Source organism: Saccostrea cucullata, unplaced genomic scaffold, assembly GCF_032062105.1.
Source record: "Saccostrea cucullata isolate Sc308-1 unplaced genomic scaffold, CSIRO_AGI_Scuc_v1 ctg1130, whole genome shotgun sequence".
In the NCBI taxonomy this organism is placed as follows: domain Eukaryota; kingdom Metazoa; phylum Mollusca; class Bivalvia; order Ostreida; family Ostreidae; genus Saccostrea; species Saccostrea cuccullata.
This window is the reverse complement of record NW_026937409.1, coordinates 383,347-527,525: the sequence shown is the minus strand read 5'-3', so window position 1 is coordinate 527,525 and position 144,179 is coordinate 383,347. Positions and strand designations below refer to the sequence as shown.

Here is a 144,179-nt window from a genome sequence, read left to right as displayed (position 1 = left end):
GCTCTGATTGGCTGCAACTAAAGTCTCAATATCTTTCTTGTTTTTTGACGAAATCCTTTGAAATTTTGAACATAGCCATGCATCAGGATATCCTACAACATGAAATAAAGCAATTATCATGAAAACACGTGCATGCACGTGCGCTGCAATCTGATTGGCTGAAACTTTAAACAGCTATAACTTCCTTGGTTTTCAACCAAACAGGATGGGATTTGGAACATAGATAGATATAATGGACTTCTACAAGTAGGTATGGTCATCATGCACATGCATACACGTGCGTGTACATGTGCTGCAATCTGATTGGCTGAAACTTTAAACGCTATAACTCCCTTAGTTTTCACCCAAACGGGGTGGAATTTAGAACATAGATAGATGTAATGGACTTCTACAAGAAGGTATGGTCACCATGCTCATGTATGCACGTGCGTGCACGTGAAATGAGAAAAATCAAACATACACTTGAATGAGCGAATTTTTTTTTATAATTTTGGATTAAATACTTTAATATTCAGTATATTAAAAATATAGATTGTGTAGACAAGATGATATGGTCATGACGCATATGCATTCACATGTGCACGCGTGCAATGCTAAAGTTTAAATGATTTTTGTACACTTCTTTGTTAATGTTGTTAAAATCTCAGATGCATAGAGGTTGTCTTATTTAATGAAACTTACAGGGAATACGGCACCAAAAGGGAGTTGGGGAGCGTTTGGGGAACATCTGTAACGGTCCCCGTTACAATTAGCACTAGTTTTTACTGTTTTCCCTGATAATACTCTTTCCTTTGAAAATCTATACTATAAAAAAAAGACTGACATTACATTTTTTATTCATGGCAACTAAAATTGATAAAAAACTTCAAATTGATACGATTGGTAAGGCTTATTTACATTTTAATTCTGCTTCTCTTTTGTATTTGGCTAGAACTTAATTAAATGCAAACAAATAATGGGCTTAATCATTTTATCAGTGAATCATATAATAAAACAATTATTGCTGTTTTTTCGGTCAATACAATGATTTAGCCATCTTCGAAGTACAATATTCACCTCGCCCTCCGGGCTCGGTGAATATTGTACTCCTCAGATCGCTAAATCATTGTATTGACCTCAAAAAACAGCAATAATTGTATAATATATGCATACTTACATATTACACTATGTTTACTATCACTATAAGTAAATTCATAAAAAAGAAGAAGAAAAAACAGACAAAGGTAAAAATTACATTGTCCTTTTATGAGTGTTATATAAAGCTGATCATTTTTCAAATAGATTGTCTAACACTTGCCATCTCTTTTTGAACTGGGTGTCTTCCATATTTAATGCAAACAAGTATTTTTCAAAATTATATACTGTAAAAGCACTAATATACGTGGGGGATTAAATTTCGTTTATTTCGTTGTTAACTATTATCAACGAAATTAAATCCCACACGAAATTTTATATGACTATATATTGAATAGGGTTGTTTTCAAAACAACGAAATTTTATCCCCACGAAACTACTTCTGATTACAAATCAACGAAATTTTATCCCCACGAAAATTTGTGCTTCTACGGTAGTATTTACATATTACATTTGTAACTTCGTTGAATATCAAAGGTTTACAATTTCTAGACTTTTGTTAAACATACTGTTTACAAGCAATATAATGACATTTAAAGATGTGTTTTCTTTGCCAGAAATACCTAATATAACAGAAATTGGGTCTAAGTTTATATTTTTTCAAGTTTTTTGTAAAATCCATTCTTCTAAACAATCCCATATTCCCTTAACAGGAAGACAGTAATAAAAAAGATGCTTCAAAGTTTCCTGCTCGAGATTACAGACAGAGCACTGTGGATTATCTTTAATTTTAGATAAAAACAACAATTTACAAGTTCCAAGAATTCTACATATGATCTCATAATTGAACCATTTGAGATTTGAATCTTTCAAGTTTGTAAAAAGATCTTTCCAGTTAAAGTCATTCTGCAAACCCAAATCTCTTGTCCATTTTGTCCAGGTTGGTTGTTTTACTAAAATATAAGGCATATTCTGATCCAAACTGTAAAAGTTTTGTAATGTTATGTACAGCCTGTAGATTCCATAAATATTCTAGATCAGGTAGAATCCGTATATATTAAGCTCCTGATCCAAGTGAGCTTAAGTGCCTTAATAAATGTTGGCAAATGTGGCATTCTAAAGCCGCCATCATCATAATCTAAAATCATTATATTTCGAGCTATTTTATCATTTTCATTGTTCCATACAAGCTTAAAAAAGATTTTTCAGGGTTTTTCATAGTTTCATCACATGGTTTTGGCAAAGTTAACAATAAATGTGTAATTTTTGAAAGAAAAAGAGATTTTATAACTGTAATTTTACCCAGAGGTGTTATATGTCTTTTTTCCCAGTGGCTCATTGCTTTGTTTATATCATTAATTAAAAAAAAATAAATAAAATTTATCTCTTCAATATTGTCAAGTCTGGCATTAAATGTAATTCCCAATATTGTAAAGTTCTCAGATGTCCACTCTTAATTATATTCATTGCACAAATTGTCATTACAATTAATTTTTGAACCAATCCAAACGGTTTTTGTCTTTGATAGATTAGGTTTTAAACCAGAAAAATTCGCAAACTGGAAAAGAAGATCTAGTACACTATTCAAGCTTTATTCAGACCCATCCAAAGTATAACAGTATCGTCTGCATATTGTGATAAGCAGACTGTTTTTTTTTTTACCAAATTTTATACCCTTTATATTTCTATTCTGTCTAATAAGGTGACCCATTATCTCAATACAAAGACTGAAAATATATGGTGAGACAGGGTCTCCTTGACGACACCCTCTACCTATGCAAATGAATCTGGAAAAATACCATTCTGGAAAATACATAATGTGGCATTTTCATATAAAACTGAAATCCATCTAATAAAATCACGACCAAAGTATTCAAAAGTCTTGTACATAAATCTCCAGGAAATAGTGTCAAAAGCTTTCTCGAAATCTATAAGTAACATCATCCCTGGAATTTGTTTTTCCTTTGTAATCTGTAAAATATCATAGATAAGTCGAGTATTTTCGCCTAAGAATCTTCCTTTCAAAAATCCCTTTTGGTTCTATTGTATTAAAAAATCTAAAACACTTTTAAGTCTATTTCCAATACATGCTGATATAATTTTGTATGTAATACTGAAAAGAGAGATAGGTCTCCAGTTTTTTAAATATTCCCTTGGCTTTTCACCTTCTGGTAATATAGATAAAATTCCTTGTTTCCGTGTATTAGATAATTCTCCTTTCAAAAAACCAAAGTTTATAGATCGAAGTATAACATCTCCAATATACTTCCAAAAAAATTTAAAGAAAACTTTTTTTGAAGCCATCACTGTCTGGACTTTTATCATTTTTTAAAATCATTTTTTATATTTTTCAATGCAAGTGATGTTTCTTTCTTGGTTATCAGACCCTCTAATTTGGAAGATCACTCCTCATTTAAAATGTGGATGTTGTCCTTAATTAATAAAGTGTTTAAAATTATAACTAGTAAAGTATTATCAAAGGATGGGTATAGATTAAGATAAAAAATTTCAATTTCTTTAAAAAATTCTTGTTGCGAGGTTATTGATAAACCGTTTTCATTAATTAGTTTTGTTACTGTTTTATTAATGTAATTTCTTTTTTCTAGACTAAAGAAGTATTTTGTAGGTTTCTCACCCTATTCTACCCATTTAGCTTTTGTTCTTACAAACAGACCATTTATATAATGCTTTCTAAGTTCTTCCAATTTATATTTTGCAGTAGAAAGTTTTTCATCAGTTTCGTAAGAAACGTTAAAATTTCTGATGATTTCCAATTCTTGTATTTCTTCTTCTAAAAGATTTACTACTCGGTCTCTTTCCTTTTTCTTTCTAGAACAATACTTTGTAGTGGTACCTCTTATCTCAAGTAGTAGCATTTCTAGGAATTATTGGTCATCAATTATAAAAATAATTTCTGTGTTTTTTTATGTCCTTAATCATTACACGATTATATGGGGTTACTGCATACTTAATATTATTTATTGTGTCTTTAACTATACTTATATAGTTTTTATCTTTTAATTGAGACTTATTATACTTCCAGAACCCTTTACCCATCTTAAACTCTGAATATAGAATATGAAGTTCAATAACTGAGTGATCAGTTCTGTACCCAGGCTTTATATCAACCTTATCTACAAAGGCCATTAATTCTTTTGATATCAGAAAGTAGTCAAGTATGGCCTTTTTTGTTGGATTGTTTTTAAACCAAGTGTATCTTCTAGTATTATTATATTTAGTCCTCCAGGGGTCACACAAACCTTGGGTTTCTTTTAACTGAAGCAGGGTCTCTCTAGCTTTGGGGTTATTGATGTTGCGATAATTATGGCAATCTAGAGTAAAGTCTTGAATTAAATTAAAATCTCGCATTAACACAAATTCACCCTGGAAATTCTCAATTTTATCTCTGATCAGACTATAAAAATCAGGCTGATCTGTATTAGGTCCATAAAAATTTATCAATAAAAAATCATATTTTTTTGTTAGCTTAACCTCTAAAATAACCAGATTACCTGTTTCATCTATATATTTATTTGTTACCTAATATTCAATATTATTGTTAAAGAGTATTGCCGTTCCTCTGGCATCTGATCTACCAGGACTGATATACACATCAAATCCTCATAACGATCTAACAAGGTTTAAGTCATTTTCAGTAACGTGGGTGTCTTGGAGAAAATATATAGAAAATTGTTTTTGTTTTAAATAATTGAGAACGTCTCTCCGTTTCTCTATTCCACCAAGCCCTCTACAATATTGAGGGACAATACACTCAGACTCATTGATCGATGATATTTACAAGTATGTCAATGAACGACTGTACAGTGACAGCCAGAACATGAAAAGAATATGTACGTATAAATAATGAAATTTGGTGATACTGATTTGATAGGTAATACTCTCACAACTTACACACATACTTACACACCAAAAGAAACAAACAAACAAGAGGCCCATGGGCCACATCGCTCAACTAAGTAATGAGGCTATGAAAAAGCAGATATCAGTTAAATATTGAAAAGTTTACATCCAACAGTGGTCCCAACCAATCCTTAAAAGGGAGAGGGTATGATTTGAACAAACTTAAATCTACACTACCTAAGGATGCTTGCATATTTCTTTGACTACCTGTGGCTTTCTTGCCCTTTACATTTGAATTTATATTGTGGCCTCGCCCTACCCCCAGGGGTCATGACTTGAACAAAATTGAATCTACCCTACCTAAGAATGCTTCCATATGAACAGGACTAATCATGGCTTTGCTACTCTTGAAAAAAAGATTTTTAAAGATTTTTTTCTATGTTTCTATGTAAAAATTGGATTCCATGTTGTGGCCCCGACCTACCCCGAGGGGTCATGATTTGAACAAATTTGAATGTCCACTACCTGAGGATGTTTCCATAAAAATATGATCATTCATGCTTTTGCTATTCTTGAGAAGAAGATTTTTAAAGAATTTTCCTATATATTTCTATGTAAAACTTTGATCGGCCATTGTGGCACCGCCCTATCCCCGGGGGTCATGATTTAAACAAACCTGAATCTACACTACCCGAGGATGCTTCTCTATAAGTTTCATCTTTCCTGGCACAGTGGTTCTTGAGAAGAGGGTTTTCAAAGAATTTTCCTATATATTTCTATGTAAAACTTTGATCGGCCATTGTGGTCCAGCCCTACCCCCAGGGGTCATAATTTGAACAAATCTGAATCTACACTACCTGAGTATGCTTCCCTTTAAGTTTCATCTTTCCTGGCACAGTAGTTCTTGAGAAGAAGATTTTTGAAATAAACCATCAAATTTTCATTATTTCTTAATATCTCCCCTTGAATAAGGGCGTGGCCCTTCATTTGAACATACTTGAATCCCCTTCACCCAAGGATACTTTATGCCAAGTTTGGTTGAAATTGACCCAGTGGTTCTTGAGAAGAAGTCGAAAATGTGAAAAGTTAACGACGACGACGACGACAGACAACGGACAAATTTTGATCAGAAAAGCTCACTTGAGCCTTCGGCTCAGGTGAGCTAAAAATGTCAAGTAAGTCCCGTTGCAAACTGCTGGACGTAAACAATGTTGTTCTTCGGAATATCGATCCCGAGATCTCGAAGCACTGAGCTCGATCCCAATGCATTTAGTGTCTTGAGTGCGGTACTTTCATGGAACCTTAAAAATCACGATCTGAGTTTTTTGTTGATATCATCAAAAATAACAAATGTGTGGCGTCTATTGTTTTTATCCAGGGCAAACACTTTACTATTAAAGTACCAGGCGGAATGCACTAGTTCGTGTTCCTTTAGTGTCTGTATGAGTTTGGCATTCAGTTGAGTGATATGATCCACCATTACGAATTCTTCTTTCATTGCCTTACGATGTTTGATAATGGCTGTTTTAGCCTCGGTACTGATCATCATCACATTGATCGGTCGCGATCCACCACTCCGATTTTAGGGGACTCGGTGCACTGCAAGGATGTCCTTAGGGTCCACATCAAGATCAACTTCTGCAAAAGTCCCTTTTAAGATTTTCCTTCTGCTGTTCACGCCAACCCAGTATTTTAATGTTGCATTTTTTAGAATATTGTTGGTTAAAGTTAGCCATTGATATTGCTTGTTGAGCGTTCCTTGACGCTACAGCGAGGTCATTGCTCAGTTTTTGCAACTCTCATTTTAGGTCACCTGAGTAAACTCAGGTGACCTATTACTATCCGTTTTCGTCCGTCGTCGTTCGTCATGCCTTAACATTTAAACATTTTCAGCTTCTTCTCTGAAACCGCTGAACCAATTTCAACTAATTTTGCATATAGCATCTATGGGTAAAAGGGAACAAATATTGTGAATTTCATGGATCCTGCCCCTTGGGGCCTGGGGTGGGGCCAAAACCACTAAAATTAGAGCAAACTTTAAAATCTTCTTTACTCCTGGACATCAAGCAGTCAAACTGTTTGCATGATTGTAATCAGCATTGAATCGTCTATCAAAATTGTGAAATTCATGGCCCAAGTGTCAGGGGTTCTAGTGCTAGGGTGGGGCTATATTGATTATATAGTGAAAATGCATTATTTCTTTGAAAATCTCCTTCACTGCTCCTGGGTATTAAATAAACTTAACTAGGTACATAGTTATGATGAGCAAGAGTGCCTCTACCAAAATTGTGAAATTTATGGCCCCAGGGTCAGGGGTTTTGGTGCAAGGGTGGGGCTATATTGATTATTAGTGAAAATGCATCAATTCTTTGAAAATCTTTTTCTCTGCTCCTGGGTATCAAATAAACTAAGTAAGTATATAGTTTTGATGAGCAAGAGTGCCTCTACCAAAATTGTGAATTTTATGGCCCCAGGGTCAGGGGTTCTGGTGTTAGGGTGGGGCTATATTGATTATATTGTGAAAATGCATTAATTCTTTGAAAATCTTTTTCTGTGCTCCTAGGTATTAAATAAACTACCTAAGTACATAGTTGTGATGAGCAAGAGTGTCTCTTCTAAAATTTTGAATTTTATGGCCCCAGGGTCAGGGGTTCTGGTGTTAGGGTGGGACTCTATTGATTATATAGTGAAAATGCATTAATTCTTTGAAAATCTTCTCTGCTCCTGGGTATTAAAAAAACTAACTAAGTACATACATGTAGTAATGATGAGCAAGAGTGCCTCTTCTAATATTGTGAATTTTTAGGGTCCCAGGATCAGGGGTTCTGGTGTAAGGACGAGGGTCTATTGATTATATAGTGAAATGCATTAATTCTTTGAAAATCTTCTTCTCTGCTCCTGGGTATTAAATAAAGTAACTGAGTACATAGTTATGATGAGCAAGAGTGCCTCTACCAAAATTGTGAATTTTATGGCCCCAGGATCAGGGGTTCTGGTGTTAGGGCGGGGCTGTATTGATTATATAGTGAAATCAAAGTACTCAGAAGTACAGAGAGCCGGGCTCATTTACAGAGTAAAATGAATTTCTTACATGAATCATATGTTTATATTGTATTAACAGATAAATAACAAGAATATCAGATTAAAAATTCTGATGAAAAAATTATTTTAAAACTAGCAATATAAATTATAAGACACTGACAGTGAGTTTTCGATCCAAATACCACGGTCCGATTTTGTCAGAATCAAAATTAATCTGGTACTACGGCTGAATGTAAACAAACAGGCCATCGTTTCGTTTTACATGTGTTCGATGATTAAATTTAAAATTACATTAAGTCAAAGTCCATTCCCTTTTGTGAGTGTGGTTCCCTCTCCTGTTTTTCCTCGTTAGTGTAGAGAACTACGATAACACTGATTATCAGAAATCCTTACGCTCATAAACTATGTTTTTTGACTTAAGACTGAAGTTTTCAAAGTCATTACTACTAATGTTTATTTATTTAGATAAAACTTCATCTTATTTATGTTGCTTTATTTAGCGTTTGTATTATCTCAGAAGCGGTTGAGAGTAAGAACTATATTTTTACACGTTAACTTTAAAATGGCGATTATGGGGGGACGGCGGGATCCCCCTCTCCCCACCGACACCAGTGCACGTATGAAATACGATTGTTTAACTTTTTAAAATGATTAAAGACTATAAAAAGCTGGACAATTGCTCTTTCAAAATAAAAAGAGCAATAAGCCCGGCTAAAAATGCATTAATTCCGGAAAATTTTTTCATGTTTAACATATATGCTCTTTGAGCAATAAGATAACTAAAAATGGCATAACATAACATAATAATGATTTGTCAAAAAGTAAGGGAAAATTGACATTTATGTAGCTTATGATGACATAATATAGTAAAGAATTCTTGTGAATTTTTTTCAATCTTTTTCTGAATGCTCCTAGGTATGCAAATATATAAAAACCAAAATTTGAACTAAGTACATGGTTATGATGTAAAGGAGGGTGCTTTACCAAATGATTATATAGTGAAAATACATGGCCCCAATTCAGGGGTTTCTCTGCAATTAATGGTGTATAAGGCAGTGAGGCTTGATAAATATATAGTTATTTAAGTTTTCAAAATTTGTTTATTTATTTAGATTTTCTTATTTATGTTGCCTCTCTTGGGTAATAAGCAGATTAACTACCTATATAGTTATGATGTGCAAGGGTCTACCAAAATTTGAATTTCATGGCCCCAGGGTCCAGAATTGTGAAAATTTCCAGGTCCCTGTGTCAGGGACACCGTGTCAGGGACACCATGGGGGGGGGTCTACTTATATACTGAAAATGAATTGTTTGAAATCTGCTCCATGGTATTAATCAAACATTTTTGATAAGCAAGTGTGCCTTTTCAAAAATTGTGCAATGTGTGGACCTAGTATCTGGGGTTCATGTGTGGTAGGGTTACTTCTGATTATGATTATTGCTAAGTATTAATGATTAATTGATATGCATTTTTTTTGTTCCCCTTACCCTGTCTATGGGTAATAAGGAGGCTTGGGGGTCAACAAATTAACAACCAGATATAACATATATCTTTAGCTGTCAACTATCATTTGACAAAGAAAAATTTCATATATATTAGCTTTAAAATTTGACTACTTTTGTATATCTTTATATGGAGCTCTTCTTCTTAAGGAGATCGAAATAGTCTAAAAATGGCCATGACCACCCAGCCCCTTTAACGACGTTCGATCCTGATATTTAAAGTCTTAAACTTTTTTTGCCATTTAGTATATTTTTAGTTTCTGCATACATAGCTTAATTAAAATTCAAATCAAAAAATGGGGGTCAATATGCTTCTTTTGGCGCTACAATACATTTAATATGACCTTTCTACACTGAAATTTGTGTCTTAATTGAAAATTACATTTTTGATGTTTTCCCTCCAATATTTTTATCCAATTAAAGCATGAAACAAAATGAACACTAAGTTTGATTAAAAAAAGACAATTAAAAATTGTGACTAAGAAAAAGTTTCAAATTGCTCAGCATAATCATTTATTTGACCTTTCTGCACTAATAAAATGTGATTTTTCTGGCATTGAAAATTTAATAAGTAAAAAATTATTTAAAAGTCTTAAACTTTTTCTGAAATTAAGCAAATAGGTCAAATTTATCTTGAATATTTAGAAAAGAACATTAAAAGTTGGGGTATATGATGTAAATTTTCAGATATTACTAAAAAAAAGTGTCAATTTTACGTTAAAATTGACTCAATTTTCACCCGGATTTTCAAAATATATTTACTATATTTTTCACACTTTGTTGATAGAATTCATAAGAAATAATTTAATAGATATTTCAGAACCAGTATAACATATTTCACTGCAAAAAACAGCTTTGTGTGCAACCAGGATGGGAAAATAGGAATCCAAAATTAACAGTACTGTTATAGTTCAAAATGGAAAAAAACTGATCATTTTCGTCTAAAAAAACCTTCCGCCACAAAATATAGTCCCTAGCTTAATTCTTTTTGAAGGGAATTTAATCACGGTTTTTTCATTGTATATAGTTAAATTTGCACTGTAGAATTCAGATTTAATGTTAGAACTTAAAAATGATGCAGAATTTTATAAATAAAGGACCTGACCAAAATATGCTCAAAATCTCAGGATCGAACGTCCTTAAGTAACAAAACGAAGCAATTGCTAAGTTCACAGTTACGATTAGCAATGGTGCCAGCCTCTTTCAAAATTGTGAATGCCATAGCATCTACCTCAAAACATGATCCAAATTCTATCATTTGAAAGTTGTTGCATGATTCTCAGGTGACCTATAAGGCCCATGGGCCTCTTGTTTATCAGACACTACAGTGTTTTTAACAGAAGTAGATGCTGATTTTATGTTCAGTTGAATGAATTTTTTTCTTTTTATTGTCTTTACCATTGTCTTTACCACTAGGTGGTGGTGTTGTCGAGGGGCTAGTGACATTACTGGCCATGCTTGCGTGAACACTACTTGGCTCACGGCGAAGTCAAAAAGAATACACTAGGAATTCTATATCAAATTGCAAAATAATTCTATATCAAATTGCAAAATAAGTCACTGACGACTCACCGTGCATTGTCCACTCCAACCACCAGCTTTTGTAAATAAACACTGATATATAACGATCTGCACTATACTAGTTCCACTCAGCAGTACTCGTAAAAATGCGTCCTACGCCATGTCTTGTCACTTGACCCCGCCAATTTTACCGATATATAGTATACTATAGAATGCAATGCCACCGTATATGCTCGTGTCCCCTAAATAAAAACGTCTGATGACCCCCTTGTTTGCTTGTCAAGGATTTTTGTTGTTAGGAGTGACCCCAACTGAAATTATATGGCTGTGCCCCCCCCCCCCCCCGAACTGAAATTGCTTCCTAGAGGCCCGACATAACAGAAAACAGTGATTTCATGTATATGTACTAAGCAATTTTAAAGTTTTCATAAATTCTGTAAATTGACCTCACCTCACCTGTCCTCTTCGTGCCCGCTGGCAAGTAAGGCTCCTGTGTAAATTAAGGTGTGTGTTTATTAAATTACTAGTAACCAATCTCCTTAAAATAATCACAAGACTACATACTGCATTGCAATCCTGCAGAAGTATGCATTAATCCAGGTCTGAGAGGAAGGCAACTTTACAGGCTGATATAAACGTTTGGCAGCAATTATTTTGTGAAATTTTCAGTTTTGGTGTATTTGATGCACAGATTCTTTGCGTATATGTAAAAGAATCATTAAATAAAAGCGTATGGTGAAAATAGAGTAAAAAATACGAACTTTTGATTTATGCATGCAACAGGCATTTGAATATTATATTCAAATATAACGCCAGAACCTGAGCCCAAACAAAAAATATTAAAGCTCTTCGACAGTATGATTTATAGGTAACGTCTCTAATATTATATGAGTAAAAAATTCTCGAAAGGGGCGTAAAACAACATACACTCAATCAATCAATCTTCCCGGTGACAAAATGTGGTTAAAAATTGTACATGGTATTAAAATACATCTTCCGAGAAAAATACTAAATATTTCACTTTTTTGTATCAAAAAAAGTTTAATACTATTGAGAATTTAATTTGATTTATTAAAAAAAAGTTCTCTTGTAAATTTCTTACAAACATATATATGATTCAGCTGAAATACTTGTACTAAACGTTGAACTCTATAATTTGTAAACGGATACTTACGCAACTAAGGAGAATTGCTTTTAACATATCAAATTTATTATACACTGTACATGTGCAACTATGTGCAGCGTGCGTATTTACACAGCTATTGTTCCGCTTTGATTGCATACAAATAAAATTAAATTTAGCAAATTAAACAGGAACTGATAAAAGTCAGTAACATTTTGATCAAACAATGTTAAACTATTGTACTTCTTCACACAGCTCGTAAAGGAATGGGAAAGTTTGTAGCGATTGGTATCGTTTTATTTGCTGTACTTGTGTATTTTATTTTCAAATACATCGAGAATGATAATCATCTGGTACGGGTATCTTTTAACGAATCCTACGACTTCGTTATAGGTAAGGATTTTTTTTTAAATTAAACCTTTGACGTCAGAGCGGTGCCTATGCCTATGAAAAACCCAAATTTGAAATTGTTGAAACGTCCATGATGTCAATGTTTTTTAGCAAAGACAGTTTAAGCGAATGGTTTTAATAGCATTGTTACAACCACTTTGAAAAATTACGCACTTTGAAAAATTTTTTCAAAGTGCGTTAAATTTTGGACCAAATCAACGCACTTTGAAAAAATAAAATTTCTTTTCAAAGAATTTGATATCGACTATTTTAACGCACTTTGAAGAAATTTGTATGGCTTGGTCAATATTCTTGCAAATCTTAGGTAGGATAAGTAATTGACCTGTTGGATAACTTTACGGTGGTGAGGTCACTTCAGGATGTGAAAATGAGCGATTTTGATTTTTCCATACATTGAAAATTCTTTCTCTCTTCAATGTTTAACTGTACTTAATTTTTTCCAGTTTGCATGCATTTAATGTAAACTTAACTTTATTGAAAGTTTTCAACGTCACACCAGTTATGCAAATACATAATATCTGGGTGTAGCATAGGCATCAGTACCGTGCGTGGGGGGGGGGGGTTAGTCACACAAATGTTTTGCGAAGATATACATAATATAGGAATTAAAAATTGGGGCTTACCTGTGGGTTTGCTACCTAAGTAAAACAGAGATGGTCTGAGAGGCCTTCTATAAACTCATCTTCTCCTTGTTCTCGATGAGGGTTAATCAATACATGTAAATTAAAACGTTTTTCGAAAGATATAATAATTACAAATTGATTCTCTCAATTACTAAAATCTAAGACTAGAATTTTTGTTTTATACATATTTTTTTCAAAGTGCGTTAAATGTCCACATGGTTAAAATGTTGATGTACACTCTTAACGCACTTTGAAAAATTTTTTCAAAGTGCGTTGAGTGTGTCACAAATTTAACGCGCTTTGACATTTTTTTTCAAAGTGTGTTAATTTTGTCCCAATTTTAACGCACTTTGAAAAAAAATTTTCAAAGTGCGTATTTTTTTTAAAGTTCGTTGCCACATAGCATATATATTTTGCTATATAAAGGAATTTGAGAATAAAATTTCTATGCATATTTTATACTGTAAGTTTTCAAAAGATACACCGAAAGACTAAATACTATTCATCTGAATTGAAGGATGTATATATAACTACAGATTTTTCCGTTATTTCCCGGTCATGGCTAAGAGCACACAGCGGGTGTGACCAGTCTGTAGGGGATACTCACTCCTCCATGCCACCTGATCCCACCTCTAATGTTTTTAAGGTCCATATTTCATCTGCTCCTATTTTGTATAAAATGTTTTCTGGACTTTTGAGCCTGAATACTGTTCGTTGTCTCCATACATTTCATGTATATTATATTTTCTAGTCTATTCAATGTATTTTTATTTTTAAAAAGCTTTCAATTTCAACCAAGTATTTACATATTTTTCTTAATTGTCCAAAGTCGGTGCTGGATCGGCAGGATGCGTGCTTGCCAACAGACTTTCGGAAGATCCCGAATCCACGGTACTCATCGTAGAAGCTGGGGGATCCGAAGATGATAACTCGATGATTCAGGTCCCAATTGCAGCTTTAGGTCTGCAAAATACGAAAGAAGATTGGGCCTTTAGGACCGTTCCTCAGAAGCATGCATGTTTAGGACTGAAAGACCAAGTATCAAATTTAATCTTCGGACTTAATTTAGTAAAGATTAAAAAGAATGCTTTATATTTAATCTTTTGATTTTTTTATTTTCATGATTCGATGGCTCATATATATTTAATCATTTGTGAGGGAAAAGGACAGAAAAGAGAGAGAGATATAAAATATGCAGAAGTATTTCTATTCATTCTAGAGAAGTGCTTGGCCAAGAGGAAAAGTTCTCGGGGGTTCGAGTTCCCTGAATATTATGCACTACATCCGGGGGAGTAAGCACGACTATGACAGCTGGGCCAGGGAAGGGTGTGAGGGCTGGGACTTTAAGGCTGTCCTGCCCTATTTCATAAAATCTGAGGATAACCAAATTCTCGCTCTGAATGATTCTGGTAAGCTGTGCTAATTTTAGTTTATTATTTTTTAATAGCTATGTTCCATATAATTTATTAATTAAATCATTATTGTTTACTTTAGAGTAGTTTTTATTACTTTTACATTTTGTTGCCGTTTACATTGAAGTATCATATAAAGGTATCTATGTGTATTATGCCAAAAATTTATTTTTACCACAGTTGGATTTTATTTTAATATCATTCCAAACCTTATTTCAAAATAATCATTGATATAGAATAGGGATTGTATTATTGCTTTTTAACTCAAAAAATAAAAGTATTGTAAATGTGGAAATTTGATGAGTACATGTACTTACAAAGTAACGCTTGTAACAGTCATAGTTTTTCAGTATTCTAAGAATTCCAATAAAAAGTAAACAAATCAATAATAAAATTCTTATTTTTACTTACTGTACATGTTGGACCGTGAAAGCTTAAGGTTTTGCCAAAGGTCAACATGTCCAAAAATTTATTTTTTACCACATTTCCAATTAAAACTATGTGGTTTATAAAGTTAAGACATTTTACAATTTATAAATATATCATTGATTAACAGATTGTAAGTATCACTTGATCAAATTTTGAAAACAATACATATCGAAAAAAATTCTTTTTAAAAATGCATATATATATATTTTAAATACACCTAATTAATTACGTACTTTAAGTGAAAGTCATCATTGCAGAAACAGTATGTACATGTATTATGCTTATCGATAAAGGGCAGGTTGCACTTCGATACAAATGTTAAGATAAAAAACTAAGAGTACATTGCAAATGGCAGATTTTATAAGGGTTCTGTTGCTATACTTTTGATGCTTTAAATAACAGCTTTTCAGAGACCATTCATTACCAACTTCCCATTTATTGATAAACATTATATTATTATTTCTGCAATGATGGTTTTCACTAAAAGTACAGTATAAAGCAGGTAGATTTTTACTATAAAATATGTAAATTTTTGCATATTACGCATATTTCTTAAATATTTTTTTCAAGTGATACTTTCTATCTGTTAATCAATGATATATTCATAAACTGTAAAAGTTTTAACTTTATACCTCACATTTTGGCGCTATTGTAAAAATGAAGTTTTGGACATCTTGACCTTTGGCAAAACATTAAGCTAGATTTAAAAATAACACCTTATGAACAAAGCATAAAGACTGCATATCTTTTATTAACGTTAAAGGTACTTGGACACAGATTTGAAGTTAATTTTCTCTGTATAATATCACGAATTATATATTTTTATAGCATTTCACACAAAAATTAATTGAAAATCTTATTTCATTTAAAAGTTATTAAAACTTTTAATTTTTTGGCGGGTTTGATTGACACATCCTTTCACTTTCACAAATTTTAACTTTATTCTTAGTCCTTAGGAAAAGTGGCAATCTTGTTGTGTATTAATGAGAAACATTAAAACTGAAATCCAGAAAAATAATTTTATTCAGAGTAGAAATGTTAGAAAGCAAAACTAGCAAATATTTCACAGAATACCATGGCAAAGAGGGTTACCTTACCGTGACTGACGGATCGACCACGCCCCTTGTTGACGTGTTCGAGAGAGCGATGAGAGAGTTGGGATATCCATTGACAGACTGCAATGGAAAATCACAGAGGGGTATCCGAAAATTACACGGAAATTTTATAAAAATCAATAGTTTTAAGTATTACAATAAGAGTATCATATGGTTTTGTCTGATTCACAGTTCTAAGGAAAAAGGCAATTTCATTAACCTTGAAAGTATTATTTTTTCATCTATATGTATGATTTACTTTTCCAAAGAAAAGTGATTTTTTGTTTAAACTTGAAAGTATTATTTTTATCCAGGATTTTATTACGGTCAGGAAACAGTCAGGAATGGTGAGAGATGGAGCACAGCTAAAGCGTTTCTCAGACCCGTCATGCATCGCTCTAACCTTCATGTCTCTATCAATTCACACGTCACAAAGGTAAATTTTAGATATTTATATCTCCGTTATTTCCCAATCATGACAAGGAGCACTCGGCGGGTTTGACCGGTCGGCAGGGGATATTCACTCCTCCATGGCACCTGATCCAAACTCTGATGTTTCGGAGGTCCGTGTTTGCTCTGCTCTTATTTTGTATTGTTTATTTGGCTTTGGGCTTGAATACTGTTCGTTATCTCCATATATTTCACATATGTGAACGAAATATTTGCAGTTATGATTCACTAGGCAGGAATTTTGGAGCCCGATGCTTCTGTATTTAATTAAAGTCAAAGACTGAAATTGAAATCTTTTTGTGTGGCAATTTTTGCTTGATGTACATGTACCATAATTTGATTCAAGGTTCTTTGAAATCAAAAAGTAAATATTTGCACACACAAAAAATAATTGTTTGCAAATAAATTAACTTACTTTAGATCACTTTATATTCGCGACACCTCGATATTCAAAATTCGATATAATCTTGTGATTTATAATCCATAAAAATATACCGGTATTGCATATTACTTGTAATTACAAGATCTTGCATATAGATTACAATGGTTTCATCCTTGAAGTTCATTAATCTATTTCAGATTTTAATGGAAGACAAGAAGGCAGTAGGTATTTCTTTATTAAGGGATAACATTAATCACGTGATCAGAGCAAGAAGAGAAGTGATTGTTTCTGCTGGTGCCATTAACTCTCCTCAGATTTTAATGTTATCTGGAATTGGTCCGAAAGAACATCTGGATTCTCTAGGGGTGAGGTTATTGAGAGAGAAAGAATGAGAGAGAGAGAGTGGGATGGATTACAACAAATGACGTTCATTTTAATACAAGTTTTATTTCAGAGGATTCTAGATTGAAAAGCATTGATTTTCAATACTAAGATTGGTTAACATGTAAACCTTTAACAAAATAATAGTGCACTGAAATTTTTAGATATCACTTTGCTCTTAATGGACAAAAAAAGGTTTCTTAAAAATTGAAATTATGTTAAAACTAGAATAACAGAAATAATATATTTATCGCTAAATTTAACCTTTTTTCACAGATTCCAGTTTTAAAGGACCTCCCAGTTGGCCAAAACCTGCAGGATCACATTTTCTCGATTCTTTACTTTTATGACAACTCAACGAAATCAACGGTTCTTCCCTTGTCTCTACTTCAAACCCTAAGATATGCAGTTTTCAAGTCAGGTCTGTATAAACTTCATCCTAAACCCCTTCCCGTCCTTCCACAAACTCACACACCAGGCACGGTTTCAGGATTTTTTTTCTGGTGGAGGGGGTGGTCCATTATATCAACACTAACGATTAACAAATGTCAGACAAGCAAAAAAAAAATACACCAGACAACTGGACTTCCAATCTGAAAAATATTTGATTGGGTAGGGGGTGTAAAATAAATGTAGACTTTTTAGTCAGGGTTACTCCTCAATTTCATATTTTTACATGCATATTTTGAGTAGAGTACGTGTTCTCTTAGGGATGGGTGTGTGGGGTGGAGGGGTTCCCAAGGTTATTTAACAAAGAAATCTAATGACTCGTCAATTTTCGGGGAGGAGGGTCTCGACCGCCCAATCCCCTTACATGCATTGCACACACTCAAACACACGCTTTAAGCTCAAGTTCCTAGTTTTTATAATCTTAAAGTAATGATTTCTCCAGGTTTCATCTTTTGTTTTGATTTACATTTTACTTCAAAACCTTTTGGCGTAAATACGAAATGACATACATCTAGGGCCTCTTAGCAAAACCCATTATGAGGCGGGAAGTTTCCTGGAAGACGACAGTGCTGTCCCTCCTGAGATACAATTATCACTTCATGGAATATCAACAACAGATATCTCTGGCATAGACGAGTTAATAAACACCTTTAATTTGGTTCCAGAGGTAAGATATGTAAAATTATTCCTACATGTAACTGGTTCTTCCTCAGCTGCGTCAAGAATTGCAGAGGCAAAGCATACCTTGCAGAACAAAACTTGACATAAATAGTCTGTTAGCTTCACAATTCAAAATGAAGACATAAAAATTTATTATTCCTGTGCGAGTTGTTTCCCTTATTTGAGTTTCAATAAACCTTTGTGAGTTATTAACCTTACCTGAGTAACAATGCACCGGGAATATGAAAAAAAATGATGATATGAAAGAAAAAGTGATGCCTAAAGTAAGTTACTTAAGGCCTCATACTAGTATTTGTAACTACCTGTATATGTAGTCTGGAATTATGCTTAGTTCACAAAGTAAAGTATTGACAAAAGTAATCTTCAAGATATAAGTTCAAGTTTAACGGATGATAACTCGTACAATCCTAAATATTCATAAACCCTTAGCTCACTCATATAATCTTATGATTTTCCTCGAGAAATGTATCTGATAGGTAAAATACAAACAATTATTGCATAGCTTGCTGGGCTAAACTGGACAAAATTTATACTTCAACTTGACTTTATAAAGGAATAATAGACATTTATGTCTTTAAGAGTTATGTCTTTTATCAGCATTTCGATGATCCTTAAGACAAACAGGTAATTTTGATGCAAAACGGATGTAAATAACTCTTAAAATTATTTTTTCGTGTTTTCCTCATTCTACTTTGCCTGAAAAGATAGAACTTTTTAAATCGTGCTGTTGGAAAATATAATATACACTGATATATATTTTATCAAAAGTTTCCTTTTTATTTAGATGAAACAAGGTATTGAACAGAGATTCATAAAACTCAACAGCAACAACCTACGGACATTCATGATAGGCAATTTTCTTCTCCATCCCAAAAGTAGAGGATTAATAAAACTGAAGAGCAGAGATGTGTTAGATCCGCCTCTTATTGACCCAAAATATTTAGATCATCCAGATGACATGGAAACAATATTAAAAGGCAAGTAAATATGTCTAATGCCATACATTTTTGCCCTAAGATTTTAACCTAAAAAATATATCGGAACCAAATTTGATCTGATCATTGTACGCAGTCCTTGATGTACTGCAAAATTAATACATTTGTAGAAACAGTACTTTTGATTCATGTTCTCCTTTGTAAGATTTAAAGCTCTTCGAGCATGCATAGTTCAGACATATTTACTTTCCAAAAGTATAGGAATCGTTCTATATATGTTATGAACGAGTTCACACTGAAATTGTTTTGTAGAGTAAAAGGATTAAGATATTTTGGGAACGTTACTCTGTGTGCCATTAATGTTGGAGTTACTGTAAAACTTAAATATGCACGACATTCTTTTCAAATAAATGTATTATCTATTATAGGAATAAAGGAAACCCTTAAATTGGTAAATACATCAGCATTTAGATCAATTGGTTCCTCTCCCAATGATCCATACGAGGAGTACCTGCCCCCGTGTAACGATCTACCCTACCCTTCGGATGAGTACTGGAGGTGCAGAATTAAACACTATACCTACTCAGGGTATCACCCCACCTCCACCTGTAGGATGGGAGCACCTGCTGACCCCACCGCAGTTGTGGATCCACAGCTAAGGTTTGCGGATTTAAATGATAATTATATCATATTGTTACATTTTATTTAACATATAATGTCACTGCAGCTTTTTTGACATAGTCATGTAGTGACCTGGTACGAGTCAACAGAACGAACGATCGTGAGCGCTCGCCAAAAATTCCTTATACATCATATAGAAATGTTCGCGAGCGCTCGCTGTTGAACAGGCCTCTGGATAGCAAATTTCAAATTTGGTGTCATAATTGTTGTGCTTTGCATATACTCTACCGGTATGCAAAAGTAGAAGTCACGGTCTGGCACAGTGTAACTATAATATATTTATAAAGAACACTGAAAAGGATTCCTTTTGCAAACTTTATCCAATCTCAACGTCTGTAAAATGTACTATAGAATCATAATCTTCATTAAAATTCATCAAATTTACAAATTTAATTTGTGATTACGAATTCAAAACAAAGAGACAGCGAAATTGATACCTTCGCAGACATTCATTAATCCATCATATATCTAAAGGCCCTAAATAGAATTCATTTAATAATTAAGTTTTTTTTAATTCTCAGAGTAATTGGCATACAGAATCTTAGAGTAGTCGATGCTTCCGTCATGCGCAACGTTCCCTCCGGAAATACAAACGCACCGACGATTATGATTGCAGAGAAAGCAGCAGACATGATCAGAGGAATAAACAGTTTGAAACAAATTAAGAAAGGCACAGACAAGTTATAAAAAAAACATCAATGGTAAAGAATTAATCAACTACTCCAAGAAAAAAATAGTCACTAAATCTATAGATTCAGCGCAAAAGAAAAAACTTATATGTTCTTAACAAGAAAATTTAATTTTTGCATTATCACATTTGTATGGCTTTTGTATCTTTATTTGAATTACAAATGGTTTATTATTCGTTTAAAAACGGTTCATTCTTAATGTTTTACAAGTATATACATGTTTGTGCCATTTTCTCAGATAAAAAATAAAAATATATTTTTAGTCTTGTTTTAAAATTCAAAATTTTAGGAAGTTGCCAATGCTGTACTGGATACCATATCACAGAAAATTGTCGATGCTACATGGGACAACATAACACAGACACTGTCAACGCCTTATTGGATAAAATATCATAGGAAACTGTCAACGCTATATGGGATAACATATCACAGGAAAAAAATGTATACCTTAATCAACATGTCACAGGAAAATCTTCACCCTTATTGGATAAAATATACAAAACTGTCAAGGCCACATGGTATAACATATCACAGAAAATGTATACCCTAATCAACATATCACAGGGTAATGTTAACATCGGACATTGGATAACATTGGATAGAAAATCATATAACATATTACACGAAACTGTGAACGCTTTGTTATTTACTCTCAATGGAAACTATCAATGTATACTGGGATAAAATATCACAGTAAACCGTCAACGATTCATAGTTCTAATACATATCACAGGGTAGTTTCAACGATTACTGGATACCATATCTCAGAAAATGTCATCTCACAAAAAATGTCTACACTTTATGGAGAATCATGTCAATGGACACTATCAACGCCTTTTTGGATAAAATATCACAAGAAATTGCAACGCCTAATGGAATAAAATATCAATTGAAGCTGTAAAGGGCTTACGACATTACAAATATCGCAGAAAATTGTAAACGCTTTATGGGATAACATATCACAGGAAACTTATGTAGATTTATTCGAAAGAAAAAAAAAATACTTCAAACTGTCAATCCCTAATGGGGTAATATATGACAGGAAACTGTCAACGCTCTGAAGCAAACCATATTACAGGAAACTGACATAGCTTTGTAGGATAACATATTGCAGGATAGTGTCGATGCTTTATTATGGAAAAACAAAAAATCGTAAAATTTCAAAGCTATTTAGGATTAAATATCGCAAGGAACTGTCACTAATTATCTTAAATTATTTAAAGCTCATATTTCCCGATCATAACAAGGAGCATACAACGAGTGTAACTGGTCTGCAGGGGATGCTCATTCCTCCATGGCACCTGATCCCAGATGTTTTTGAGGTCTACGTCTGCTCCTATTTTGTATTGTTTTACGGACATTTGTTCTTGAATACTGTTCGTTATCTCTATATTTTTCATAATAAATAGTCTCTCAATTTAATGTTCGCATCTTTAATAAACCTACATGTAATATCTATTGGTTTCACAATGTTATGCAAATATTTGAATACAAAAGTATGGGATACATATTCTCGCAGCAAAATATGGACGTACACTGCCACCGTAGAAACCCATTTTTGATTAAAATTTGATGATACCTATCTTTTACAGAATCTATATTACAGAATGTTATTGTGCACATTCTACTTTATATTTTGACGGGACAGATATTTTGACTTCCCAAGGGAAATTAAGATTTGCTACTATACACATTTTAAAAGGGAGGTGGATGTGTTTCAATATGTGATCCCGCAAACTCACAAAACCTATACTGCTCTCCACTATCTGTACTAAGGAACGTAAAGTTTGTTCATCAAAACAAATAGATGTAGTGAAAACATGTTTGCAATATCTTTCTTAACCCAGTGTTCTGTTGAATTAATATGTCATCTAACGATTTAAAATTAAATGATTGACCTTACATTAACGAATTGTGTAGGTGTAAACTGATGAATTGCTTACATAGAATTGTATATGACTCGAGAATATTTTTTTTTCTGACTCACAACAGGTTTTGAAGTGTCAAAGTATGAAAAATGCATTACCGATGTATTTTTCTGAAGGGTTTAATATCCAGAACAGTCACCTTATTTACAGTACAAATTTGAGTTCATATCTAAAAGTATCAGCAAATTTTAACTTGACACTTCAACAGGGAAGTCTTCTCGAAATGAGTACTACATCATCTTTTTAACTGTGAATGATTTTGATATCAAGTACGCAACTTATTAAAAGTAGGAAAGGAATTGAATTTGTCGTCGAAAACAGGTAAGAAATTAACTCCATTATAATTTTCATGCAGAATACAGATAAATTTGACTTATATTTCATTTTTTTTAAATTTTTTTTAATTATTCCAAAATAATACAAATTTTCGGTGTTATGAATACATGTAGTTGAATTGGAAGCTCTAAATACTTAACAGCCAGTAGGGGAGTATTTACGCGTGGCAATAATGAATTTTAATTAAGTTAAAGATGCAGTTTTGATTGTATCTTAATTATTTTATTGATATTTATGAACCGATTAGATGATAAGAAAAAGGATGTTATAAAAAGAAAGTTGTTGCAACCCTAATTAAAATGATAAACAAAACTAGCACCAGATCAATTTAATTTCACGAAACAAAATACATCTTATACCGTTACTTTTCCACTGAAAAACTTTCAAGTTCATATTTCCCTATCATGACAATAAGCACACAACGGTAGTTACTGGTCGACAAGGGAAGTTTATTCCTCCATGGCACCTGATCCCTCCTCTGATGTTTCGCTGGTCCGTGTTTGTTCTGCTCCTATTTTGTATTGTTTTATGGACTGTTGTTCTTGAATACTGTTCGTTATATCTATATTTTTCATAATAAATAGTGTGCCAATTTAATGCTCGCATCTTTAATAAACCTACATGTAATATCTATAGGTTTCACAATGTTATGCAAATATTTGAAAACAAAAACATGAGATATATATTTCAGGTTTCCCATAGAAAATATGGACGTACACTGTCTTTCTTTCTATGTTATCGAGGATACCCTTTTTGATTAAAATTTGATGATATACCTTTTTCTTTTACAGAATCTTTATTACAGAAATGTTATTTATGCACCTCCTACTTTATATTTTGATGGGACAGATATTTTGGCTTCCCAAGGGAAATTAAAATTTGCTACTATACACATTTCAGAGGAAGGGGAGGGTTTCAATATGTGATCTCGCAAACTCACAAAACCTATACTGCTCTCCACTATCTGTATTAATGATCATAAAGTTTGTTCATCAAAACAAATAGTAAAAACATATGTTTGTATTATCTTTCTTAACCCAGTGTTCTGTTGAATGAATATGATTGTCATCTTACGATTTAAAATTAAATGATTGGCCCTACATTAACGAATTGTGTAGGTGTAAACTGATGACTTGCTTACATAGAATTGTATATGACTCGAGAATATTTTTTTCTGACTCACAACAGGCTTTGAAGTGGCAAAGTGTGAAAAATGCATTACCGATGTGTGTGCGTCTGTATTTTAATTGAAGAGTTTAATATCCAGGACAATCACCTTATTTACAGTACAAATTTGAGTTCATATCTAAAGGTATCAGCAAATTAACCTGACTCTTCTACAAGAAGTCTTCTTGAAATGAGTACAAAATCATCTTTTAACTGAGAATGATTTTTATATCTAATAAGCAACTTATTTAAAACGGGAAAAGAATTGAATTTGTCGTACAACAGGTAAAAAACTACCATTATAAGTTTTATGCAAAATTAAGATAAGTTTGACTAATATTTTATCTGTTTTATTTTTGTTTTAATTATTCCAAAATAATACAAAATTTCGATGTTATGACTAGTTGCATTGGAAGCTCTACTTAACAGCTAGGAGTGGAGCAATTACGTGCGGCAATAATGAATTTCATTATAAGATGCAGTTTTGATTGTATCTTAATTATTTTATTGATATTTATGATACGATCAGATGATAAGAAAAAGGATGTTGTTAAAAGAAATTTGTTGCAACCTTATAAATATAGTGATAAACAAAACTAGCACCAGATCAATTTATAGTCATGACACAAAATAAATCTTATACCCTTACTTTTCCACTGAAATAATTTTAAGTTCATATTTTCCGATCATGACAAGGAGCACACAGTGGGTGTAACTGGTCGGCAGGGGATGTTCATTCGTCCATAGCACCTGATCCCACCTCTGATGTTTTGGAGGTCCGTGTTTGCTCTGCTCCTATTTTGTATTGTTTTATGGAATTTTGTTCTTGAAAACTGTTCGTTATTTCTATATTGTTCATAATAAAATGTTTACATTTGCAAATATCTTTCTTAGATGAATCTATTGAAGAGAAAATATGTTCAATTCCGTGTGAATGTTATTTGGGGGTCAGAGGTCATAGCGCGACCGAATCACAGAACGAGGTGATATTTTGTTCGTGTAATAAATGCAATTTAACTCGAAATGCATGTATTCGTCTTAAATGTAAATATAAATAATAAACAACAATGTTAAAAGTTCACTGGGAAATGAACTTTTAGTTGGTACGTGATCAAATCTACTGAAAAGCCCTTCGGACTTCACAGGGTGTGATCACGTGACCAACTAAAAGTTCATTTCCCAGGGAACTTTTTAACATTGTTGTTTATTTCTTAATAGTCTGCTAATTTAATGTTTGCATCTTTAGTAAATCTACATGTAATATCATGTTATAGGTTTCACGTTATGCAAATATTTGAAAACAAAAACATGGGATACATATTTCAGGTTCCTATTTCAAAATATGGACGTACACTTCCTTTCTTTCTATATTATCCTGGACACGCATTTTTTGATTTAAATTTGATTGATACTTTTCTTTTACAGAAACTTTTTACAGAATGTTATTGTGCACCTCCTACTTTATATTTTGATGGGACAGATATTTTGGCTTTCAAATGAAAATTAAGATTTGCTACTAAATACATTCTAGAAGGGAGGTGGACATGTCTCAATGTGTGATCTCACAAACTCACAAAATCTATACTGCTCTCCACTATCTGTATTTATGATCGTAAAGTTTGTTCATCAAAACAAATAGTAAAAACATATGTTTTCATAATCTTTCTTTACCCAGTGTTCTGTTAAATTAATATGTCATCCTAAGATTTAAATTAAATAATTGACCTTACATTAACGAATTGTGTAGGTGTTAACTGATGTTTACATAGAATTGCATATGACTCGAAAATATATTTTCCTGACTCACAACAGGTTTTGAAGTGTCAAAGTGTGAAAAATGTATTACCGGTGTGTGTGCGCTACGGTATATTTGTTTGAAGAGTTTAATATTCAGGACAGTCACCTTATTTACAGAACAAATTTGAGAGTTCATATCTAAAAGTGTCAGCAAATTTTAACTTGACTCGTCTATAGGGAAGTCTTTTCGAAATGAGTACAACATCATCTTTTAACTGTGAATCTTTTTGATATCTAGTACGCAACTTATTAAAAGTGGGAAAGGAATCGAATTTGTCGTCGAAGAGAGGTAACTCACTTACTGTAAACAAATTTACACCATAATAATTTTTATGCAAAATACAGATAAGTTTGACATATATTTTATCTATTTTTATTTTGCAAATTATCCCCCCCCAAAAAAAACAACAACAATTTTTCGATGTTATAACGAGTTGCTTTGGAAGCTCTACTTTACAGCTAAGATGGGAGCAATTATACGTGGGGCAATAATGAGTTTCAATTAAGTTAAAGATGCAGTTTTGATTGTATCTTAATTATTTTATTGATATCTATGAAACGATCAGATGATAAGAAAAAGGATGTTGTAAAAAGAAATTTGTTGCAACCTTATCAATATAATGATAAACAAAACTAGCACCAGATCATGCAATTTATAGTCATGAAACAAAATAAGTCTTATACCCTTACTTTTCCACTGAAATAATTTAAAGATCATATTTCCCGATCATGACAAGGAGCACACAGCGGGTGTAACTGGTCGGCAGGGGATCCTCATTCGTTCATGGCACCTGATCCCACCTCTGATGTTTTGGAGGTCCGTGTTTGCTCTGCTCCTATTTTGTATTTGTTTATTGACTTTTGTTCTTAAATACTGTTCGTTATTTCTATATTGTTCATAATAAGTAGTCTGCCAATTCAATATTTGTATCTTTAATAAATCTACATGCAATATCATGCTATAGGTTTCACGTTATGCAAATATTTGAAAAACAAAAACATGGAATATATATTTCAGGTTAATTTCCTATAGCAAAATTTCGGACGTACACTTCCTTTCTGTCTATATTATCGTGGACATCCATTTTATTTATTAAAATTTGATTATATATATATTTTGGCTTAAAAATGGAAATTAGATTCGCTACTTTTCACATTTTAGAGGGGTTGGGGAGGGGGGGTTAAATTGGTGATCTCGCAAACTCCTAAATCCTCTACTGCTCTCCACCATCTGCACTAATGATCGTAAAGTTTGTTCATCAAACAAATACTCTGTAGTAAAAACATGCTTGCATTATCTTTCTTTACCCAGTGTTCTGTTAAATTAATGTGTCATCCTAAGATTAAAATTAAAATGATTGGCCTTACATTAACGAATTGTGTAGGTGTAAACTGATGTTTACATAGAATTGCATATGACTCGAAAATATATTTTTCTGACTCACAACAGGTTTTGAAGTGTCAAAGTGTGAAAAATGCATTACCGATATGTGTGCGCTTTCGTATTTGTCTGAAGGGTTTAATATCCAGGACAGTCACCTTATTTGCAATACAATTTAAGAGCTCATATCTAAAAGTATCAGCAGATTTATTTTGACTCATCTACAGGGCAGTCTTCTTAAAATGAGTACATCATATCTTAACTGTGAATGATTTTGATATCTAAGTAAGCTACTTATTTAAAGTGGGAAAGGAATTGAATTTGTCGTCGAAAACAGGTAACAAATTAACTCCATTATAATTTTTATGCAAAATAGTGAAAATACACATTATATTATACTGATAAATTTGAGTAATGTTTTATATGTTTTTGTTTTAATTATTCCAAAATAAAACAAATTTTGGATGTTATGACTAGTTGCATTAGAAGTTCTACCTAACAGCGAGTAGGGGAGCATTTACGTATGGCAATAATGAATTTTGATTACGTTAAGGATGCAGTTTTGATTGTATCTAACATTTTTGAATGATATTTATGATACGATCAGATGAAAAGAAAAAAAAAAGATGTGGTAAAAAGGAATTCGTTGCAACCTTAATTATAAACAAAAGTAGCTACAGGTCCTTTTATAGTAATTAAACAAAAAAATCTAATACCGTTACTTTTCCACTGAAATAATATGCTGACGTTTTAAATGAGGGCTTTCATACTAACACCAACCTTGCTATTTGAACAAGATTTTAAGGGGGTAACATTTTAGGTCATATATGCACACTCTTGTTTGGACACTTAAAAACGTGCAGAGATTTATATATTATCAAGGTAAGCCATGAATAGGTCAATTATCTGGATGGATGATTAATTTTCCAAGAAAGGAATAGAAAAGATTCACAAAAAATCCTTACACTATGTGCCAAAACAAGTTTAAAGTAGTCATCTATCTGCAAAAATCCTCTTACCTGTAGATGTATATATACTAATATTGATTTTTTTATCTCTCATTTAACCTGACATTTTAACTACAACCTTAAACAGCAATTACCTCCCCTTATATATCTCCATTCACGGACACCAAATGTAAATGTAGTTTTGCATGTATATAGAGTAATACTAGTACACTTATTTACTGAATATTCGCACAATAGCAAGTTTATCGTCCCCCAAGTCCAGTAGTGTAGTATTTCAACTGAGCAATGAATCAATATTTTTTTGAAAGATAGTCTCCAGGCGCGGATCCAGGATTTGGAGTTAGGGGGGGGGCGCCACTGCGAAGGGTAAATGATCAAACAAATTTTCATAACACGCTATAACGCATTACTGAATTTGATTGCACACACCGCTGCAGTCTTAAAAAAAATGATTCATTGCTTAATTGAAATTTTTTTTAAACAGGTCTGGAGGATTTCCAAATATGGAAGTCGAGAAAGAATACTGAAAGTTGCTAAATATACATCATGTACACGTAATTATTTTTCTGTCCAATCAGACAACAGCATTTTGACACACTCCAAAACATATTTTGAAGGAACAAAAAAATAATGCGTGCTTTTATTTTTTTTTTCCTCAAAAAGATTTTTTTAACAGAAGTGTTTATCGTATGGACTACCTTTTAAAAAAAATATGGGTTTCATGAGTGCCGAATACTAAGCTATGCAGACTTTAAATGGGCACAAGGAAGGGCGTATGGAGAAAAAGAGATTATTATACATGAATGTGTTTGATCCCAATATCTTACCTCGCATGCCAGAAACTGCATGGGCGATTTTGCTGTAAAAAAATCAAGAAATAACGAAGACTGTTATCCATCCAATAAAATTTTTATATCAGGCTCTAAAAACTGAAAAATTCCGTATTTATATTAAATTCTTAACGTAATTTAAACTTTTGGGATTGCTACCTCCTAGTGACAGATTTTTGATCCTATCAAACGTATTCTAAGCTTTCAATTCGTGTTTGTTCACGGACGAATTGTCATAAATATTATATTATTCCTAAATGTGCATAAAGTTTACAAAGAGTTTGTTCAAAAAAAATCTTTAAAGCAAAAAAATGTAAAAACAATGTGTTTTATTTATTTTATGGGTTTTTCTGAATGCCGTTATCTGATTGGTCAGAAGGACTAGTACCTTATTGATAGCAATCCACGGTTATCGCTCTTGACTTCCTAATTTGGAAATCGTCCAGACCTGTCAAAAGCTCATTTCATTTTAAACTGTTTAGTTCAATTATTGTTCAATAAATTTTATCCTTTTTTTTCCAGATGTACAAAACTAGTATAATTATTCCTTTATCGTTCAGATGTACATGTATATAAAACTTTTTTTTTCTTTTATCTTTGACTTAGAATAAAAATGGATGTTGGCAAGATTATTATAACGGTGATGTTGGTTACAATTTCCATAGCCTTGGAAACAGAAATTAAAAATGCAGTGGAAGTTAAAACACCATCTGGCTGGGTCAGAGGTTATGAAGAAAACTTGGAAGATGGACAGGTCTACAGGTTTATCAAAATTCCATTCGCGCAACCTCCACTGGGAAAACTTCGCTTTCAGAAACCTCAGCCCATTGGAGAATGGGAGGGTGTTGAAGGAGTGTCAGAGAAAACTGGTATGTCTTGCCCACAGTGGAATTTTCCCATGCCTGGTTTCGACGACATGCAACTAGATGAAGATTGTCTGCATCTTAATATTTACGTTCCTGGAAAAGTATCGAAAGATAGGAATCTCTCTGTGATGGTTTGGATTCATGGAGGGGGCTTCATGTTTGGTGGAGCTAATCAGTACAAACCCCAAAAGTTAGTTTTGGGCGGTGACGTCATAGTGGTAACAACAAATTACAGAATGGGATTTCTAGGTTTCCTTACACTTCACGATCCCCTAATGGCGGGAAATTATGGTATTTGGGACCAAATCGAGGCTCTGCGTTGGGTTCAAAACAACATTGCAGCATTTGGAGGAAATCCAAACTCTGTCACTATATTTGGAGAGTCTGCTGGTGGAATGGCTGTCAGTCTTCTGACTTTAATTCCATCAAACAAGAGTCTGTTCCAACGAGCCATTTCACAGAGCGGAGTAACGAACTTCTTCACAATATCCAAAAAGGAACAGGAGGTACGAAATGCAGATTTACTCTTAGAGAGAGTTAACTGTAAAGATGAGAAAGACGTCTCTGATATCCTACGGTGCCTTCAAGATCTTCCGGTTGATAACATAACAAATGCTGTGACAATGATGGACCTGATGACTCCAATGAACACATCCTTTATAACCGGAGGATTCACTCCTAGTATTGACGGCGAGCTCATAAAGGAACATTTGGCTTACCCAAAATCTTCAGAGGCCTCCATTTACAGTTTCTTTCGCTCCGTGGATTTCATGTCTGGAACATTAAACGGGGAAGGAAATCTGGTATACATGGGCATATCACCCCAAATTCAAGAACAATTCGATTTCAACGTCACGGAAAAAATTCCACTGAGTTATCTTTGTGAAATAACTGCACCCACATTTGTGGAATTAGCTGTTGGCAATGTCCCAGATTTAACGAAGGAAATCTGCGACTTTTACGCTACCACGGAGAGCGTAGATGCTCAGAGTAATAAAGTTTGCGAATTCACCGGTGACTATGCGTTCATAGTACCAAGTAATATTATGCTATCTATTCATTCCAAAAATAACAAAGTGGCTAAATCGTTCCAATATCTGATAACAAAAACAAGTCCTATGCCTTTCGGGGGAGATCCACCAACTTGGTTTAAGGGCGCTGGACATGGAGATGAGCTGTATCTAATGTTTGATTTTGAAATATCGGCTCTTTCAGAGGAAAAGTTTAAGAAAATTAATATGGACGAGGTCAAGAAGTTGTCAGACTATGTTGTCAAATATTGGACCAATTTTGCAAAGTTTGGGTAAGCATATTATTACACAAAAAATGGTTTTCGTGTTGTTGCATTAGGAGTTTTATTTGGATAGTAAACATTTCGATTAAGTACATTAGGTCAACTTCGAGATATGTTGAATATATTCCATCTTAGAAGTAAAATGAAAATATTGCATCCTATAAGTAATTTTTTTTGTAAGATGTTGAACATTTGCAGTAACGTCAAGGAAACAGATCTTTTTGGATTTGATGTCATCGTAAAGCAGTTGTGCATATTATAATGATCTAATTAACAGTGAATGTAAAACTTATTTTTTAGAAATCCAAACGGTGAAAATGTTCCAGAGTGGCCAGCATATGACGTCAACACAAAACGATACGTCATAATCGACTCACCAATCACGACAAGCGAGAATTTGAAATCCGAGGCTACAGCGCTGCTGACCAAGATCATAGAGCTTGGTGGAAAACGGATCCATGACGAATTATAGCCACAGTAGACATTGTAGATCCTTATCACAATTAGTATTTCATAAAAAATTATTGCTGAAATTATCACCATCTGACTTTTAGATTAGTGATTCTTAAACTACCTGAGTTGTTTTATGTAGAAATAGCAAGCATCCTTGTACAGAGAAAATACACCCGTAATTTGGGGCTTTAATTATCACTTCATTCTTTTTTTTTTCTTTTGGGTGGTCTTTTTGGACTGTTCTTCAGGCAATTTTCTTTATATAAAAAAGTAGAAGATTTCAAATTATAACAGTTTTATAAATATCATATCATGAAATGTTTCCTGTATTTGTATCACTGTGTTTTATTCCAATTTGTATTATTTGTCTTATCCATCCCCAAAAAGAAAAACAGTCTGCGTTACCAAACAACTAAGTTGATGGATTATTCAAGCAAAGATCTTTGAAAATAGTTCTTCTATATTTTCACATAAACATGTACTGTTATTTGTTGTCAGAGCCTTACATTTAAATGATTTTTCTTCTTGTTCTTTGTGTGTTTGTTGTTTAATTTTTGTTTGTTTTTTTTTTTTGTGGATGACTGTGTGTAAGTATTTTTTCTGAAGTTTTTATACTTCTGTAGAGCACCATTGCTTCATGCTTTAAAAGTTTTTTTTTTATTTTAGTAAATTACATGTAGGCAAATATTTGTATATAAGAGAGACTTATGTTGACAAAAACTGATGGTATCGGTAAATTATTTAATAAAACTAGTTGACATCGATGGATTGATAATATTTTATATTTTTGAGAATAAAATAAATAGATTAATTTGTTTTCTTATTCATTTTCTCCGATCTAGAAGAGGCCTTTGCTTATTATTTTCCAGATGCCCTTGCAACGACTAGGTTTTCTTCTTTTAGTTCAGTGAGAATACAAAGTCCTTCAAAAATAAACTTAACTGAGTATGGAAATAAGACATTCAAGTGAGTTATCAAGGTAAAGTTGTAAGGGACATGAAATCAGAAAGCTTCACCTCAGATGAAATGATGACACCTCCCGCATCACAAAGGATTATAATGAAAGAAAAAATGATCAAAGGTTTGAAATTGAGATAACAGCAAACCTAAATGCCAATTTTATATACACTTCCTTATAGAACCTAGAGATGGGTTAATGGAATAGTAAATGGAAAATCAAAAATTGTAAAGTAATACTATAATATATACGATGTTTTCAATAAATATCGTAATTCCCATAATGGGCGCACTATTTTTCAGTAAATGTTTATTCATCCTATTGGCATAATGTTTTTGTATATATATCAAAAATAAAGATTTTATGTATATAAAAAAAAATACACTTATATTAGAGAAGTAAGAATTCCCGTGCCTTCAATACATAAGATTATGATGAAAATTATCCTAATTCCATTCCACAATTAATTCTGTCGTCTTTTTAAAAATTTCAAGGCATTTGGTTAATTTTTGATATATCCCTTTAAACGCAAAATAAAAGATACACGAAAAATGGCGACTTTTTATGACGTTACGACCATCATTCTGTTGTAAATTTTAAATGAAAAAATTATTTAATCTTTAGTATATAAATGAAATGAAAGTTTTCCTCAGGAAGCTTAATAATAGTACAATTAAAACATATGGACAGACTGCCATTTGTTATAGCAAAGGGTCACTGTCAGTAAACTTCTCTTTTAGGCAAAATTAATGTTTTCCTTGACATAAATATTCAGAAGATACATGTGCCTTTTGGTTTCTTATGGTTATAGATCTCACATATGTAAATCAATAAAATTTCTAAATTTAAGTTTATCCAGTTTTATTGAAAAGATGAAACTTGACGCTGTTTTAGTCACTTTGACGAATCATCTGTACAAATACAAAATGTTGAAAAATTATCGCTTTGATGTTATTGATTTTTGTAAAATAAAAAAAAATAAAAAATTGTAAAGTAATATCACTTCTAAAATACGTATATATACATGTATAGTGCTACTGAAGATTCTTCCCTCGCTGCTGTTGATATTTGAGTGAAGAATAAACTTTTAAGAAAGAGACTAAGCCTAGAACCAACCTGGAATAATTTCCACAGAAATATCTGAGAAATCAAATACTTGGAGACGATCGAAACAGTATTCAAGCTCAAAGGTCCATTAAACATTACACAATACATGTAGGAGCAGAGCAAACACGGACCTCCAAAAATCGGAAGTGGGATCAGGTGCCATGTAGGTGTGAACATTCGTGTTTCTTGTCATAATCGGGAAATAACGGATAATCGTCAACTCAGTGTGTATATTATATCCTAACAATTTGTATGAAAAAACGTAAGTCAGAATTTGATTTATTAATAAATTTTATGTACAAATGCCAATGCAAATTCATTTTGACATGATAACTAATTTGTAAAACTTATCGTTCATTAACGTTTTCGTGTACTGTCGTGAACCCAACTCACAGTTATTGTACTATCGCAGAATTTCCAGAAACCGCCTTCACTCTACATTCTCATAAACAACAAGACATTAAGGTATGTTGCACTTTGCCACTAATGTGACTTTAATTATAGAAAATACTTGTAATTATGTAATAATTGATCATGAAATCCATAAAATTATTAATAAACACCTTATTATCTGTATCAAAAATTAACAGAATGAAACCGAATTATGAATATAAGATTAATATGTAAACCCTGATTATGTAATATATGGCGTAATTGATTACATAATATATCAAACTCTTGTGGTCTGAAACCGAAAACGACGTAAAACACATTTAACACCAAGAAAAAAAGATATAGACAAAATTAGACGTCCTAAAAAAGGAAAAGGTGGCGGTGTGGAGGCGGCTTAAAATAATTTGAAGCTATCCAACACACATGTACTTTTCACGGCGTCCTAAAAGAAACTGAAAAGTGACGCTATCTGGACGACCGGGTTCAGATTTTTAACGCGCACGATTTTCATTGGGCGTTTACTGAATGTTTCCATTTCCACGAATCGCTTGCATGACATCTGCCTCTCCTAATTTGGACACGCAAAAGCTTTCCAAGGATAATGCAAGCGCGATAAATCTTAAACGTTCTAATTTACATAGAATATTTTAAGTAAAACTTAAAATTCATTTATTTGCCGACAAGGTAATTGTATTGACCATAGAACTTACAAAATGACGACACTATGACGCCATTTAAAAGATCGCGATTTCCAAAAATGTCGGCTGTTTTAAAAAAAGTGGCTTTAAGGTCACCAGTAAAGACAAGTCCAGCAGAACTGTAGTTGTAGGGGTAGGTCATGATGTTACAGCTTAATATTTACATTTGCAAATGTTTCCCCTTATATAACACTATTTGAACAAGGCATTTTTACATCTCTGTAAAACACGTTCGTCATGTGACCATAAATTGATTGTTTCGTCATAAGCGATCTACGGTACATGTAATTTGATAGTGACGTCATAAGCGATCGACGTTACCAACACATTCAATTTATGCCGTTGGTTTTTGAAAAAAAACTTTATGGATTTTAAACTTTACTTAAGGTCAAGATCTAGTAAATAACTTGTCAACTTTCTTTTTCCCGTACTTTACGGCTTTAGCAGGATTATGTAGAAAATAGGGTATTTTCATGTCATTCAATTTGAAATCATATGAAAAGTAAATCGGATACCTATATTAAACTTGATATTGATTGAAATAAGAGGCCATGAATATACTAATTACCGTTTTCTGAGAGACTGTAGGCAATTTGGATACATTTCCTTTGCCGAAATCGAAAAAAAACCTCCCATATTCACGACTGGTTTATTGAAAATGACAGTTAAAAATACAGTTTTTCATCTTGTTTATCGACAAATTATGCCCCGAAACACCTTATTTGACCTAGCTAAAGTTGTAAAGCATCAATAAAGGAATTTATTTCTCAAATTTGATAAATCTGTACGTAGGCACCTTTTATTCACTAGATCTTTACCTTAAGTACGTTACTATTTGTAATAAATCAGTCACAAATGTAACTAGTACTAATTGTAACGGGAACCGTTACAGATGTTCCCCAAACGCTCCCCAACTCCCTTTTGGTGCCATATTCCCTGTAAGCTTCATTAAATAAAACAAACTCTGTGCATTATGTTTTCCCAAAAGGATACCAATTATATTCAAATTTTAGCATTGCACCCAAGCGCATATGAATGCATGTGGGTTATGACCATATCATCATGTCTACACTATCTATATATTTTAATAACTATATATTAAAGCATTCAGTCCAAAAGTAATAAAAAAAATCACTCATTCAAGTGTATTTCAATTATACTCGTTCCAAATGCACGCATGTGCGTGCATGTGCATGATGACCATACCTTCTTATAGGGGTCCCTTACATCTATCTATGTTCTAAATCCCATCCGGTTTGGTTGAAAAACAAGGGAGTTATAGCCATTTCAAGTTTCAGCCAATCAGATTGCAGCACACGTGCATGCGCGTGATTTCATGCTTTTTTTCTACACCATATTGTAGGATACCCTAATGCATGGCAATATTTTAAATTTCAAAGAATTTCGTCAAAAAACAAAGGAGATATAGCCATTTAAAGTTTAAGCCAATCATATTGCAGCACGCGCACATGCGCATGCTTTCATGAAAATTCTTTTATATCATGCTGTAGACCTTCATAATGTAGGACTATGTTCAAAATTTCAAAGGATTATGACGAGAAACAAGAAAGATATTGAGACTTTAGTTTCAGCCAATCAGAGCAAAGCGCACGTGCATGCGCGTGAGATCTTGCTATTTTGACCATGCTATCTTGTCTATACTTCTAATGTATCCTTACATTATGAGTTTCAAACAAATTCATAAAAAAATAGAAAAGTTACGGCAATATCCATTATATTAGTCATTTCACGTGTTGCACGTGCACGCTCTTGCAAGCACGTGCGCGCAAAATGACCTTGATTCCGCAAATCTACATAACATGTCTACTGACCCTAAAAAGGTTTTACCTACATCGGACGAACAGTTTACAAGATCACTCCCGGACAAAAAAGTACCCAGGAAGAAGAAGAAGAAGAAGAAGAAGAAAAATAATAATAATAAGAAGAAACAGAGTAAAAACAATATGTTCCCCAACTTCGTTTGGGGAACATAAATATAAGTAATAAGGTATCATTTCTTGAGTTTTACTGGGATGTAAAACGGGTTGGCACATGATCAAATCTTCCATAAAGCCCTTCGGGCTTTATGAGATTTGATCACGTGACCAACCCGTTTTACATCCCAATAAAACTCAAAATGATACCTTATTTCTTAATAATTTCGTCATGAAAATTATAAATTTGTCATGAAAATGGTGATAAAGTCGTTATAGCATATAATTTTGTCATGAAAATGTGCAAGTCGTGACGTTATAGCTTATACACATGTATTTACATTTGCTGATGTATTTCCTTATATAACAATGCAAATAGAATTGAAATTCAGTTTACAATGACATGCATTTGGTCACATGATTAGACTTTCTTGCATATGGAAAGCAAACTGCACGAGCAATTCGGAAAGTCCCTAATGTGACGTCACACGACGTCGTAGTAACGTTACGTTGCATTTCAAAATCAAAGTCTAAATAATGCCTATATATATTTCTTTGTAACTTGAATGAAAAACGTAAAATATATATACATGTATAACAAAAATAATATCTATTTTTAGAATTCCATTGGGGTAAGATATGAAGTCGGTACGTGATCAAATCTACTATAACGCCCTTCGGACATTATGGACTTTGATCTCGTGACCGACTTCATGTCATACCCCAATGAAACTCTAAAAATGATATCTTTTTTCTTAAATAACTTGATCATGAAAATTTTAACGTAATGACGTTTTAGCTTGTATAATTTCGTCATGAAAATAATAATGACGTTTGCTTACAATTATAATAAATAATGCTTATAATTAAAAATGTTTAAGGCACGACGTTATGGCTCTTAATTTCGTGAAAGTATAGCTTATAAATTTGTTATGACTTTATCATGGTCAGGTAACACATCTTAACGATTGTATTACTAAAATATTTTAGAGCTTACAAATCTCTTAGTATTAATTGAAGTTATCCTTATTCCAGACATATTTACAGTCCTTACCTCTTGGATTGATTTTTACAATATATTATATAACGCCATTAATATTTTAGCAATATTTCGGCAATGTTTTCTGACTGGTTTTTTGAAAGTTTTTGGTTTCTATGTCGCCCACCAGTAAATTTGGAGAAACGATATTTTAAAAGCCAATGGAATTGAAAGGGGCACTTTTTATTCTTAAAAATATGATTATAGTCACATTTTCGATGTATACGTAGATGTACATCCTGCATATGATTTTTTAATGAATGTAGTAGTACCCTTATTTTAAGGCCAAAATCTAGTAAATGACTTAAGGTAAAGATCTAGTTAGTGAACGGTGTCTACAGATCTATCAAATTCAAGAAATAAGTTCCTTTAATGATGCTTTATAAGTATAGCTTGGTCAAATAAGGTGCTTCAGGGCATAAGTTGTAGGAAACAAGATGAAAAATCATATTTTAAACTGTCATTTCCAATAAAAAAAATTAAGAAAAGCAGTCATGAATATTGGAGGTTTTTTTTCCATATTAGACAAAAAAAATGTGTCCATATTGCCTACAGTCTATCAGAAAACGGTAATTTGTATGTTCACGGCCTTTCCTTTAAAATAATATCAAATTAAATTAAATATAGGTATCGGGATTACTTTTCATATGATTTCAAATCGAATGCCATGAAAATACCCTTACTATTTTCTACATAATTCTGATAAAGCCGTAAAGTACGAGAAAAAGAAAGTTGAAATTGATTATGACGTTTAAGGTCAAGATCTAGTAAATGACATTTAGACTGATTTTGTGGTGCTTGATCTTAAAAGGTATTTTCTTAGCATTCAATTTGAAAAAGTAATTCCAATACCTATGTTAAATTTGATATAATTTTAAAGAAGAGGCAATGCACATATATATAAATTACCGAGAGACTATAGGCAATCTAGATACATTTCCTTTGTCGAATATGAAAAAAAACTCCCATATTCATGACTGGTTTTCTTAATTATGCGCCCGATCCGGGGTGTATATTGTTTTTTTTCCTGTCTGTCTGTCTGTCTTTTTGTCTGTATGTCCGCAAACTTTTACCTTCGCCATAACTTTTGAACCATGAATGATAGAGACTTCAACTACGGTATGCATACTCCACTAATCATGCTCTTTCAAATGACACTAAGGCCAATGACCTTGTGACCTTGACTCTGACCTATATGCAAAAAACAGCTTTTTTGATCCTTCGCCATAACTTTTGAACCATGAAAGATAAGAGACTTCATATTTGATATGCATACTCCACTTATTAAGTTCTTTCAAATGACACCAAGGTCAATGACCTTGTGACCTTGACTGTGACCTACTAGGAGTATATGCTAAAAATAGTTTTTTCGTACCTTGCCATAACTCAAAAGTTATGGTTCAAAACCATAGAAGATAGAGACTGCATATTTGGTGTGCAAAATCCACTAATTAAGTTCTTTCAAATGGCACCAAGGTCAATGACCTTGTGACCTTGATGGTGACCTGTGTGCTAAAAATAGCTTTTTTGTACCTTTACCATAACTTTTGAACAGTAGGAGATAGAGACTTCATATTTGGTATGCATACTCCACTTATTAAGTTCTTTCAAATGACACCAAGGTCAATGACCTTGTGACTTTGACTGTGACCTATACGCTATAAATAGCTTTTTTTTTTCGAACTTTGTTGCCGCCAGGCGCATATTATTTCACAAACCCATCTTGCTTTTCATTGAAAATGACATTTTAAAATATGGTTTTTCATCTTGTTTACCTACAAATTATGACCTGAAACACCTTATTTGGCCAAGCTAAAGTTATAAAGCACCATTAAAGGAATTTATTTCTCAAATTTGATAAATCTGTAGGCATCTTTCATTTACCAGATCTTGACCTTAAAGTACCTTCATCAAAAAAAGTAAACAGAGTATTTTCAATCAGCCAAGTGATTTTATTTCTAATGAATGATGACACATTTTAAATGAAAATAAAAAAATCTACAAAATGAAATTTAAAAAAAAGACTCAGATTTGTGTTTCAGTGACAACAGATGCATGATACTCTAAAAAAAAAAATCATATTTGTCCTCACGAACTACAATCAAAACATTCTAACATTCCATTCCAATATACACCAAACTATTGTCGTTTCCTATTACATTATACTCAAAGCCAAAACATCACATTTTCAATTTTCTTTAGAATTTATAAGATTGGTCCCAACGAAACATCTTTAACAAATTTTACCTCAGTGCTTATTTCACTCTGTCTTGCTGGTCCTTATCTAGCTTACAGACATTATATTGCCTTGGCTTTGAGGATAAATCGGAAATTAAACACATTTAGCTCTTTGCTCAGCACTATGCCTTGAGTATCTCAACATGAATACTAATCTACTGACCCACAAACGTACAATACATCTCAGAATTTAAACATATTGGTGTAAATTATCCATTCCCTCCTTTTCTTTGCAAAAACTGCATATGGACTTATTTAAAAGCAATTGAAATGGTTGTTGCACATATACAGTCTTGTGCAAAAAATGGAAGACTGTTTTTGGACCGAGAAATTAAAAAAAATGATTGCTTACAGAACTTCTTTAGATCACAGTTAATAACACACGTGGACACACCGTTATGTAATTATGTTCACAAAAAACAGACTTTTTGTTGTAGTTATATTATCCTCCCTGAGAAAGGTGTTCCATTATATTTCTAATAATAAAGCAGTCTAATTCATAACACTAGAATTTCACTAAACTTAATCACTAGTTATATAACTCTAGCTTTTACTATAGTAGACTTCCAACTTGAATTGGACGACAAAGACTTTGATAATATCTCTCTAATAACATGTATAACAGATGTCCTCTTGCTTCGTTACTTTTTAAAAAAAAATCCTTTAAGCTATATAATCATGATAATTTAAATTGTTTCTACATTTTTGCTTAAAAAACATGCAACAAGAAGATAAAATTTGTAATGTTTATAAACATAGGTAAATTTTTGAAGAGTGATTAAATAATGTTATTGTTTAACAATGAACAATACATGTAAAAAAAAAAGTTAAAAATTTATTTGACTACATATGTGATTTCTAACAAAAAGTAAAAATTTTATTGCTACACATAAAATTCTACAAGGTTGTTGATGTAACAATCACAATGGCATTCAGTGTAATGCTTCATTCCTAGGCTTAAAACTTTTGAATGTGAAGCCATGATTCAATCAGCACATTCCAAGCAAACGATCAGACTTTCTATGAAATTCACGATAGTTTATCCACATGATTTCTACAAATCAATGCCTCTAGGAAGAAATACCCAGATACTCCTTCCTTGCAAAAAGAAATTTACAATATTCCAAAAATGAAAATGAAAACTAAAGCTAACCAACGATCATATACAAAGCTACAGCACTATATGCAAGAAATGCCATACATGAAACAAACTCTGAACTACTCTCCCATAATGCAACATACATAAATTTTGATCCATGTAAATTGGAAGGCCACCTAAAGATGCAGGAATTTACAGATATCGCTTTTTGATCAGACCTGTGTTTAATCATAATATGTAAAGCCCCTCTTGCTTTGATATAAAAAAATTTGCTGTAAACAAGTATATTTCCTCCTGTAAATTACAATATTTCTTCCTAGTTTAAATTACAAGTATATTTCTTCCTACTGTAAATTTTACATTTTCCCAGGAAATATACACATTATATGTTGGGTTATGTTTGTAATGCCCTATTTTCACTTTTGAAAAAAATTATTTTTTAAAATTATAAAAATAAATGGCTAACTAAACTATATAATTTTCAAAAGACAGACTGTACTTTCATAGTAACACAAATAACCCCAAAATCAAAAATTCCAAGCATGTTTTTAAATAACATTCCAGAGTTTGGAAGGAATAAGTTTAACCTACTGAACAAAGTGGCTTTGACAAATACATACATAAATATATACATGTATACTCTTGAAATTTAACTTTAAGGTGTATCATACCACATCGACATGTATTTATCTACCGACCAATATTACATAACTCCTACAATAGATCTGCAGCCATTCCAGCTTCTTATCTCATTTTTTCTTATCTATCCGAGTTCATTCTTGTATACAAACAAAACTATATTTAACATGATAAAAAAAAAAAAACAGAATGAAATTTTAAAAATCTGAATGATATAAAAAACACACTGTTTTGTAATTCATTAAACATCTTAAGGGCTAATGCCTTAGGTAAAAAAAATAATGACCAATAAAATTGTACATGTGTATATGCCAAGCAATTCATCACAAATGCAAAAAGCAACATAAGGTGTAAATGATGACATGATTTATCTAACTACCCTAATGGAAAATGAGAGTAGACATAATGAAAGTAGAGATGAATGACAAAGACAAACACATAGACAGGTTTTTTTAGGATGATGGAAATTCCAGAGCAGCAGAGTGGTACACATAGAAACAGAGTTCTAAAATCTTTGTACAAAAATTTTTTTTTTATAAATCAGCATTCACAGTGAGTTGCTATATTGTGTTATACCCAGTTTCACAAGTCTATTCACAAAGTCATTTCATTGAGTTAAGCATTATTATATTGCTTATAATCCATAACATGTAAGTTGATGAGCAATTTTAAAATACCTGATATAAAGGGCAAGTTATAATAATTTTAAAAAGAATTAATATATAATTTTCATTAAAATTTGTTGTCATTAATCATTCCTATTTTACTTAAAAATTGTTTTTAATATTAATTAATTGTTTTCAATTTTACCACAGAAAAACTACTACCTGAATGGACATACCACTTCTTAGATAATGATTTTAGTTTAAAAATTGGAGGAATTTAAAAAGAAAAACAAATAAAAATCACAATTACAGAAAATAACAAGTAAGATAATCTCATTAACGATTAATTGGAAACACTGAAACATTAATCAACAACTAATAAGCTATTGTCATTTAGCGATTGTTCTACCAACATTATTGTTTTGATTTGAACTGTTGAACTATATATATTACATGTCAATCACACAATTAACAAATGGCCGAGGTAGGAATAAAAGAATGTTAACTCTCAAACACAAATAAAGGGGCTTCATTTAACAGTATTTCTTATTGCATAACAGTCCTGTAAAACATGTAGTTCATGACCTTGCCCTAAGACAATGGGCATGGCAACTCTTTAACTCTTCAATATTTTTTTTTTGTATTTTTTTTTAACAACGAAGCAAAACTTTTGTCACAAAACATTTCCTACTTTGTCCGATGCAAAATAATCTTGTATATTATAGACATTATTTTGGTTACATGGAGGAGAAATGCTGCCATATCAAAAAACAAGAAAGATTATTTAAAGGAATTGTGTAATTGTGGAAAAAAAACAATTTTATCCACTTTCATTAAAATTATAGTAAACAAATGTCACAAATTGATGAAAATGTTATGCGTCCAGTGGAGGCCTGTTCAGCAGGGGGGATTGATGACTTTGGATACAAATATAGCACCGATCAGTTAATCCTCTCAGCCTAAGTAATAGGGCTAGTCTGGTGCATGTGGCCTTGACTTATGTGAAGCTGAAATAAAATCCAATTAACCATAATTAATTCAATCATATTTGAGCAAATAGAAGTACAATTTTACTTCAATAGCTCAATCTTGTCTATCTCTATTGCCATGGATATTTTGAAGAAAATTGGAAGTCACCATCAGTTTTTCTTTTCTATAAATCTACTTTGGATATAATTTTTCTTCTAAACTTAAGTGAGTTGCAAAGGCAGCTTGTAAGTTAGCCTGTAATTTTCACTGCTTGATAGTAAGCCCGTAATTTTTCTTCATTGACTTATTTTCATATGCAGCTTTAAGGTTAACCTGTTATCAATCTTACCTTGACTGAGTTGCATAGGCAGCTTGGAGGTTAGCCTGTAATTGTTCATCCCCACTGGCTTGGTCAGGCTGTAATCAAACAAAATAATAAATATCCAATTGTTTTAAATGATAAAAAAAAATATTCCACAATAGGTAATGAAAAATACAGTAAAATCTGTCCTTTCCAGACATCACTGATCCAAAGAAATTGAATTGATATGGCACCATTAAGACAACACCAAAATCAACTGCAATTGAATTTACTGCAAGGGACTTAAAGATATTACGTATACTGCATTAGACAAGATTTCAGATTACACAAGATCCAGAGTAGGCAAGTTTCACTGTATATAATTACTGGACTACATCACATTACAAAGTTTTTACAAAGGCTTTTTGGACTGGTGGATTTTCTTTTCAATTTTCCTTTTCAAACATTAAAAGTTATGTCCTATGCCTTTAATAGTGGCCTATCAAAACTTACATCAATCTGAAGGCCTTGTATCATGGCACCCCCTTGGTATGGAATCTGTGAGTAAGCTGACTGGGCTAGGGGGGAAGTGGCGAGGTACTGAAAGGGAAAAACCACAAACATTAGTGACATTTTCTACAGACGTACTTGAAGGGAAATTTACAAATATTAATGTTTTTGAAAACAATGCAAAAATGAAGTGAAATTTTTTCCAAGAAAAAAAAATTCTCCTGAATTTTTAAATTATCAAATCATACAGTGCTGAATGTTCATTTAATTTGGGCATATATAAGTGTTGTAATTAAAACTGGGTCTTAACATTTACTAACAATTTTTCTTCATGATTTACTGACATAACTGTTTTCTGAGTAACATTTCTAAGGTATATATAGATGTAAATCCACACTGATTAATATCTTTCTAATATACATTAATTAGTCAAGCTTCACATACAACTTTACAATAGATATGTCAAATCTAAGTCTCTATCACAACTACAATGTATGGTTCTAAATACATGTGAATATACTGATAATTATTATGCAGATTTTTACATGACTAATTATTTGAAAAGACTTTATTTTCTCTATTTGTAAAGAAAATGAAGTAATAAAGTACAAAGTTCCAACAAAATTCACCAGCCCTACACAAAAAAAATCTTGTCTGCCTGTGTTGCCATGGCAACAGAGTTACCATGGTAACAATGACATCAAGATCACCAAAGGAAGGATTGTGATATAGGTATAACAGTTGTGGACAGTTGTGATCATCAATTCTCAAACTGACCATCTAAAGCAGTTAATTCTGGAGTGTGAGTGTGAAATATATAAATCAAGCAGTTAAAAAACAGAAATTGATTACACAATTAATGTGATAGAGATTTGAGTATGGTACACGAGAATTGATGACATCACAATCTGTTATCATGTGAGGGCTTGACAGTGGATACACAATCTGTGCAATTGTTATAAGCATTAGTTATGCTAGAAAAGGCCTGCTAAGCAAAACTTGACTTCCCTATTTCTTTTAATAAAGACAAGGCAAAGTTTTCCATTAATTTAACAGTTTTTGAGTCAGTGAGTTTTCATTGGTCAAGTTCTGGTGAGAAAGCCACTCCCATTTGACATCCAGATATATATACAATAATTATATTGGCTGAATAGATTGTTCTGGCTTATATAAACCATACAACTATAAAACAAAACAAAACAAGCCTTTGTGTCAAGGGAGATAATCATTGTATGGTTCACAATAAAGGTCTGGTTTTATGTTCAGATACTTTACAAATGATCAGAGGATGGATTTCATTTTTAAAAAGTTTTAAACAAAACTTTACTGTTCATTTTCTAATTTGGTAAATTTCTTTTTTATTACACTTCAATTGGTCAGTAATAATTTATTTTTTTTTTTTAGGGTTTTCTTTAATTTACGTTAATCAATAAAGCATAAGTATATAAATTACAAACGAGAATTCTAGATTTACTTGCCATCCAATGATATTCCCAAAGCATCAAAACTCACAGGTTTAGAGTATATATATAATATATATATATAAGTGTGTAATCTACATATCATACAGTATACAGAAAATGAGTGTACAAATATTGATATATATGGAAATTAAACACTGGAGCAATGCAAAGAGAGGACTATAGTGTTCTAGTGGGAAAAGAAAACCGACTAAGTCATAAATTTAAAAAGTTAAAAGCACCCACTAGAAGCACCATGTACTCTCTTTTCAAGCATATATATTTCACAACATGCACAAAAATAACTGGAGAAATAAATAAAAAGAAAGTGTTACAGGAAATAAAGCCTAGATATCGTAAAATAAAAACCAACACCACACAATTACCGGGTGGCCATCTTGTTTCCCAGGAGTCCCTTTTCTCGATCCTTTTAATTTTTCTGTTTGCATGTGACAAAACCATCACTGACCCAAGATATTTTATTAATTTAATTCCTTTTTCATAATATGCATCCATTTTTTTAAAAAAACTTAAATAGTATTATTTCGCTTTTTTTCTCATCCATTAAATCCACATTAATCTGCCTATGTCTTGGATCTTCCAGAAGACATATGGAACTCCTTGGGCTTCTTCCAGCATCAGACATTGAAAAAACAGAACTCAGCTTTTATCGATAACAAATGACTTTTATTGCAAGATTCCAATAGTGTCCTTATATTAGTCATTTGTCACACAAAAAAATGAATAACCTTTTCTTGCAGTTTCTTACCCACAGTTAAAAAAAAAATTATATGCATAGTGCATAAAAAATCATTTACAAAAACAAACAAAGACCAGAGAAATGTATGGTTACTGCAAGTCAGTAACGACTGTGTAAAAACAAAAACAAAAAATGTCAAATATATCATGAAACATATCACTCTTCGTCTTTTAATTGCTAAAAAATAAAGGCTCTGAAATACAAACAATCACGCTCAACAAAGATATATTTTGAATGTTATTTTTTTTTGCTAACATACTCATGGTTAAAAATTTAATTTCATTATAAGGATTTTTTGGTTAAGCCAGAGGTAAAAAAAAAAAATATCATATCTACAGTAGAAACAAGATTACCATCACCCATTGAAAAAAAATGCATTGCAATTTTTTAATTATTATTTTTTTTTTTACAAAAGGACTAAACATCTAACATCTATGTACAAATGCAAAAAATTGCCTTCTAACCAAACATATTTAAACAGGAGGACATCCTATCAATGTGATGAAATGAATGGAATAGTTTACATGATAAATAATTTGGAACACCTTCTACAGAGGACAAACAATTGAACATCTATAATTTAAAAGCTTTTAACCCTATAGTTTTTTTTTCTTTTCTTCAAAGAAGATAAAAAGGTAGCAAAGACTGTATATCTATTTTAAGGTAGGCATATTCATGCAAGAATGAGTATATGACCACATTCTTTATCTTGGGTTATTTTTGACTTAAGGGAAGTAACTCTTCTTCTATAAAACTCTGTTACCTCCCTTTGCCTGTTTACATGTACGCCTCTCTCTATAGCACCAAGTTTAAATGCTCTGACTGCAATTTCATTCTCATATAAACATTAATGATTCTCCAAAGGATAATTATTCAAGAATATAACAATGTCTATATATATCTATATATTAAAAAATTATGATATTTAGTACAATTTGTTCTTTTTTCATTTTATACTGGCAAGTCCATTTAATGGATTCTGGGTATACTTTAAAATAAAAAAAAAGGTTACAAAAAAATTGAACATAAAAAAATTATAATTAGAATAAATAAAGTATTGTTCAGTATTTAGGACCTGATAAGTAATATCGAAACAGAGATTAAAAAATTGAAATGTAAGTGAAAGAAACTTAAAAAAAATACATATATATATAAAAGAATCATTTGCCTGAAATTTATTGTCATATCTGATAAACTTTGTTATGTTTGTTATTATGCATTGTAAGTTCTTTAGGTCTTTATACACTTATATATACATGGTGACTTTTTATCAGAAAAAAATGGGTAGTATATAATTATATATGTACTGATAGTGTCAACAAGATTTCTATCATAAGAGGTAGTAGCACTAATCTTTGTATGAAACTTCAATTCTACATATTTAACACCTTTTTTAAAAAAGTAAAAAATTAAAAAGTTGGCAACAATAGGCACGCGTTATATTTTTTTTCTATATATTAAATATTTTTCTCTCTTGGAATATAGAAGTTATCTATAGAGTATACTTAGAGGTACAAGACCAAGCGATTTAAAGCTACTTAATTGGAGTATAATATGGGCAACCACTAACAAAATCTCTCCCTTTTTTTTTGGTCAATGAAACGCAAATTCCAATTTGAATTTTGTCCCATTACTTTTTATCCCCATAATATTTATACTGTTATCAAACTCTGTATAATTCTTTTTACACAAACTACAAACATTAATTTTTATATAATTATATAACAAGGGTTTATGTTACGGTGCTATGCTTATATATATTTCGCAAGGTTATATTACTTATATAGATATATAGAAAATGAAATAGACACCACATACTCGAGTAACATCACAGATGCATAAAGAGGGGATTGCGTAATAGATTTGATGCTGCCCTGAGAAACAATATAAAGATTGTTTACATATGGTCCCACATACGATATCAAAACTCTGCTGTTTATAATCATTAAATCATATTTTTATAAACAGTGACTTAATTATTCTGTTGATACGTAAAGCAAAATTTGATTAAAACTTCATAACTAAATGGACCAGAAATTTTTTTTAAATTCAAAAAAAAAAAAAATTTACGTAGATAAAGCCAAATAAAAGTCCCTTAGTGCATGTGTACTTGCTTCTTATATGAGAAAAAAAGTGTAAGTTTGAAAAAGGAAGATGGATGAAACTGATTACATCTATGTACATATTTACATCACTTTGCATAGAATATCTTCAAATGCCTACTTTTTTCTTCTATCTATCGAAAAAATCCTTCTATTATTCTTTGCACCAGCCTATAATCCTCAAAATGGCGGCCATGTTTTCTTTATATACTTTCCTCTATCATACACTTACAATCTACACCTATATCAATGGTCCTACCCTATTGTATTGCCTCTTTACAGCTCTATGATGTAAACTGAAGAAACGGGTATGAGATGGTTATAATTGCAATAAAAAAGCCTGATGGTAAAAAGATGAGGATATAACCAAATGAAAGAATAGAAAAAAAAATCCATACCACTCATGTTTCAGATACTAGCAGCTATGCACTCCATCAAAAAAAAGTTCAAAACATTAAATGCAGGCATATAAAACAATACAAATTATACAGGGGGAAAAAAATGTAAAAACATTAATGTCACATAACTGATGGTTGTCAAGACGAAAACATGGTTACCATAACAACAGTCATGACAACGTAATGCCATTCACAACATAGTGAGTTGGGCCTATACAAGTCTGTACACATTCTTCACAGTGTTTATGTGGATTAAAAAATTATGAGTATTGGAGGTGAAAAAAGGTAAAGTTCGATTAACACGTTTACTTTGTAGAAGTATAATTTTGAAATCATGTTACACAGGTAATGGAATATATCCCGAGAGAGCCTTAAATATCATCCGGTTGTCTTCTACCAACCAGTCATATCCATGACAATCACATAATTTTTTCAATCTATAAGATATCTCATCCATCACTTTCTTATCTTAATGTTATGTGAGTATACAAGTCATGTGACTAAACAGCCCATCCAATCATATTTGAGAACTAAGATCATGTGACTTCTGAGAGTGTTTGAATAGCTCATTGCTGTTGCCAGAGGCCTACGGATCCATCAGAGAGAATGGTGGGGTACGCGGTGGTTATGGGGTTAAGTAGAGAGGTGGGGGCAGGCGAGGTGCTCTGGGGCAAGACGGGGGAGGTAGATAGCACCTGCAAGAAAAAATACAAGATATATATTAACTTGGGTCTTCTCTCTATATTTGAGTATTTAGGTTTATTTTCCCCCACCACCCTCTTGTTGCCTCATTTAAATCTATCAAGAAAAGTTTCTCAATCTTGAGTCACTTTTGTTTGGTAAACCTGAAGAAGATTTATTGATGGGTTAAGTTTGCTTAGTTTTCCTATGAGTGAGGTTTCCTTATAATTTCGAGAGGTACTGGGTTTAAATAGATATAACTTGAGGATTTCGCTTTTGGATTTACATCTTTCTGTGTTATGCACCAGATGTAAAAAAATACATGTTACGTTACAATACACCCTTTACTTGCGTTGTCATGTATAGTTTATATTATATAATTAAATGGCATAACTGTTTAACTTTGCTACATTTGCATTTTTTACAAATTATTTCAGACTGTTTACTTGGCACATTTGAAAGGTTTGGATGTTGTTGTGCATGCAACCATGTTATTCCTCACATATAGAATATTCTTGCTATCTAGAATCAATGAATTAATGTCCACTTGACATAAAAGCTCTCTCATCCTATGAGAACACAAAATATGACACATATCATCAAAAAGTTGTTATATGCTTGTACTCGTGTAGGACATAAGAATCTATCAATACTACAGTAAAAAAAAGATTTCATTGTGTAAAAAAAACAATAAAAGAAATATACAAGGAAAAATGTCACATGAAAAACCATAAAAAAAATTACAATGAAAAAAAAAAAAAACAATAAGTCAATCCTTACAAGTAGTCTAAAAAATGTCATTTTTTACAGATTAAAAAAAAAATTTAAAAAAAAAGATAAAGAGAGAAAATATATAGCCATGATTGATATATTTTCTCTTTCCTTTTGTTTTTTTTTTGCACATTTGTTTTTAATTTAGTAAGAGTTATGTCTCTTAGTTCTGGTCAACTAGACCAGACTGCCCGGGAAAGTAGGAATACGGACTCACATGGGCCATTGGTGGCTGCATGATGTATCCGGGGTGGACCCAGCCCTGAGCGGCAGCGGCGGCGGGGTTAGTCTGGGCCACCTGGTAGGTCTGGGGGGTGGTGGCTACCGTGTAGCGGGGCAGGGTCAGGCCAGCTGGGGTCATTAAGGCAGGAGTTCCAACTCTGTAATAAAAAAAATATATGGAGATAATGAACAGTATTCAAGATCAAAAGTCCATAAAACAATATACAGTCTGAGCAGAACAAACAAGGACCTCCAAAACACCAGGAGTGGGATCAGGTGCCATGGAGAGGTGAGCATCCCTTGCCAACTGGTCACACTGCCGTGTGCTGTGCATAAGAAATGCATGGTAATTTTTTAATTTGAATTTTAACTTTTGTGCAAAGGGGAAAATAAAAGAAATATATCAGTTAAAAATTCATGTTCATTTTTTTAAAATTGCGTTTATTGTTTTGTGCAAAGGGGGTTTAATACTGCATATGGTTCAAGTAGTTTTTGCACATAGATTTATTTTTGTATGCAGGCAGATTCCAAAAAGAAAGCATTAAACAATCACTTTAAAGTTTATATATTTCCTCCATTCTTCTTCTTTTTTTTTTCTCATTGAAAATATGGCACTTCTTAAATTTTTTTTCTAAATGCAAATTTATCCTTTAATTCCCTAGAAATCACCTTCTTTTTTAGGCTGAGAATAATTTTTTTAGAATGGCCTTGGCAACCACAAAAATCCTCACACAACTTTGAAATTTCTCTTAGACTTATTCTCCCTAGATTTTATTAATGTTATCGATTCCCAAATTGAGGTTATATAAATGCTTAGTATAAAAATACTGTAAAACATATTTTATTTATATAATAAACTGAAACCAATCCCAAAATGGAAATAATTTTTTGAAATCCTCTCCTGTACTGCCCTTAAGTTATTAACTCAAGAGCCCACATCCATTATCCTGGGATCTCACTATAAATATAGCCCTAAAAGACATCAATTCTGAAATGCCATAGAGAGCAAGAGAAAATGTCATTTGTTCAAATACCACCAGCTTAGCAAATGCTCCAAAGTATAATTAAACAGCCAAGAGTTTTGTGGTATGCTCTAGCTGTTTTTTTTTCTAAATGAAATATACATGTATGACAAAAACTTAGAGAGGCCCATGGGCTACATAGCTCACCTGAGTCACACTTCTCAACATTTGACTTGGTTCTAAAAAAACCTTGAAAAACTTTTCCCATTTCTGTTTATAATTAGTTTGTCAATTTGTAGTGTTGCTTATAATTAATAGAACTTCCAAATGTTTTCACAAATTGAATGATCGCGAGATAAAAATCTGAAGCCGATTTTGTGGTCCCACTAAAGTCCCACTGGTCTAGAAATTCCTCAAACCTATTTATTTAGAACCAAAATAACCCATGCCTTGGTTATCTAGCAAATCTATTTAAATAGATGTCATTATTTAATGTAAAAACACAAAATGTCATTCTTCTTAAATTAATTTTTTTGGATTATTTAACATACAATTAAGGTCAAGGCCATGAAAACTTTTAAGGTAGAATTACGAGAAATATTGAATGAAAATCATAAATACTGATTTTGTTCTATAACTAATTTAATGATTATAGTCTGCATGGGTATATATACTAAGCAACTTTCCTATTGAAAATAAACCCATTATGTCCATCTAATAGACTGCTTCGGTCTGAGAGATGGTAGCAATATAAAACAATGTCACATAGGAACACTGTAAGAAAACTATCAAAAAATACTTAATGAGACCACAAAAGTCGGGTTTCATATTGATTAGATGATAAAAAATCCATCCCAAATCGGTAATTTTTATAACTATTGCAACAGATGGTCGACAATAAAATCTGTCAACAAGAGCCAAGTAATTAATCAAAAAGTCACCAGGAGATTAACGATCATGTGACTTCCCCTGGTGGGGGTAATATGGCGCCTCGTTATAAAATGTCTTCTAAATTTACTTAATATGTAAATTACTCTAAAAACACTGGAACTGCCTTCCAAAATATGATGAAGGACAGTTGGTTGGTATATAATTTTTTATGCACCTCTTAAAATTATGAAAATTTCTAGAAATATTTAGGATCTATTTTTAAATTTTCCCACAGGAACTGGAATAACATGTGTGGCACACAATTAATCAATGACAGTCACTGCAAGCTTACTTTCTAATTATCTTTTCCCACTCTCTTATAAAAACATTAAAAGTGTTGCAATATTATATAAGGTGTTTTTTAAAAGTAAGTATTGCAACAAAAAATTCCTTTGAAACACAAGTCCCATTAATATCAAAACTTAAGATGTTTGAATACAGAAATGGTTTACAGATTACTTTTATAAATTAAGAGAGAGTTCTCTCCCCTTACATTGGTACAGCACTGCCTTAAAGAAGACAGTATTCCTTAAACTTACCCATTTGTTGCAAGGGCTTGATCAGCATAGGCAGCTAAGGCAAGGCTTGGCTGTAGAGAAAAAAAGAAAAGCCATCTACATTCTGTTTTACCAATCAATTACAATTATACATTCAAACAAATCATCTGCCAATTTTTCATGCAATCTATAATAGTATTCATCAAGTGTACTGCATAAATATAGTCAATGCTAAAAACTTTTTTATTGAATTTATTTTTAATTAGCATGCCTTTATTATTTGATTTTACTTTACTATAAGTTTCATGAAATTAACAATATGTGTTAATGCACTAGTTTGTTAGTCAACAAATTAGTATTTCAGAAATTTCCTTAACGAAAGGGTGAAGACTATAGTTGTTAATTACAATATATTAATTTAATGCTAAAACCCATGCCACCAACAGATGCACATGCATGCAGCTCAAACAAAAACAGGCAATGCCCTTCAAATGTATATGTTTTTTTCTGGACCTTATCTAAAATAGCAAAAACCTCAGAATTCAAGAGTTTACTCCCTTTTAACAAAGAAATGTATGAAACGATGTTCTAAAGCATGCCAAATATGAGCTGAATTCACATATAAACAAAGAGAGCAGGGGGAGCAAAAAAAAAAAAAAGAAGTACAAAAAACTGATAGGGAGCAAGAGAAAGAGCAAATTGAAAAATGTTTAATTACATCTCCCATTTGTTGGAAGTAGGCCTGTAGGGATCCGCTTTTGTCAAGGCCAACCAAACTCTGGGCCAACTAAAGGAAAAAAATCCGAAAAAACAAAGGTCAGTGTCAAGCCAGGAGAGAGAGAGACAAATAGAAATTGTACTGGTTCTCTTGGTTTTTTTTTTTTTTTGCTGGAGGAGAACCAGTTTACTGGACTGACTTCCTTAAGACTTCAGTTTCTGCATCTAATTTTCATTACTCTTTATTTTATTTGGCTAATATCTCTCAGTGAAATTTTTAGGTCAATGCATGCATAATTACTAACATTGTCACGAATCATATTTCTGTCAATTATGACAAAACCTTTTAAGATTTTTATCATGCTGAAAGTATTTATTTCTTTTGCCATGCATATAGTATGATTCGGGTCTAAATTACACAACAAGATGAAAAATGCTCCATAAATGTGCTATTTATAATCTCACTATGACTATGTAGCTATAAAGACCACAATTTTGTGCATTGCACTGCAATTCACTTGTAATTGTTATGATCATGCCATGTTTTTAATATGCTCAGTGGAAATCATATTTCTTCTTTTTTCCCCTCTTTAAGTCATTAATTCAAATGACTTTTGTTTTTTTTTTTTACGAAAAGCAGATGAAATCTCTCATCTTATATATATCTTGATGGATAATATAAATATGAGTAATAGATTACACTTTTTATCAAATTTAAAACTAAGAGAGAACTATTTCTAGCTATAAATGCAAATACGAAATGAAATCACTTTTCCAGATATACCAATATATTTCTAATATGAAATAAAAATTATGCTGGAAGAAACATTACTGGTGTATTATAAGGGTTAAATAAATTCAATTAAAAAAATTAGTCTTTATTTTAGCTGGGTGTCCCATAAAACTTGAAATCTGGCAAAAGCTAACACCCATGGCAACCATCACCATGGCAACTGGCTTACCTCATTCCTCATTTGTGGGATGGCTGTCTTCTTCTTGTTTCCTCCATCAGCAAACTTCACCAACAACGGCTCTGTGCAACCTTTAGAATAAAGAAAGAAATATTAAGATGCTATGAATTTATAAAGAACAAGAGGCCCCTGGGCCTTATAGGTCACCTGAGCATTATTCAACAACTTTCCAGTGACTGAATTTGATCCATGTTTTAAGCCAGATGCTATAGCATTTACAATCTGGTCATCATAACTATACACTTAGCAGTTCCTTAGTTTGGTTACTTTATACCCATAGGCAGGGTAGGGGAACAAAAAATGCATTTCAACTAATCAGTAATATTCAGCAATAATCAGTAGTGCCACTACCACACATGAACCCTTGACTCTAAGGCCTAGATCCACACATTGCACTATTTTTGGAAAGGCATACTTGCTTTTCAAAAATATTTGATTAATACCAAGGAGCACATTTCAAACAATTCATTCATTTTCAGTACATAAGTACAGCCCCCCCCCCCAACTATGGTACAACTGACCCTGGGGCCTTGAAATTTACAATTCTTGAAGATTAGGGATTGCTCATAACTATATAGGTAATTCATCTGCTTAAAACCTAGGAGCAAAGATGAAAATATTCAAAGATTTAATGTTTTTTCACTATACATGTATAATCAATACAGCCCCGCCCTAACACCAGAATCCCTGACCCTGGGGCCATAAAATTCACAATTTTGGCAGAGGCACTCTTGTTCATCATAACTATGTACTTAGTTAGTTTATTTAATACCCAGGAGTAAAGAAGAAGATTTTCAAAGAATTCATGTATTTCCTCTATATAATCAATAGAGCCCCACCCTGACACCAGAACCCCTGACCCTGGGGCCATAAAATTCACAATTTTGGTAGTGGCACTCTTGCTCATCATAACTATGTACTTAGTTAGTTTATATAAAACCTAGGAGCAGAGAAGAAGATTTTCAAAGAATTCATGTATTTTCACTATATAATCAATAGAGCCCCGCCCTAAAACCAGAACCCCTGACCCTGGGCCCAAAAAATTCACAATTCTGGTAGAGGCACTCTTGCTCATCATAACTATGTACTTAGTTAAATTATATAAAATCTAGGAGCAGAGAAGAAGATTTTCAAAGAATTCATGTATTTTCACTACATAATCAATAGAGCCCCGCCCTAACACCAGAACCCCTGACCCTGGGGCCATGAATTTCACAATTTTGGTAGAGGCACTCTTGCTCATCATAACTATATACTTAGTTAGTTTATTTAATACCCAGGAGTAAAGAAGAAGATTTTCAAAGAATTCATGTATTTCCTCTATACAATCAATAGAGCCCCGCCCTGACACCAGAACCCCTGACCCTGGGGCCATAAAATTCACAATTTTGGTAGTGGCACTCTTGCTCATCATAACTATGTACTTAGTTAGTTTATATAAAACCTAGGAGCAGAGAAGAAGATTTTCAAAGAATTCATGTATTTTCACTATATAATCAATAGAGCCCCGCCCTAAAACCAGAACCCCTGACCCTGGGGCCATAAAATTCACAATTTTGGTAGAGGCACTCTTGCTCATCATAACTATGTACTTAGTTAAATTATATAAAATCTAGGAGCAGAGAAGAAGATTTTCAAAGAATTCATGTATTTTCACTACATAATCAATAGAGCCCCGCCCTAACACCAGAACCCCTGACCTGGGGCCATAAAATTCACAATTTTGGTAGAGGCACTCTTGCTCATCATAACTATATACTTAGTTAGTTTATTTAATACCCAGGAGTAAAGAAGAAGATTTTCAAAGAATTCATGTATTTCCTCTATATAATCAATAGAGCCCCGCCCTGACACCAGAACCCCTGACCCTGGGGCCATAAAATTCACAATTTTGGTAGAGGCACTCTTGCTCATCATAACTATGTACTTAGTTAGTTTATTTAATACCCAGGAGCAGAGAAGAAGATTTTCAAAGAAATAATGCATTTTCACTATATACTTATTTAGCCCCGCCCTAGTACAAGAACCCCTGACCCCAGGGCCATGAATTTCACAATTTTGGTAAAGGACTCAATGCTGATTACAATCATGCAAACAGTTTGACTGCTTGATGTCCAGGAGTAAAGAAGAAGATTTTTGAAGATTGCATTAATTTTAGTGGTTTTGGCCCCACCCCCCAGGCCCCAGGGGGGCAGGGATCATGAAATTCACAATTTTTGTTCCCCTTCACCCATAGATGCTTTGTGCCAAATTTGGTTGAAATTGGTTCAGTGGTTGCAGAGAAGAAGCTGAAAATGTTCAAAAGTTTACGACCGATTGACGACGAACGACGTACGACGAACGACGTACGACGGACGACGACGGACAAAAACAGATAGCAATAGGTCACCTGAGTCACTCAGGTGACCTAAAAATATATATACATGTATTTTCTTCTTATTTCTTGAGAAGCAATTTTTTTTTATGTCAAATAAGCAAATGGCTGTTTATCCTAACATTTTTTCACGGATTTCTCTTGCATGTTGACTTGAATTTTCAGGGACAAGCACATTTAACTCAAATATGCTTTCTACCTGTGCTCTAAAACTTTGTATTAATATTAATTGTTCATTGCACCCTTTTTAAAAATCTTTTGTCAAAAAGTGCAAGTCTGAAGATGGCCTGGAAATTTTTTATTTTCTGAGCTCACAAAATACACTGAGGGGTATATAGTAGGAAACTACAAGGTATGCAAGCAAATAAAAAGGTTAAACCTATTACTGTCAGTCAAAATATGACCCTTGTACCGTCACTATCCGAAGGCCTACTAAATTGTAGGTCAAAAACATAAAACGACAGTGAATGCCCGATAGCGGAAAGCGGTCATCCTAGCAGAAAAACAAACTCTTTGACTTGATCTACAACAAAATCCACCTGCCATTATATTTTAGACACCCTAACAAAGTAAGGCTAGTGAATGTCTCAGTGACTCTGTAATATAGCGCCTAAGTTCAACAAAATACGAGAGTCTTCATGGTATGAGTCTTCATGGTATACGCATTGCATAAGAAAACCAAGTCATGGCATTCAACGCCTATGAATGACATTGTTTTACTTTGACGTTGTCTTTTATTAAAATCTAATTAACCAAATTTTCCTTTTGAAAAATCGCATAGGAATTTTTCTTCCAAATACAAAAGACCTTTTCTCTTACAAAGATAATGCAGCAAATTGACACAAGAGAGAGAGAGAGTGCTTACACATAAGGAGCACAATCAGTCATGCTGAGTTTGTAATTACTTGCAAATAACACGGTGTTCAAAATGATTTGACACACTGAAACCTGTGTCAGTCAATTCACTTCATTTAATACCGTTATAGGGCTCAAATATTGACTTTCTCGTTCCTAAGCAAACCAAGTGCAACAAAAGATTTTCTCCCTTCAAATGACATTTCCCTGCATTTTCCTCTCAACAAGGTCTCTGTATGAAAAGACCACATTCAATCTAGGACTTAAAAACTTGTATAAGGCTGTTGCACTTAGTACTATCAAATTTCAATTAAACCCATTTTTTATCAGATATGGTATAACCCCACAATCTGTCAATAATGCCAAATGCAATCTTTATTCAGGGAGTGTATATATTAGCTGGATTTGTTCATGCCAGATTTTTTTTAAAAGGTTTATAAAATTTGAACTAAATTGTATTTTTGATATTTTATCAAATATCTGCAACCAAAGTGCTTTAAATCTTAAATTGGGAAATATTTCTTAATCACACAATCATTTCTTTTCAGAAAATACATGTACTGAATCCAACTTAATTTTTTTTATACAGTAAGCGAAACTTATAAAAAATAATCAGCTACATGTATTTCATCCATTTTATGTGATAAATAAACCAGGACTTAAGGGGATTTTCATCATGGTTAATGTCTACGAAAGGCCCTAATTTTTCAAAATTTTAATATTCAAGCAATAAATTAAATTTTCTTTGGTTTCACAAAACCCAGATTTTGTTTGTACCTGGAAGGATTTTTCCGTTGAATTGATCAATGATCCTCTCGCATTTTTCTTTGGATTCCATTCGGCTAAACCCGACCCCTCGACTGATTCCGTCGGGCTTCCGTAAAATTCTTGTGGATATCACGGTACCGTAGTCCTTGAACATATTCTCTAGATTGGTCTCGGCAAAGTATATTGGAAGGTTGGCGATATATAGATTAGTAGGGTCCTGCTCTTGTTGCTGAAAAGAGAAAAAAGTAAAGTTATTTCTCTACATAAAGAATGACTTGTGTACCAAAAAAATTATTTTATATAAACACACATGTAGGCATATACATTGATTTCAAAGGAGAAAATGTTTGGCTGGAGCAGGAATTGAACCCAGGACCCCTACATCACTTAAGTCTGTGTGTGCCAATGAACTTTATGGTGTGTTTTTCATCCATCTATACCTCTCAATACTTTAATACCTAAATTATCTGTTTGTTGTGAGCTAGCTGTATACATAAAGGTTCTCAGCAATATATAATGTTTAAAATCTTTTCCATCCAATGTATAATGTTTTCTTTCTATGTATTATTTTTTTTCCCCTCTTCTCCAAATTGCTACATCATACCAAGAGGCTCAGGAGAGTTTTGTACAAATGTGTCTATGCTGGCTATCCCCCCCCCTTCCCCTGCCTAAACATGACTGAAGAACCAACAGAGATGGTAGAATATTTATCTGTCCCGAATTAACCAAGTGATCACAAGAAGCTTTTAAAAGCATACCCTGGAGCATGAAATCAACCAACAAAAATGCTAATTTTATTCATGAGATGCTTGTGCAAGATTCTACCCTCAACCGCCTCGTTTATTTCACACGATGATGCGGTAAGAAATTTCAGGTCAATGTTCACCGTAAAGAAGCAAGAAAATCGTTGACCCCTAGGTCAATATCTCTTGGCCCATGTACACATGCGGAAAAAATACTAGCTTTAATAAAACAGAAATTAGTCTAAAACAATTTGACTGTAAATACTTGAAAATTACTAAAAGTCATACTTGAATTGCATTCAACACTTTTTATTACTCAAATTATCTTTACTGTCCTTAAAAGGCATTATGACAGCTCAAATACACCTAGCATTTTTCTGAATCGACCACTAAATTGATAAAAGATCATTATATATGCATTCTGTTGGCTACAAAATGATTGATTTTTCAAATAAAGGGCTTTGAACCTCTTCTATTAATTGACACAAGAGCGATATTTTTTTTTGTAGTGTAAAAATGCCCCTCCCTCTTTTTGCAGTGTAAACAGATGACAAGAAACTAGGAATTTCTAATGTTAGTTTGACACCATGTATACACAAAGCTCATAAATATGTGGTGTTCATTCATGTGTGGGCTCGAACATTCAGGTATCTGTCAAAGGTAATGTATGGCTAAACACATATTTACTATTACACGTCACTTCATCCACATTTTGAAGCTACCGAACACATGCAGACAAAATTTGCTAAATCATCAATTTTATTTTTCCATTTCAATTTGAATTTTCCCTTAATTAATGAAAGAATCTGAATCATATTGTTTCAATGTGAAATCCAAACATTAAAAAGAAAGAATTTGTGGATTTTTTCACATCTGCAAAAACACTCTATATATATAGTCTTGGCATTCCTGATGTCCAGTGCAACAAACTCAGAAATAAATTGTCCCTTTGGTTGGGTCTGGCATTTTTACTGGAAAATGTCACATGAGTGTGATGAATTGTTCTATTTAAGTGTGATTCATCAGAAAAATTGGAATCCATTTGTTGCTATGGCAATATAAACAGGGAGAACAGAGGGTCAGAATAAGCGGTTAATTCAGAAAAAATTGTCAATAAATTGAACATTTTATTTTCATTGATAATTCTATGGCAGATTTTTCAGTTGTGTCAAAAAAAAAAATGCATCTGGTTTTTGCAACTGAGAGAATTAAAAAGATGAGATTTATAATTAAGTCAAGCTGTTTCCATCCGTTTTGCAATTTTGAGAAATACACATGTTTCTTATGGAAATATATATGATAAATCACAAATTTCAAGTAATATCTGCCCTAAATTTTCAGGTTTTAAAAAAAAAATTGAAAAAAATCTCACTAAATCAAAAATCCCGAGTGATTTGTGCCTGCCATGCTGCAGACAATTTGGAGATAAGTTGTGTAAATCTGTAGATTGCATGACTCTGGGAATGCTTGGCTTTGACAAATCGTTTGCTGTCATGGTATTCAGGCATATAGTAACAGATAGAAACGGGGGCAATGACAATCAATACACAGATAAATGGAGATAATCCCAAAACAAATGAGCCTTTCCATGCACACCCTTCATCAGTTACTTCTGAGAATAATTGCCCAGTCTGATCTCTGCCGTACTACCCAGGAAAAATAAAATAAATAAAACTCAAGAATCTGAGCAATTAATAGACTTCAAAATAAATCTAGCTTTTTTGGTTTTCTATGAAGAAATGAGCTACCCAGAAAAAAAAAAAAAACTTTCGATTCTGAGCAATATCAATAGACTTCAAAAATAATTCTTTTTTTTCTCCATATAGAAATGAAGCTGTTCTTTTAGATTTTAAAATCATTTTAGTCTGATCTCCACTGTACTAACAAAAAAAAAAAAAAAAATTCTTGATTCCGAGCAATTAATAGACTTCAAAATAAATCTTTTAATTTTGTTTTCATACAGAAATGAAATTGTTCTTTTAGATTTTAATTCATTTTTGCATTAAAAAAAAGCTTTAGTAATTTTTTTTTTAATATACTCCAAACAAGGGCACCCTAATCGCTTCTGTACAGATATGTTTCCTATGCCCATTGCAGATTAAAGCTACTTCCATTAGATAAATGGACTATGATATATTTTTTTTACAACCCCCAGATAGAAAATTGTTTTCAGCTCATGTTCCTGATTCTAATGGCATCATCAACTGAAAACATCCCAATCCCGCTACTCAATATCAACAAGACCTGAATCCCAAGGCAGCTGATATTACAGAATGATAGGAGCCGCTTTTCATCTCATTGTATGGGATTGCTGAAAAACAATCTTGCCAATCATACATTGTGCAACTAATTGCTGTAATTTTGTCTCAGCATCTTAAGGATGGAGGGTCCTAAATGACTAATGACTTGTTTCTTTATGGCTGCTGATAAAAAAAAGGGGGGTTTCTCTTTCTGTTTTCTGCAAGGTCTTATCAATGTTTCAGAGAATTGGTTTTGGATGTGAGGGGACTTATCTCCCTAAAAAAATGATCAATGTATATTGGCTGCCATTGAACTGCCTAGTCTTGTGTTATGTAAAAAAAAATATTACAGTAATATAAAAATTTTATAAACCAACTGGGAAAATGTACTACAAAAAATAACATGTAAAAACAAGACATAGACCAATTCATCACGGAAATCATAAAGCTAATAGTACCAATTTTTCCCATAATTTTTTATCAGTACAAAGTATCGTGAACAAATACGACAACGATATCAGAGGCGTCATCAAGTACTCATTGTTTGTGTACTGTCTCCTATGGAAAGATGTGAAAGGGTAAACAGTCACTTATTCTGCTATGTTCCCTTATCTTAGTATCACACTTGTATTATTTATGACACTATTCAATGACTGACAAAAGCTGCATAATTGGGATTTGCATATTGAGTGGTGAGTGCATTTTTCTGCTTCAGCCCCATTCACCTTCTGCACACAATGGATGGATATATTAAATGGTGGAAGGTGCTAGTATCAGGCTATGACAATGTGGTGCAAAAGCTAAATCAAGGTTCCATCTTAGTCACCGATGTGATTTTTTGACATGTTAAGACATAGAGCTGGAATGTCCACTTCACTTGGGGGTTAGTGTTTACAAGAGATATTTTAGTATTAAAGATTTAATAAAGGTTCTGTATGAAAATCACCCCTGGCCAGTGCATGCAGCCTAATAATAACTGTGCTGGTAAGAATCAACCTATGTGCTGGGGAAGGGGTGGGGTGGGGTGAAAGGGGTAGAGGAACTACGGACTACCCTAGGATTATGACTGTGCTGGGGGAAAATCAACCCCCTCCTAGCTACTTTTGACTATGCTGGGGGAATGTCAAGCCTCTCTAGTCTATAATTCTGCTGGGGAAATGTCAACCTTCTCAAGTCTTTAATTCTGCTGGGGGATTGCATGAGACTGTAAGGCTTGAACAGCAACAGCCTATGTATGTGTCGGGGGGAAAATCACCCCTTCTCAGCCTACGACTATGTTTTTGTTTGGGTAGGATGGGAGTGGGTCACTCCTGTCTTTTACAGGAGGGGGGGGGGAACACCCTGTTAAGCCTGGGGGGGAGGGGTCACTTCTGTCTATGACTTACTTTGGCCATCTGAGCCTGGATTCCCTGTGACTGTAAGGCTTGGACAGCAACCTCTGCTGCTGTGGGTGACTCAAAGTCCACAAATCCATATCCTACAAAATACAGAGCAACATAAAGAAAACATATAGAACACCACCATGCCAGAACAGTATAAAGAAAACATTTTAGAACACCAACAATACCCCTTATCATATAATTGGAAGGGCCCCATAGTTCACTCCTGATGTTAAAACATGCAATTTTACATAATACATGTACATATTCTGGCTAGACTATATTTTTTATACATTTCACAAAACCATTTTTATTCTGAAACAACGAAAATGGCACTTATATATTCACTATAGAGAGATTCTGTCGGAACATGCATATCAGTAACCCTTGGGACCAACAAAACAAAATACACATCTCTACTTTGGTGTTTTATGGACCATATTATTTCATTATCCTCCATAGGAGCTCCTAGGGGACAGTAATTAAATACACATCAGTGACTCTGATACAAGTACTGCTCCCTTATAATATGGGGGTTTTAATGCTCTAAATCACATTACATATGTTCCACAACAGTTCTCAGTTTCTAGGAGGTCTTGAACTTCTGGATTGTAAATCATTCAGCTTAAAAAATTAGAATCTTTCCACCTATAAGAACCTCATGTTTACAGGGGGGCAAAAATACAATGAGCTAGCTTGTCCATAGATAGCAGTAATTCCCATCCTTGGTCAGAAAATTAAGTTGTTTTTCCAAGATTTTTTGCTTTTAAATTTTCTTTCAAATCATTGTCTCATGTTTACATGGGGGCAAAAATACAATGACCTAGCTTGTCCATAGATAGCAGTATTTCCCATCCTTGTCAGAAAATTAAGTTGTTTTTCCAAGAGTTTTTGCTTTTAAATCTTCTTTCAAATCATTGTCATATCTAACCGAAATGATCCCCCATAATTATATAACCAAGTTCAAAAACCAGACCTTTTTAGAAGACGGTGCATCCATCTAATCTAAACAAAATAAAATTTTCTAATTTAAAAGCAAATTAAACTTCAGTTAGACCCAAACGCTTCATTACGGGAAGAAATTATATCTGATTGTCCCATATTGATCTCTGGTTTCCGATCGTTATCAAAATCTGCCTACAGACAGTGTGTCGCAGTTCTCCAATCACGGCTTTTACTCCTAACTACGCATAATAATAGCATTTCTGATGGGTGCTTTTTACAATAATTGGTAATTTGGTGAATGCAATCTTTTTCCATGGCCAACCAAATTCCACCGAGGTGCCTCATATATTATGGGGTTAAATGAGGTCAGCTCTATTTCATATCTCTTAGAGGTGTCAAGAAGAGCAGATTCTGTTTTCTCTCAGGCTTACCATTTCTAATGAAAATTAATTTTTTATACCTAGACATTTCCGTGGAAAGAAATTCCTATCCTGGATTTTCAAGCCAGGTGCATGAAAGTATTTTACCAATCCCTTTCAAAATTCCAAACATTGAAAACAAATACAGTTTTCTATATCAGAAACCAAAAGTAAATTGCTAGGGACACTTTTAAAAAAGTTGCCTGTGTACAATTTTTTTCAAAATACAGCGAAGCCTCAATTTCATAACCCTGTTGTTAATCTATATTCTAAAGCTTATTGTCCCAGATAAATTGGTTCCACTGTAGCTAATACATGTAAACTCACCTTTACATTTGTTGGTTTGTTGATCTATAATGGCTTTGGTGGAAATAATTTTGCCATATCTACAAAATAAAGATTTCTTTTTAATTAAAGTTGTCACAAAGTTATAATTATGGTATTTAAAAAAAATCAGATTTCATGACATATTTGATGTTCATTTAATTTTGATATAATAAACAGGTATGTTACACTTTAAGATTAGCTTGTACATTATTTCAGAAAAAAAATTATTGGTATTGAATATTTTTTTTAGCATTCTAGCATGATTTAACTACCGGGTAATATTATAAGTGTGTCCAATATCAAGAATTGTGTACAATGTGACATATGTGTTCTATGGTCTTGTAAAATGTGAAAAGTCATCGTAAAATACAAATGGTTGATTTAATGTAAGGCATATGTCATATATCTACAGGTTTAGTCTTGTACACACAGAACTTTCATTGTATTTCAAGAAAAAAAAGGAAAAAAACAATGTGCTTGAACAAGATAAGGAGCTATATTCAAGGGGCTATGAGAAAATGAAACCTGATATACTTCTCAGTGAACTTGAAATGTCATTACAGATAAATAACCTCACCAAAAAAGACATAACTCTTGTCGGTTTACCAAGTTTTAAAACCTTTTTAGAAAAAAAATTTAAAATACCCTTCAAAATTGGCAACAAGTACATTTTTTGTAAAATGGCAATTGATTCATTGACAAGATTTTGAGAACAAGTAACAAAAATCTTAGATAATATTATCTTGGTCGAGTTTTTAAAATGTTCTTTTTGTACTGATAAACAAAGATCATTCCTCTGCAATGAAAAGCCCTGATGAAGACAGCAATCAGGTGGGAGGAGAGAAAAAAGAAGAAGGTATCTTGTCTTTGCTTCTAACAGGTCTCCTGTTGCTAGATAAAGGGCTCCCCCCCCAAAAAAACTTATCAAAATTATCACCTAGATTCATCAGCATGGTCTGTTTAGAGCAAAAACCCAGAGATGACAAGAATTAGTTCTGGCTATGCTTGGATTCATGGTGTATCATCTACAACTGCATTAATGTAACTTGGTTATCATGTAAAGAAAATCTTGCACTGACCCAACAACAACTTGCTTTTATATTTTTCGTGCCATTACATAATAGTCTGTCCTTGGCAAATAAATCATAAAATGGCAGGAATTAAGTTTTTGTCACCCCCCCAAACCAGGGAAAACCTGACTTCACAAGCTAATTATAACCCTGTCCTCCATGTTATAAGGTTTAAGATTAGTACTGGGGTTTTATATTACTAAATATCATCCCATGGTCTTATGTCTGGGATGGTGTTGCACGAACATTAATTTACGCACAATCTTTTTTCACTCTCTGTGCTTGATGAATTTTATGCAGGAGAGATCAGATTGCATAACTCTAGGCAAATCACAGCTCCTACAGATTGACAGATTCACAAGATAACTTCTAAAAAGACCCGAACCTGCTTGACATTAATTTGAATTTTCTCCTGCTAGAAAAATCTCTTCTATCAAATCTCAGACCCCTTGATTTTTCAGAATTGCATTAAAAAAAAAACTCTGCATACCAGAATGCGAAATGAAAAAGAGATAATGTCAAGACTTGTACGACTGACATGAGCCATTTCACTCCCTTGGTAACCACCATTATGCAAGATTTAAATTGCCTTATTAACTTTCTTCCCTCATGAAAATCTTCTTGTATCAAGATGATATATTTGGTTAATTAGTGGTGCCTCCGTGTTCTATATCTTTGTCCATTTATTTTCCGCAGATAACTTATGGTGACTGGATCGAAGAATCTGACACCTGCATTACTACTGACACTCCAGGACAAACACCGAATATTTCACCCTTTCTCCACTGTGACATTGGAATGTCCTCTAAGAGCACATATAAACAATTGGGGGGTATTTCAAGGACTTCCATTTTTCTCCCAAAGACTTTTTTGTAACAATGGCGTAAAACTTGAGCACGTTTTCCAGTTTATTGAAAGTATAATAAATGTAAAGGTCACTTATCATAGTATAAACTGGAATGTTATAAACATTTTTTTTCAGCTAGTGTATGACCTTCACAACCAATCAACTACAGGGTCAGAGAAGTCAAATTATTGCTCACAGGAATTATGATTTAATTAGTAGTTTAAAAATTTAATGGTCATGTCAGCTAAGTAAACTATACTAAACATTCATTCATTCTTCAATTTAAATAGTTTCAATACAACAGGTAAGTGATTTATTTTTAAATATTGATTCCAAGAAATGAAACAAGCTAGGTTTTCTCAATTTTATATATTAATTCCAAGAAATAAAACAATGTTTTATCAATAACTTTAAAACAATCTGTTATCATAGATTATGCCATGGGACATGAAGCTTACATGACAGTTAAATATGCTTAGTACCTTCCTACTGACTCAACAAAACACTTCCTGTATTTATGGAATCATTGACCTAATAATTAAGTCCTTCCTATTAAAACCCTGAATTAAAATATAATCATTAGCTAATCCCCCACTTCATATAATTCTCTAGCCTCATGGTCCGCCAGCTAATATCAGCTGAACAGAAAGGACAAGGCTAGTTACTCTGTGTAATCAGCTAACTAAGCTTGACTAATGCCTTCTTCATTTTCCACCAAGTCACTTTGATGAGGGGGAAAGCCAAGCTGATAACCCAGGCAACCTTCACCCCGGAGCAGGGGGCTCCAGACGGAATCGGCTGCCAACATCAGACCTCTGTTCCTTTCTTCTGAAGCAGTGAGATTTTTGTTTTTTTATTTCTATGTGAACAAATTGAAAGCAGGGTTAATTGAGACCTTGAACTTCATCAAAGGCAAACTTCTGGAGCTGAAACTTTAGAATGATACAAGCAATTGTTTGTGTAGAGCAATGGTCATGCCCTGTAAAAACTCTCAGTAAAAGTTTTTTTTTAAAGCAACACAAGACCTCAGGGTTGTATGTAAGAATTGAAATAGCAATTAAGGTGCATTAAAAAAAGTAGATTGGGAATTGATCATGTTCATCCACTACAGGGGGTTGTAGGTGGAATATCAAAATAACCACTGGATTAAGTCATTATAGGTGGGGAAATTCCCTGGCCCCCAGGTCTTATAGACGATCAGGAAATCCCAACACTTAACTTTCAATACCATGTTCATAAAATGGGCTTTATACAAAATGGTGCAATGACTAGAGCACACTGCAAATAATTCACATTAATTGTCTACTTATTACTGCATCGTTCAAAGAGCTTGTCATTGCAGACTAAACATCAATACTATTGCCACTACATGATTTGCAGCAACTTATGTAGACATGAAGACTCCAGAAAAAAAAAACTCCAGATTTCTAGCAATGATGCCTGAACACTCTGCAATTCTCCTACCAGCTCTGAGAAAATGACATCCAAACTTTTAAAACAAACATTTGACAAATGCACATAATCTGCTACCCCGTGATAAGAAACACATGTCAAATGTGTATCCTACATCATATTTTTTCTCTCTCCCTCCAAAAAACTTGAATTACATAATCTTATGTGAAAGTAGCTCTTTGTGAAACTCAATGTGAGAAAGTTTTCTAGCAGTTGACCTTCATCTGCAAAAGCTTAGTGTACGTGAGGCCAAGAGATCTGTAGAAACTATAATACCACCAACTCTGGAAGGCAACAACATTATCTGTGGCTGGCTTTTAATGAAATATTGCTGATGAACTTGGGTGATCTGAATTTGTAGCTGCTGTGAATTTATTATTTCTGTATGTATATAATGTACTGAAAGGATCAAGTCAAAAAAACATCTCTCCGCATGAAGTTCAACATTTCTCCATAAAATGGCTCACTTCTTAATTAATAACATCAAGAAAACAAGTGTCTTATGATGCTGAATATACACTAAAACTTCAGAATCTTTTCACCATTGATGATGACTGACAGTATGATCTTTCAATGACCTTGACCCTAACCCACTCACAAAAAATGCGACCTTGACCCTGTGTCACTCTAGTAAATCTCAACTCTATCTGGCAAGAGAATCTTGTATCCATGAGCAGCTCCCATGTTTTGCAGGTTAAACTCAAGCCTGTACACATGCCTAATCAGCTCTGTTTCACATAAATCAAGATCATTTTGCTGGGCAAATAAGAAATCTGACATTCCTGAAGAAATATTTAGACTTGCACGAATTAGTATCTAGTCTAAACAAAACATGTCTGCCCCGGTAGTCTTATTAATTGGCAATCTCTTCGGAAGTGGTGTAACAGGTTCCTGAATCATCAATAAGACATGGGAACCCCTTATCAAAGCCCTCTATCCAGTATTCTTTTCCTCTCTCTTAAGCCAAGTCTGTTACAAAAAAGTTAGCCAATATCATTTACATAACAAAAGATGCATGACAAAAAAAATGGGGCTTGATGGGTTTTCTCTGTTTCGATGCAACACTCTGATAACAGTTTTCATTGCAAATTGCATAGAAAATCATTAGCATGGTAGGCTGGTATCAATTTTTTTTTTTTTGCTCTGTACCAGCAGGCCTCCTACAGCATTCTTTCTGATTTTTTTTATGGTTTTCTGATGACCAAATCCTCAAGTCTTTTGCTTCATTTCAGTTGCCATGGTAATTCCATAAAAACCAGAGACAACACATATAGATATGTCATTATTAAAAGCCCTTCATGAACTGATCATGCAAACAGTTCAATGTCATCGACTTTTATAGCTTTGCTTTCTAGATTTTTGAAGCATGTGCTAAGAGTAAATGCCCAAACTGAAGAAGATAGCCTTTAATTAAAAATGTTTCTCTCTTTTATGTTTTACATATTATGTCGTTCAAAACTGTACTTAGCGTTTCATCAAAACTCTTCATTATGCACAATTGCAGCTTCTAGTAATTTAAAGCTTTAAAATCGTAATTGAAGAGACAAACTGTTGAGTAGGAAAGATTATCGTGTGGTCTGGGTGCCAATTTTAATGATTAAATGACAATTAACTTGGAGTGGGTCCGCATCCATATTGATGGAACAGCAAACCGATCAATGCTTTTTTTATTGCATGCTAATACGTGTTGTGAACTTTGTCATTTATAATTCATACTCAATGTATGAAATTATAAAACTTAATATTTCGGATCAGATTTGATACTCATGCACGACTCTACAGTTTGTAATACATAATTCATACTTCACATAAGTAGCCCATGATTCATGAAACTTTCATCTGGTATAACGTTTCCAAACTTTACAAAAACATTTCTGTACCACTTGTTCGGAATAATTGTGTGTATAGTGGAACAGAAACTGTAGCACTTATGATGTGTAGTGTGCTTTTCCTCCCCGTTTATTAAATCAGCATGACGAATATCTTGGGCTGATTTAAAAGTTTGCCACTGGAGTGGGGATGTGTTTAGATCTTTTTCACCTCCTTTTATAAAACGTCTTGGGAGTTATTTATATTTTTACATCATTCTCCAAACTTTCTTGGATCTCTTCATCCCAAAATAATTCTGTGACTCATTTGATAAATTCAGTGTAATTGCATCAATTTTCAGATAACATCTTCCATGTTAAAGCTTGTTTGTGACCTTGATTTCCATGGTAACCATGATCACATATTTTATACTAAGTGTCATGATAAAGAAATAAAATGACAACATTTATTTGTTTTGAAGACTCTCATTGCACAAAAATCTATCTTTCGCCAAAAATAAAGTCCCATAGAATCTGTTTTCCTCAAGAATCTCTTAATACCAAACATCCGTATGAATCATCCAGACTTCAGAAAAACGGTGAAATTAAAAAGATCGCAATGGCATTTTTCTGGCTTCTCACACTGGAAATGGTACAGCGGACGTCTTCCCAGACCGCCTTGACAAATGAGTCACGTTTAGAAACCCAAAAACTGGGGAAAGATTGAAAACCTCTGTTTTTTCTATCTCTTTGTCAGTTGTGTGTTTTATATATAAGTTGTGCAAGAGATAGGCTGTAAAGCTAACTAGGTCTTTGAGAGATTTCAGGCCATGTTAAAAATAGCTGGATAATTGTCAGTTATGATGAATTTAAAAGTTTCAAATTCTACAGTTCCCAAGATAACTGGACAGTTGTTCCAAGATTTTATTTCTTGGTGGCAACAGATAGTCTTCCAGAATTTACAGTTTTATGAAGTTTTATTGTGGTTTTGCAGAGTTTTGTAGACTTTCTCTAGTTTTGAAGAATTCTCACCAAATATTCACTCATCAGACTTATAAGTCTGTTATGCCAAGAGATAAGTCCCTTTCTGGATAAAAATTCTTCGTTCATTTGGTAAATTTGAATTATGGGCACAATTTTTCATTCTCAGAAATGTTAATTTAAAGTCTTTGATCTGAAGTTAACTGAGTCTTTTGGTATTTTAAGGGATGAGTATTCACTATCGTCATAGTTTTTGACTTTAGGCCTGATGGAGAACAAGTCTTTGAAGGTTGTGTTTGATTGGGTCTGCACTCAGTTGAGCACCAAGCAAGTTTTTGTGAGTTGAGTTTGAGCTTGAGCCTACAACTGAACCATTTAACCAAACTTGTGTTGAGGAGTTTGCATTTGAGCCTATAAACATAGTTTGAGTTTGAGCCTATACTTAGATAAGCAAGTCTTTGGCAGTTAAGTTTGAATCTATACACTTAGTTAAGCAAGTCTGTATAGGTTGAATTGAAACTAAGTTAAGTAACTGTCTCTGGCAGTTTTACATGATCCAGGAACAGATACTTCCTATGGTTGGCAACTGTTAATTGTCTTTGTCAGTTGTGTAAGAGTACAATTTATATTTGTCCGTCTCATATTTACATAAGTCTTACAGGTGTAGTAACAGGTGCCTAATTATATGGCTGTAAAGATTAATCAGGTATCTGTCGGTTGTGTTCGAGTGACAATACCTGCAGACTGAGTATACCCTCCATTTAGACAAGTCTCTTTCAGTTGTATTGGATTTAAATCTGCTTAAAGATTAACCAGATCTTTGTAGGTGTTTTTGAGTTACTAGTATATGCAGTATGTCTAACATTTAGATGGCTGCTGCATGTTTACTAACAGTTGCCAGAGATTAACTCAGTCTTTTTTCGGTTGTTTTTGAGTGATAGTATATGCAGTATGTCTAACATTTAGATAGCTGCTGCATGTTTACTAATGGTTGGCAGAGATTAACCCAGTCTTTTTTCGGTTGTTTTTGAGTGATAGTATAACATTTAGATGGCTGCTGCATGTATACTTACGGTTGGCAGAGATTAACTAAGTCTTTGTCGGTTGTGTTAGGGTTGAGGCCTCGTATATATAGGTTGGTCTGACTAAGTTGTTCCCCAGAGTTACTGGACTGGCTACTGGTTGTGTTAGGGCTGGCCGCAGGCATGCTGCGTGGTGTATAGGTCTGCAAAAATCACAAAGAATCTGATTAGTTAAACTGCTAGATAGAGTATTACAATAAAAAACATTCACATAAATTCTGACAAAGTCGTAGAATCTGGGATATAAATGGCATAGTTATTTACATGGTGTATATTGGTGTATCATCCTAAGATGGTATTTTGAGGGGATTTTATCCATAACTTGTCTTTACATGGTTGGGTGAAGAAGGAATATGGCAGGTCTTTCAAAAAAATCTTTCAATAGATATGCACCTTTTAGAACTTTAAAATCCTGTCTTTAGTGTGAAGAAACATATGAGAAAAGAAAATATGATATCTGACTCTCTTGACTCAAAAGCAGCACAATATTGCTTTGCACCAGTAGCACATTTTTGCATTGCACTTTGCAACAGAGACAATGCAACAGACAACAGCACAGAAATAGACAAATAAAGCAAAATGCTTGTTACAAATTAACACACTAAATATTGATTTCACCTCAAGAGATGTAACAGTTTGAATCTTATGGATTTAGTCATAAAAACGCCATTCAACATATTGGCTTGTTCTGCTAAAACATCACTTGCTAAATGACAACCAATACACAGGAGAATAGGGCCTCTTCATAATCAAATATCTGCTCTGGCCCTCTGAGTCATTGCTAGAAGATGATGATGATGGGGAAAACACTACCAGCATTTATAGTTTTTAAACTACTTGAATTCTTTTAATCCATTCTCAATCAGATTATTAAAGAGAGAAGGAGAAGGAAAGACATCACTGAGAGAGAGAAAGGGAGAGGGAGATAGAGAGAGAGGGGGAGAGAGAGAGGGCCAAGAGAGTGGTGTTAAACAGAAAGAAAGGGAAAACAGAGAAAGAGAGGGAGAGCAGAGAGAGAGGGGGGAGAGTGATTGTCTCAGAGAGTAGAGCACAGAAAGAGATAGAGAGCTAAGAGATAGAGAGAGAGAGAGATTGGCCCCAAGGTCAGATTGTAATCTGGAATATAAATCAGACTGACCATTATAAATGTACCAGCTGATGTCAACACAACCTATGCATTAAGTACAATCTGCCATTGTGGTGGACATGAGTCATTGTAAATAGGTTCTATATGAGATTAGTTGACTTTCTAAACACAGTAGCCTCCATTTAAGCCAGACACACTGTCACTACCAACATAATAACCCCACCCCCATCCCCTCCCCTTGAAAACACCACCCAAAAATTATTATGTAGTCAATTAAAACCTCAGAAAAATGTCAAATGGACATTTTTTCCCTTCATCTTGATGGCATCAGAGCATAAGATGGATACAATTATGTTTTGGCAGATTGATTTCATGAAATGACACAAGCTTGGCAGCCTTAAACATAAACAATTGCCCATCTGTTCCAGAGAATGTTTATCTCTCAAGACATGAATGCATTTAGCTTTTTTTCTAATTACTAGAAATAATCAATTAACAAAATTACCCCCATGTTATTACAAAAATTGCCCTTAATGAGTAAAACTGCACATACCTCTCAGTATCAAAGAAAAAACAGATGCAACAGTCTATAGAGAACTGATTCAGAATTTGGGTATAAAGCAGAGCTGCATAGCCAAATAAGCATAAAATAAACGATTTTCGGATGAGAACACTACCAGATATGGTAATTTTATTCAAAAAAGACACATAATATACGCTTTTAAGCAGAGCCCACTAGAATATCATGCAACGAAGAGATCATATGGTCCAACACACAATTACACAAGATCTGCATGGGCCTTAAAAGGCCGTGGTTAAAAACGAGCAAAAAATGTTTATAGACTCTCACATGATCAATGACAGAGCAAGTGTGTTTCTTCTATAAGTCCAGAATTATACACCGAACAGTATTTAATCGGGCCTCCGGGGGGGGGGGGAAAAACGTTTTAAAAACCGAGATTGGAATGTCACCACAATCTCTGGGGTAATATACTCTGTTATGCTTCACCTCGGCGTAAATATTTGATAATTCATTCACCGGTGCCGTGTTATGTGTGGTCACACTTGTTTGCAAGGTATTCACCTTACCGAAAAGAGCACCTGTTTTCTAATGCCATGGTTTTTCTGCTTAAAAATGACAAAATGTCATCAACCTTGCATGAAACTTACTGATTTTTCTTACAAAGTTCAAGATGATGCAAAATATTTCATGTTTGGACTTTGAATTTGGGATTTATGCAAAAAAGAATAGACAAATGCCAGCGAAGACGATGGCGATGCCATTGCTCGTTATCTATCAAGTGTAAAATATCTTCTCTGCTACGTAGCCACATATTTTAAGTTTTGTCTGTTCAAACAAAATTAACTCTATTCAAACACAAATGCCAGGTAAATTTTAAATTTCTTATCAATTGAAAGATATAAACATCTCATTTTTCAGGGCAGATATACAATATTCGCATTGTCCTACCCCCAAAACTGGCAGAGCTATAAATCTAGACAAGACACCATTTCACCTGTGCAGTTATGTCTTACGTCACAGGTACCTGCAATTAGGCCAAGCCTTAAAAATTTTAAGGGTTTTATCATTTGTAACTGGCAGTTTTTAAGTCATATCACAGATTTTAAGGTTTTTACATGTAACCTGGAATAGTTTCAATGAAAATCAATTTTAAACTTTACAAGGTCAATTTTACACTTTAAAACTTCATAAAAATACGATCAGAAATAATTACATGGTCTAGCTACCTTCAAATATCTTGAGAATCAATATATATTTTCAGATAATTAAAACTTGCATAATTTAGATTGCATTTAGAAAGGGGGAGATCAAATTACACATGAACCGGAGATAATTTGTTACGAGAGATTATATTTTGTTTACGTGAGATTCTATTTATGCATTTGCCTGTCTAACCTTCACAAAATTGTTATCGTACACTATAAATGACACTTCATTTTCAAAATATTTAGTATAAGTCTACAGTCAATCTATGTCAATAATATCCATGCAGGTTGTTTGTTTATTTCTTTTAATTATACAATGTACATGATATAATCTTACCAAGCTCCATGTTCACAATATAAACAAAATAGTTTACCTTTGTCACAAACCAATTAACAAACACAGCTTAATTTTAATAAACCATTAGTAAATGACTTCTGTCAAAATGAAACCATTACAGTATACTTTCTCCTACCTAGTGTGCATATCAGTTAATTTCTTCCAAAGTTAAAGATGAATTTTGATAATAACAGCTGGCATTATAGGATGAATTCTATTCGATTAATAATAGATGCAGCATTAATAAATCTGATATTTATGGAAAGCATGTTTAAATATGGTAGCTTAATGTAATTGACGTTGAATTTTTGATATGGAACAAGAAATTCAAGATATTATTATTCTATCAAGCAATATTATTATTCTATCAAGCAATACTAATTAAAAATTTATCTGGAATTTATCATTATATATATTCCCATCTCAGTTTAAAAAAAGATAGTATCCATTTCAGACAAAGTTAAAGAAAAAGTACAATGGTTTATTGTCATATATATTTTTCCCTTTTAAAACAGGTCAATGCTCTCAAAGATCATACACAAATTGTTTTGACCTAGAACCCAATCATTCATCCCAGAGATCAGAGAGAGAGTGGAAAACCAAACATTCCACAAAGCCAATCACAATTTCAGAAGAAAAAGAGATTAATTCAATCAAAATTTGCCAATTCCACCAATTAACCAAACCGTTTCCCTTCCACATCCCCAATGATGTCGGTAGAAATTCCTTGCACTGTCAATGATAATAGGGGAGAAGGGATTTTTTCCCCACTTTCCTGACAGTGAAATCAGTGCTGATTCCCTAAGACATCCTTCTCTATCAATCAAGGAAAAACAGTTGTCTGATCAAATTCTCCCCAAAACAAAGAAATTTATCAACAGGCAATCTGTCTTTCTGCCACTCCTGAATAACTATTGTGTAAAATCTAATCCTTCTTTTCTTGTCTCAAGAGACTAAAGAGGTCAAATACTTCTATCAATGGCCTGATTTAAAAGAAAGCTCTCTCTCTCCCTTTCAAACAGGTCAAAAACTTCTCTCAAAGTCCTAATTTAAATGAAAGTCCCCTGCTTTTCCTTCCCCCCTCTCTCTCTATCACTCTCTTCTCTCCCTCCTCTCTCTCTCCTTCCCTTCCCTCCACTCTCTTTCTCCACAGGTAAAAATCTTCTGTCAATGACCTAATTAATTTAAAAGAAAGTCCCTCCTCCCTCCCCCCAACTTAACATTCAAATACCTCCATTCCCCCCCCCCCTTTTTTTCTGTGTTTTACACGTACCTGTTATGTGGTCTGTGAAGAAGTTAAAATGATAATAGTAACAGACACCTGAACATTTCTTACAGGTAAAAAACTCATTTTCAGGTGACAATTTACATTAACAGGTTTGTTAAATAAGGTAGATGGATTTTTCACCTACACAAATTCGTGATCACTCAGGCAGGTAACTTTAACACATTCAAAATAAGACTATGTACTGGTATTCATGCAAGTTATTATGTACAACATATACCCAAGTTTCTGGAGCTCACATTTGAGTTCAAACCAATATCTTAAATCTTTCTAAAATGATATTTTTTTAAATCTAAATTGTCCAGTTAAAATGAAAAGCAAATGACCCAGTTTTTTTTTTACATTTTTACATAATTTTTACAAATAAGAGAGAAGTAAAAATACAACTACCTGACTAAGCTAGTAGGCGAATATGAATCCAACAACAAATAAACTAAAAATAAATCCACCGAGGTAAAAGCTGTAGATTGTCTATCAATGTTAAACCTAACGAGACTGACTCTGACTTTACACTACATAAAGGTCATTTACTTCAGATTTAGTTTTTCCTGCCGGACACTGTGTGTAAAGGACCTTCACCGCTCAACGTCACACACTAATCTGTAGAGTCACTAGGCTTATAAAATCGGCAGATGATCCTCCGAACGCCCAGTTACTTTCCAGTGGAGGTTTTTAAATCTTTAGTGGACCACTCGAAGTCACTCGATTAAGAAAAACTGGGAAGGGAATGTCGAATTTAAAGTGCGTGTCTCAAATTGACAGCAAGCCCATTGTGTAGCATTAAAAAAAAGGCCTCGACTGAATTTACTTTTTTTTTTAAAAAAGATCGAACTTTAAATGCCTTTAAGCTTCAATGAATTTAATTTGTAATATAGATTTAAGACACATTCAATATTTGCCGAATGTTTATCAACTATTCATGAGAAGTAAACAGTATCTCTACAACGCAGAAGAATATATCACTTGTGTAAAGAAAGGGATTTGTGTGAAATCTTTTTTCGGGGTAAATGTGCTCATTGTTTAGTGTTTAAAGAGATTTTTTATTGAGGAAATTAACGAGCACTAAATATGCGAACCCACATGAATTCCGGAAGCCGACTGGTTTTTTTCTGTTTTAACATGCTTAATCAAGGAGGCAAGAAAAAAATAAACTAGCAATTACAAAGTAAATGAACGGAAGAATTCAATCTCTGTTCTAAACCGATACAAGTGTTAAACCAATCATTTCGAATTATGTAATGCGATTCAGCTCATAAAAGAAAAATTATACAGCAAGTAAAAAAGGCTTTTTCATTGAGCTTTGGTTTCTTTCTTTAAAGAGAGACTCTCTAGTAAATAAAATAATTACACCCCAAAAAATGTAGAATCTCGATATATAATCACTGCTTACACTCGATTACGACTATCCTTGTCATAAACATATCTCCTAAAATATTTAAAAGTCTGAAAATACAGTTCATTGTCAACTTGGCAAGCCATGATCTAATCCCAAATAACATCGTAACAGCGCAAAAGATAAACAACAGAAAATTGTGTACAAAGGCTCCTGTTTCGAATCCGTATTTTTGTTTTATTGCGTCAAATTTTGTTAATGGATTAAAATTAGACACACAAGACCCCTAAATGTGTAACCTGGCTGAAATCAATAACTCAATCAATGAACATTTTATTTGTCATTATGCATCGTGGGGGCCCCGCTTCATGCTTAGTACAGTTAACTCTAAAGACTGCTATTCTTAGTTGCTACACATTAACCTCACAGAAATAATTGTTTTTAAAGAAATTACCAGCCAAAAATTAACAGAACACGATATCTCATAATACACATATATAAACCTACTTGCAAGCAGCTGCCAAAATTATGTGAGAAGATTCAACACTTCTAAGAAATGTAAACATCCCCTTAATATTTTATCTCTGTGATCTTGTAATATATCGCACTGTATTAAATTAAACACACAAGAAAAAACCTAGCTGTGCTGTACCCCCATTTTATTAAGTGATCTAAGTATTTGTGAGTCCCTCCCATATAGAGGAGGAACTCTTGTAATGTTAGGGGGGTAAACCCAAAGTTTTAAAACAAAAATGTATCCATGATTTAAATCGATATCACAAATTATAAACCTGATCACATTTAAAGGGGTGTATTGATTTTTAAACTTTTTTTCTGAGTTATGTACTGCTTAAAAAATATTTGTCCCTCTTCAACAAACAAACATACAAAAAAAAACCCTATAGAACCTTTCCATGATGGATAGTACCTTTCAAAGTAAAAATTTCACATGAAAATTTCCCATCAATAAAATCTGGGTTATCATGGCCATTAATGTTCCAAATTTATGGCATCAGAATGCTGCACACATTATTATCATTCAACTAATTCAAAAGATAAACACTGGAGTACATAGCCTCAGTATGTCCCCCTATAAAATGTGTGTCCCATTATCTCGTTTTCCCCAATACCATGTTTCAGGGGGTCCTTTAAGGTGGAACACAGGCTTCAGTTAACAGACTTACACAGGGCCCTAAATGGGGAAAACTAAGGCCTGAGTGGAAAACACAGACTTGACCCTTAAAGGTAGCTCAGTGTGCAAAACAGACTTTATATACAGGATCCTAATAGGGAAACAGGGCTCAAGCGAGCAGTTGCAGGGGACCCTTATGGGGGGGGGGGGGGGCAATGCTAGTTCAAATTGCCAAACTTTGGAAGCTATTATTGAAAAGCCTTCAGTTGATACTTTAAAGATGGTATATATATATCTGTAACACATATGAATAAACAGTCTTTGTACATATTTAATACTGAGAAGGACTGTTATTGATAACAAAGCCTGGCCTGCATGTTCCGGGAACACATCTGTCCTCATCAAATACAGCCATTGTGTAAAATCTGTTGCATTTTGCCCGTGGGATCAAGTCAACCAGCATTTCTGCTGATGTGTCCTGTCCTACAAGCTAAAACATTGATTTTTGTCCCCCCAGTCGAGTTTCTCCCTATTCAGGGCTATTTGTCCACAATCTATACTGAGACAATTACTCAATATCTGTCTACTGTAATGCTATAAATACAGAAGATGGCCAATTCAACCAAAGTTCATAGAACAATCTACAGACTTAAAGGCTTTAAGAGCTAGTCCATAATCTTTCCTTTCTTTTTTATGGCAAATGAGATTTTTTTCGTCTTTTTGAGAAAATGAGTCCAGAATCCTCTATTGGTTTTCTCCATTTCATTATTAGTGCCATAAATAGGAAAATATATTCTCTTTATAATATTGTCAAAAATAGAATAAATCATGATCCCCACAATACTACTTTATGCTGAATAGCTGGCAAGGCCTCTCATGCGCAATTATAATCCACAATCCCTTTATAACATGCAACCTGATCCTCACATCAAGTGACTGCAAAATAAGCTGCACAAAATTAACAGAAGATTTACATCACAGTTTTAAATCTTTCTAATTAAAAACATTTAATTGCATCTTCAAATCACCGCAATTAAATTAAAATCTTCATGCATATTAGAAACATTGCATTATAAATGTTTGCATATTGAAGTCATGACCAAACCTGCATGACATATTCTTCACAATTTGTTAAAAGTCAGAACATTTTAGCGTCCATAAAAAAAGAACTTCTTCGAAATTTGAGGGGCCCTAAGTTAACTTTATGGCAGGTTTACTTTAATTTTCATCTGAGTGTCAGAAATCGTAAAACTTCGCAACAAATCACACGAATCTGTTGAAAAAAGTTTGAATGCCTATGACTTCACCAAGTACATCGAACACTTGCTGTTGGAAATGATTAGAAAACAAACAGATAGATATACACTTTGTTTATTTATAGACGGGAAGGTGAGAAGACAGTTTTAACGGTTCAAAGCTGGCGAGGATCCAGGGTAATTAGATGTTTCGCCTTCTTCTCCAATCCGTGCTTTCAAAACAACAAAGGTGTAGCATTACAAATGAAAACTTAACAATCACTTTGAAAATGTATGAATAATGCAAGCACCTGGGGCCTCAGGAACAATTAAATGGTTTAAGGGAGAGAAAATAAAGATGTGTATCAATTTCCAAAGAAAACTGACATGATGATATATGAGCGATGCCCCCTCATAAGTTTTGACCAATAGAGTACACTATATTATAATATTAGCTACTCATGTTTATTGATATAGTTTTTTTCAATGAGTAAGATTGGGAGTTGCAGGTGAAAATTTTTCTTGCAGTTTGTCACAAGCACACAATCATGAAAAACATGATAAATTTTACATAATCTATCAGCTGTCGACTTTTGATGAATTTGAATAAATCTTGAGTCCCTGGGTTAGATTTATTTAAATGTAATCTATTAGTGGACAATGTTTTTAACGAGTTCAAGTAAATCATGAGCCCTGGAATGGAGTCAGTGTCTTATCTTCTCTACACAGGAAATGTGCGGAGTTAAACTGCACGCCTGCAGTATTTCAGCTAATTCATAAAAAATACACCGCGCGGGCATCTGTTTCTACTAAAATCAAGGAGGTCAATTTTTCCTGATTTAAAGCAGTGGAAATGGCTTTTGGCTTGGCTTGGCTATGGCCTGGGGCGAATCGTGAGTATTGGGGGAAACAGCTTTTTCAGAAGTGAGCACCATTCAGAACCAACATAAAAAAACCTCCCAAACACCACCGTGGGATGCTTCATCCTGGTTCCCTGAAGGAGGGGGGAGATAGATAAGTAAATGACATTTTATCAGGAGAGTTACAGATGCAAAAGATAACAGTTCTGATTAATACGGACGAGGTGTACCTGAAATAAACATGACATAAAAAACAGGGTCTGTAAATAACTACATCCTCTATAGCACATGATAAGCCGTATTCTGTGATCTTAAGATAAGATCTAAGCTCCTCTCTAACCACTCATCGTTTTTATTTGAAATATCCTCCACGATAAGGTCTCTGAATGAGAAATACTGAACTTCCCCCCTCCAAATAAAACATCATGTAATTTGTTTCTTCTAAGTTTGAAAAAAAAAAATGGGGGGTTAAGACATTTGCCTGAAATCTAAGATGGGGGTTGTTAACCTCTCACATCCTGTTTCAGATCCGAAGATGGATTCAAGGTCATTGGGTCAGTTTACTTTCTGAATGTAGAAAACAAAATAAAATCTTTAAATAAATCTTTAACCAAATATCATCCTTTCAAATAGTGAATTTTGCTTCCTTCCCCCTCCCCCACATGATAATTTCTCAAAATGCTTACAAATAACCTTGAAGTTCATGCATATTTGTGGATTAAGTCAGACTGAACAATCCTTCAGATTTTTCCCTCAATTCACCTATCCCATCCCTAAATGGCAATAAATCTCAGATTTATAAAACTGCCCCCATTTTAAATGAATTTGAATTTTTCAAAAATAATTCTTTTTCTGCATTTTTTACTTACTTCTGAATCAGAAGATGATTTTTCCTCAACCATTTCGGACTCCAGTTTGACAAAATTTCACTGTTCCCTTAGCGAGAACAAATGTTACATTCACAAAATTTCAGACCTGTGTGTCTTTCAAATGATCAAAAACACATGTATATCCTCTAAAAGTATGTCTGCATGAACAGAATTTAAATGGCGGTAAAAGATGACAAAAATCAAACAGTCACAACACTTGAATGTTATTTTTCCACGTTAGGACCTTAGAGCAAGTCAAACAGCCATGTATCTTGTTTCCAGCTCAAACTGGCGAAAGACTCAGGAGGATTGCCCAACGTGTGGAAAAGAAAGCTACAGGACAAATACAACTTAACGGAAAGTCTCTCAAGAACAAGAAGCATTCAGTTAGGGCATGGAGTGGCTTCCTGGGATGGTTTCCTACTAAATGTCACCAACAGCATCCGTTAAAACTTCCGGCAAAAACGTGTGACGTAGCCACACAGGGTTCAGAAACAATCTCAACATGGAATTGAATAACCTCAACACTTGACTTGATACAATTGACCATATAAGACATCCAGATGTGATCTTCCAAAAGGATCCTGGTTTAAGGATGTACAGTGAGTGACCACTTGGAATTATGGGAGAGGAAGTGACAATTACGGTTGCTAAGGTCCTGGTAACTAAGAAGAGAGTGTTCTTAAGTTGCTGGGCAGGATTTTGGTGGGATTCTGTGAAGGAAGTGAATTATTAGAGTTTAAGGATGTCATTGGATCTACATCCTGTCCCTGTACAAACTAGAAAAGGATGTGGGTACTTGATTCAATATCCTGCCCAAGATTTGACAGTCAATCACTCCATATAGTTATTTCCCTTTAATGTTTTAACAACTTCTGGAAGTTAATGGATATGTTTTTATTTTGTAGACTTTTGTCACATGATGTACGTATGAAAACATCCTTATATAGACAATGAAAATGAATAATTATTGTGTAACCTGTGATACATTTACTGGTTTCAATCAAGATCCACTAAAAAAAAAAAACTTTCCTACTGTACTTTATATTTTAATGAAACTCTTGACTGTTTGAAAAGAAAACTACATGCCTAAAGGAAAATTATTACTTAAAGAACCTGAAATTTTTTGTAATTTTAAAAAGGTGGGAAAAAAACAAGATTTCTTTAGATATGCACAGATTTCAATCTATCAAGAGCGGAACGATATTTCATGTTAGTTTTGTTACATACGTTAAAAAAAATCCATCTCGCCGCATCTAGAGAAACAAAGTGTTTTATCATCCAGGGTGATCAAAAGTATAAACAATACAATGAATTATGCAAGAGCTGGGCATTGTGAAAACATTCACGACTACATCAGATGAAACAAAAAAAGCTATTAGCAGCATTAACTCTCTATGTGTATAATAAATACCTCGGGAAATGACTCTACGTCTGAACAAGACATATTACGATTATAGGAACATTCTTGAACCAGTTTACATTAGATTCAAGCTCCGTGGGTTCTCTGTTCTCAATCAATTTCTGCCCATCAGTTGCACACAGATTCAATTCAAATACATTGAGAACCCAGGGCAAAAGCTCTTAATTATTTGAAAGGCACTTGAACGAGACAATGCTCTAGCTTTATATACAAAGGAGAATTCACACTATTAGTCCTATCTATATACACCAGGCAGATGTTTCACTGCAATACATCATACTGAAATGGAAGGTTTTGGGTTTTTTGGTTGTTTGAGGTAAACGTTCAAAAGTAGAAACCCTTCTGAGTAAAAAATAATTTTGAGAATCTCAAGTAAGTTTATCATTTTGACATGGTAAAGCTACAAGTCTTTTAAGAGGGTTTACATTTTTAAGGATTATATAAACTGGGAGCAAATGGTGATTGATTTATCATAGTTCATGGACAAATCTGTATTATCACTAGAAGTAAATGTGCCTTCATGCTATCTACCAACATTTTTTTGCCAGAACTCTTGTGGTCCTACAAAAACTGGACATTCTATGAGTGCATGGTCCTTCATAAAGATGGTCATTCGGTGCTTTTTTGGAGGGTACCAGCAAACCTCGATTCTCACTAGATTAAATACGAGCTGTGAAAGTGTTCGGAATCACACACCGTTTGCTGGTGGCTAAGGAAACATGAAGTTGACATGAAGCCCGTTATTGTATTTCTGTATCTGCCAGTTTGACTCAGCATCACTTGAGAGTGAGACATTCTCTACATCGCGCGAGAATGCACTTTTTTTTTTCCCGCTCACTTTACTCTTCAAAGTATATAAACACATACATTTCCAAGTGGCCATTGTTTTTAAACATTCCTCTACACTAAACTTGTAATCGCCCCAGGTCATAGTTTAAGTACTATAGCTAACTATAGCTAACTTCTATGCTTCATCCTTAGAAATTTTCCTGTTTACTTCACAAATTTTTTTCAAATCAAATTTTTATTATAACCAAAGTATAAATGCATGGTAAAACTCTTTAACAATGTAGACATTTTCTTTTAGTCACAAATAAATAAAATAATAAAGCAGGATTTAGTTTACTAAGCACAAACAATTGAAATCACTTTACTGCGCAAAAGTGCGTTTCTCTTAGAATTTGTCATCGTAATTAAGCAGTAGTTCCTATTTCCAACTGCAGTCCACATAATTGAGTAAAAAGGGCTTGGTTGTTTATGAGTTTACCAAAACAAAATTCAGTCTGTCACGCATATAAGCAGAAAAAAAAAATTATTAAGAAATTTGTCATTGAAAGAAAAAGAAAAGATTCCCATAGAAATAAAAAAACCTACACCCACTTGTGGTTAGTATACAAAACCCTTGTAAAATCAGAAATACTCAGTTATTTCAAAAAATTTACTATCCAAAAACAAATCTTTTTTTCTGGGAATCTTGTGAATAACATGAAAATTCTTGTTGACAGGTAAGAAGATCCCTAATCGAACTTTTATGTTGGTGTGTGTTCGCTCGGTCACTTGTCACCTATAAGTGGACATAACCATGTAAACAGGGACATTCTTTCTCTGTTTAGCCCACCTACAACTGGACAATATTTGTGGGGCCCATCCAAAGGGAGAGAGATTGCGTACCTCCCTCAATTCTTGTAAGGAAAACTTCTCATGTATGAAAGTCAAGAATCTAAGTTAATTGAGAGGGTCTCCACCCTATTGCATTCAGCAAGATTACCAAGATAAAAAACACTTAGTGATTCTAATGTTTATATAATTTTCTTCCATGGTTGACGAACAGCCATAAAAGGGGGGGCCTGTTTGTGTGTCTATATGTATGTTAGGTCGACCAAGAGAGGACTTTATAGAAATCGAAAAAATTGACAGCAATTACAGAGCATAATAGACCCACATACTCAAGAGAATAGGAGAAAACAGTCATAACTATAGCCGAAAGGGAGGCCTCAATGAACGATTATTTTGCTGTATTGAATTCTGAATGGAGAGAGAAGCGATGGGTTAGATAGGGGCCCCGGTTGTTGATCGAGCGATAGAGTGTGGTTTAACATGCTTCATACCTCTGTAATCTGGAGATAACTGATAATAATCACTTGTTAAACAGGTATATTTAAATTTCTACTATAAACGCACTATGACCCCTCCCTTAAATGTCTGTATATAGCGAGTCTATAAGGGGTCAATATCACAAAATTTACATTCCATGGAAACTAAGAGAAACTCAGTGTATCTTTGAAGATCGATCTGTGCATTTTGATAAGAATTTGAAAGTTTTTTCCCATTGCTACTGAGGGAAATTTTCATTTAAAAAATTATCATCAAACTCTTCATGCAATTATAATATTTAGTTCTATACCCTTATTACAAAACAACTGCAGATAAAAATCCAAAACCTGGCCAGTGTTTTCTTGCTTGTGTGTATATAGTTTCGAGGGAAAATGTCATCTCCAAATATTCAGAAAAGAATCACACCTTGATCCTAATGAAATTCAAAAGCATTAAAAATTTCTGGTCACAAGTCAATGACTGAAATTTACATGAGAAAAAAAAATCCCCTGTGGACATTGACCTACATTCACAAACAGATTTTAAACCCAACACAGGATAATCCCATAATCCAATGACTGGCCATTCAAAACTAAAAAAAAAAATACAGCTTATCATCAAAACAAAAGAAAAGTTTACAAACTTACCATAATATGTCAAGGCTAAAAATAGAGAGAGTATATATAAAATCCCCCAGTGGAATAAAAAGTGCGGCTATTCCCTGCGACTGTTGATTCACTAATACAAGCTCTCACCATGTGTTCAGCTATCAGAGAGGGCCCCTCGACTCAATGAGTAACTCCCGATCATGTGACTTCACATATTTTCACTGTATCCTGTTTTCTAGGTCAATGGGAGCAGTCATTGCAGAGTTGTGGGGTGGAGATAGAGATAAAAAAAAAATAAGCCCTCCCCCTAATCTTAGATTTATTAGATAAAGAAGGGTGAAAAAACTTTAATAATGATTAAAAAATGGAGTTTTTACAGTTTATTATATACTGTTAAAACTAGGAATTTTTGTTGTTTTTTTAAAGTTTTGTTGTTAAGGGGTTACTTGGCCATATTCCCTGATAATTGGCTATTTGATCATACTGATAACTGTGGAGGGGTTATTTGTGGTCAGTGATTGAGAAATGGGGCACCCCGCAGGGAAACGACAAAAGGATGAAATTCTTAAGTGTAAATTTAAACAGCAGGGATTCTCCTATAGTCAAAGCTGAACCTTCTCTAAACTAACATTAGATTGTGTTTAGAGACCTATAAAGATCTAAGTGTCAATATTTGACAGAGCCCATTAAATAAACCCAACACATTTTCAAGGTGTTTGACTGTGTAATATTTATCATTAATTAGGTAAAAGCAAGTCAGATCATTAATATGTACATAGTAACACATTTTACTGAATAATATATGCGGGCATGTGGGAATAACTAATTTGCAAAAAATGTAATTGATGAACATATATCAATTTTTTCTAACTCATGCACACAAAGATCCTTAATTGCAGCTGCAATCAGGATTTTTTAAGATTAAGATTAAATTATGAAGAGAAAAAAACAACACATTTTTACTAGAGAGAAATATAGCTTTCTATAAATAAAATTTCAATGAAATTTTAATGAAACATATTTGTCTCTCAATTTTTAGATATGGTAAATTTGGTGACAATATTCCTGATTTCACTGCACAGTGCAGCAATTTTCTTGCATTATCTACCTGCAACAACATTCCAAGATGTAAACCATGGACTAACTGAATTATCGCACACAGACAGTGTTTATTTAAGTATCCTAACACATTGTAAAGACTTCAATAAGGGGTATTGCTGCACTGATTCAATGTTTGTCAAACTTCTTATGCATATCACCTGCATACCTTGAAGACATTTTAAAAATCTCAGTCTACTTTTGGGACAGTCTGTCACACCTGAAGTTATTTTCCATAGTTTAGAAGTGATCATCAAATCTTTCTCCTCTCTCTCTCTCTCTCTCTTTCTCTCTCTCTCAATTCTTAAAGATTTAATTTTGCTTCGGTAATCAATTTTGCTTCCTTCCCCCCTTTCAACAGTACTTCTTCATGATAAAGGTTGAAAAATCAAACTACCCTGTATATAATGTTTGTATATGCTCTAGCTTAGACTAATATAAAAAGAAAATCTATGTACAAATTAAATGAAAAAGAATTTTCTAAATCCAATCCCCCTACACCACAAAAAAATTGTAAATTTCAGTGGGCCAGGATTTTCTGTGCAATAAGTTCATGGGAGAGGATGTACTCTGAGATAAGAATGTCCTGGTTCACAAGATCAGCTCCCATCTCGAGACACAGCAGCAGATGTCACTTCATGCACACCTGTTGGTGGCTTCAAGGTTAAATACATACAGCCTGCATATCCTGTACTGTATGTGCAAAAAATATTATTCAGGCTGCATATCTATCAGAATTAATTAGCTAGGCACAGAGGATGTGAAATGGATATGCAGGAGTTATTTCCCATTAAATGCATCCATGTGTCCAAAGGGTAAAAAAAAATCAATAATTAACTATAGAGCATATTCCTATAGAAAATTCATTTCAATGAATGGTAAAATGATTCTTCATGTGTATTTTGCCAATTTTTTTTCTCCAAATTCAAGATTAATGCAGCATGAACATCCTGTTATAAAGAGAATTAAATGAAATGACACCCAAACTAATAAAATCCTGTATCGACCTGGGCATACATTACATCTCAGTCAGATTTCCACTAGATCCTGTATCGGTCCGTTAAACCCTCACGAAGGCACCCACCCCTCCAACAGACATTTACCGTGAGTTATGGGTCCAGTATATTGATCTCCTGTTGGGACACAGCTTCTATGTCTCTTTGATTTAATTGTACAGAAACAGAGTATAAGTTAGCCATTAACCCTGCATTGTGACTTGCTGAACATATAAAAGCTCTTGGGAGTTCTCAATATTATAAAAGATGGAAGATTTTTATCCTACAAAATGATTTTGACCCCACTGCTCTGACGGCTAGGTGATACTGGGGTTTAATAGACTCTTGTCTCCCTGGGGGAGGAACAAACTGATGTTTGATTGGAGGATAATAAAACAAAGATCAACTTGACCTTGACCTCTTCTCAATATATACAATGTATTGCCAACCATTGTCAATGACCATTGGAATGATCTTACCTTTTTCTTACAATACATTACAACGGTAGCTGCATAAACAATATTTTAACAATGCCCTTGACCTCTACAAATACCAATGCTTGAAGGTCAATAACAAATCTTCACAAAATTTATGTTAATTATGGATATTTGGGAAAAATCCATTATATAATTATGTTTCTGAATCTTTTTACATACATGTATGTGAATGTCATAATACCCGACATATCTGGTCTCTTGATTAAAGCATGCAGCATTATTATTTAGTGATTTAAGCTGTGCATCTCCTAAATTACTATAGACCCCCTTTATGCTGCAACTGGCAGGGTAACAATTCAGAGTAATATATCTTTGCTTACAACTTAAAAAAAAAGAGAGAATATATTTTTTATAAACATTGATAAATATTTCTTTTTTCAGAAAATAAGGAAGCTAGAATTGTCCTTTGTATTTATGAAACTTAATTTTTCAAATTTATTTATGGTTTAAACCTTATATACCCATGACAGCAATTATAAAGTATCAAACAATTTTGTCATATTTCCTACCTAACATGATACAAAAAAATAAAGGTATCTCATGAATATAATCATATTCTGCCTTGAATTGAAATTGCTTTATCCTAGCCATCCATAATCTTTAAAAAAAAAATCCCAAAATTACAAAAACGTGACATACCTGCCTACTAAGGGAACAAAAGTTGGTCTATGGATCCTGCTAGCTTTGAAATTGATATATCTACCCTGCTAAGCCTTAAATTTATAATGAATGAACTTCTAAGTTGTCTTGTTCTACTTGTCAACTCGACTATGCCTATGTGTTTAGGGTCTCTCAATGACTTGACTTCCGAAAAATTTCTTGCCCAATATGGAGTGTCAGTATTTGTACCTGCGACAATAACGGTACTCGAGATTTCGGTAATTCACCCAATATCCAGGCTTCACCTGAGACCGTTTCATATCTATCACCAAAAATTTTTCTTTAAAGGCGATGAAAAAATCTTTGCCAAATTTTTAACTTTGAGTGTAATTGATTTCGGGGCTTTTCGGGATTATGGCCTGATCTGAAATGAAAATATTTCTTGTGACTTGTTTTCTCGCTTTGCCCTGAGGATTGGCGACTGTTTGTATAAAAAGGTACCTTTAAGTCTTTGCTGGGGTCGAGGTATTTTTGTCGCATGAACATTTTATGAAATGTTTGATGATATCCCCTAACAGACATGTTGTTGCATATCGCTTTTCTGTTCGAATGGCTGTCGTGTTAAGAGTGGGGATATTTGCTTTGGAATATATAAATAATTTGTCTTTTTTGGGGGGCGAACTGATAATGTGCCATCTCGATCGCATACAAATGTTTACTGAATTCCATTATAAAGCTCCCTTTGAAGGAAATAGTTAACACACAAGGACTTACACTGGACAAAGCAAACATTTAGGACACCTAGCTGATTTTAATAATATGACCTCTTGAAAATTCAATCTTGCAAAATACATTTTAAAAAAATCTCTCATTTAAAAACTGATGACAAAATAATGATACTTTTCAAATTTGTTTCTGCTTATTAGAGCAATGATTTTTTTTAAAAGGTTTATCAATAATAAATGAAGTCCTTTGTTGATTTGATACTCGGGAGAATCGGAAAAAGTTTGATCTTACAGTTCTAGCTGTTATATTATCTGTTTTAGAACATCATAGTCCATTAATTTTACAGCTAGGAGGACACTATCAAATTGCAATATCTACTTTCTTCTATCTCCCCCAAAAGAAATTAAAAATGTACCTAGTAACACACATTAAAGAATTCTAGTTGAATGGAGTAGTGGAAAAGGGAAAGGGAGACTGTTATTTGAGAGGGTGAATTTTAAAAGAGGGTTAAAAAATAATTTTGTGAAATTCATATTGTCTTCAAGATTCCTTAAATGTTAAATTTAATCATCATATTTCTGGCTGTTATTTGAGATTTTCTACATCATATTTCCTAAATTTCTTTCGCCCCCTCATTATCAAGAATTCATATTGATCGGTCCCATAACTAAATATAACAGAGTGCTGCTCAATCCACGATAATTACTAATTATTTGAGATGATAGATTTTTTTCTTTTTGCTGTCAATTAATTAATTAGCCATACATCCCATCCAATTTCTTTGTACAATGTTTTGGGAATCGATTATCTTTAAGACTGACAGGGAAATAGAATTCAATTATCATGATTTTCCCATAATGATCTCAAACAACAATTCATCTGGTGAAGCCCGTTTTTCTCTCTAATCCTTTCACCCAAGTTTCATGCAAATGTTCTTGTATTTAGGACAATATTGACAGCTATGGCTATCAAAATCTGATATTACTCTGGTTTGATTCTGAACAAGGGTATGCCATATCCATAAACGGCCAATTCAATGCTGCAACAAATTAGCCTTTTGATCTTCAAGGAAATTTTTATTTATGATGCTATCTTCCTCTCTCTTTCTCTCTCTCTCTCTCTCTCTCTCTCTCTCTCTCTCTCTCTCTCTCTGTACAATTAAAGTGTATGCCTTCTTGAAATAATTACAACCTAATAAACCTATTACATGTACTTCTAGATCAGTGAATATTTAAGGAAAAAATATCAATGTAAAAAAATTAATTCATTCCTAAAAAAAAAAGTTTTATACTTTAAGATATACTCATACAGTATTATGGTAGTATGCTAATTGATACATTAAATATGGCACACTCCAGTTAAGTTACAGAAAAAAATATATATTTTTATATAAACATTCATACATTTTCAAAACTGGATTACAAGAATATTGAGTAGTTTGATTAAGTTTTGGTTCTGTTTCTGCATACTACTGTTTTCTTTCTACAGGGAAATTAAAACATAAACTGACATGCCAAATTTCCAACTATACAAAGACTTTGTTGAGCATGCTCATAAAACACATAGACATCAAAGAATTTTTGTCTTATAATATTAGAAAAAAAAAATCCTTACTTTACAAATTCTTGATAATCTGCATCTACTGTAAGCAAGCTTGAGCATGTGTATTCCCTTTTAATATAATTTTTGCATTTATTAAAATTTTTTCTCTATAGACTACTCTTCTAAAAAGATAAGCCAGCAAAAAATATTTTTATGGTTGAAAAAATATCCCAAAATCTGCCACATGCCTTATTTTGTATAATAGTATAAACACTTGAATATATACAAAAGGATCTGCAACAACAAACCGATATATAAGTGTACACCTATAGTATATAAAATATACAAATGTATTTGAATAGAGTAGAATACACTATGTATACATATACAATACGTAATTCCAAGCTCTTTTTTTTTGTTTAATTGTACTCACCACGAACTGCATGGCGATTTATCCTGGAATTGAAATGACAAAGTTGCAGTGTTCCAAAATGGAGACAAAATCTGATGCACAGTGAGTACGAGGGTACAATGGCTAAAAAGGGGTTCAGGGGACCAGAGGAGTCAAAGGTTACGTAACTATGACAACATCCTGTATCTTGTCCTCTTAGCAGGACGTACTGAGTCTGACATCCTTTTGGACACAGGCGTCATTAATGTGTTAATCTTAAATCCGCGTACACCTCATCTGGACAAGACTCAGACATATTACTTTGATGAGACAAACACTGGTCAATATCCTGTTTTAGATTTGATAACAATTATTAAGAAAAAAATTTTTTAATTCTCCACATTTTTTTTTTTCATACAGATCTACCAAAGGGAAGTAATGCAGAAACTATGATTAATAATGGGAGAAATGATTTTTACCAATTTTGACACACGTACATGATAATTAATTTCATAATTAAATTTTGATTGCATTGACCTTATATACTACATGTACTACATCCTGTAAGATTTACGGCATATGTAATCTGCAAAACCTGCAACCAAAGCACAAAATTTTAAAACCACAAACTACACAAAATATTCTGTGGAGCATGGATGTATGTAGTTATACTAGTTAATCATTAAATAAAGGCGCCTCCCTTTATTTTGTACACTGTACCCAGCAGCAATGCTTAAACATTATACTTTGTGTTTTATGCAAAAAAATCCTGAATTGACCAACAGTGAACCCAGTGATCAAAAGAAATCCTACAGGGAACCTTAATATAAACCTTCTTCTTTTTTACATATCCATCTGTTTGTCAAAATATCATTAAGGGGCAAATCGAGAAAGTGTGTTAGATGATACGAACACACGACGCAACTGTTCCGTATGAATATTGCTTCTCGCGGCCAAACGACATCCCACCTATAATCTTGGCTGGGTAAACTTCATAATCCCCCAAATAGAATGCATGTGTCAATGGCGATCAAAAAGCAGCTAGTATCTTCTTCCAGAGTGTAAAAAAACATTTCTTTGAGCCGAATTTTTTTAAATCTTGCTGCTGCTTTAGGATTTAAGGAGATATATCTTTTTTGATGTTAAAAAAAAAGGGGGATAAACTTTATATTATTACCATTATATGGCTGATCTGAAAGAATTTAGTAAGCATGTATATCTATGCAAACAATTGGTTTTACCGTTTCCCTTTACGCTTATTATTGAATTCAAGTGTACATGTTTGGTATACCGGGTTTCAATTTGTAGACAGGTATGAAATATTGCAGCAATTTAAATTCCGATAATCAAGTTGGGTATCGGGTATCATATATTTGGAGCCCCGAGATATCTGACCCTGTAAATTCTGTCGTCTCTACAGCCTGGTGTAAATTCTACCCCGTAATACGACTGTCGTAGACTAGAGGTAATATAAACCTTCCCACCGGTGATAGCATCAGAGGGGTGTAGATTGGTATCGGGGTAACCCCTCAACACTCCTTAACACCATACAACAGTTGCAGTACTTCACCCGTATCTAGTCTAGTCTATAATGAGATGCTTCACAATGTTTGTATCTGACATGATCTTTAAAGAAAACTGAAAATTGGGTTTTAAGACAATCCTATTCTATATTCCCTACATGGGACTACTAGCTGTAAAGAAATTCTAGAAGAAGTATTGGAAGAGTTATTCCCCTTAGCCATTTAAATTTATGAACAGTTTAAGGCTGACAATATTCCCCTTAATCTTTTTTCCCTATGGAAAGTAAACACAAGCCTACATTAACAGATTTTTTAAAATTGATTTTTTTTAAATCTTGAATGCCTGAAAAATGCATTTAACTTGCATTTACCCCTTGAAAATAGAAAAGAGGGAGGAAAACAATACAGCCACTTAATCTCTTTAGTCAATTGAGGGTATAAGACACAAAATCACTACGGGCTTATTTTAAACAGGCAATCCATCAAAATAAACTTTAGTCCCGATTTACCGTTGAACAAGAGAAAGTGGTTTTTTTTAAATTTCAATAGCACAATTTGACCACCATGAAACTTAATACACTACAAAAAAGGGGATAAATATATCATGAATAACAAAAGATACACACATCGGCATCACTGAGCTTAAAAATGTGACTGAAGGATATTTTCTTAAGAATTTATATTTTAAAGGATAAGGGATTAAGATTTATTCTTTTTAATTAAAACAGAATATGCCATCCGTGAATAACAAGTGGTTTCACGCTTTATAATTCTCCCTATGTTTTCCCAATTCCTAAAATCGGGCGAAGACTGCAGTGTTTATATAGATCTATGGGACAAAATAGAAATAAAGCTTCTTCTTGATTGCCTACAATTGTTTAAAAAAAGATGACAATTATTCCATGAAGCATTATAAAGTACAGTAAATTTCCCTCCCTACCCTCCTATATCCTTCATTTTTATACGAATTCAATACACCTTGAGTTTGAAAATAATAACTTAGCATGTGGCCCAATCGGCCATAAAACAGCAATGAACAAAAGGAAATGTCAGCCTCATCTCACCTGCAAAAACTCAATTTACTGGTGGCACCAGAGCTCTTGATCAATGATCAGACATCGTAAAAACCATAAAAAATCTCTCTTGGTCACAACCAGAAATGGTGAAAAATTTATCGATTCTGCCTTTGCCCACAATCTGTGGAGTCTCTTCACTCAAGAATATCATTTTGAGTGTTAGGTAAATGAAAATTAAAGAGAATTTTCAGGTTATAAAATTTCAACATTAAAATCTGAGTCAAATTTTTTATTACCCATTGGGGAAGGGTATTCTAAGATTTTTTCGCAATTACTTCTCCCTCACAAATTTTAGTGTCTAAAATTGCTGTGATCAGCAAAATCTTTTTGAAGAAACTATTTTTAATGTTCATCCCTTGTAATTACAGAATACAGATACATAAGTTTTCATAATAATTGCTCACAACTAGAATCTAGTTAACAATTATCCTTAATTATATGAAATATGAGAGCAAAAAGTATCTCGAATCGGACTTGAATTCGTATAATATATGTTTTTCAAATTCAGGCAAAGTTATGGGAATATATAATGGTCCTAAGGCCTCAGAGCTCAAACTGCAAGTTCATTACTGAAGAAAAAAATTCATGTGAGATTAAATACATGTAATAAGACTCTAAACGCAGATCTTAACTTATCTTTATGAATTTAATTTTAGTGTGACTGAACTAACAGTGGACCAGTATCTTTATGAATTTAATTTTAATTTAATTTTAGTGTGACTGAACTATGAAAGGAGGAAAATGCAGTGGACCAGTCTGTATTAGAATCTCAGGGCTCCAGTGGATCTCCATTCTGGTGCTCGATCTACAAACTGAGCTATCTGGCCAACAACAAATCAAAAAAAATTATGAATTTAATTTTAGTGTGACTGAACTAAACTTAGCTATCCAGTGGCCAACAACAAAACAACAAATCAAAAAAAATTATGAATTTAATTTTAGTGTGACCTATCTGATCAATACATTCCTCACTTCTATCTGGCCAACAACAAATCAAACCTATCTGATCACATTCCTCACTTCTTGAAGGTTTTTGCCCCCCTCCCCCCACCAAGACAATAACTGACAGAGGCTCTTCCCTGGCTGGTCTTCATCCTGTTACTTCCAGGGCATGGCAATTTTAAAAGGCACTGCACATAGCAGGCCAGGAAAGGAGAAAAATGCAACAGTCCAAACGAGATTTGAATCTGTCTCCCATGAATCTCCAGTCAGGTTCACTACAATTTAACTATCAGCTTCCAACTACAAGCTAAAATTAATCTGGCCATCAAGGATCAAACCTGACTGACTGTCACAATCCGAGTTATCCTATACTTGGACTTATACAATGCATGGACTGTTTATTTATTTTTTCCACAATTACTCTCAATAATAGCTACACATGCAAATGAAATCCTATCCTTGTAGAAAGTTCTTCATTACAGTTTCGAAGAAAGAAATAAAATTGAAATAATCATCTTGACAAAGTTTTCTGAAATATCAGCTGATTTTTCATAATTTGAGAAAAAATGACTGAATAAATTAAACAACAGTTCTCATAAATGCCAGCCACTTTTCCCTAAGAATTCGAAAAATGTGAGTGAATATATATAATACATACTTCAACATTAACCCTAAGAAATTTCACAGGCCAGGACACACACACATATAAATATACTGAAACTAAAAATGCCTATCATTAAAATTTAAATGAAACAGAAGGTGAAATGATCATTCACTCCTAGAAAAAAAAATGTTATTGACAAGATAATGTTCAGCAGATTGCCAAAACAGCAACAGAGGGGGGACGAGAAATGTATCCAAACTCAATGATCCAAAGAAAAGGTTATCAGGGAATCTACGAGGTCTAGAATTTCCTCTGTTCAGCTTTAGAATCCAAATGCTACAGTTCCCATTCTATAACACCTACAAGCACCAAGGCAACTTCAAAACAGATTTAAAAACTCTTTCAGGATCTGGTGTTTTTCAATAAAGAGAATCTGACAATTCATTTATTCATCTCTTTAAGCTTCGGGTGCTGCATTCCACATAAGTTGAATTCACAGAAGGGCCTAAATACATTCAAGCCTAAATGCCTGAATTGAATGAATGATTTATGATTCTTGTATATTTTTGGAAGTGTTTATATCTTGAACATCATATATTACTTATGAAATTGAATGAACCAAAAGTTAACTGCAATTTTTTTTTAATAGGCTTAAAGTGTGTCAATGCGAAATTAATTCACTGAAAGTTGAACTTGAAAATAAAAGGGAGATCGAATTCAAGACCATGACTTTTCTTGCATTTTATAATGGTATGAAGATAAATACCTAAACAAATTTTAAACAATATTACACAAAACAACAATTTAAACCGAAGTATATAATTTAAACCAAAACTTAAATAAAGACCCTAATTAAGAAATGTGGAATCAGATAAAATTTGATATGCACACTATGGAAATTAAAATTAATGCAAGTGAAATTAAATTCAGTTCTTGGAAGGAATTAAGAAAAAATAATTTGACAAGATTACACACCCCCAGCTGGTATTCAGCTTCTTTGCATTTAGAGAGCCAAATATTTATAACCTGAAGGTTATCATTCCTGCCTGCCTACCAAATTTGATAGGACACGCTCTATAAATCTCAACGCAAGATTAACCATGAAATATTTACAGTCTGAAAAAAATCTAAATTTAAAAGAAAATCATGACTGCCACTTTTTGACGTTTGCCATATAATATGACCATAACTTGTATAAATTTCTTTATTTAAATATATAGTTATCTCTAAAATAAAAAAATAAAATTAAGACAATCAACAAATTACGGTCATGCAGGCTTAGATGCTGGACTTTGACAAGTCATAGTAAAATGACATATAATGACACATAACAATACATTGCATTATCCAATTCATTAGTTACATCCATGTAATAACCTTAATTTATGCAAAAATTTTTGGAATGTTGATTTGCATATCATATTTCATAGGTAAGGAATCAGGTGTTTTATGTTGTGTTTTAATTATTAACATTCATATTATAAAATATCAAATTTACATGTCCCACTAATTTAGGCTGATGAAATTGCATATACATGCATAATTTACCCCTTCATCCCCCCTTTCAACTCAAATGCTACTTATAAAATTATGATGTAATGTTGATAAGCTGTTGAACATGGAAAAAAAGTTGTCCTTTAAGCTTTCATAATGGTCAAGGTTCATACTCCAAAAAACATACTAACAAATACAATGTATAGAGTTCTACATGTACAGTAAAACCTGTCTAACCCAGATGCTGTGTATTCTGAAAGCTTGCCTATTATGATCTTTACTTTTAATTTCCATTCAGTAATTATTGTCTAACCTATAATGTTATGCAAGCAGTCCAATTTCTGTTAAGGAACCAGTGGAGTTTGGATCGGACAAAAGTTGAATTACATCAAACTCTCAGAGACCATGAATATAATGAGTTAAAATTCTTACAACTTTTTCCTCTATGTATCCAAAACCTAAAGTATCTCGGAAGCTTCCAATATAATTCTCTCAGTTCTTTTTTACCAGACAGATGTCCTGCACAAACCCAGTCCTTAGTGATGTACACACAAATTTCACAAACAACCTTGGAGTCTCCCGGAGAGGAAATACCATCAGGTGTCCGCCTCTTGTAGCTGACACCTAAATTAATGACCGGTCCCTCTACCACATACTTCATATCACTGGCTATACAGGGGGGCTCATTTGTTATAATAGCTCATTAACCGACAACTGGATCCAGTTAAAACTTAATTTCTTGCTTTTCAATTAATTAAACATAATTAGAATCTAAAACATTTTATATTACAAGAGGTACAGATAAAATATCTTGAACAAAAGCATAGAACATGTATCTAGACAAAAACAACTACACTGTATGTCATCTCTTTGTGGAAATGGTAGAATATTTTGCAGTGAATGTCAAAATGGAGTTGTAATTAATTTCTATTTGTAACCATTCTTGAAAAATGGCAAAATTACCCAAGTCCCATTATTCATGTACAAATGCCATAAGTTCATCAACAGTAGGGGAAAATTAGATCAGCTGGTGTTTTATTTAGAAAACAAATTTCCAAAGAGTGAGCAACAGTAGAGACAAATAAAATATGTTGCATTGAGACCAACAGCTGGTGATAGGCTGTGATCAGTTTCTATTTAATTAAACATTGTGAGGAATTGTCATAAAATTTTTAAAATTTATCAAATATAGGAATTTAATGGAGGCTAATATTACAAAACAGTTGTGCATGTTCCACAACAAGATGAATAAAATTTGGAGATAAAGACCAACATTCTAGCTCTCAAAGGTCCATTCAAACAAATCAAAATAGGAGTAAGCAAACATGGACCTATAATACATAAGATGCAGGATCAGGTGCCATGAAGGAGTGAGCATCCCCTGCCAACTGGTCAGACTTGCTCTGTGCTCCTTATCAGGATTGATAAAGAAGCCTGTCTTTATATTTTATTCACCCTCATCACTGAAGATTTTGATCCCCAACTGGATTACAACAAAATTCACAATGATAAAACTCCCCCTCCCCCACCCCCAGCCCAGTTTTTGGTTCATTATTGAATTACACAAAGATCAAATTCACATATCATAGAAATTCTCCCCTGACCCTGAAACTCTTTTAGCCTTCTATTGTATTTCACAACAGCTCATCAATTTTTAATGATCAATTTTGAGCAAAAAATTTAACCTTTGATATTATCACCAACTTTTTATCTTAAGATCTCAGCATCATTTTATCTATGCAGGCTCTTGCATCATTTTATTATTTATGTAATAACAGCATAAATTATCTAGTATGTTTGATATTTTTTCATGATTGTTAAATTGAGAGAGAGAGAGAGAGAGAGAGAGAGAGAGAGAGAGAGAGAGAGAGCAAATATTAGGGCAAATTAATGGCCAGGAACAAAAGAATTTTAACCAAGAATTAGGAAGGAATGGGGGTGCAGGTGGGGTTGAGGGAGATTGAAGGGGGTGGGGGTATGGGGTAGAGAGAATCAGTTGTATCAAATTATATTTTATCTGACAGCCTAAAAATTATGGCTATATCTATATAGGTGCATATATATGAAGTATAACCTATCAAGCAAGATTCCAATTTTCCCAATACTATTCTTCAATATCAATCCCTCTTAGGCATAACATTTAAGACACCTACCCACTAGATTATATTCACAAAACCCTTACCACAACCAAATGGTTGTCAAGCAAGAAGATGCTCTCTCCCTTTTTCAAGCCAAAATTGGCTGCGATATTGAACCTGCATAATCCCGCAATGAGGCTATCAAAAGCTAATTAAATGGTCTCTAAATTTGCAATTGTGTTGATGTTATCAAATGAGGATTTAATCTGAGTCATTTACATATTTCGCAGCGATATTGAGGATTGTCCATATTCAGAATTTACATCATGTGACTACGGTCAGTAGCCTAGAAACCAACGAGTTTGATATCGCATGGTCGAGTCTTTATATCCTATGGTCACTATTGTATCTCGGACCATAAACAAAATCTTATCTCACTTATTGAACTATTGATGAATTTTTTCTTTGAACTTTATTGCTTCTATAATTTCAGCATATTTGATTATACACATGTACTGGCTAGTCCATCTTTTGCTGTTGTGGAGTCAGTTTAAATTTCACAAGAATAGGATGTTTAAATTAAAAAAATTTTTTAAGGGTATACCCACACATTTTATCAAAAAACATACTGAGGAACTTAAAAATCCAAAAGTACTCATGATAATTCAAGAGTAATTGTAACATAAACCCCCCACTCTTTTCTCTTTTCTAAATTTTTTAAACTTTTATAATGTTTTATTCAATTATCCTTTTAATAATATTTTAATTGAAAAATTTAACTTAAAAAATACAAACTGCATTTTGAACATACCATTCCCTTGAACCTGAAGTTCAAAATAGTGTTAACAAATCAAAACACACTTTTTGAACATACATGTATATAAATTCCTTGAACCCCAAGCTCAAATCAGTGTTAGCAAATCAAAACACACTTGGAATATTATCATCTAAACATTATTACCCCATTCAATGCCTGTTTCGTTTAGATAATGTTTTTGTTTAACTTTCACTCTTCAAGATTTCACTGGCTGGCTTAAAGGATCAATGGATTATTTCTCTGCTTGCCTGAAAGCCTTGCGTAATATAAGAGGATTAGATATCAACACATCCTAAAGGCACAGGAAAAACTCGTGAATAACGAGACACTTTACAATGCAGACTGGTGTCATCTCAAAGGATTACGATTTTCATCGCACAGAAAACTTCATTTCCTTTTCATTGACATGAAATCCTTTTATTATTCTAAAAAAAATCTTCATTTTTTTCCCCTTTTTTCATTTCGAAAAATGTGTCAAAACTCAATGTGTATTCAATCAGGATTTGTATAGAACCTGGTATTTAATTCTATGATGAAGGGACCAGAAAAATTTGCTACTGACAATCATAAGAGATACACATGCAAATAGAGCTTATTTAATTTAATACATCCTGTAACAACTTTTTATACTCAAGAATGCATCAGAAAATCTAACTGTATTATACACCCCAATTTGAAATTTTATATTTACATAGGAAATGTCAGTATACTGAGTATAGTCAACTTTTTAATTAAAAGTGTAGACAATTAAATATCTTCACTCTGCAGTTTCCAAATTTGCAAAAAAAAAAAAAAATTAAATGAACAAAAGACTTCCTCATTTTCATCACTTGGTGCAATTTTTGTTCTAATAAAGTTATAAATTCTCTTTGAATAATATAAATCCAATGTAAATTTTTGACCTAATTTGTTTTACACTTTTTCGTCCACATTTTCAGATATTGGTAAAAAAGAGAATTTTCTTCAAAATTCAATTAGATTTGACAAGGTTTCAACAATTTTTTAAAAAAAAAAAGATACTGTAACAGCAATTAAAAATCATAAAATAAATAAGGATTTCTAACAATTGGATCGATAAACAAATAAAGAAAAAAATATTTTGTTTCAAGCAATTTTTTTTTTTTTGTGAGAGAACAAAAATTCAGAATAAACCCCTCTGATACAATTTGAAGTTGTCAGAAAAACACATAAAAACAGCCTTCTTCTGTATTATTGTCAACAGATGTTGCATTAAAGATTGCGGAGCTAAAAACTTTAACTGGGGAGAGCGTGTGAAAATAAACTGTTTGTTCTTTCTTACATCTCGTGTTTTTAAGCACAAATTTGAGTATGCATGCAATTATTTTTAAAATGTTGTTCTAAAAATACTTTTTTATAATAAACTAAAAGACGAATGCACAAACTCTTCAATAACTCTGTATCTATAGGAAAATGAACAAATATTTCAATAATTTGGAAAAGGGGATTATAAGGTATGAAATTTGGGCAAATGTATGAAATTTGGACAAAATTTTGATTTATTTTGATCTTTTCAATACATGCAAAGAGAACTGCACAAATATATAAATATTAAATTTAAATTCAACATGCTAATTAACAAAATAATTAATGGGGCCACTTGCTGGCCGTCTACTCTAAGGGTGTGACAGCTAACAAAAATGACTGTAAAATATCCTATTCTTGAGCTGCCTCTCTCTTATAATTACACCTCTTAGCTTGTCAAGCAGTTGGTATGATATGTTTAACAAATGTTGATACACAAATTCTTTGTACCAGGCATTCAAAAAGTGAAAGAAAAAAAGAGTAAAAATAACTACCTGTTGTAACCACTGGAGCGTAGCAAGATCAACGACAGTGCTCATGGCCCGCGAAAAAATATCAACAAACGCCCCTTAATTAAATTAAAAAACTCGAAAAAAGCCACTTAAATGAATCCACTGCAGTCCCGAATAGCACCAATGGGTGTGTTCCTATTGGAAGCAGGTCTGAAGGGTTGGAAACTGGCACCGAAATCACAAGAAAGCCTGGAAGATGACGGAATTCGTAACAGGTGATGATGACAGTTTTTTAAATGCTCATACAGTGGCGTATAATGTTTAGGCCCTGATAGACTTACGGTGAATAAGAGAACATTAGATACCGCCCTTTATTTAGATGAGGCTTTTACTGTACACAATAGAGTGGAGTCTACGTTTGGACACTGTGAGAGAGAGCTCCTGGTCTGTTAAGTCTTGAATTAAGAAAACAAAACACATCACTGCCTGCTCCAGGGCACCTGCTTTAAATTCCTGTCCAACTCAACCCTCTGGATACTATCACTAATTAAAACTGCGCACTAATACACAAGTCTAGTTTTAAAATCTATATCTGTGTAGATTCAGGCCAGGTGACAATATATAAATAGGGAATCATCTTCTAAATAAAATATTTGACACAATACCACTGCATATCCTTTGTACAGGTATTCTTTGATTTTGAATGCTCTAATTGTTTTTTGTGTTTAGGATGTATGTATGTGTCTGCATATGAGAGAGAGAGAGAGAGGGGGGGAGGCAATGAGAGAGAGAGAGAGAGAGAGAAAGGAGGAAGGCAATGGGTCAGAGGGAGGGAGGGAATAATTGGGAGAGAGAGAAATTAAATAACCAAAAAAAGTAGAAAAAAATAATAAACAGAGCCAATAATATAAAAGGACTCCCCTTCATGTCTCCTTGAAATTTTGTGCTGCAAATTACATAACATTCCCTTTGACCTTGAAAAAGTCCAAAATATTTTTCCCATAAAAAAATTACATCATTTCCATTATGCTTGCATATATGCATGTCTGCTGACATTTGTTCGCTAAGGAATTTCAATTACCATTCATCAATTCTGTACAGTAACTGAAAAAAAAAACCATTTCACGTCACTCAACGAAAATGTAAATATTGTTTTATCTCCTCTGTGCTACCTGTGTGTACTTTTACTTTCATCACCACCTCAAAAAAATTTTTTTCCAGAATATTATTTTTAATTTTAGTCTTTTTTTTTGTTTTCCCTTTGGTTGCCAATGAAATTTGTTTTAAAGCACTTACCAGACTCGGATTGACGGAAGAGAGGGGAACGAGATGATATGAATCCAAGAGCATCATGTCCATGACGTGCAAGCCAAGAAGAGAAACTGAGGCTACGAATGATCTTATCACAGGGCTTGTTAGACCACCATTAATTCAAATTTTCATGCCCGAGTAACAACGGTATGTGATGTCCTCAACATATATGAAGAAAAAAAAACTTTATCCCTTGGTACTGTTTAAAGCCTCAGCCTAGTCTTCTCCTATAGAATTCTTTAAAAGGATGGTCCTAGAGCTGAATAAAAATGGCTCCCAGAGATGTTTTTCTATAGACAGTATGTAATGTGCTTATCCTAATATTTAAATGGTAAAATCGCTCTCTCTCAAGTGTTGTGGACTCTGTATTGAGGTTTCAGGAGGTTTTTAGGGAGAAGAAGAAAGATCAACTGTGGCTGGACCTTTAGCAGTGAGAGGTGTGCTTAATTAGGCCGATATATGGTTGACAAGGTTTTAGTTTTGTGACAACGGGAGCCCTGTTTCTCCACTCTTTCAGGTTGATTAAATCATAAAGTAATGAAGATTTCCAACACAAGATTTTTATTCGTACTTTGCCTGGGGTGGGGTGGGCGACAAAGATAAATAAACCTGTCCCCTTTCTTTCTCTCTCTCCATTCACCTATTTCGTGCCTCGGCGTTAATACACCTATATGTCACCAACCAAATCTAGGTCAATTAATTATACGGCAGTTAAATATGGCAAGTAAAAAAATGTTTCTGTCTCTTTTTTTTTTTCAACTTATACTGGCCCCAAAAAACAACGCTGCTTGAAAAATTAGTGAAATTTTAGAGTTTTAGGGACATGCATCAAAACAGCTGCTTTGAGTGCCAGATTCCAGTTTTAGGTAACTATGTACGGAGCATTTACGCTTCTTGCACAGGTAAAATTTGGGGTTTGTAATAGTGGAGTAGGGTTAAGGATGGATAAATATTTTAAAAGTGTTACACGGCCCAACCTAGTATTTGAGGTGTATCAGGCATATAATTGTCAATTAATGAAGTATGCAAGAATTTTAATTTGACACTAAAGAGTCTGAAATCATAGCCCATATATTTATCAGCCTTATATCTACAAGTTCTGAAATTACACGCTTGTGAATTTGGATGGTTTTATATTCAACAGCTAAAATATCCAGATGTTAAATTATTTGTGGTTTCAGGCCACTGTTCCCTTTCAAAACAACAAGTATACCAGTAATAGCTTAAAAAAGACCCCAAACCCTTCAACCTTCTTAAGATCAAGTCCTGTCAAATATCTATCGATTCCTCATAAAATCCCAGCTAAAGGGAATCACGGAGAATCGAAAACTAATTTACTAAGGGGATCAGACAGCAAAAAAAAAAAAAATCCTGAAAAAGTCGTTTGACTTTGAGGAGGTATAATCTTACCTGGATTTCTAACATGGTAATGAAGCGGCGGAGGTGACAGGGAAAGTCCTAAGTTACAACCCAAAAATGCCGAGAATACTCCAAAAAGTCTATAAAATCCTCCCCACACCGGCTATAATACAGCAGCGAATGCACACCCCTAAACTCTTGAATCTCAAGTATGTACTTATACAGTGAGAGAGTAAATTATAGAGAGCACAAGGACATCAAACACTGTAAAAAGGGGGGAGCTGTTTAGGATGACAAATATATCTGACTGTATATAAAGAGAAGCCCCCTAATAAAGTCAAAACGGGCTTTCTAAATAACTACAGCATGTACGTAATTTGCTTGACTGTATGCAAGGTCTCATGAAACTTGTTACACAGTACACTTAAGGGCATGTGTCTACACCACTGAAGAGCTTTACAAACAAAACGGTCACAAAAATGCCACAGGGGGCCTTTGGACATATTACAGGTCCCACCCATCTAGACGGATCTACATATACAGGGGCCCCTTTCATAAGAGACTGTGATTTTGTTTAACTTAGGCATTATACCCATTCACCACCGAAAAATCAATAGGGGTCATCGACAATACCTGTAGATCTATTGAGTTTATATACCTTTAGATGAAAGCGGACACCTCATGCGGCTAACGTTTAAACCAAACACTTTATCTGTGCACAGCGCTTGCTTGTCAATTTTTAAAAGACAAAATGTGTTCCCCTCCCCCAAACGATTATGAAATTACCCTGTATGGACCCTCTCTCCATGCAGACTTTTGATTGCCTACTTAGTAAAGCTGTTGTTAAAATTACTGTTATCTTTCAATTATGGCTGTTACTTTGTAGAATTTATTTAATTTGCTGTGGTTTTTTGAGTTATCATCCTAGAACTGCAGTAACTGTGAGCTGCTTATTATAACCCTGGCAAAAGTGATTACAGGGGGTTTATTAATGGCCCCCTACCATAATGATATGATTATACATTTCATTATGTGAAATTGTAATATATTGGGATGAAATATGAAAAGAAATTACTCCGAAACATTCAGTAGTTTTATTAATGCATAATATTATTTGTTAAATACAACCTTATCAGTATCTAAAACTTTCAGCAGTTAAATTAATATAGGTGCATATTTATCACAGTGCACTCTACATGCAGCTAACATTTATAAATTCGTATGTTAAATTAAGGTATACATGACTGACTTTAGCAAAAATCTACAGTGAAAACTGTCTAATTCAACACCTGTGTAATCCAACACACTGTGAATTTTGATGTTTAATTTTTTTCCCAATTCATACCATTTTCCATGATTCTATAGTACACTATGCAATCCAACACCCTGTCTATGTCGACATAAAATCCATCTTCCAGTGTGTGTTGGATTAGACAGGCTTCACTGTAGCTGAACTTGTCAATGCCATGACCAAAGACATTGTGAAAGGGGGGTAAGAAGTTTATTGTACAAGTTTATATATTTCTTCATATATAGACTAACCTCACTATCTTGGACCATCAGATACTGAGTCCCATCTTAAGTTTGCCATATTGAGGATGGACTGTATTTTTTCTTAATCAAAAGTACTCCTTTCTTCTACTTTAAACATGCACCTATAACATGGTTTGCTCTGTTGAAAATGTTTGGATTTTGTAAACTCTGATGCATACTTATATTTCAAGGATACAAATTTAGAAGGTTTTCACAAATAAGTTTGTTGAAGAAAATTTTAAGACAGAATTGATTTATCAATGTTGCATTCATTTCATTTGTCATTTGTGCATTATTCTTTGCTATTGCTGATGGCATCAGAGTTCTAAATTTAACATGCATCATCTAAAATTCATAGGATATTTTCAAATTTTGTAATTGGAAAGAACAATTTCTTCTTAAGTCCCCAAAGATTAATGAATTCAATGACTCTAGTCAATTTCAATCACAAGTTATTGAAACTGGATACATGTAGTATATGTTATAACTCAACTTTATAACTTAGGATGAAACCAATTAAAGGAACTTCATAAAAACAATTCAATTTTTTTTAAAAACAACTTCAATTCTTTTTAAAACAAATTCAAAAAATTCAAAACATTTTATCATGCCTTTGATAATAACAAAAATAGAAGTCAATGTAGTAATTTAAATAAAAGTTTGTTAGCCCTGCACATACATCTGTCTAAATTATTGAAAGTCACATATATGAGACTGCATGACCTGAATTTTGATACATATCTTAGAAATTTTTCTGACCTTTCAATTACGAACTTTAAACTTCTTGATAACATTATGCAGTTCTTTTGTAAAACACTTTTGGATTGGCTAATGGATTGAAGACTGAGGCAGAATAACAGTCAATAGTGAGTTGATCAGTGAAACCTTTTGATCATGAAGTCATAGTATGTCGTGTCATAGAAAGACACAACAAGAGGTCCATGGGCCATATCGCTCACCTGAGCTTGTGTTTAGGAGAAAACACACAACAGTTCAGTCTTCGGTACTTTTCAGTACTTGGGGGGGGGGGGGGGGGCTTTCATACTGCCTCCATATCAATGTAGCAAATTTAGCCTTCAGCTCAGGTGAGCTAAAAAACACAAGTCTTCATGACATATTTCAAATTAAAAAATACCACGTTAACAAAATTAAAGAAGTAAACATCAAACAAAATACAAAAATTGTATTCAAATGGAATTATGATTGTTTTTGGTGACTTTTTTTTTTCCATAAACTTTTATAAAAAGGGGGGAAGAGGAGCCATTGGCCACCTATGTAACATATCAGAGATTGAAGCAGCGGTTTTTGTTTTACTTTGTCAGAAAGATCTGAAAAGTTGCAATTGAACTCAAAATTGAATATATTTTGAAAAGTTTGCACATATGCAGTGTCTCTTAAATACTGTATGAGTGGATTGAATATATGAATGCAAGGGATAAAATATTGAGTTATTCACAAAGAGCATCAATCACAATTAAAATGAGATACTCATTTTGATTTTATGTAAAAACGCTAAAGATAAATAGTTCAACTGCATAATCATGTTTTCGAGTTATTTCGGGATATATTTAAAGCAGTCATATATTAAGGAATCTCAATATCACACAGCAAGATGTTAGATATTGATCAAACAAATGGGCTAATTCAAGTGACATTGCTCTGTTTTTGACATTACAAATGCACAAGCAAATCTTAAAATTTGATCCCTCCAATTTAAAATCCTTGCATTAATTTACATAAATAAGAAATAAATGGGTAAGCAGTTCATTCAAATGTTATTTACACCTTTATTTAATTAAACGGTAAATCATTTTTACATTGTATTCTCTTTCTTGTATAAACAGGACTCGAAATTGATTTACATTAAACTCAATGCACTTGTCTCTAAGCTGCCAAAATCGAAGTTACAGTAATTAACAAAAAACTTCGTCTTAAAATATCAGAAATGAAATCAACCAACAAAAATCATTTCATTGTGTGAAGAACATTTCTTGAAAGTGAATAAAGAATAAAATCAATGAGTTTTATTCAATCGAGTTTTTTAAAGTAGGTTGCTAAATCAAATCCATTTTTCAATGTATTGGCAGACCTCATTCATGACACTGAAACATTGCACAACTTAAATAAGAGCCTTCACAGATGTCAAAATGATCACGCTGAAAAAAAAGGCTTTTAAATTTTTGAATTCCATATCCAGCAGTCAAATTGCACTCAATTTAAAATTTATGTACATATATGAATTGAATTTAGAATGCTACAAGTAATTCATATGGAACTTTATCACAAGACCATGCTAGCTTGAATCACTTGTTCAAATTACTGCAATGAAAGATTAGATTTGTTAAAAGTAAAATATTCTTTGAGAATATTTGTTGATAAATTCAACTTTTGGAGGTTATAGTTGATAAAATACAAATCACAGAACCCTGCATGTCTTAAAAGAAAAGCTACTTACAGTGTTGCCTTCTTTTTTTCTTATACACATACTGTGAATCCTCCAACCCCCTATTTTATTTCTGACCCTTTGACCCTCATCATTTTTGGATGAATTTAAAATGTCCCTGCCTGATTTAAAGAGAATCTAGAGCATTATAATATATAAATCTCTTTAAACATATATGTCTGGGCAAATTTAAAACAGACCAGGGCAAAATTGTTTCAAAGTGAGGAAAGGGACTTTGATATGAGGAGAAAATAAGCTTAATACATAATTTTAAAATTTATTTATCATGGTAACATATGTGCACATAATGTATACTTTGTATATAACTGTTTTAAAAAAAAACAATCAATACGTACATCACCCATGAGGGCCCAATATGCCACTTCAAATTGAAATACAAATATCTAAAGAAAATTTTTTATCAAAAAATTTCTTCAGATGAAATATGTATTTATTTATACATCTTTTGGAAACCCATAATCCAAATGTCCTCCCTTAATTATAATATTTCATTTTTCCCCAAAGAGAAATAACTCTGTCAAATTCTACATCAAGATACCCTGAAAGTTAAACATGATACACATCTAGCATGAATACTCTATACCTTTCAACAAAAACCAAATAAATTTAAAATCAGCTAGGACCATGCATCTTGATAAAAAAAATCACCATTTTCAGAATAATACAACACCATTTCAACTTTCATGAAGTTAAGATCTAATTATCTGATAACATTTTAAGATAAGACACAATAATGGTGACAGTTTATTCTTATTTCTCATACTCTACCATCTCCTGTCCTAAAACATTTTAAAACTAGAGCTGTCCAGTCAAACTAATAACTCTGATTCTAAGACCTGCTTGGCACTCTAAAACATAAATGTTTGAAAATTAATGGATCCATAAATGTAATGCACAAGCAACTACAAGCTGGTGTAATATACTTCTCTTTAAAAATAAAAAAGGCAGTATTTCTCTCAAAAATCACTGAAGCAGAATGAAATTCAAACTTGATATGTACCCCCATAGTAATAGAACCAGCTCTAATTTTCAAGTGTGTAGAAAAAAGTGTAGGAAAACAAACAAGGACAACCAGACAGACAGCTAGACAAACAAGGGAACAGACAGGGAGGACAGACAGCTAGACAGACAGACAGACAGACAGACAGACATGGAGGATAGACAAACAGACAGCTATAGACAGATGGGATAGACAGACAAACAGAAAGCTAGACAGATGGGAAGGAAAGACAAACAGACAGACAGCTAGACAGAGATAGAAGGATAGACAAACAGAAAAACAGACAGACAGACAGAGATAAAAGGATAGACAAACAGCTAAACAGACAGTTAGACAGACAAAAAGATAGGAGGCAGCTAGACAAACAGACAGCTAGACAGGGGGGCAGACTGACAAACACAATTTCACCAAAAACATGCAGTTGCCATTTCTTTATTAGTCATTGCTGATTTAAACTTTATAAGATCTTTATAAGAGTTTAAAACCAATGTAACTCTTTAAAAATTTCAAACAAAATTCCCAACAAGTGTCATGAAAAAAAGTATATAACTCAATACATGTATACATTATCCACATCCTTAAATTTCATCTTTTCTAAAACACTGCTTCAAGTTTTGATTTAAAATCCTTCTGTAACAATTTTTTTGGCTTATCAAGGTGTGTATCTACCTGCACAGAAATGCAATAAAAGACGAAGATTTGTAAGAGGATCTGGCACCGCCGGTAGACAATGCACACCCTCTGAACCATTTGTCACGGTCCAGGGACCCCATTTTGTTGCTTGTCATCACCCCGAGATCTTATCTCTCTGCACCAGAGTCGTAGATTTATATATGCATTCAAATTCAAAGAAGTAGGTCAGGCGGACAGGTAAAAAAAAAATTATCTACGTGGGCCATAAAAAAAGGTGGTGACAACATATTCAACAATATGCATTGCTTGGCCTATAATGGTTTGTATATAAAAGATGAGTACAAGAAGAAAAATATGTTAAATTGGATTTGCTTGGTGAATTCTGCAGAAATCGAGATTGACCTGCACGCAACACATTCAATAATAGTACTTCGTGGAAACTCTTTTTAGTTTGGAATTCCACAAATGTATTTAAATATTAAATTCCTAATACTTTGATTGCCTCAATTTTAACAGTACAAGCCCTGTGATCACAATAAAGAGTATTTAGCTAAACTCGTGTAGCAATAAGCGTCAGTGTCTCAGTAGATCATTATTTTTTTGAAAGTAAGAATTAAAAGAAATCTCACATGTTGCATGTACATAATACATTATAACAATACATGAAAGTATCAATGTTTCTCCCATTTTCTTACTCCATCCCTCATGTTTCATTTCCAAAATATTCCACATTAAATGCCATAATTTAACCACCTTCTCCCCCTGTTAAAAAAGTCTTACCCACAAAACCACCCCACTGGGTCCTTGATCCACATACATAATTCTCCTCAGTCCTAAAAAACCTAAATTTTCACCAGAGGGTTTAAGAGTCCCTTGTACTGTCCACAACTGCACTTTGATAAAAAGAATTCCCGTGTAAACACACTAAATTGCATGCCGTCCACTATAACTGACCATTCTCCTGGAGACACAGTTATCACATGTTACCAACCAAATAATCTGACCAATTTTGATAAAACTTGGTAGCACTATTATGAGATTAATGTTTGATCAACCCTCTACTTAAGCAATTTTCTGTCTTATATTATCTGGCAATGTTATGAGGTTGTTGGAAAAATAAATAATACCCCTGTATAAAGAACTAAGATATTCCAAGATTTTAACCAATGTACATGATTTCTTAGTAAGAAAATAAGACCTTGAAAAATTCTCAAAGGAATGATAAACAAACAAATAAATAAATAATTTTTTTTATTCCTCTCAGCTTAAAACATCTACTCCAGTCAAAACTACCAGTACAGAATTAAACCTTAATATTTTCAATATTCAGTCCTGTCACTGGGGTGGCACATTGATAGAGCATCTGCTCTAGAGTCGCGAGGTAAGGAGTTGATCTTTACATCGCAGGTTCAAATCCCAAAGTTGGACATGGAGACTGGTTCTTGGGATGAGACCGTATAATCTGAGGTCCCATGTCGCACTAAGTGCTGGCACGAAAAAGTTCCCTCACTGCTCAATTTGCTCAATTGATTGAGTGCGGCCATGGCCTGAGCATAGGTCAAAATTTGCAGCTCCCTAACGGCAAGTATTGACATTGTTAGAAAATCCATTCGAGTGAAATATTCTCATGAGGGGCGTTAGAAACTATGTTTCCAGGTAGTTCTCTGTTCTCTCTCATCAGCCTAATTTTTTTTTCTTACCAGTCCTTTATTATGCAAAACATCTTTAACTTCTCATAAAAGTTATATCTTTGGAATTTTCATTTTTATCAAAACACTTCTAAACGTGACAATTTTATAACCTCAAGTGTCCAAGATTAACTTTGTGAATGTAGATAGGGAGACATTAATTGATATACATTCCATGTATCTACAAATCATGCACTCATTTTTTTCCCTCTTGAATTTTGTTTCTGGGACCTCTAACTTGGTCAAAAGAACACCTTTTTTTAAATTAATTGATTAATTAATGATTGTTCTTGTATCTATAGTCAACAATATAACACTGCAGCCACTGTTCACATACATTACATTTCTTGGCTCATCAGTATTCTGAACTAGATATCATAAAACTTTCCGATTCTCAATGGACTAGTAACATATCACATGTCTCTTTCTTCAAATGTGTATCAATTATTAGATATTGTTGTAAAATTCCAGGCTTATGATTTTACACTGAAATATATATTATAATTAAGAACTCTATTACCATGGATTAAGTACATGTACCGCCAAAAACAATTAGAGGATGAGAATTCGTTAAAAATTTCTACAGTAGATTTATAATGACCTTAAACATGGATTTTGTATAATAGCTCTCTTAATTGATAGTGATGGTTCGAACTTGAAACATGATAGCAAATGATATGAGCTTTAATTTTTCATTCTTGTGTTTAATCACTGCTGATGAATTAACAGTGGAATTCAAAATTTATCCTGCAAGATTCCCACATGAAGAAATATGTCATTATGAAGGCAGTTAAGGTGAAATAAAATTCTTTCAAAAGGCCATAAAAGTTTGTATTAACGTCTTACATACCTAAATAATCATTGATTACTCCTTACAGAATATGTCTCATTTCCTCCATGTGTTGAAATTAAAAAAGAATGTGTCTTTCATGGGGGAGAACAACTATAAAGTGCCCTAAGGACTTCATTAATGTGTGAAAAAAATCGGTCAAATCTGTTCTAATTTTGAAATTTAAAATACTTGAGTCTTTGTCTGGTGTAATTCTGATCATTGATTAATCTGTTCAAATCATGAACACTGGAATCAGACAAATATCTGTCAAATTCTTTTATTTTTATTAAAACTCTGTGCTATCTCTGTAAGCAATAGCACATACCTGGAATTATCTCCCCTATTTAAATGTCACCATTTTAAAAACTGTTAAATTGTGACAGAAGATAAAATCATCCATGAATCAAATCATTCATGCTTTTACCTTTTTCAAAGTTTTTTTTTTTTCAAGATTTGAAGAATGTAAAATTGGTTGATATGTTCATTCTTGGACATGCAACTCAATCCAAAACAAAAAAAATTGAGAAGAAAACAGATGCTATATGTCTTGTTAAATTATCATCCAACATTATTTATAAAAGTCCTCAGTCCAGGAACTAGCTAGGTTAAAGAATGAGGGAAAATTTCAACATAAGTAGTAACCAGAGCTGTCCCTTCAAAGGAAAAAAATATAGACTGCATGGACTCATAATTTAATTGTAAAGTTCTGTATCTACATGATCAGATCATCATTGAAACTAGAGTTGTAAATGTCATGTGACATTGTTTTAACTCTGCAACACAACAAGTATACTGAAAAAAGTCTCTTTTTAACACATTAATTCTTATAATATATCAATGGTCTTTAAAATCAAATTTTAAATCTCAAAAAGCTATCAATGTAAGATCAATACCTGTGTAAGAACAGCCATTACTGAAAAGGTATAAATTTTAAGTATTCAACACATCTAAAGTTCAAGGTCAGATTATCTCCTGATAGTTTTAGGACTCGGGTCAAAGGTTAAGAGGTCAGACTGACAGAAGATATCTCAAGCAACATGATCTGTGGAGACAGTCTCAGTGGCTACATTAATTCTTTGTCGCTGTATATTTAATGTGTTTCGGCACTAAATGGTTATTCTTTGCTACCTTGTCAATCATTTGTTGTGTTCATATATTTAAAAAAAATCTTAACTGATTATAACACTGTTCATACAAGTTCTGATACGAATACTTGATTGAACTGATAAACTGTCAGGGACGGTCAACAAATAAATTTTTAAAAACTATTTTTATCCTGAGCTGTTGAAAAATTTCCAAAACTCATTAAAACGAGTTAAAGATTTTATTATGCCCCAGCTGTAATCAAAACTTTGGTGGAATATAGTTTTTGCCCTGTCCTTCCATCTGTCTGTCTGTCTGTTTATATGTTTGTATGCAAAATCTTTAACCTTGCCAACAACTTTTGATTGGGTTCATATTGAATTATATATGGTTTCATTTCTTACAGTGTATTCATTGTGACAAGCCCTTATGACATGACTTTTGACCTTGACCTTAATGTATCCACTTCAAAAACTTTGACCTTGGCCATAAATGTTGAACATTACTAGGGCTTGAGTTTCACCTACTTTTACAAAAAAAGCCTGCACTTTAACATTGGTCATATAGTACTTTTAAAGTTTGTGCTATAGGGCTTTTTGAGATAATACAAACGCTTAAAGCAACAAAAATAAAACGAAGTTTTATTATATAAATGAACAAGACCTTTGAAAACTGGAGAAACTTCAGCATAAAGATTTTGACCTTGGATTTTTGATAATCAGTTTGATCCTACACATACTAAAAACTTTTTGTTTAACCTTGGCCATAACATTTGAACAATAAAAACTAGGGCAACATTTTTCAGTGTCTTGTCATTTATGTTCATAGTTTTAAAATATTTTTTTTTCATGGAATATAAACAATTTTAACCTTAAATGACCTCTTGGAGTTTGACTTTTGACCTTGATCTTTGGAGTTTGAGAAACTTCAACCCTTAAATTGCCATAAGCTGCCATAAGGGGACATCAGTCTTTCACAAATACATCTTGTTTATTTCCAATTTTGGATTTATGTATACATGTAACTGGAAATATTAGCTATGGTGCAAAAGGAAGAGAAATGTCCATGGGACCTGACTGGAGTTTAAAGCTCAGGAACCCTTTACTTTCTATAGACTTGTCCTCTACTGATTTTTATATCCCCCTCCCACCCTTTTTATTTACAATGTTCCATGGCAATCCCCCCGTTATCTCACACTGAAGAAGAGAAAAGCCTGTAGTTTGCCTTCAAGAGTCCATAACACCAAGCAAACAATATCTGTTATCTATACTCCTAAATAAAACAAACAGACCAACAGGCCGCATGTCTCGAAAAACCATTTCATAAATTCTGGCTTCTCAAATAAGAATCATCCCTTGTAAACAATAAATTCTCCCGAAGTCAACAAGACAAGTCAGGGATCGCAGATCTGTGGACACAGTTATGACCTTTTATGTTTCTTATCTGTTTATGACCATATATCCATTTTTTCAATAATTTATTTTTCTTTATTCTTATATTGTGAATCATTTTACTTGCAATTAATACTTTTTGTTCACAATTCAATTTTCATATAATATTTTTTTTCATGCATATATAGGAATCATATATTCAGTTATAACAATTACTATATTAAAATTGTCTATGGAATATAGAGATATGCCAATATACATAACGTAGCTCAAAATACATTGTTAATTAAAGGCTCAATCAGATTTTTGAATAACACAATGTACATCTGTATTTTGACATGTTGCAAACAAAAATATAAAAGATATACATGTATAAAGATAGGCTTTCCTCGACCAAAGGAAAACATCTCTAAATATTGTGAACATGGAAATTAAGGAGAAGTAACTCCTTAATATGATTTAAAAATTGTACAAGACCATGACATTACCTCCCTTTGTACAGACTCTCTCTCTCTCTCTCTCTCTCTCTCTCTCTCTCTCTCTCTCTCTCACACACGCACATACAAATAAACTTGTTAACGTTTTTTACCTCCCTCCCAAGTACCCATGCTTTTATCATGCCAATCCCTCTCATATCCAAAACTCAATAGAAATAAATTAATTTCCTTAAAATTAGATGTTGCCTGCATGTTGGTTGCATTACCTTTGCAACTCAAGTTTCCTAGTGAAAAAAAAAGATCATCAATGTGAATCTAATAGCTACAAATAAAATATATGGATCCTGTTTCCTCTTTATAAATTGACACTGTATTAAAATCACAAAGTATAACTAGAGGTACTGTAAGCAATGAGCTCACTAAAGGATGCCCCCAACCTCCCATTTTGTTATAATGGCAAAGTCAATGTTCTGTTCTGGAAGACCAGAAACAAATGTCAGATCATTCAATTTTCCAGTATTATATAAAATTTATTTCAGTGGCAGAGCTGCAGATAAGAGATACTGTGCTCGTCAGTACATGTATTATAGAAAGAAAGGCAGTGTCCATGTTTCTATGGGAAACCCACAATATATGCCTGATCAAAAAAAAAAATAGGAGGTCACATTGGAACTAGGTACATAATTATCAAAGATTCTGTGAAAGTTATCATTAAATTGGATTCAGTGGTAAAAAAAGAGAATTGCAGATAGGAGATAAAGCCAAAGAGACGGACAGATGAATTTTCGCATCCTTAATCATCAATAATGACAATGAAATTAATTTATTTTTAATTTTTAATGCTTCAAGTGAGAACCGAGACTAGATAAAAATTAATACGTATTTGTTATCATCAGCAGCCACAATATTCCTTTCAGTTTTAAAACTTAAAACTTTTTGCTCTGTATTAATGTAATGATTATTACTCTATCATGATATGACATACTTTCTAACCTTTTAACGAAAGTAATTAATTATCCAGGGAAATACCCACCTCCACCATACTCTGTGAGTAGCTGCCATAAGCTGCCGGGTGGGGCTGCAGTGCTGGTCCCCCGGGGATGACCCTGTAGGGCTGCACAGTGACCAGATCTTGGGGGGTAAACTCCTCACCGGAATACATGGCACGCTGAGATGACTGGAGGGGAGAAGCATCTCTAGGTGACCTGAAAGGTGCTCTTCCCTGCATTGAAATTCATAATCATGGCTCATCACGAGGTACACAGAAGGGGAAATCATAAAAATACATTGTTCATTATACTATATGTTCTCATGCAACTTTCCAGTGATTGTTCATTTAAAAGTTTTAAGCCATGTGCTACTGGCATTCACAATTTTGCAAAGAAATAATGATCATCATAACAATACACTTGGCAGTTGCTTAGTTTGTTGTACGCAGGGTAAGGGAACACAAAATGCATTTCAACTAATCAGTAATATTCAGCAATAATCAGTAGTGCCCCTACCATACATGAAATGACTTAGGCCTTGATATTTGATTAATACCAAGGAGCAGATTTCAAACCATACATTCATTTTCAGTATATAAGTACAAGACCCCCCCAGTGAATTTACCCCTGACCCTGGGGCCTTGAAATTCACAATTGTGGAAGATATGGGCCCTTTTAAAAATCATAACTAATTATATAGTTCATCTGCTTAATACCCTGGAGCAGAGAAGAAAATTTTCAAAGATTTAATGTATTTTCACTATATAATCTATAGAGCCCCGCCCTAACACCAAAACCCCTGACCCTGGGGCTATAAAATTCACAATTATGGAAGAAGCACTCTTTCTCATCATAACTATATACTTAGTTAGTTTATTTATTTCCTAGGAGCAGAGGAGAAGATTTTCAAAGAATTCATGTATTTTCACTATATAATCAATACAGTCCCACCCTAACACCAGAACCCCTGACCCTGGCGCCATAAAATTCATTATTTTGGTAGAAGCACTCTTGCTCATCATAACTATGCACTTAGTTAGTTTATTTATTTCCTAGGAGCAGAGGAGAAAATTTTCAAAGAATTCAGGTATCTTCACTATATAATCTATAGAGCCCCGCCCTAACACCAGAACCCCTGTCCCTGGGGCCATAAAATTCATAATTTTGGTAGAGGCACTCTTGCTCATCATAACTATGCACTTAGTTAGTTTATTTAATACCCAGGAGCAGAAAAGATGATTTTCAAAGAATTCATGTATTTTCACTATATAATCAATAGAGCCCCGCCCTAACACCAGAACCCCTGACCCTGGGGCCATAAAATTCACAATTTTGGTAGAGGCACTCTTGCTCATCATAACTATGCACTTAGTTACACTGTAGTTTATTTAATACCTAGGAGCAGAGAAGAAGATTTTCAGAGAATTCATGTATTTTCACTATATAATCAATAGAGCCCCGTCCTAACACCAGAACCCCTGACCCTGGGGCCATAAAATTCACAATTTTGGTAGAGGCACTCTTGCTCATCATAACTATGTACTTAGTTGGTTTATTTAATACCCAGGAGCAGAGAAGATTTTCAAAGAATTCATGTATTTTCACTATATAATCAATAGAGCCCCGCCCTAACACCAGAACCCCTGACCCTGGGGCCATAAAATTCACAATTTTGGTAGAGGCACTCTTGCTGATCATAACTATGTACTTAGTTAGTTTATTTAATACCCAGGAGCAGAGAAGGAGATTTTAAAAGAAATAATGCATATTCACTACCTACTTATTTAGCCCCGCCCTAGCACTAGAACCCCTGACCCCAGGGCCATGAATTTCACAATTCTGGTAGAGGACTCATTGCTGATTACAATCATGCAAACAGTTTGACTGCTTGATGTCCAGGAGTAAAGAAGAAGATTTTTAAAGATTGCACTAATTTTAGTGGTTTTGGCCCCACCCCACAGGCCCCAGGGGGGCAGGGATCATGAAATTCATAATTTTTGTTCCCCTTCACCCATAGATGCTTTGTGCCAAATTTGGTTGAAATTGGTTCCGTGGTTGCAGAGAAGAAGCTGAAAATGTTCAAATGTTAACGCACGACGCACAACGCACGACGATGGATGAAAACAGATAGCAATAGGTCACCTGAGTTTACTCAGGTGACCTTAAAATACATTGTTCATAATACTATATGTTCTCAATTACAAGTTATTGTTCGTTTAAAAGTTAAAAACAATGTGTACATGCATTCTGGTTTGCAAAGAAATAGATGAAATATGAAACAAATTTTACTTTTAAGTCTTTTTTCTAACTTAATGGTTTTAAACATATGATAGGAAGGCTAGCTATTTCAATATTCTTCAAATAGCCCAGACTGTCTGTGTCAAGGTAACTAAATACTGTCCATTATATATGCTAGGTCACATTCTCTGACATATACTTCAGAGATAATTTGAAACTTTTGCTGTTTAAATGACAGAAGTCAGTCTTATTTCTTTTCATGCATTTTTTTAAGAACAAATACTTTGAAAAAGTACTAAAAAGCAAGAGATACCAATAATTATGCTGACAAAGAATTGTCACCATAGTAGACTAAAAAAATTGAATCACAGGGTATAATTAATTCTTCAGATTTGAAAAAGTGAGGGAAATAAAAAAGTAGAAGGGAGTCTGGGATCCCTCCTCTAACTGGGAGTTGTGAATGAATACTAGAATGATGGGGCGCATCATTATGGGTGGGAAAACCCCTCAGTCCAAGGTATTTTGGAATAACCATGAAATCAAGTCCTGAATAGTATTACATTTACATGCAACTGGAGTAAAGGAAGTACTGCAATTATTCAGCCATTCAAAATTCAAGAAAAAGTTTTATTGTACGATAAAACTGCAGCTACTAAATTCTCATGCCTCCTCAATAAAAATGTATAATGACCCCTTTTTTGGCTTGTCAAGGAATTTCTCATAGTTGATAGCTAAATTTCCTCCCACCTGAAAATATATAGCTTTGCTCCACCCTCCCCTCAAACTGAAATCACTTCCAATATGGGCTCAACTTTTGCAATGCTCAAAATTCTGTAATCCACTTCATCTGAATGTCATAGCTAGTATCAGTAGGTAATCAATCACAATGGTGATTGATATATCATTTAACTAGAAATATGTCCATAGGACATGAATGCCCCGCTGAGGATATATTGAAAAGCAACATGAAAATTTGTATGTGTATAAAATTTGATCAGTTTGGTTCAAGTAGGGCTTATAGTTACTTGGAAATGAAAATATAGGTCAGATCCAACATCCGAAGCAAGTCTAGTAGTGTCCATCCCTAGATGCATCATCCATGCAAGTTAAATTCATAAGGACAAGTTACTTGGGAATGAAAATATAGGTCAGATCCAGCATCCGAAGCAAGTCTGGTAGTGTCCATCCCTAGATGCATCATCCATGCAAGTTTGGTTCAGGTAGGGCTTAAAGTTACTTGGAAATGGACCTGCTCCAAAAACTTTAACCTGGTCACTCATCTGGAAAATGTAGGTCAGATCCAGCACGTGAAGCAAGTCTGGTAGTGTCCATCCTTAGATGCATCATCCATGCAAATTTGGTCCAAGTAGGGCTTATAGTTCCTTAGGAATGGACTTGATCCAAAAACTTTAACCTGGTCACTCATCTGGAAAATGTAGGTCAGATCCAGCATCTGAAGCAAGTCTGGTAGTGTTCTTTCCTAGATGCATCATCCGTGCAAGTTTGTATCAACATGTGAAGTTTGATAACACCATCTTGAATGGTATGTTTAACACTGAGCTAAACACTACTTTAAGAAAAGTGAGATCAAGGTCAAAGGAAAGGTCAAGGTCAAAAAATGTTGATGCAGTTGCATAGCTCTCATCAATATCTATCAGCTTATGAAGTTTGATGAAAATATCTTGGATAGTTTCTTTGAAACTTAGCTTTGAACAGAGCTAAATGCAAAGTGTGACGGAAGGAAGGAAGGACAAAAGGACGGAAGGACAGAAGGATGGAAGACGGACATGACAAACACTATATGCCCAGGCCATATTCATGGCGGGGCATAAAAATTCCATTTTTTCTCAGTCTGAACTATTTAAGGATAATTAATGGAAAAATAAACCCTCTAAACAAAGGTAGCTTTATTTTCTTTCACCATTTCATGATCCAAGGTCAAGGCCAAATAAAAAACACTGGTACTATAGCCATCTTTCTAATTGTATACTTATGATCTCATTGACAAATTAAATATATAAATGCAAGTCAGAAAATGAGATTCCAAACACATGTACTAGCTTTCCTTCTCAACATAGAAAAGTTTACCATGTTTACCCATTTCAAAGTCAAATTTAAGGTCAAGATCAATTCTCTGGAACATTATTTGAAACTCGCTCCTAACTAACAAAACTGTTCCAGACATACAGTGCCTTTTTCTCAAGAATTACAATATGGACATCACATGGATTACAATTATAATGCAGACATTATATGGATTACAACATTTACAATGAAGATATTACATGGATCAAATTTGGACATTACATAGATTACATTTTGTTGGTTATTCTAGATTTCTGATCTGGATAAACCTAATCCTGTTTGGACTAGCCCGTAGAAACTGAAACAGATCTGCATGAATTTGACACATTTATTTTATCAGTTCAGAATAAAATTGGACCATCTTTTTTGAGAGTAAGACTCTACAGTTGTTTTAATTCCATGTGTGCTGTGGAACTTTGGTATGTGTTGCATCTATCTATTATAATCCTTAAGTAAAGGTCTGAAAAGGGGTTCTGATAAACCATTTACTACCACAAAACTTTGGTTAAAAAATTATTATTATTATTTAAGGTGAAATTGAAAATTATATGCCTCCAGCTTGAATTGAAAGTAATGGTGGGGTAGAATCAGGTGAGATGAGGAGGGTTATTGTTCAAGATTTAACTGTCTCTCTATCCAAAATCTGAATTTTCTTGACAACATGATTTGAGATCTTGAATTAATATTTTTACATTTATTACACTGTTCATTGACTCCTTTCTAATGAAATCTAGGGTAGAAAAAAAAAACAGCTGGGAAGTTATCACGGTCAAGTCAGGTCAAGGACATAAAAAATAATGCTCATCCCCCCCCTTGAATTTGTCAACCAAAGAGAAAATGAAGGGGGGGTATCCCTGCACATATATTTTGTAAAATGGAATTAAAATATGCAGACCAATAGAACATGATCAGTTTATAGTTTATTTAACATAAACCTTCAATTTTTCAGACAAGTATCCATCTTTTCCCTTCTAAAATATAAGATTTTCCCCTGAATACTACCTGATTTACATGAATTATGCCTAGTATATATACCTAATGGACACTTACCTTAATTCATGAAAGGTCAATATGCTAATCTGTGTAGTCAATATAATACATGTGTAAGTCTGCTAAGTCGACATTATATATACAGACCTTATAAAACCCTGCCCTGTGGTGTACTCCTTTAGGGGGCACCTGCTGTCCCTGTCCTCCCTCTTCTGTTCCACTGAATCCAGGCATGCTATTTCAATCCTCCCCAGAACTGGGCTCATACTTGTTAATCAGGTTACCCCTATATTTGGAGTACATGTACTGCTTTACACATTGCATAATCTCTACATCACAGGAGTTTTAATTATCAGGAGTGAAGAATTTAATCTTCCTGGCTTTCTGACCTTAAATCTGGGCAATCTATTATCTGTCTGCCTTAAGATTGTTAGAAACATGTAAAAGGGCTACCTTCATGAACTTAAAGTGCCTGTTTAATTAATTTCTTTACCAATTTTAGTGAAAACTTCAAGAAAAGTTAATGGAAAAAACATTTTTGGTCCTTATATATCTACATCTATTTTTTGATTCAGAGATAAAAATACATTACTATGAAAACAATTTAAGTAACATACAGAATTAATTCTTATAACATAAATTTAACTACTACATTTATGGTCAATTCTGCATGAAAATTCACACATTTACTTTAAAAAATCTATATTCCCCATCCTGAGGGGATTATAGGTTTTCTCCTTGTCTGTGCATCTGTCAATCTGTTTGATTAGCTGTTCTTTTTTTTCTAAGTAAAGGTAAATAAAGTTCAAAAGATGAAAAAAGACAGGGTCTTCCAAACAGCAACTACCATAAACCTGGTGAGAAAAACATAGGTTATCAAAGATAACTTAGCTCACCTTGACAAATTTTATCTATCAGTAATGCAAATTTTACATTTTTTTCTATTTAGTGTGCATCCCGAAATCACTATCCATGCAGGTTTTGTTCAAGTAAGACTTACAGAACTTAAAATAGACCTACTCCAAAAACACCTATTCACTTAAATCAATGATATGTAGGCCAGATTCAACATTAGAAGCAAGTTTGGACGTGTCAATTAGGGATGTGCGATTTTATCGGTATACCGGTATATCACGATTTTTTGTTGCGTGATACGTATCGTGATACGGAGACCTAAATACCGGTATATAGGTTCATAATATAAAGTCCAGAAATTATTCATTTATTTGTCCAATCTTTCAAATTACAATTATAAAAAGTCTAAAAAATGTTGTAAAAGGTGAAAAGAACAGCATCTTACCATCCAAACATGATTAATTTTATGTACATAAAAAATTTTAAAAGTGAAATTTTGTTTTTCTAGCATATTTTTAAGAAAAATAATGACAATTCATTAAAAATCATTGTAAAAATTAATTGTAAAAATATCAGGATATTATCGTGATATTTTGGGAAAAAATCGTGATATATCGCGATACAAAATTTTTGCCGATACCCATCCCTAGTGTCAATCCCTATATGCATCATCTATGCAAGTTTAATCATAATTAACAGGCCACTTTACTATAGAGCTACTCCAAATACTTTACCCTGGTCACTCATCTGGAAAAAGTAGGTCAGATTCAGCATCCAAAGCTGGTCTGGAAGTGTCCATCTCATACTTCATCCATGATAATTTTGTTCTAGTAAGGCTAAAATTGAAATTTTTTTATTCACTCATCAACTGGAATAATATATATTTTAGCCCAGACTTAGGTCAGGTCCATCATTCCATCTGAAGCAGGCTGGGAGATGTATCATCCTTGAAAGGTTGGTCCAAGTAGACATTTAGTTACTTGGGAATGGACCTGCTCTAAAAAAAATTACATGGTCACTAATTTGGAAAATTGAGGCAAGATCCAGAATCTGAAGCTAGTCTGGTAGTAGTATGCATTCTATAATATTGAATAAATGCATCATTCAATTGTATTTTACAAGTAATTATAATAGGTCATTGATTTATTGATTGTATGTTGTTTAAGGTCCCATTCGAGAATTTTTAATTCATATACATGTAGAGACGTATAATTGCTCATATTTTAGTATGGTAATTCTATTTACCTTATGTTTTCAGTTGCTACTTACGTTAAAACCCCTTTATTATTTATCTTTTTTATAAGTTCGACCACGTGTTGACATTCCAGTCACATTTCCACGTTTTTCTTTTACACAGGAAGTGTCATCCATATTGCCAGTCTTTCTGTAGTACTTTTAATAGCTGTGTTCTGATTGGTTGAGCTAGCTTTAAGATCTTCAATGATATTTTATTGGCTTTTATTGTGGGGCCCTATGAGAGCCAGGTTGCTCGTGTAGTTTTCTTTGGGCTCTGGAACACAACGTCAAGGTTACTTCGTCTTTACTTTGATTTTTTATATAGCGCCTGCTTTGCTGTGCGAATAATTTCCCCTCAATAGTTACCCCCTTCTAAACTGGGACTCGTTTTACAAAAGAACTTAAGAATAAAATCAAAATTTTAAGTCGATTGATGAAAAAATGCGAAAATTATGATTCTGTTCAAAATTTCTGTTGTAAAAATATCAATCTGATTAAAACCAACCCCTTTCTCCTTCTTGCGACTGAAACTTGAAAGGGGAAGGGGACTGATTTTCAGTATTTTAATCATTTTCAATATTGTGTTAATTTGAAAGTTCAGAATTTGAAATAAGTCTTGCATGTCTTAAGTAGTCGCAAGTTCTTTTGTTAAATGCAGGTAGGGGGCAGGGGGGCCCTCTTTTTTCCCAACATTACCTTTACTATTGAAAATGTTCATCGAAAGGTTGGTCCCCCCCCCCACTTCACAGCACAGTAAAGTGATATGTAGTATTGTATGCCAAAAAACGGAATTGAAAGAAGTTGGCATTGGAAAAAGTTGGCCACAAGTTGCCCCCCCCCCCCCCCAAAAAAAATCTCTCGCTGCTGCCCCCCCCCCCCCTCCAATTTCAAAAACGATGCTACGTGCCTGAAATGGGCCCCTGCACTCTAGAGTAGCAGACCAACTCTCAAGGGAAAATCTCACACTGGAGGCAAACCCATCTCTTTCCTTCTCTGCAGAATTCACAGACAACGTTTCTCGTTAAAAATGCAATCAGGGCTTTTTACTACATACAAAATCACAATTACTTGTGGGAAGGTTTTTTTTAAATATTAGAGTCGTGTATTGTTGTTGAGATCCATGAAACATCAATTCATCTGTCATTAGCGGCAGCCTGCCTTCATTTCAAAATTTGCTTGGATTTGCTCTTCAGTTTCGAAAAAGTTGGGAGATGTAAACACATTTACGCATGGTGATAGTTGGAAGCACTAGTTATTACTTCATACCTAAGTATTTAAAGGAAGCATACCAGTGGATAAAGTTGAAATAATCGCATCTGTAATACAATATTTAGTTGTAGCTCATCCTCCTTGTCTATAGTCAGCAAGATTAGAAACATGCAACTTAAGTTTTTTCTCCATCTGTTGCAGTCAAAATATTTAATGATAAACAATGAAATGGGCGGGTACAATTCGACGCGGACGTCTGAGAAAACAGATCGAAATTCAATTTTGTGGTTTATATTCAATCCACCTAAGTTTTTTTAAAATATACAAACTCTTTATGTATGGCTCAAAAGACAAAAAATTAAGAAGTAAAGTGGCCTTGGAAACCCTTCTTTCCGCATTTTTGACATGTTATATATTTAATCATCGTGCATTTTAACATCGTTGACGGATTCTGATGAGAAATCAAAGGCAGAGTAAAAAAAAATACGGGTATGTCACAGGGTGAATTATAATTAATTGATTAATATTACTAATTATCATTCATTTCATTTTCATATCTTATTATAAGGCATCATAATTTTATAGTAACTAGTGAATTCCGTCGTCACTACGGAATTTACTACGTTCATTCACTGCCTTATTCATTCATTCATTCATTCATTTATACGGGTGAGTGGTCAGTGAGAGTATCCGAGTGTGGTGGTTAAACTGGTTTTTCTATGTAAAGGAGAAAGTCCGAAAACTGTCCATTCTGTGAGAGAAAGAACTGTTCGAGGCCCGAAGGGCCGAGAATAGTTTTTTTCTCTCACAGAATGGACAGTTTGAGGACTTTATCCAACTTAAAATATTTTCTCTATTGTTAACTTAATAAACTGTCCCAGGTGATGGTGATGTATTTGCTATGATTACGTAACACATTTGATTGTCCAGAAAGTGGGGGCAAAAACAATAGCTGTATTGTTTAACTTAATGGACAGTGCCAGGTAAATTTAGATTTAAATGATAGCTCACTTGTTCTGGGGTGACCACTTCCCATGTAAAGCTTCATGAGTGAAGATGTCCTCATTGGATGGAGAAAGTAATACATATTTCTCCAAAATACGGGCCAAAGTGTGGTAAATACTCTACAGTAGGTAGACACAAGCAGAGGCTTGTAGGTTTGCAGATTCTGAAGTTGGTGTTCAAGTTTTGACAAAAACTATCGCAAATCTTTGTTAACAATCAGGTTTTAAGGGACACTGTGATACGAAACATTCTTTGAGAACAACAACGGCGACCCCCTTGTATGAAGTTTGAGGAAACAGTTTATAACAGAAAAAACGGGCCACAGATATCTTACAATTGAACCAACAATGAATAGCAACAGAGCGAAAATGAAATAATTCATGGAAATATTAGGGATTCAGATGATGGCAAGTGTATGAAAAGATAATATTTGTGATCTCTGTCCCAAAAATGATTCCACCTGCAGTGCATCTAGTGAGATTATTATTTCATCTGGAAATAACCTTTTTTCTTTTAAATTTTAAATTGCTGTTAGATATATTTTAAACATTCATGGAATGGATTTACCACGTCCAGCATTCATTAACAAATTTTGTGAAGAGGATGAGACGTTTGTATTTAATAAAGAAACTTTTGGATATGGATGTTCTAAAATTATTATGCATCAGGATTTACACGTGTCTTTTTTGCATTGGATTTGTCATTTCCAAAGATGATATACTGTTGAACATTTCATATACAATTGTTTGATATTGATGTATGATTGTTCATTAAATCAAAACTTTAATTGCCTATTTCAATTATGTATTGTTTTCAACATTTAAAACCTGTACATTAAGTTACCTTTAATTGTACATTAAGTTGACAAAACGCTGTCGATTAAGTTAAGAATTGAGAGTTTTGTCAACTTAATGTACGGTTACAGGTGACTTAATGTACAGGTTTTAAATATCCAAATCTATTATGCCATGTAATGTACTAAAAGCACAAAGGATTACATAACAAAAATGTTTTAAGTCTCCTGCGCATTCGCGCCAATACTAACTTCTCGAGCACTCCAACCTTAGACTTTGGGGAGAGAAGACGCTCTCTCTCCCCAACACAAATTATCTTATGATATTGTGACAAATTCAGTCTAGGATTACGGTAAGAAATAATTGTTAAATTATTTCTTTGTCCATAATTATCCAGTATCTATTTGATCATTTTATTTAACTGAAGTGAATTTCTAAATCATCAAAATTCTTAAGATTAAATAAATTCGCGTAAAGTGTGTGTGAGGTGAGAGATGTTAAATACAGTTTATATTATATTTCAGGTCACCCTCTTCTTTTTTCTGATTACGTATATATTAAATAGTATCGAACCCAGCAGCCGTATTTGTGTTCATTATTACAACTACAATACCTAGACTAGGCTGTGACAGGTATTTTTTCAGTCACACTTACATGTAGGTAGAAAAACGTAATTTACATGATTGTGCCGCCTGGAAATATCGTTGCTTTTTTAAAAAACATCAATTTATTAAAGCCGCTTGGTCCGATTCTAATCGCTAAAAGTATATATTCGTTTTTCTTCTTGAAAAACAATTGTCCATAAATTGTTTCAACTTTTGTCAAATTATATCCCCAACGTCTTTTTCTTTTAAAAGATATCAAAATTCAAAAGTTAAAAAAATAATTTTTGTTAGGTCACACAAAAAATAATCCTATGTTGATCATTGTTGATATCGCGTGAAATCACTTTCGAAAAATTAAATTTATCGCTTACATGTTTATCTCATGAAGAACAGACCCGAGCATTTTTTCACAACAAAGTACATATAGTACCTGTACACGGACAATATTTTAGCTCTTTTAAAAAATCATTTAAAATATCTGATTTCTCTTTTATTCTTTAAATATGCATATTAATGTAAAAGTTACTATGGATTATATTCAATTAATTTCTTAATTTTGAAAAGATGTATTATGACTAAGGCTTCTACTAATAAAGAAAAAATACTCGGGTTTGAATTATCTTCATTATTAGATATATCCGATAAACTTATTTTTTTTCAAAATTGACTTCACAACAGATCTTAACTTCCGTCAGGAACTACTGTTTGTCAATAAGGTTTTTGATCTGCGTTTTCCATGTAAGGATTGTTGTAATAAACTATTAAATCAATCTTATAATATATTTTTATATAGTATCTATGTAATGACGTACTTTTATTGTGTAAGATAATATGTGCCTGTTTCGGGTTAAGCGGCTTTAATAAATAAAACTAACGATGTACTAGTATACATTATACATTATTAAATCAATAAAAAAGATATTGTTACTTAAACGGTGAAAAATATCATTGATGTATTTTAAACGGTTTTAATTTTATAGAGTCCACGACTTTTCCGATCAACCCTTGTAAACCCTTAAAAACGATTGTTTTGCATTGCATAATTATGTGTTGAGCTATATACTGTTAAAATTTCTAGTCAAGTTTTTAAGTTTATTTGTTTTTAAAGGTGACCTACATTATCATTTTCCTTTTTAACCACCACACTTCTTTGAATTAAAATCAAATATTTGATTTCTGTTTGGTATACTGTAGACGTAGTTTTTTCCACGGGGTCATATTTCCGCGGAAACTCAATTTCTGTTTAATCCGCGGGTAAAAAATTACGCGGATATCTTAGACTGATTTGTGTACGCGTACATAGCGTAAATTACTACCACGCGGAAAAAAGTACTTCTACAGTAATTTATGTATGTGTGCGTTGGGGGGGGGGGGGTAATGATCTTGGAAATAATAAAGAAAGTTGTCAAACATTTTTCATTGAAGACAAAACAAAAAAAAGCTCTTGTCAACCTAAAAATTAAGACCGCGGAACATTAACTGGCAAGATTGGAAGTATGCAGCTTACGTCATTTCTATCTGTTACAATCAAAACAATGGAATGGGCGGGTACAATTCGACGCGGACGGCCAAGAAAACATTGGATTAAAATTTTTGTTTGAAATTTATTTCTACTTGAGCTGTTTTCAAAAGCAAAGTGTGAATTTATGATCAAAAAGACGAATGATTTCACTTCCCAAATACATCTTTGTTAAAATTTATATTGATATGAGTTTAAAGCCTATATCATAATTTAAAGGAGACAAGTAAAAGTCAAAGAAGACATACATTGTTTTTTCAGGAGACGGCCATTTGATTCTAGAAAGGGGGGTGTGTCAAAAATTATCGAGTCAGATCATGCCATATATTTATTTTTAGGATGACAGTAGCTTTTTTTTTTAGTTTTGTCATTACTGAAAAATGTTCTTATTTATTTGCAAGATCGTTAAGCCCCCCTAATACATACGTTAATTATACTAAACAGACAACAAATATTTGTCCTTTCATATACCGTGGTATTTCTTTAAAACGCCGGATAGAAAATTTTGATTTATATAATTATTATTTTCAAACTATTCCAAAATTGAACTTACCAGGTAGTTGTCTACTGTGCCAATCAGTAATGATTTGCCTTCTAGTTTAAAATAAAGGCTGCTCAAGGTGGATTGAAAATTAATTTCAAACTGTAATTTTAATCAAATGTTTTCTAGTCCGTCTAGAAAAAGTCGTCAAATTGTACCCACCCATTCCATTTGTTGATTGTAACAGATAGAAAAGACGTGAGCTGCAATTTCCAATCTTGCCAGTTAATGTTCCGCGGTCTTAATAGGTACAAAGCATGATCTGACTCGACAATTTTTGACACGCCCCCCCCCCTTCTAACATCAAATGGCCGTCACATGAAAAATGTCTTTTATGATTTTTACTAGTGTCCTTAAGATTATATTATAGCTATAAACTCATATTAATATAATTTGTATTTTTTCTTATATTTTCCAAGCTCTCCGATTGGCTCAAACTTGATCACATGATCAATTATGTAGCATAAAGACTTGAGTTACTATTTATAGATTCTTAAATGCATATTGACTTAATGCTTTTAAAAATGGAAATAATTTTCTGTAAAACAACATTTGTGCTGAATTCTTAACAGCTAAGACAGAGTATGACTTGATTTTTGAAAACAGCTCAGGTGGATTGAAAATGAATTTCAAATTAGAATTTTCAATCGAATGTTTTATCGGCCGTCCGCGTCGAATTGTTCCCGCTCATTTTATTGTCTATCATTGAATGTTTTGATTGTAACAGATAGAAATGACGTAAGCTGCATATTTCTTGCCAGTTATTGTTCCGAGGTCTTAAGTTGTTACACTTGCTCTACAAGGCATTTTTACTTTTAAAAAGTCTGACTTAGTAAGATCTATATCTTGTTAAAATAAATTTAATTTTCCGTGTCAAGAAATGTTAGATCCATTCCTTGTTTTCCTTCGTCTAAAATAGAACCGAAAGTTAAACTTCCGGGGGTATTTCCATGTAGATTCCGAGAAATGGAAAGTAATTAAACAGGTAACAGCTAATTTCACCTGTAATTTATAATATCTAGGAAGACAATTTATATCTCAGTATCATTTTTAAATTAAATAATAAATCTAAAGTTTATTTTAGGACACGATGGCTCCATCGTCCTCCCGGGCACAGGACGTGATCACAGTTCGCTAGAATTCCTAGATCCATCCCTGATTTTCCAAGACTAAATCGAAAGTTAAACTTCTTGGTTATTTCCTTTTTTTCTTTTGGAAGACTAAACAGGTAACGGCTACTCTAAGTTTACCTGTAATTTATAACATTATACATTTATTGACTTCATGAGTTCGAGGGCAACATGCGTTTTGTCGGACCCAAAAAACAAACAATTTGGTTCAAGGGTCGACAAAACGCAATTTGCCCAATAAATGTTTTGTTATACCTTTCATTTTCATTTTTCCACATGTTATTTTGTATTGCCTACCGTGACGTAAACGATCGAACATCTCATCGACCGGTCCAACATCTCACTCAGCGGTCAAACATTGATTTTTTTTATGCCCGCTTAGCAAAACATTAGAAATGTAAAGACTTTTTAAAAGATATAGATTTGTTTAGAAACACAGTCAATTTTAAAGGTATAAAAAAAACAACTTTTTTACAGGAGAAGATGGATTCGTCGTCCACCTGGGCACAAGATGTGATCACGTGTGACCTTTGTGACAACCCCACCCAGCAATTCTGTAACAGCTGCCAAGTCAGATTATGTGGGAACTGTATAAATAAACATGTAGAAACCCTGAAGTCTCAAACACACGATATTGTTCCTTTCACGGACAGGGAGGAGCGGCTGGTATTCCCCTCCTGTCCTTCACATCCAAGACAAAGATGTGAGGGGCACTGCCAACAGTGTGGTGTCCTTGTCTGCTTCAAATGTCTCACAGGTCCCCACCATGGCCACACTGTCATGGACATGACAGATATTGTGAAACATATTAAAGACGAAATTATGCAAGAAATACGTGAAACTGAGAGTTATATTTCAAGATTTACCTTGGGTCAAGCAAAAATGGATCAAAAGATATCCAAACTGATAGAAAATTTTGAAAATTTAGAAAGAGAGGGAGAGAAACTCAGTAAAATATGGCATGAAGAAGTTGACGACATTTTCAACACTCTAAAATCAACCGTTAAGACAATGAAAGATAAAAGACTCAAGGTTCTTAAATCTCATGAGTCCTTCCTACAGAATTTAAGACAAAAATTAGCACTTATCATGAAAGAAAACAAGGAAATCTTGAAGTCTAACAAAGTAACTGATGTCACAAGCCACAAATCAAAACTGAAGGACTTTAGAAGCATTCCTTCAGATATTGATGTATCGATGCCTGGCTTAAATAGCAACATAGTCAAGGGAAGAGAACTCAGCATACAGTTAGAAGAATACAAAGCTACACTGCAACAGGTATCCATATCGAATCTGACAGACGAAGTCTCTGTTTTATCTGTAAGAAAATTAATGGAAAAAGCTAAAGTAGTTGCTAACATTCCCTGTGGCAAAAAAACTATACGTTCATTAATCTGTGTTGGAACGAATGAAGCTTGGGTAAATAATGAAGATAAAAACCTAAGATATATTGACATATATGGGTTTGTAGAGGATAAGGTCGCCATTAAATGTGAAACTTTTCCAAGTGATATTTCAGTTAATAAACGGGGAGAACTGATATTCAGTGATGTGAACACTAGAACAGTAAACATTGTTAGGCATGAGGGAATAGATACACTGATTATTCTACCTAAGGGATGGCATCCGTGGGGACTGTGTTGTACCAGATCAGGAGAGATACTAGTCAGTATGTGTACTCGAGATCAAAGTCACTACAAAATTGTCCGCTTTCAGGGACAGACGGCAGCACAAGAATGTGATAGGGATGAAGATGGCAAGCAAATTTTTAAAGGTGGGGAAAAGGGAGTTAATGTGGCAGAGAATAATAATGGAGACATTTGCGCAGCTGATATGGACGCCAAGACAGTGATAGTGGTGGACAAGACAGGAAGAGTCCGATTCCGTTATAATGGTACACCAGCCAGGAGGAGTAATCCATTTCAACCGATACACATTGTTACAGACTCACTTAGTCAGATCATTATTAATGATATTAATAATAACTGTCTTCATATCTTAGATCAGAATGGACAGTTTTTAAAGTGTGTTGACAACTGTAGTCTTGTAAGTCCTCATGGACTGAGTGTGGATGACGAGGAAAGGTTATGGGTAGGATCGTATTATACAGGTGATGTAAAAGTCATCAAGTACATGGAATAAAACACATTAAATATATCGGATGTTATGAACTCAGAGAGTTGTACAGTCATGTATATTCAAATTTTTTTTAACTTTCTAAACTTTTCTATCGAGGAGTAGATTATTGAGTTTCTGTTCATTTTTTATAGACATACATAAAAATTTAAAGAAATAGAATACTGGTTAGAATCTGAAATAAACATTATTCTTTGAACTCTACCATTTGAGTGTAGTTGAATGAAATAAAAGAAACACCAAAAAGCATAAAATCAGGTCTTAAGTTGTTACACTTGCTCTACAAGGCATTTTTACTTTTAAAAAGTCTGACTTAGTAAGATCTATATCTTGTTAAAATAAATTTAATTTTCCGTGTCAAGAAATGTTAGATCCATTCCTTGTTTTCCTTCGTCTAAAATAGAACCGAAAGTTAAACTTCCGGGGGTATTTCCATGTAGATTCCGAGAAATGGAAAGTAATTAAACAGGTAACAGCTAATTTCACCTGTAATTTATAATATCTCGGAAGACAATTTATATCTCAGTATCATTTATAAATTAAATAATAAATCTAAAGTTTATTTTAGGACAAGATGGCTCCATCGTCCTCCCGGGCACAGGACGTGATCACAGTTCGCTAGAATTCCTAGATCCATCCCTGATTTTCCAAGACTAAATCGAAAGTTAAACTTCTTGGTTATTTCCTTTTTTTCTTTTGGAAGCCTAAACAGGTAACGGCTACTCTAAGTTTACCTGTAATTTATAACATTATACATTTATTGACTCATGAGTTCGAGGGCAACATGCGTTTTATCGGACCCAAAAAACAAACAGTTTGGTTCAAGGGTCGACAAAACGCAATTTGCCCAATAAATGTTTTGTTATACCTTTCATTTTCATTTATCCACATGTTATTTTGTACTGCCTACCGTGACGTAAGCGGACGAACATCTCATCGACCGGTCCAACATCTCACTCAGCGGTCAAACATTGATTTTTTTCATGCCCGCTTAGCAAAACATTAGAAATGTAAAGACTTTTTAAAAGATATACCGGTACATTTGTTTAGAAACACAGTCAATTTTAAAGGTATAAAAAAAAAAACTATTTTACAGGAGAAGATGGATTCGTCGTCCACATGGGCACAAGATGTGATCACGTGTGACCTTTGTGACAACCCCACCAAGCAGTTCTGTAACAACTGCCAAGTCAGTTTATGTGGGAACTGTATAAATAAACATGTAGACAGTCTGAGGTCTCACACACATGATATTGTTCCTTTCATGGACAGGGAGGAACGGCTAGTATTCCCGTCATGTGCTTCACATCCAAAACAAAGATGTGAGGGATACTGCCAACAGTGTGATGACAGATGTCCCTGTCTGCTTCAAATGCCTCACAGGTCCCCACCGCGGCCATGATGTCATGGACATGACAGATATTGTGCAAAAAAGAGAAAGAGGAAATAATGAAAGAAACTGAGGAAACAGAGACTTATATTTCAAAGTTCACCATGGGTGAAGCAAAAATGGATCAAAAGATATCAAAACTAGAAGAAAATTTTGAAAATTTAGAGATAGAGGGAGAGAATTTGAGAAAAATTTGGCATGAAGAAATTGACATCATTTTCAACACTCTACAATCAACCATTAGGACAATGAAAGATAAAAGAGTCAGAACTCTTAAATCTCACCAGTCCTTGCTACAGAATTCAGGATCAAATTTAGAACTTATTGTGAAAGAAAACAAGAAAATTTTGAAATCTAACAAAGTAACTGATATTACAAGTCACAGATCTAAACTGAAGGAATTCAGAAAAATTCCTACAGATGTTGATGTAACAATCCCTGCCTTGAAAAGCAACACAGTCAAGGGGAGCGAATTCAGCATAGAGTTAGCAGAATACAAGGCTACTTTGAAACAGACACCCATTTCCAATCTGACAGATGAATTCTCTGTTTTATCTGTAAGAAAATTATTGGACAAAGCTAAAGTAATTAATAGCATTCCTTCAGGAATAAATCCTTTACGATCAGTTATTTGCATTGGATCTAATGAAGCTTGGGTTCATGGTAAAGATACAACCCTTAGATGTATTGACATACAGGGGTCAGTAACGGACATGGTCAACACTAAGTGTGACCCTTCTCCTAGTGACCTTTCAGTGACCAGACAGGGAGAACTGATATTCAGTGATGTCCACACTACAACAGTGAACATTGTCAGACAGGGGAGAATAGAGACACTGATTATTATGCCCCAAGGATGGCTTCCATTTGGGCTAAGTTGTACAAGATCAGGGGACATACTAGTTTGTATGTGTACTACCGATCAGGGTCGTTACAAAATTGTCCGATTCCAGGGACCGATGCCAACACACGAAATTGAAAAAGATGAATATGGACAGCAAATTATAAAGGGTGGAGAATTAGGAGCTCATGTGGTGGAGAATAACAATGGAGATATTTGTGTCTGTGATATGGATGCCAAGACAGTGATAGTGGTGGATAAGACAGGAAGAGTCCGATTCCGTTACGATGGTACATCAGCCAAGAGGATTATTCCATTCCAACCTGGAAACATTGCGCTTGAACCATTAAGTCATATTATTATAAGTGATGTCAATAATAACTGTCTCCATATATTAGACCAGAATGGACAGTTTTTAAAATGTGTGGACAATTCTAGTATTGATAGACCTTGTGGACTGAGTGTGGATAGTGAAGGGAGGTTATGGGTAGGGTCATTTGATACAGGTGTTGTGAAAGTCATCCAGTACATGGAATGAAAAAAATATCAAAAACTGTACGTATACATAATTTGGCGTATTCAAAATTTAGCGCAATCGCTGGGTATGGTATTGTTGGTGTAATCGTGAATAAGCGCTACATATGTTCATGCCGTATATTGTATACCTGTATGTCAATGATTTCTCAGCAGTATTCATAATTAAGCGCATTATTGTCTGCACCAAAGCAGCTAAAATATGAAATCCGCTTTTTAAAGTACACATATAGTATATGTCTATTGTTATATACACAATGTGTGAAACAGGCTTGTAGTGCATAAAATTAACAATTACATGGTTCAAAAACTGTATTCTTATATAGAGTATTTGGAGACTTTTTATTTATGTTCTCTCAAGATATTTTATTATAGTTTTAAACTTTTATAACTGTTCTGCCAGCAATCAATTACAAGTGTTGATTTTCTGTTCGAATCTCTTTGAAGACATACAGAAAATTTGAATAAAGTTGTGGTTTCTGTCTAGAATGAACGTTATCCTTACACTCTACAATGTGACGCTCGGTTAATTATAATATAAAAGAATATAAAAAGGCAAAAACATTCCATTGTGATCATAAGTCCCCAACATAATAAGTAAAATATATTTCAATTGTGCCTAAATGGATGCCAAGACAGTTATAGTGGTGAACAAGACAGGGAGAATCCAATTCCATTCCAACCAACGTACATTGTGACAGACTCAGTGATCAGTCAGATCATTATAAGTGATGTTAAAAATTAATAATGATTGTCTTCATATCTTAGATCATATTTTTCTTTCCTAATCACAACTGTACATCTTTAAATAGAAATGGTAAATTGTGTTCAAAAACTAGCAGGTTTTTGGCGGAATGGTGGCGTATGAAAATATCTTCTTTTCTGTTTCTCAAAATTATTATAGAACTACGAATTTAATTATAATTTTTACACAATCAAGACTAGAAGAATTTTTCAAAGCTAAATTAATAATAAGGAACTAAAGTTTTAGAATATATCAAACGAATATGAATTTCCAAACAATCTACAATTATGTTAGCTTTTAAAAGCTTCAACTCTAAGTACAGATATATGAGCCAAAAATCCATGGAAAGTGATTTTACTCTCTAATTACTAAATGGTCAAAACTTTTTCTGTATTATTTTGTATCTCCATTTGACTGCTTTACCATATGTGAAAATAAGAAAAATTTAAATATAGGGCGCATATAAAAATAACTTAAATATCCTTAAAAAATTGAGAAAAACAGTCTGAGAGAAAATCCAGATTAGCCAAAAACTATTTGAGACAATTTGGTAATCTTATAGATCATATATGGTAAGATCTTTTTATGCAAAAAGAAAAACATTTAATCTTTTGAAGTAGAAGACCCCTATCTCATGATATGATGCAGTTATTTTTATTCTTAATGACCAGGGAAAAGGTAATGACCTTGACGGGACCTTGACTCTAATATAAAACGGTCAAAACTAATTTAACTAATACCACCACTTAGTAATATCGTCTTCTTGACTATAAAAATTTCATTAATTTTTAAACACAGGAAATACAGTTTTGTGTGAGAAGAATCCTTTCTTTTAAAGGTGATCCACATTATCATTTTTTTCTTTGCATTATCTGAATTAAAATCAGATGTCTTGTTTTTTTATGTCAAAGTCTAGCATACCTTAAGATAAATTAGATTTGTTAACTAAATAAGTTTTGTGCAAGTTTATTGTATTCCATATAGTGTACTGTCAACCACCAGTGGGCGAACATTCAAAGGGAAAAAGGAAAAATTTGATTATGCAATCCACTGCCTGATTGATAAATAATACAGCTGTAATTAAAAAAAAGACAATAACATAGTTCATAAACATGATAAAGATGCATAATTTTGATAATGTATGAGGTTATGAGGTTAGCAGATGCATTAACCCAAAAGTAATTACGTTGTTACACTTGTTCTGCAAGGCATTTTTATTTTTTAAAAAGTCTGACTTAGTAAGATCTTGTTAGACATTAAGAATTAAAATTAATCCTTTAAAATTCTGTGCCAAGAAATCCTAAATCCATACCTTGTTTTTCTTCGTCTAAGAAGATTAAACTTAAGTTAAACTTCCGTGGGTATTTCCATCTAGATTTTCAGACAGGTAACAGCTAATTTCACCTGTTATTATTAATATCTAAGATCGAAACATGAAAAAGCATTACTTCAATCAATAAATGATAAAACTTTCTGTGAAAGTAATTTTTGGGAGACCATTTACAATGTATATGTCAGTATTATTGATAATCTAGAGTTTATTTTACAGGACAAGATGGCGTCCTCCTGGGCACAGAACAAGATCACCGTTCACAAGTATTCTTAGATCCATCCCTGACTTTTCAAGACTAAATAGTAAGTTAAACTTCTTGGGTATTTCCTTTTTTTCTTATCGGAAATGGAGGGGTAAACGGGTAAAACTACTCAAAGTTTACCATTAAGTTATAACATCTTAAAATAATTCACAAAAAAGAAACATAATTAGATATCTAAATATTTAAACTTATTTACGTCTCTGTGAAAAAGTAGCTTGTTTTACGCAAGTACTATTATACGTTTATTGAGTTCGAGGGCAACATGCGTTTTGTCGGACCCAAGAACCAGACAGTTTGGTTCAAGGATCGACAAAACGCATTTTGCCCAAGAGCATAGTCAAGAAAAGTTTTGTTATACCTTTTATTATCATTTTTTCTACAAATATGTTATTTTGTGCTGTCTACTGTGACGTAAGTTGTCCAACATCTTGATCTCATCGACCGGTTCAACATCTCACTCAGCGGACAACCATCGATTATTTAATGCCCGCTTAGCAAAACATTAGAAATGTTAGAATGTTTAAAGGTACTTGGACACAGATTTGAAGTTATTTTCTCTATAATATTTCGACATATATATTTTTATAGCATTTCACACAAAAATTAATTAAAAATCTTATTTCATATAAAAGATATTAAAATTTCAAATTTTTTGGCGGGTTTGATTGATATATCTTTGCACTTTCACAAGATTGCCACTTTTCCGAAGGATTAAGAAAGTGCAAGGATGTGTCAATCAAATCCGCCAAAAATTTGAAGTTTTGTATAACAAAATAGATCAATCCAACAACTATTTTACAGGAGAAGATGGCTTCGTCGTCCACCTGGGCACAAGATGTGATCACGTGTGACCTTTGTGACAACCCCACCCAGCAATTCTGTAACAACTGCCAAGTCAGTTTATGCGGGGACTGTATAAATAAACATGTAGAAAGCTTGAGGTCTCACACACATGATATTGTTCCTTTCACGGACAGGGAAGAGCGGCTGGTATTCCCCTCCTGTCCTTCACATCCAAGACAAAGATGTGAGGGGCATTGTCAACAGTGTGATGTCCCTGTCTGCTTCAAATGCCTCACAGGTCCTCATCACGGCCATGCTGTCAAAGGCATGACAGATATTGTGAAACAGATAAAAGAAGAAATCAAGGAAGAAATGAAGGAAACTGAGACTTATATTTCAAGGTTTACCTTAGGTGAAGCAAAAATGGATCAAAAGATATCCAAGCTGAGAGAAAATTTTGAAATTTTGGAGAAACAGGGGGAGAATCTGAGAAAAAGCTGGCATGAAGAAGTTGACAATATTTTCAACACTTTACAATCAACCATTAGAACAATGAAAGATAAACAACTTGGAATTCTCAAATCTCACCAGTCCTTGCTTCAGAATGTAGGGCCAAAATTAGTTCTTATCATGAAAGAAAACAATGAAATCTTGAAGTCTAACAAAGTTACTGATGTTACAGGTCACATATCAAAATTGAAAGAATTCCGAGATATTCCTACGGATATTGATGTACCTATTCCTGCCCTAAAAAGCAAGACAGTCAAGGGGTGTGAAATTAGCGTACAGTTAGCAGAGTACAAAGCTACACTGAAACAGATATCCATTTTAAATCTGACAGATGAAGTCGCTGTTTTATCTGTAAGAAAATTATTGGACAAAGCTAAAGTAATTGCAAATATTCCATCCGGAACAGAATTTCTAAATTCAGTTTTTTGCGTTGGAACTAATGAAGCTTGGGTTCAAGGCAAAGATAAAACACTTAGACGTATTGATATACATGGGTTTGTAAAGGACATGGTCAGTACTAAATGTGAACCTTATCCACTTGATATAACAGTGACCAGACAGGAGGAACTGCTTTATAGTGATTATCTAAGAAGAATAGTGAACATGGTCAGACATGGGAGGATAGAGAAACTAATCACTTTATCCCAAGGATGGCATCCAATGGGACTGTGTTGTACCAGATCAGGGGACATACTAATTACTATGTGTACTCCTGATCAAAGTTATCACAAAATTGTCCGCTTTCAAGAACAGAAGGCAATGCAAGAAATTTATAAAGATGAATATGGACAGCGAATTTTTAGTGGTGGTAAAGGTGGACTTCATGTAGTGGAGAGTAACAATGGGGACATTTGTGCCTCTGATATGAATGCCAAGACAGTGATAGTGGTCAACAAGACAGGAAGAGTCCGATTCCGGTATGACGGTTCACCTGTCAGGAGGAATAATCCTTTCCAACCTGTACAAATTGTGACAGACTCACTTAGTCACATCATTATAAGTGATGTTAACAATAGCTGTCTCCATATCTTAGATCAGGATGGACAGTTTTTAAAATGTATTGACAACTACAACTGTAGTCTTGAGAATCCTTGTGGACTGAGTCTGGATAGTGAAGGAAGGTTATGGGTAGGATCAATTAAAACAGGTGATGTAAAAGTCATAAAGTACATGGAATAAATGAAATATATATCTGCTGTTATGAATACTCAGTACCGGTATTAAGTGTTACATTGTAACATGCTTGTAGTGCATAAAATGAACATTATTAGTAATTATGTTTTGTAAATAAAGTACTTATTTGGAGACATTTTACTCATGCGCATTCAAGATGTTTTATTATAGTTTTTAACTTTTATATCTGTTCTAGCCAGCGATCACATGATTACATGCGACCACAGTGTTTGTTGTGAAGATTTTCTGATCAAATATCTATGTAGACATAAAGAAGATTGAAATAAAGTTGTGGTTACTGACTAAAATTAACATTTTCCTTGCGCTCTACAATATGACTTTAGGTTCAAATAGTTATTATTAAAGAAAATATAAAAAGGCATAATGCTTTACCACTATTATTCTATCGTGAGTAATACGTAAATATATTTCAATTATGCCTATATTTCTTACGAAAAAAATACTGGAGTGACTTTTTTCTAAGTAGAAAAAGAAACAGATTTTTATTGTTATTTTAAAGGTTGATTAAAGACATCAAAGACTGCCAATTTGTAATATCATAAGATTGAAACAATTAGGTATGAGTATATTACGAAAGAAAAAAAGCCGTATAACTTTTATTTTTCATTTAGATTATAAGTATATTCAAAAATGAATATTTTGTAACAAGAGGCCTTTTAAGGGTTAAAGGATTGTTTATATTGTCTAATCTAAAAGTTCTTTAGGTTAAATTTGAAAAACTTACGGTGTCTACAACTCTATATTAGTAAGTGGATGTCTGGATAAAAAATTTAAAAAAAACATCAAAATTAGTTATCTGCCCATACAGGTTCATGCTCAGAGATGCTTTTGTCAATGAGCCAAACAAACTACCCAAACCTTTCTAGCTATAAATTTTGCGGAAAAAAAGTCAATCTAATTTACGATATGGCCATGGTCGCCTTATCCTTAGCTCCTACATATTTTTATAGCAGAGGTAAAAATTTGAAAGTTGGGAAAATTAAAATGCTTGTTAATTAACCATATGATCCTTAGCTATGAAATATTTCAATAAACATTTAATCTTATTTTGATTATTTAAAAAGTGTCACATTTAAACATATTTACTATGTTACCAATAAAGTAAACATAGTTCCAAATAAGGGGCTAACGCATATCGAATTAAAATGTTCATAATTTCATTTTTCAATCAAAGCAATTATGAAACGACATATGATGACAATACGATCTATAAGCACATCCCGCATTAGGGAAACGAAATTAAGATAATAATAATTAAGATAATAAATTTGGGATATTGTTTACAAATCCAATATCATTCAATATATCCTAAGAATAAACTGTATTAAAGCGTAATTTGTTTTCATTAAATGTTCCTTTTGTGGAACAATATTACAATTGATATGTTAAAATCGAGAATTGGATGAGTAATTTTCACAAAATCTGTTTTCACGAAAATATTGTCTACCCTAGCTCAAATTTTGGAATGTAATTTTTTTTAGATGAAACCATGCAGTGATTTATCAATGGATTGGTAGCAGGCTTTGCATTCAAAACAGCAGTTACAATTATACAAGGATTATTGATCTTAATTTTAAAATTTGATTTTTTTTTTCAATGAAGCAAATCGAGATAACGAATAGTATCCAAGATCAAAAGTCCATAAAACAATACAAAATAGGAGCAGATCAAACATGGACCTCCAAAACATCGGAAGCGGGGTCAGGTGCCATGGAGGTGTGAGCAACCCCTGCTGACCGGTCTCACCCATAGTTACAATTAAGTGTAAAAATAAAAAAATAATATAACGGACTAACGATTCGTATGAAAATAGTCAGTCGGCATTTGACTCAATGATTAATTGTATTTGCTGACAAGGTCAAGTTGTTGCAAAACAGCAAATAACTTTTATTAAAGCATTTTTTTTATTTAATAACCTAATATTTCCTACGCTGTGTTCAGGTATTGTCATTTTATGCAGTTTCATTTCCTTCCAATTCGAATACAAAACAAACACAATAAACAACAGATTGCTTAAAATAGAAGACAATCTTTTTCTTGTTTTTGTTTGTTAGCTATATAGCTCGATTATCAAGATGTGTTTTTTTTTTATCTTGTCAGAGGTTTTTAAAAAAAACGTATAATTCTGTGTTAATTAATATACAGCTCAACAAACTTTTTAAACTCACATGGTTTTTCGCACAAATTAAGGTCACATTGTTATAATGCAAAAATTGTGTAATGTGACAACAAAATATATTTTAAAAATGATTTATTACTTAATTTTGATCATATCCCATTACTTTAAACATAATTCCTACATAATAATTTGTCGAATTTTATATGCTCTTAATTGAAATCTTATGAGAGTTTCCAGATTGTTTTTCATTGTTTCTCGTCAAATGTATCCGTTCATTTTAAACCTTACTTTTGCTTTGCTTTAATACAGAAAGAGTGCAACTTCTGTATTTTCTGAACATTAATAAACACTAAGGCGCAAGATGATAGCAGTATTTCTCATCTGTTCGACTGCTTTCCATGTTAAAAAGATGCCATTTTTCAGGTTAACCTCCTGAAATCTAAGATCATGAAAGATACTTTCCAACGCAAAATTTCAAAGTTTCAGACCATGAATGTAAAGGAATTCTCTTTTCAATATTTACAATTTACTTTGTAAAATGATAAACAATACTTTATTATCCTTTCCTTTACACGTTTTCTGTATGCAGTTTTGTCATTTTTCGGCGCTGAATTTCGACAAAACCATGACAAGTAGGGAAAATGTGCAAAGTACCTCGAAAAATACTTATCTTTAAGAAGTTTATTTGAACATTTCAACCAAATATTATCAAAGAAGTTTCATTAATTGATTTGTAAAAACCTATGATAGAATCATACACATTTAACATCATACAGTTTATGATAATTATTTCAGAGAATGTGCACTTTTAATATGAAACAATTTAATACTATAAGGGTTTTGTCTCCTACTGAAACTCGATAATCTTAAGCTTTATTGCAAGATAAATGTGACTTTATTTAGTGAGAAAAACCACGTGAGTTTAAAAATTTTGTTGAGCTGTATATCTGTTCCACAATAATGTTTCCATTTTTTGTTTTCACAATCTTATCACTGCAAAAAACAACCTGACAGTATTTTCTTCGACTTTTTACATGGAAATAAGAGGACCTTAACGCGAGAAATGGAAAATATATAGTATATTACTCAAACGTGGGGTGGTTGGAAGACTAAAATGAAATATTCATGAAAATATTCAATATTTTTTTTTCTCAAGCAAATATTTTGTAACATTGGGCCTACTAAGATACCGGTGTGTATGTGACATAAAAGGGTTAATCATGTACAACTTTCATTACTTGAA

General features: G+C 33.3%; 4 protein-coding genes across 15 annotated transcripts; 3 read left to right on the top strand and 1 right to left on the bottom strand.

Moving 5' to 3' along the window:
• Positions 1-26,109: 26,109 nt before the first annotated feature.
• On the top strand, positions 26,110-31,782 carry LOC134248161 (carboxylesterase 1C-like). 2 transcript variants are annotated; one of them, XM_062730584.1, is made up of 3 exons: positions 26,110-26,259; positions 29,756-31,318; positions 31,610-31,782. In XM_062730584.1, the coding sequence occupies exons 2-3, from the start codon at positions 29,763-29,765 to the stop codon at positions 31,779-31,781; spliced, it is 1,728 nt and encodes a 575-aa protein (XP_062586568.1). In that variant the 5' UTR covers positions 26,110-26,259; positions 29,756-29,762; the 3' UTR covers position 31,782. The 2 variants fall into 2 exon arrangements, with proteins under 2 accessions (XP_062586568.1, XP_062586567.1); XM_062730583.1 differs by lacking the exon at positions 26,110-26,259 and adding an exon at positions 27,535-27,688.
• Positions 31,783-39,822: 8,040 nt separating this feature from the next.
• LOC134248159 (RNA-binding motif, single-stranded-interacting protein 1-like) lies at positions 39,823-122,444 on the bottom strand. Of its 10 annotated transcripts, none has more exons than XM_062730572.1 (13): positions 122,343-122,444; positions 116,927-117,115; positions 72,005-72,156; positions 64,774-64,832; positions 63,089-63,180; positions 58,730-58,949; positions 54,715-54,794; positions 53,754-53,822; positions 53,078-53,127; positions 50,642-50,804; positions 44,256-44,342; positions 43,791-43,858; positions 39,823-43,479 (listed from the first exon to the last, which is right to left on the bottom strand). In XM_062730572.1, exons 1-13 carry the CDS (start codon positions 122,427-122,429, stop codon positions 43,470-43,472), a joined length of 1,326 nt encoding a protein of 441 aa, XP_062586556.1. In that variant the 5' UTR covers positions 122,430-122,444; the 3' UTR covers positions 39,823-43,469. The 10 variants fall into 10 exon arrangements, with proteins under 10 accessions (XP_062586556.1, XP_062586563.1, XP_062586565.1 ...); XM_062730579.1 differs by lacking the exons at positions 116,927-117,115; positions 122,343-122,444 and adding exons at positions 91,896-91,918; positions 104,884-105,037; XM_062730581.1 differs by lacking the exons at positions 116,927-117,115; positions 122,343-122,444 and adding exons at positions 91,896-91,918; positions 102,205-102,612.
• A 9,128-nt stretch (positions 122,445-131,572) lies between these two features.
• Positions 131,573-133,411, top strand: LOC134248145 (uncharacterized). Its single transcript, XM_062730555.1, has one exon. It carries the CDS (start codon positions 131,573-131,575, stop codon positions 133,229-133,231), a length of 1,659 nt encoding a protein of 552 aa, XP_062586539.1. The 3' UTR covers positions 133,232-133,411.
• Positions 133,412-133,589: 178 nt separating this feature from the next.
• On the top strand, positions 133,590-140,830 carry LOC134248158 (tripartite motif-containing protein 2-like). 2 transcript variants are annotated; one of them, XM_062730570.1, is made up of 3 exons: positions 133,590-133,694; positions 133,794-133,937; positions 139,132-140,830. In XM_062730570.1, the coding sequence occupies exon 3, from the start codon at positions 139,138-139,140 to the stop codon at positions 140,800-140,802; it is 1,665 nt and encodes a 554-aa protein (XP_062586554.1). In that variant the 5' UTR covers positions 133,590-133,694; positions 133,794-133,937; positions 139,132-139,137; the 3' UTR covers positions 140,803-140,830. The 2 variants fall into 2 exon arrangements, with proteins under 2 accessions (XP_062586554.1, XP_062586555.1); XM_062730571.1 differs by lacking the exons at positions 133,590-133,694; positions 139,132-140,830 and adding an exon at positions 134,322-136,624 and having other exon boundaries at positions 133,801-133,937.
• The last annotated feature ends 3,349 nt before the right edge of the window (positions 140,831-144,179 follow it).

What these genes read in the sequence shown, in the direction of transcription:
- LOC134248145 (XM_062730555.1), top strand. Translation starts at nt 131,573, where the DNA reads ATGGATTCGTCGTCCACCTGGGCACAAGATGTGATCACGTGTGACCTT.
- LOC134248158 (XM_062730570.1), top strand. Translation starts at nt 139,138, where the DNA reads ATGGCTTCGTCGTCCACCTGGGCACAAGATGTGATCACGTGTGACCTT.
- LOC134248159 (XM_062730572.1), bottom strand. Translation starts at nt 122,429, where the DNA reads ATGCCTGGATTCAGTGGAACAGAAGAGGGAGGACAGGGACAGCAGGTG. An exon ending in ACAGGGCAGGGTTTTATAAG is followed by an intron (nt 117,116 to 122,342) that starts GTCTGTATATAT and finishes ATTTCAATGCAG; the next exon opens with GGAAGAGCACCTTTCAGGTC. An exon ending in CAACGGAAAAATCCTTCCAG is followed by an intron (nt 54,795 to 58,729) that starts GTACAAACAAAA and finishes TTTATTCTAAAG; the next exon opens with GTTGCACAGAGCCGTTGTTG.
- LOC134248161 (XM_062730584.1), top strand. Translation starts at nt 29,763, where the DNA reads ATGGATGTTGGCAAGATTATTATAACGGTGATGTTGGTTACAATTTCC. An exon ending in ACCAATTTTGCAAAGTTTGG is followed by an intron (nt 31,319 to 31,609) that starts GTAAGCATATTA and finishes CTTATTTTTTAG; the next exon opens with AAATCCAAACGGTGAAAATG.